The sequence below is a fragment of the Dermacentor variabilis genome, unplaced genomic scaffold, assembly GCF_050947875.1.
Source record: "Dermacentor variabilis isolate Ectoservices unplaced genomic scaffold, ASM5094787v1 scaffold_12, whole genome shotgun sequence".
Taxonomy (NCBI): domain Eukaryota; kingdom Metazoa; phylum Arthropoda; class Arachnida; order Ixodida; family Ixodidae; genus Dermacentor; species Dermacentor variabilis.
Genome location: NW_027460280.1, coordinates 28,851,151 through 28,975,770, shown reverse-complemented (window position 1 = coordinate 28,975,770; position 124,620 = coordinate 28,851,151). Strand labels below are relative to the sequence as shown.

Sequence of the window (124,620 nt, the reverse complement as noted above, 5' to 3'; positions counted from 1 at the left end):
AACGGTAGAATCTGATGTTGGGTTTCCGGCCTTGTTCATGGCAGCCGACGACACAGAAGTAACGACGGTGACGCTTTTTCGAGGCTGAGCTAGTTTCTCCGGATCGGCGTCGCCGATTCCTTCTGCTTCCAGCATTACGTCTCACGGAGAGTCCGTTTTCGTTAAACTATAGGCTGCGACGAGCTCGCAGCGTGTTCGGCGTGGTCTGTGAGAAGTGACGAGCCTTTTCACACTCGCAACACGGCAGAAAAAAGTGCGAATCGACGCAAAACTCGGGCTAGAAACGTGCTTCGCCACAGCCAGCTAGGGCTCAATACTACCCAAGCGGGTACTACCCAGATAACGTTTCGCGTGCCGCCACCAGGCGTCGCTAATATACCTCAAACTCCAGCGCAAGACGCCCATAGTATCGGTTTGTCGTTGACATGATTTGATAACGAGCTCTTGTTCTCGCTTCTACGATGCGGAATGTTTTACGGCCAGCGATCGCTCGGGCTTGTTGATTTTAGCGTTATAGTTGATGTGCGTAAAAAAGGAAGTACACCATGGTTTAACTTGATACTGAGCTGCCACTAAGCGGATTGTGTGTGTTGAGCAGCCAGTGTGGTAGATCTCATTTCGTGGCGCTCGATCCGGCCGCGATGAATGCTGCGCCGCATGTGTAGTGAAATTCTCGTGACACGCTTTACGTATATATCTCGAAATTGTGTTAGCATGAATTTTCAAACAGAGACGTATAGTTGAATAACTGCTAGCGTACTCGGATGAAAGGCCGTGTTTGTGGGGCATGCATCAGCAGTGTGTGCGCTGCCGTTTTCGTATAGTTTAAAAGTAGCAGTATCTTTAAGATTCCTGGCAACCAATCTAAATAATTTTGGTTAGTTACCGCAAGCAAAACACGAGACTTGAAGAAATATCTAGCATAAATATCTAGATTCACCCTATCTATTTATACGCAACCACAAACGCTTTTGGAGCATGAAACCTGCGATAAGCTCAGTCACTCGCAGCTTCGCAACTTAGGCGAAAAAATTAGAGAACAATAAATTAGTCGCTCCGGGAAGCACCTTTACACGTTTCAAACTGGATGCATTGCGTTTGACGGTAGTTAGGTTTTTTTTTTGTCTCTTTTATGAACATTTTAGCAGCAGAAGTTATCTTTCGGGCTATATGAAAAAGCGTTACACGTGTTTCGATGCTTCGGTGTTATGCAGTTTACGTGCTGTTAATCACTAGGCAGCTGCTGGCGCAGATTCACATTGTGCCAGTCATGCATGGTATGAAGCCCTTGTCGTGCGTAATAAGTGTTCCGGTTTTCATTACTGTAGCATGTAGTGCCGTCGTCTTGGACAGACTGTATAATATATGCGCTGTACAAAAGAAAAAAATAGCCAGATTATCCATTTGGTGGTGTTTTCTTATTAGATAATGCACATATTATTCAAATAATTTAGTGGACATTGCACTTGTTCTACCCTTATCAACACACCTAAGAAATCGTAACATGTTTTAGTTGGTAAGTAACCTTACCTATACGTCCCCATTCATGTGCATTCTACTGAAAGTGCAGCAAATATATTCATCTCGAAGTATGAGAAAAGAGACATTGCAGACTGTTCTAAGCGGAAATAAATTGCAATTCTTAACGTGATTGTTCATAACTGCAGTCACTATGCTGAGCACGTTCGCTCGGCACGGGCACATTGCATTAACACCTGAAAAATGTGCACAGTCCAGCCGGGTATCTTTGTTTCAACAATTATTATTATAGGAATCGTCTGGGATTCTTGCAGTTATTTTATTTTTATAAGTACAATATGTGTCACATGAACCTGTCTTGAAACGAAACGTACCGTTGCTGGCACCGGCGACCATTACGGTTGTCTAACTGCTTATCATACTGTAATATAACGAAACGTCATAATGGTACTGATTCATATTGCCAAGTAGTCTTTAGTCAGAGGTAAACAAAGTTAATTAGAGGCAAGAGTGATGAGAGCAAATTATATAGAAAACTACTATTCAACCGTAAAAATAACTCATTGAATAGTTTTCCCTCACCTTGTTGCATTTGCTTTACGTGTGTGTCTCTGTGTCCTTGTCTTCCGTGCTGTACTCGTGTGGCCATCAATTACGAACTTGCCCAAGCCCTTGTCAGCTTTATTAAACGAGGGATTCAAGTCAATTGGATCTAATACTGCATGTCAAGTGACTGACGTGTTATTTGTTTTATCTAAATATTATGGACTGGCAGTACTTGGCAAGCATTAAACCACAATATTTTTTTTATTGCACTTAAGCTGCTGGCTTCATAGATTGCCAGAAAATTTTCATGAAAACAGTCAGGGAAGGCTTGGAAAACGATCGGAAAATTTTTAAATGACCACATAGGTATGCTGTCTTGTTATATGTCATACAAAGTTTCCAGAGAATCTCTCTGGTAAATATATTTTTAAAACGTTTCACCTCATAAAAAGTTCAGGGGAAATTTGCCCATTTATTGAAAAAAATGAAAGTCAACCATACTGACATGGCATTCCTTACTGAATTTATCTTTTTTTTTGCGTTAACTAAAAGTCCTGAACCTCGAAACCCTAGAAAACATTTTCATCTTTGAAAGCACCTTAAATAATTTACTGTAATAGAATTCATTCTAACTATAGTATCAGTTCTGTTTCCTAGGAGGTGCATGTCTGTCGTGCCATGACACAAAGTGCTCGCGTGGTATTTCGGGTGCTCATGTGGTATACCTAACTTGGAAACTTGTTAGCATGCCCAAGAGGCCTCATTACCTGTAAGAAACTAAGTGACCGTATCAATACAATCAATCCATCTGCCTTCTGTTGAAGTTATAGCCAATGACCCATTCATTTAAGAGTAGAAGAAAGACATTTAAATGTGTATTAAGCAAAATAAATGACAATCTTTGGCATGATACTGTGAATACTCCAGTCACGTCTTCTCAGCATACCCCTCTGCACGGGCGTACTTAACTACCAGCCAAAAAATGTGCAGACAGTCCAACTGGGTAACGTTTCAGCAATAAATATAGAGATCATTTGGGATAAGTACATTAATGCATCATATATAAACTTGTCATAAAAGGGAACTTACTGTTGCTGGCACGATCAGCAGTTGTGACTGTTTAATTGTTCACCATACCATAAAATAAAACATTGTACAATGGTACTGATTTGTATTGACAAGCCGCCATTAGTCATAGTTAAACAGCATAAAGTATTGACTTATATGGTTTGAGCAAATATATTAAGCTGCTTAATGAACATACAAAGAATACACACTTATTATTTTTGTCTCATATTGCTGCATCTACTTATTTGCAGCATACACCTGCATCACCTTTGGGTCTAATGACACAAAGGTCAAGGCCAGCTTGGCGACCATGCTTGCCAAGGGTAAGTAGCGTAAATATTTAGTCTCTTTCTATAATAGCATAAGACATGTATTTTAAGAAATTCATCTATTATATCGTGCAATAAAAACAGTTAATTTATTGCCGGTGAATTTGTTTTCTTTCTTGCACTGCATGATTCAGCACTCAATTCTTTCTGTTCAAGCAACATATATGAAAGTAAAGCTGGTTCAGGAGCATTATTAATCTACTAACGTTAATGCATAAGTGCAGATGAAAAGCAACAGGTGCACATACATAAATTCAAAATTTTTTGCTACCACATGTAAACAAAAATGTAAGCTAACTTGTAGATAACAGATAGCTATGGACTTATGGCCTTATACACTCTTTGTAGACTTGTCTATGAAATGTCTGTGTCGATAGACTGCCTATAGATTAATGAAAATTCATGTTTGTTGACAAATGTCTGCAGAATGTCATAGAAAGAAGTGTATAGGATTATAAAGTTCTGTTTTTGCAGACTGAAGTCTGTAGAATGTCTATAGATATCTATAGACATTTGTCTATAGACATTCAATAGATTTCAGTCTGCAAAAGTTGAACTGTATATATAGTTCTACTTTTGTAGACTGAAGTGCTTAAAATGTCTATAGATAGTCTATAGACATTCTATAGACTTCAGTCTACAAAAATAGAACTGTATAACCCTATACACTTTTGTCTATAAACATTCTGCGGGCATTTGTCTACAAACGTGAATTTTCATTGATCTATAGACAGTCTGTAGACTCAGACTTTTTATAGACTAGTCTATAAAAAGTGTATGGCCTTAAGTCTATAGGCAGTCTATAGACTAGTCTATAGGAATAGTCTATAGATAGTCTGTATACATATGTCTATAGACATTTTATAGACTTCAGTCTACAAAAGTAGAACTATAAGCCTATACACTTGTCTATAGACATGCTGCAGACAATTGTCTACAAGCATGAATTTTCATTAATGTATAGACTGTCCATAGACTCAGACTTTTTATAGACGAGTCTATAAAAAGTGTATGGCCATAAGCCTATAGACTGTCTATAGACTAGTCTAAAGAAATGTTTATAGACAGTCTATAGACTTCATAGACAAATGTCTATAGACTGTCTATGGACTTCCTATAAAAATTTTTTGTAAGGGCGATCTCGTTCAGGTTGGCCATGGAGGCCAAATGTGATACGAGGTGAGCCAGAAACCAGCTGATTGTGTGAGGAGAAATATCCCTATGACCTAAAATGCGAGTTACTCCAGCTGATACCGATCCGGACGCAAAGGCCCTGACCGCTGCTCGTGAGTCTGTGTAGATTTGTCTTAATTAGAATCGTCAAGGAGAACGAGAGCGATAGCTACCTGCTCAGCTTTAGCGGGAGTGGCGTTCCTGATAGAAGCGGAGTGGAGAACAGAAGCTGTGTGGTCAATTGTAACGGTCGAGAAGTTGGCCGATCGACCGTACTGTGCCGCGTCTACGAAGCATGCAGACTCCGGGTTTGCACGAACGTCTTTGAGCAGGGCTTCAGCCCTGGCCCTCCGCCTCCCCGCATTGTGCTGTGGGCGCATGTTGAGGGGAGAAGGAGAGACCGTAATGTAAGCCATTTGCTCCTTATTGAGATTATGTTTGCGTTTCTCTTCTAGCATCGGAGAAAAAAGAATGTGAAATGAAGCTAATAGAATTTTTTTATTTCTTATTCTTTTCCGCTAAAAGTAAGAAATTCTGCGTATAAATGAACTTATACTTCGCGACTTATTTTTCTTGCGTCACCTAGCAACAACCTAACGGCACGCCACAAGCGCCAGATGCATGCGTCATGCGCCAGACACGCCACTGAAGCGAGCCAGACTGGCTGCGCTTGTGAATCCTAGATGTTTTTTCCTAGATGTTCCTTACTAATGCAAGCTAGTCCTCTACTTGAAAAGCTCCAATTTGCTATCCATGCCTAAAATTTACACACAAAAATAAAACTCTGACCTTCCACTCTCTGAAGAAGGATGACCAGCGAAGCTGTGTATGTGGGCCCCTTAATGGCGACCCTCCCCCGCAGGTCGGCCCGTCATATATTTGACTAACTTCGGGATCGGCCCGCGTACGGGGAGCGCTTAACGCCTGATTCACCTCTGCCGCGGGTCGGCCTGGCATTGCACTATCTTTGGGATCGGCCCGCGTACGGGAAGTGCTTAACGCCTGATTCACCTCTGCCGCGGGTCGGCCCGGCATTGCACTATCTTCGGGATCGGCCCAGGTATGGGGAGTGCTTAACGCCTGATTCACCCCTGCCGCGGGTCGGCCCGCATTGCACTATCTTCGGGATCCGCCCAGGTATGGGGAGTGCTTAACTCCCGATTCACCTCTGCCGCGGGTCTGCATGGCATTGCACTATCTTTGGAATCGCCTGTTACGGTTGGAATGTAACAACCCGGGCAAAAAGGATGCTCAAATGCCATACCTAATCAAAACGGAAGATGGATTCCTAATTTGCTATGGTTGTCTCAAGTGGTTGCCGGTCTGGCAGGCGCCCCGCAGTGATGACAGGCCCCTTTGTGTGTGAGAGACTCTGGGGAAGAACCCTTTTCACAAACTGTGCGACCAAAGGGAGAACTTTCCGCGAACTGTCCAACCCTGGAGAAAGGATCAGCCGCCCATCCCCAACCAGACTCCGCGGGTTGCCGCCAGAGGATGCAAGCACGTGCAACATCGCCCAGGAGAAAATGAGCAGCTGCAAAGCAACGACGGGGACTGAGTGCATGTCACGTGGCGTTGACGTGAGCAAGATCCCGCCTACAATTTTAGTGGGCCTATTTAAGGGGCCCCGCAATGGTACTTTTTCAATTCATTCATTCTCTTCTTATTCTTCACCAACCATTGAATAAACAGTGCAAGTTTCGCACTGGAAAGCGTCTCGTCCCTGCCTGGTCGCCATGGTCTACCGGACGCCTGCAGCCCGCCGACAACGCCACGCTACCCAACAGTACGCTGGTCGAGGTTCGAGAAACAGGCGTCGCAACACGGCGCACGTATGGGGAGTGCTTCACCTCCGCCGCAAGTCGGTCCGGCATTGCACAATCTTCGGGATCGGCCCACGTATGGGGAGTGCTTAACGCCTGATTCACCTCTGCCGCGGGTCGGCCCGGCATTGCACTATCTTTGGTATCGGCCCAGGTATGGGGAGTGCTTAGGGCCGATTTACGCTCGAGCCTCCCATCGCCGCAAGCCGCACCGCACGCTTGCGGTCGCGCGAAAAATTGCACGTATGCAGCATTTGTGCACAAATTACCATTTACACTGTGTGCACAGTGTATACCTTACACACTGTAAACCGAAATTTGAGCACAAGTGTTTGATACGTGCAATCTTACGCGCGACCGCACGCGTGCGGTCGCGCGTAAGAGCAGCAGTGTATATTGGCATAACGCGCAAAAGATGACGCCGAGGAGCTCAAAAACCAGGAACTTGTTCAGAAGCCAGAATTTTCTACTTACGACTGAAAACAGGCCTTGTACCCAGTATTTGTCTTGAGCATGGAGTAAGGAAAAATATAGAAGGGGGCATTACGTCACGTAGCCAGCCTTGGCAAGCGAACGCTCCGTCAAGCCGCAGTGGTGGCCCAACACGTGACTTCTTGCGTCGAGATCACGGAGCAAGAATCGAGATTTGCTGAGATGTTCGGCTCCCAGTAGCTATGCCAGTAGTTTTTAGTCGGCGCGCGTTTGTTCGGCTGCCCTGCCGTGGCTCTGCCTGCAGAGCGGGAACACTAAAACCATTGCAGGCAGTCGCGCACTTTGATGTGTGATGTAAGGATTGCGGTCGGGCATGAAATAAGTGGCAGCTGGCCCATGCCGTCGTCCGACTCATGCACGCTGAGGACGTTGTTGAAGGGAGGGACTTGTTCTCATAGAGAACGAGGAATATGAGAGTTATTTACAATATCTACATGAAGGGTGGAGAACGTTACATTTCATCAGTCTAGCATGACTGAAAGAGAAAGCACACCAAGCAGCCCGAAACGGCTGCTTAAAAACCCTCTGTCCTCCCTAGATCCCTAGGTGAGGGAAAACTGCCGTTCAACCTTCGTCCAATGGGAGCGTCCAAAGTAATCATAGTCGACCCGCCTTTGAAGGGGAGGGTTCACACACTCACTTCCCCATTTTGGTTTCACTGAACACACCGCGGGGAGTGGGTTGTCGTAGACAGGGGTTGATACGCTTGACTGGAGCAGGCGCCTCTTGATTCCAGAGCTGACCCCGCAGCTAGTCGCCGCGTCTGTCAATTGACTGTGACGATTTCTGGGGCCCGTGAGAAAGCACCGCAAAACCCCCTTTTCCCGGAGTTCCCTTGCTCCAAGTAGTCCGTGAAGGCGACAGCGAATCAACCAACAATACACGGTCCGCCGGACGTGGCTAGACTCGCTGGCGCCGGGAAAGGTTCGAAGGTCGCTTCTTCGAAGATCGCTACTCCCGCAGGTCGATCGAAATAATAGCAGCGGGCGGTGAAAGGTTTGCAGTTCAGTACCCCTGCAGGACTAGCGTAACAGTGACCACGTGTTGGGCAACCAGGTTCGGCTTCAATCGCGTTGCGGTATGCTCCGTCCTATCTTTTTTCTTCCTCCATGGTCTTGAGTGCGAGTAGGAGGCATTCTTAGCATTATTGCCTACTGTCACAGGCTGATCGGAAATTGAACGTTTTCTGAGATCCAATGGTCCGTAAGCTTTTGTCGTTGAATGTACATACGTAGTGTACCAAGTTGTTCTGGAAACACGCAGTCGCCCGTGTATTCCTGCTCTTAAAGTGCAGGAAGTAATGCCCGGTAATGGGGAAATGCTTGAAAATCTGATGTTTTTCATATTTTATATTGTTTGGGATGAGTCGGGTATTGCCTGCCCCATATGTATGTAAAACCGAATTGCTTTTGTTTGTAATGCCGCGCATTCATCACTTTCGCACGTTTCGCCTCTACACGCAGTGCTCCTATAAGGTCTAAATATCGAAGTGACACATGCTTGTAATTTACTTTTTTCAACTGATGCTGCCAGGTGAAGCTTCGTACAGGAACTACTGCTGCTTACCTTGTGCCTCAACGTTGGATGAACGCACAAAAAGCCCGGAACGAGCATTTATATAGAACAAAATAAACACTTCACAAGGCGTCTTGCGTCTACTTTAGAAATTGCACGGGGCGCATATTCGATGGAAGCTTGTAAAGATCGTTGGCAATCATTTCTGCAGAATAAACGATTCCGCACCAAGACCGCGCGCGGTTGAGCAGTGGAAGCAAAACTAATGCCGCGCCGATCAGCGCAGCCAGCGTGACGCGTTCCAGCTTGTGTTCAAAACACGCGCGTCAAGATCCGAAACCGGAAATGTGATTCAGGTATTAAAGGGAAGCTGAAACGGTTTTCAATTTCCATGAATTGCTGGGATTGGGAAGAACAGACCTAATAATTTACGGTTCTGATTTTTTTTCTTCGTTTTGTCAATATAAGGGGCGGAAATCGCTTTCTAAATCACCGCCGCGGACACGCCCCCATCGCTTCCCGGAGCGCCGGGTGAGGTGGTTGCCAGAGGAGAGAACCGGCGAGAGTGACGCGATTCGCGGGGACCGAGCTGCCGGACCGGCGTGCTGGCATGTGCTGGCATGCCTCTTCGCGTCCTGCGCTTTACTGAACGACGCTGCGAGAGATCTGCCGCCGCCGCCACTCACGTTTTTTTTTCTTTTGCGATTTTCGTAAAATCTTCTTTCGTGAAGCTGCCCGTCGCGGCAGGTTCAGGTGCATGCTCGTGCGAGCAAACGCCGCTGGCACGCTGCAAAGCACAGACGGAAACGCGCGCAGTAATAAATTTTGGTGACCGGACTTCGTGCGTAGCTTCCACAGCGTTGCACCTGAGGTATGAAATGGAGTATAGGCTTGCCTAGTGACATTCGACGTACGGTTGCAGTTATCGTGTTTACCACACGGCGGTGCTAAAACTGCCTAATATCTTTATGTCAACACTAGCATGGAGCACGCATACCGATTCTTGATGGAGCCACAATCGCAAAGTCGTCGAACCACAGTATGAATATTGCACATATAATACCTCTGGCCATCTCTGGATGTGTATGATAAGCAACTTCCGTGACTGTACCTCGCAGCACTGCATGTGCGCGGTTTGAAACGCGGCACTTATGTTCGCGATCGTGTATCAACACTCGAAAAACCACGGGACTTTAGACAAGCAGCGGCAAGGGGCTTGACATCGCGGAATTGCACCCGTGTTTACAATCTAATGAGAAGTTAGTGCTTCGGCATTCTTCCAGCAGCAAGTTCCCAGTGACACTTTAGCGCATTTTTTCTCCCGTCATTGGAACGTGCAGCTACATGAAAAAAAAAAAAAACATACGTACCATCTAAGATTTCCAACGCGCGAGAAAGTGCACAAATAGCTCTCGCTGTTGGCACACTCAACATCACGGAGGAAGGAAACTAAGGAGAGGCCCTACCCCCTCCGCGCGCTAGGAGAAAAGTGTGGCGGAAATGACGTAGTAGGTTCTCATTTTTTTGCTGTTTTTATTTTTTTGCTGTATGGCCACGCCTTTTGGGTCACAATGGCGGCGTTTTTATGATTTTGAGCGCTCACACGTGTTGCTCTGGTAGGTTTCGTGCCGTGGCAAAGGCGCTGTGTGGGCGGGTTTGCGTTAGTCACCGTGTCTTGTTGCGCTGTGTTACCTGCACCGTGCTCTGCCGGATGTTGCGCGAGCGCGCGTTGTTTCGCGAAAGATGTAAACAAGAGAGGAGGGTGGCCCAAAAGGCGGAGCATCGCCATGAGCCACGCCAACGTCCGGCTTCACTTTTGCTTCACAAAGAGTGACGTCAGGGCCTCTCCTTAGTTTCCTTCCTCCGTGCTCAAAATCGTCGTTGCCGCCGTTACCGCCATTGCCGCCATCGTTTTCCGTATCGGCTGTCGGTTCGAACATGTACGGCGAAAATACAAGCTGTCCGAGACAGCGAGAACGTTCCATAATGCTTACAACTCAGCTATGAAGCCAGAACGGAACAGCGTGCTACGCTCTGAAACGGCGGCATGCGGCGGCGACGACCGGCGACTGCCGCGATTGACGTCACAGCGGCCCCGACCAATCACGGGCAACAGCGGCGTTCGCGCGATGCCCTGAGGCGCTGGTGCGCGTTTTCTTGAAAAAACAGCCGCTTGCGTTAGTTTCCGCCCTTCTTGAACCAGATATTCGTGTTCAGGGGACTCAAAACTGTAGAATGCTGCAGAGAACTCATTTTTTTCGAAAAGTGTTTCAGCTTCCCTTTAAGGCGCCAATACACTTCGACGTGACCCGGCGCGCGCGCGCGCGGTGGTTGCGCTACCGTCGATTCGGCCGCTTATGTGAGTGTCCGCGGTGTCCACTCTTGTTACGAGCGACAAGCGAACACGACAGCCATCTCCGTCGCGTCGCTGTCGCGTGCAAAATTGCTTGCATGGGGCGCGGCCGCTAAGACACCTCAAACAGCAGCTGGAAAAGGGGTCTGTGTTAACGGAATCATGTTTTCTCGTATATCCAAATTACAGCCCGACGCTATCATGTTTGTAGGTTGTGTACTTTACGAAATTTCTTAGATATCTTACTTTGAGAAATTCAGTGTTCGTTCAGTAACGCGCCTATGCGCCACGCGGATGGCTTGTGTGGTTCGGGACGCGTGATTCGGGATGGTGTTATTGCGATAGCAATTATACGCCCACTCCAGGCGCACTGCTGCCGTCGCCGTGATGTTCCGTATAAAATCCAAGGGCGATAAGACCGTCGCCGCGGGCCCTACGCTTTATGTGCGAGTGGAAGTGTGCGAGGAGAGCAAACGATCGGCGGCTCAATCTCGCCCGCTCGAAACACAGGAAAGCTGGGAGAAAGCGCCCCGCTTTCGTCGCGCCCGAGGCACCCGTACGTTGCGAGGCGCCAGGGAGAAGGGGTGGCGTCCTACGCCGGCTGCAACTGCGTATGTGGCGGCTGCGCGCGGTTGTAGCGATCTGCGTTGGGGCAGAGTCTAGGTGCGTCGACGGCTCGTAGCTCTGTGCGTGCTGTGTTCTCAGCGCTGTTTGCGTTGAAGCGATAGACAGCACGGAGGCCACTTCGCTCGCTGCCGCTGCGCTTTTTCACGCCAGCGTTTTGACAGCGAGTTTCCGCGGTCATCGAGCGAGTCCATGTTTGCTGTGCGCGCCGACACCATGCTTAATTTAATTAGCAAGCGAATGTTTACAAGTTGATACGGGCGATAATAGTACTATCGTTACTTCCTGTGGCTGCCTGCTAATTCGCTATTGCATCGACGCTTCGCCTTTCGGGCAAAACCGATACTTTTTCTTTCCCTTTTCCCTCCCGAGAAGTCAGGTGGAATAATTACGTCCGATTGGAAACACAGCCGATCGCACACCGTACCGAACGAATCACTAAGCAGTTTAGTAGCGTAATAGCAGGGTTAAGTGAAACAGCGTCACCGTTCCGCAAGCGAACTTTGCAGGAAGCAAGTCTTAGTATAGGTCAATAGCGCAATTTTTTTGGGGGGGCGCTATTTAACTGCTTTACATTTCCCATACAGAGTGCACATAAGGGATTTTATCTGTTCGCCAAGCCTTGCGTGTGCGTCCGAAAAGTGCGAGCGGCAGCAAAATGACAGCCCGGAGCACATTATATTTGTACTTCCATGTCTGCCAGTCCGCAGCGAAATCACTAAGCGTGTCACCTGCGGCCTCCGAGATCTCCAAATCTCAGAGGCAATACGCCACCGCGCCTATTTCTAGACTTCGCCGATAGGTGGTGCAGCCATTGACGAGAATCGTCGTGGCAATGGAACGCAGTCCTCCGACGTGACAGGAGAGGGAGTGCCAGCAAAGTACGTGGAATGCGTGCAACGTGGTGAGAGGTTAGCTGGACAGAGCGGCACCTACCTTGAGGCCGCCACGCCGAAAAAGCAGGAGCGTATGGGTCAATGCCCCTTGTCAAGTCCGAATCACGCTGAAAAGATCAAAGGGAAGCAGCGAGAGGTAGGAGAGAGTGAAATGGTGATTATTGCTGGCGACTCAAACCTGGCTAGGTGCTCACAAGAAATTGTGGAGAGGGTCAAAGATGATAAAAGAGTAGCGGTAGGGACATTTCCGGGGCCTATGCTGGGCTCTGTCATGGTGCGAGCAAAAGCAAAGCTCGCGGAAAATGCCTACGTGCGCAACCTTGTCATAGTAGCAGGTGGGCTAAATGATGTCCTAAACAGGAAAGGGACAGGACTAGCCCAGCGCTTGGTGAAGGGGGTGGATGACTTGCGCGAGCTGTCCCCTCAGGTGCAGATGGTGGTGTGCACGGTGCCTGAGGTGCTTGTACGTGACAGTCACATACAAAGAGCCGTAGTGGCTGCTAATTAAGGGATATGGAAAATGAGCCAAGAGAAAGGCTTCGAGTTTGTCGAAGTAAACAGGGAAATGAGGTGTGGTGGTTTTCAATGAGACGCGATCCACTTTAATTACAGGCTTGCACGAGAAGGGGCTGGTGACTTGCTGGTCGCGCTGTTGCTTTTTTAGGGGGCCCACAGGCGCTCAAGAGGCTAGAGTAGGAAGTAGTGAAGAGGGTCCCCTAAGGGAGCCTCAGTATAGCATTGCCGTAAATAACAGAAAAAATAAGAAAGCAAGAGAGCTCACCATGCAATAGGCCACATAAACATGCAGGGTGGCAGAAGAAAGGAAAAGTGGGCAGAGATTGAGGAGCAGTTAAACAGACAACAAATAGGGGTGTATGTGGTTACAGAAGCGCACCTTAAGAGACTCGGAAGTGCTGCCAGTGATTGAGAATTATGTTTGGGAAGGGTGCAACAGAACTAAATCCAAAAGAAAGGGAGGGGGAGTTGGAATGCTCATCTGTCAGGGAGCCAAATGGAAGAGTAAATTCAAAATGTCAAGAGCACCTTTGGTTATCCGGTGCAATGAGCGGGAAAAAAACTTGGCTGGGTATTACGTATTTGTGGACGGGAAATAATTGCACAGAGAATAAAGAGTTAGTGGAATGTATAAGCACTGATATTAAGGGTTTCGGGAATGGTGCTGAAATTATCCTATTAGGTGACATGAATGTCCACATACAGGATTTAGATGGCTATACCGACAACAACGGGAAGTCAGTGCTGCACTTTTGTGAGCAACATAACCTCGTTATCGTGAATACGGGGCCTAAGTGTGAAGGGCAGATCACTTGGGAAGTGGGAAGCCGGCAATCGACCATTGATTACTGTCTGATGACATAAGGAATCCATGATAAGTTGAGAGAAATGGTCATTGATGAGAAAGGGTGTAGCAGCATAGGGAGTGACAATAAACGCATCATTTTCAAAATGAGGTTTGTAGTTCGGAAAGAGAGCAAGCAGTGCAAAATGGCCAGTCTAAATTTGAACGCTGAACACATAACAAATATAGTCACTAGAGTCGAGGAATAACTTGGCAAATGGCCAAATAGTGGGAATATAATGAGCTTCTAAGTGTAATAACGACAGAAATACAAAAAGAGAAACATGTTCGTTGGAAAGGAAAAAGAAACCAAAAAGCTGGTGGAACAGGGAGATATGAGAAGCGATCGCCAAACGACAGAAAGCATCCCGAGAGCACAGGCAGACAAAGAAGGCGCAGTTGCCGCAGGATGAAGTAGCCAGAAAATGGAAAATATACTGGGAGAAAAAGTCTATGGTTCAAATACTGGTGCAAGCAAAGATAAAAGGTGAAAGTGAACGTTGGTTGTCAGAAATACGTGAGAAAAAGAAGGCCGCACCTAGAACATTTTGGATCACAAAATTATAAGGCAGGAAGTCAATAACAATACAACAACATATCGTAGACGAAGATGGAAACAAACTGGAAGGGGAAAGCGGCTTTAAATTACATCAGAAAAATAACAGTGGAATCTTTCCAAGGCAATGACGAAGTTGTATTCGAAGAAAAAAAGAGCACGAGAGAGAACCAGATGGAAAAGGAGCTGGTGCTGACAAATTTCAACTGGAAGAAAGCTGAAGAGAAAATTCCTAAGTGCACAGCCACAGGGCTAGACGAGGTTCCTGTTAGGCTGATTAATGAACTAGGAGCAAAAAGTAAGGAAGCTCTGGTGAAAACAGTGGAAAAAATGTTAAAAGGTAGATGAATACTAGACAGTTGGCGACAAAGTATAATGAATTTCATTTATAAAGGTAAGGGGGAGGAAGATAGAATTCACTCGCATAGACCGTTGACCATTACATCGGTAATCTACAGGTTAGCAATGCAGGCAATCAAATTAAAGCTGCAAGCATGGGCAGAGAATAATGGCATTTTGGGAGAACTTCAGAATGGCTTCAGAATAGGTAGGCGTATGGATGATAACTTATTTGTTCTTACTCAGTGTATTGAAATATCAAGAATAGAAAGCAGACCGTTATATGTGGCCTTTTTAGACATTACAGGAGTGTATGACAACGTAGACCGCAACATTTTGTGGGATATATTGGATGGGGAAGGCCTAAGTGATGATTGTCTGCAGCTTTTGAGAGATTTACCTAGAAGGTACCGTTTGCGTTGAATGGGAAAGGATGAGGAGCGAGGAGAAAGTTCATATCAACAAGGGACTGAGGCAGGGGTGCCCTTTATCCCCACTGCTGTTCATGACATGTACATGGTGAGGATGGAGAGGGCGCTAGAAGGAAGTAATATCGAGTTTAATCTCTCATACAGACAGGCGGGGTACAGTAGTTGAGCAGCAGCTTCCAGGTTTATTTTATGCGGACGGCACTGTGTTGCTAGCTAAGCAAAGTGATTTGCAACATCTGGCTAATATCTGTGGACAGAAGGCAAGAATTCAGGTTTGAAATTTAGTGTTAGAAAAATCATGTGTTATGGTATTCAATGAAAACAGTTAACAGGCAGCGGCAATACAGGGCCAGAAAATATCTCGGGTAAGAGAATATAAATAACTTCGCATATGGATGAACGAAGGCAATAGATATATGGAAACACAAGAAAAAACAATAACTGTAAAGGGGAAGAGAAATGTAGCCATAACGAAGCACAGAGCCTTATGGGGATACAATAGGCACGAGGTACTCCGGGGTATGTGGAAAGGTGTAATGGTTCCAGGACTTACTTTCGGAAATGTGGTTGTTTGCTTGAAATCAGAGGCACAATCAGGACTCAATGGCAACCAAAGGTCAGTGGGACGCCTCGCATTGGGCGCTCACGGGAAGGCTACAAATGAAGCTGTGCAGGGTGATATGGGCTGGACTAGTTTTGAAGCGAGAGAAGCTCACAGTAAAATTGATTATGAAGAATGACTGAGGTTATGAGGTTATTATGAGGCTGGGAGAGTGTTGAGGTGTTTGTGCAGGAAAAACATTGATTCACAGTGGAGGAAAAGAACTAGGAAGCTTACCAGCAAGTATGCGGCTTGTAGGGTGGGCAACACAGCAACAAGGAACATCAAGCGGAAAGTCAGAGATGCTGAAATAATCTCATGGGTGGTGGCAATGCAAAAGAAACCGGCCATGAGTAACTACTCAAGAGGAAAAAACGAAATCAGGAAAGAAACAATTTATGATAACTCAAAGGGAAGCTCATTACTTTTTGGAGAGAGATCGGGACGTCTTAGAACACACACCTATAAAGCGAGATATAAGAAGAAAGAAGAAGCATGTGCTTGCTGCGGTAAAGCTAGGGAAACGATGGAGCATGTTTTATTAGAATGTGAAGACATCTGCCCAGTGGTCGATTTAGGCACCACTGGCCTCCTTTAAGCCCTTGGGTTCAGCGAGAGCAGGGGAAAAGTAAACATGTCCGCAATAGAGATTAGTAACAGGCAATTGGAAGATTGCTGGAAGTAGGGAAACAACAGAAAACGGAGACGCACAAAAGCAGAGTTCGCAATAGGTGGTGCGAAAATTTGGTTGTGGGAGTTCATATTGTTTTTCTTTATTTCTTCTTTAACCTAGGTAGGACATTAGGCAGTATAATAACAAGAGCTTGGTGGTGTAACCCACCTCCCTGTTCCAAAGGGGACGCTCATAGCATCCATCCATCCATCCTAGAATGAAAAGCATGTATAGCGTACCAGTGCCTCCTCTATACTTGTTTCCTCTATAAGCATAAAGGAGGCACTGAGCGTACCTATACATGCTTTATTCATACACACTGCAACTCAAGCAGGCTAGGCGACTATTTGTCCCCACCCCGTTTCAAAAAGGATGCCAACAAATCATCATCACCACTAATCTCCTCAAGAAGTGGCTTGAGGCTAAGCGAAAGCCGTTTACAGTCATTTCCTATGAATGAAGCAAATTCTAGAAAAGCAATGCCAAATTCAGTTCGAAACGGGCGGCCGGGACTGCCGCCATGTACCACGCAAAGATGGCAACGTTAAATATGAGAATTAGCACGCGTACACTAAACGCAACGGGTCATTTAGTGTTCTGCACATGCACATTTCGATTCCCTTAAGCCCGCTATTATGCTCCATCTGGTCCATTGGTTGCTGCCGTTCCGTACACGACACCCCCCCCCACTTCACCTCTCTCTCTATATGTATGTATGTATGTATGTATGTATGTATGTGTGTGTGTGTATATATATATATATATATATATATATATATATATATATATATATATATATATATATATATATATATATATATATATATATATATATATGTGGAGGCTGTAAACCAAGCAATGACAAACGAACTACTAGCTATAGAAAGGCAGCTTGAGTTTGTTGGTTTTCCAACCTGGTGTTAACAGCGCAATTAGATGGGGACAAGAGACAAGCTGACGACACCACGAGTGATGTGGTGTCGTCTTCTTGTCTCTTGTCCCGGTCTAATTGCACTGTTCACACCAGGATGAAACTCCTAGCACTCCCAGGACAATAATGCTTTAACGAGGATGCACATGTCTGCATTACCAAAACAACACTTTAACTTTTAACAAAAGTTTTTTATTGCTAAGGCATGCAGCCACTTCGCATGAAATGATTCTATAAGAGAAAACTAAAATTTTATTGATGCATTTATATGATGTATGTCGATGACTTAGCTGGTACATGACTTGGAAAAACAAACAGCGCTAAAATCAGGGCCAAACAAAAGCAAGACAGCACACTATCGTGTGTTTTCTTGTTTGCAGGCTAGGTAGCAGTGGAGATAACCATTGTTTTCCAGCCAGATCTTCTAGTGAGTAGTACGGCCATGGCTACATACAGAAGAGAGTGGGCGCTATTTTGCAAGTGCCCTATCACTCAATCATGCTTTTGGCATTGTGGCCATGCTTTATTATTCTAGATATAAAAATACAAGAACGAAGCTTTGTGCAAGAACTTCAATAGTGTCATATGATGCAAGTTTCACTCACTTTTAGTGACCTGCCGTCCGACTTGTTTGAAGAGATGTTTGGAAGTAACTTGTGATTATGGTATTGTAGTCATCACGCGACACATATTATTTGATCGCACTCGGGAAATGATGAGGCAGATAATCCAAAGCAGGGCTGCTTCCCATTTGGAAGCCTTTGTGATAATTACAGCATTCATAGTTCGAATTACAATAAGGGCCAGTAGCTCCGAGAGATTTGAAAGTGTCGCATCTCCTAACACCCATCTATTCTGAAAATTGCCAAGAATTTGAGTTAGGATTGGCTTTCCGCAACAAGCAGCACGTGTTACGATGGGGTAGGTGAGCCTCAGCTACAAGACTAGCCACGACCGTCTGGAGTTGAGCGATCGGGCAGTGACGCTCTTCCTATGTCCTTAACTATCCGCCAACTTCGTACTTGACGCATTTTATGCTCCCCTCCACCTCCCCTCCACCCATCTACCACCCCACTTCCCTTCCTAAAATTGTTTTCCGTTAGTCATTGTTGCACTCTTTAACATTCACCGGGTTGTTGAACGGCGTGGCGGACTCTAACGTTCCTATATTCTGTTTCTGCATGGACTTCGAGGCCATACACCTACCTGGCCTCCCACCTGTTTGTTGTGGTGGTTTTTTAGTGCTGTGTATGTTTATCGGCGCCCCTATAAGATGGCACCGGACCACCAGTGCGACTGCGCACCTGCTGAGCTCAAATATCTGGGGCTCAAATGTGTGCGTCGCTCGGGTGTCTGCGCGCCAAGTGAGAGACACATTCCAACCGTAGAAACCGGTGCACGGCTGATGGTGATTCTGTACCTATACGTGAATAAATAGTTGTATCCCAGTATAAAATATACAACTGGTGACGAGCGTATGGATCGTGGACGCAGAACCAGCCTGGTGAAGACATCAATCCCCGATGCAAGCAGGTGAGTGATTCTACTCCCACAAAACAATACCGGAACTATGCAGCCTTCCCACACAAACGTGGATATGGCAACATTCAGCAAGGTGGAGGAATACAGTAACAAAGAGTCCTGGCTCTCATACACAGCATGGCTTGATGCGTTCTGTAGTGCAAACGGCATCGAACGGGGGGGGGGGGGGGGGGAGAAAAAAAAAGAAAAAATAAAGGAGTGGATATTTTTGTCCAGTGTCAGATCCAGTGCATACTCCACCCTCCGCAGCTTGTTGGCACTGGCAAAGCCAAAAGAAAAGTACAAGGACCTAATGGCGACCTTGAACAGCCACTTCAGCCTGCCGCCGTCGGAAATAGCCGAGAGCTTTTGATTCAACTTGAAAATGAAAGTGTCATGGTTTTCGTTGCTGAACTTCGGCAGATGGCAGAAAACTGCAACTTCAGCACAGCTCTCAACTGCATGCCGAGGGATTGCCTTGTGTGTGGAATACGGGACAAGACCGTGCAGCAGAGGCAAAAGCAGGTGGAAAAGCAGCAGGTGGAAAAGAACCTTACTTTGGAAAAGGCAATGGACATTGTGAGAACAGCGGAAGCAACGGAGCGAAACGCAAGGGAACTTCAGGAAAGTCTTGCGAAATCACCCACTTCTCAAACACAAGAAGGCGCCACCAATTACATCAAGTACCACCATAAAAAGCGTTCTGTATCAAGTGGACAGAAAAATCTAGCAATAAAGCCAAAGGGGAAACACAAGTCTCGATCCCAAGGAAAATGAGACCCTGCATTTGCTGTGGAGGACATGACCACAAACCAGATTGCAAGCACATCAGCACCAAGTGCTACAAGTGTGGCAAGGTGAGACATCTGACAAGCTGCTGTCTTTCCAACACTGACAAGGCAAGAAACCAGTCAGGTCACCTAAACAGTCTCGAACCAGGTAACAATCTAACCAAGTACTTTCTGCATTCACTGGAAACAAATTCAACTGTAAACCCCATCACAGTAACCTTCAAGGTGAATGGAGCCTCACTGGAGATGGAGTTAGACTCTGGGTCACTGGTATCCATCATCTCGGAAGACACATACTAAGTGAACCAGCGTTTGCTACCCCGGCTAATTGCAATAGACGTCAAGCTAAAATGCATTCGTGGGGCCATCCCTGTGCTTGGTTCCCTACGTGTAGATGTATGCCTAGGCGAGACTACGAGCCAACACTCTTGCTAGTTGGTTGCAAGAGCCCACACTTGTGTGGCAGGGACTGGTTGTCAACATTCAACCTTTTACAAGGGCAGGTGTACACAACACAGCTGCTAAAAAATGCAACAGAGCTCGTGGTGCAAAACATGCTGCGAGAGTTTGAAGACATAAACGTTTAAGCCAAGTTGTGGAGTGCTCAAGGGACCTACAGTTCATGTAGAGCTTTGACCTGATGCTCAGCTGCAGTGCTACTGAGCCCGCTCTGCACCTCATGCACTGTGAGAGAAAGAGGAGCATGAACTTAAGTGACTGGAAGACGAAGGCATCATCACTGCGGTACTGCGATTGATCACTCAGTTTGGGCATCTCCCATAGCACCAGTGCTGAACGCAGATGGAAGAAGTGTCCGGATTTGCAGAGACTACAAGTTAGGGGTGAATCCTGCGGTGATTACAACCCAGTACCCACATCCAAAGGTTGCAGACATTTTCGCATCTTTGCAAGGTGGAGCCAAGTTCACTAAGCTAGACTTCAAGGAAGCCTACAATCAGGTGCCTGTGGATGAGGAGACAAGCAAACTCCTGGTCATTAATACACACAGAGTTCTCTTCACATGCAACCGCTTTGCCTTTGGTGCGTCATCAGCTCTGGCACTCTTCCAAAGAAGAACAGAACAAACTCTGCAAGGAATTCCAGGAATCTCCATCTACCTAGATGATGTCCTCGTGACTAGCAGGACGTCTGCGGAGTCTCCAAAAAGTCCTGCAAAGGATCAAAGAAATCAGGTCTGAAGCTGAGACAGGAGAAGTGCGAGTTCTTTAAGCCATCACTTGGGCGTAGTTGGGTTATGAGATCAGTGCAGCTGGACTTCAGCCTGCTAAAAAAAAAGCACAGAAGCCATCATCGGAGCACCCGAACCCAAAGATGAGGGGGAACTAAGATCCTATACTGGACTTTTTTCGTACTACGGAAAGTTCCTACCCAACATGTCGACGCTACTAGTACCTTTGTATGCACTGTTACAGAACAACACCCATTGGAGATGGACAGATGTAGAACAAGACGCGTTTACCGAGAACAAACAAGCCATTATGGAAGCAAAGATTCCAGCCCACTTTGATCCATCAAACGAGCTTGTGCTAGCTTGTGATGCCTCGCCCTACGGTGTAGGTGCAGTACTGTCGCATCGCCAAGATGGGGTGGAGTCACCACTAGCATTTAGATCTCGCACCCTCACGCGAGCAGAACAAAACTATTCACAGCTAGAAAGGAAAGCCCTTGCCGCAATCTTTGGCGTCACACACTTCAGAGACTATCTTACGTGCCATTGTATTTTGCTAATGACTGATCACAAACTATTGGTGGGGTTCTTTCAAGCAGACAAGGCAACTTCAGCCATGACTGCATCAAGAATTCAACGCTGGGCTCTTACCCTTGGAGCTTACAACTGTAGCATCGAGCACTGTCCGGGACACCTCAATGGGAATGCAGACACTATGAGCAGGCTGCCGCTGAAGACGTTGTACGGAGATCCAACAGAACCACCATAGCTGGTAAATTCAATCTACAACCTCGAAAAGCTGACAACATCAGTGAAGCAACTGCAAGATCTCACAAACAGTAACCAGAACCTAAGTCAGGTTCTACAGTGGGTAAAGGAAGGTTGGCCACACGGCATGCCAGACAAGTTGCTACAACCATTCTGGAACAGGCCTGATGAATTGATTGTGTATCGGAATCTTCTCTACTGGGAAAACCGCATGATTGTGCCACATCCTGCCCACCAGTGTATTCTTCAGCTGCTCCATGGAGCTCACCAGGGTATGGTCGTCATGAAAGGCATGGCAAGATCCCTTGTCTAGTGGCCTGGCATAGATGCTGAAATTGCTCTCGACGGTGCTCCGAGTGCCTTCAGATTTTCCAATGCCACCTAAAGCAGAACCAGTGTCCTGGACAGAACCGCAGGAATTCTGGGAATGTTTGCAATTGGACTATGCTGGACCTTTCGAGGGGAAGCAATAATTGATGCAGTCACAGTGGCTTAAAGTGCTCATTGTGTCAAATGCCACTTCTGAGAAAACGGTGGAACATCTCCATGTAATTTTTGCAAACCTTGGGTTACCAGGGCGTATTGTCACAGACAATGGAACACCATTTACTGGTCAGCCCTTCCAAGAATTTGTTGAAGGAAATAGAATCAAGCATCTCCGAACTGCTCCTTTCCATCCGGCATCAAATGGCTTGGCAGAATGAGTGGTACAATGAAGGACGGCCTCAAAAAGATGGAAGGAGACCTCAAGCTGCGGCTCGCTCAGTGGCTGCTCATATACTGCAGAGTGCCTCGTCCAAATGGAACATCTCCAGCAGACCAGATGCTCAGTTATCCTATCAAGGCAAGGCTTGACCTTGTTATTCCCAAGAAGGGTGATGAGGAGGCTATTTATTGCACAATCTGAGCAGTGGCCTAGTTCTAAGGAATGCAGATTACGCTACAAGAAGGGCGATAAGATAGTTGTTTCCAACTTTGGCAGAGGACCAAAATGGCGGCTTGGTGACATTGACGACACCAGTGGATCGACCATGGTAACAGTGTCAACTCCACAAGGACACGTACGCCGCCACTATGACCAAATCAAGCGACAGTCGACAAGGTTTCCAAAACAAGTGGGACAACACCCTGCAGTCGCAACAAATTGTGACCACGCACCAAGCGACATGCCTGCAGTGGAGACTGGAAGGACAGTGCAAATAGCAAGACGTCCCGCTTGAACTATCCGAAAGCCTCTGAAATATACATAGCTTGCTTTCATTAAGAAAGGAGGAGAGCTGTGTATGTTTATCAGCGCACCTATAAGATGGTGCCACATCACCAGTGCAACTGCGCTCCCGCTGAGCTTAAATGTCCGGGGCTCAAGTGTCTGCACTGCTCGGGTGTCTGCGTGCCCAGTGCTGATCACGATTCTGTACCTATACGGGGATAGTTATATCCCAGTATAAAATATACAACACTTAGCTTTACTGGCCTAGCACCCCCGTCTTCGATATATTTCGCCGTGCACAAATCAGCATTCTCAAGGTATTTCTTTCTTGTCCCGGTTTTTGTCCTGTTTTCATTCTGAACTGCAAGCTCTTCTCAAGTTTATTAAAATAATGAAAGTCAGAGACAAGAAAAAGAAAAAGAAGAAAAGAGAAAGGGGGGGGGGGAAGGTGCTTATTATGCATTTCCTAGACAAGCTAGTCGCAATATTTTTGGAATGCTTTTCTTCTGCGCAGCATGGTCGCCGATTCAGTTGAGTACCATAAATGAGAAGCTCTTCGATACACGAAGGCCCGGTCGGAGAGCAACAATGCCTCGAAGTTTTATGCACGCGCTCGCCCCATCTTAATCTGTGTGGAATTTTTAGCGCTGATCCTCCGTCAGAAGTCATGGTTAACACAACCTGGAATGAGGTAGAGGTGTGCCATGAGTGGGCCCGCAATGTTCTGTGCATGGGAAAGGGGATCACTGCCATGGCACTTTGTGCAGCAGCAGTGTCCTGTTGCTGCGGCCGCTATTTCAACATGGTTCCCACAAAGTGCAGCAATTCTATTTTACAAAGGCACAGCTTAGTCCAGGATTGGCTGGCAAATGCACGTCTGCATGGAGAATACATGCTCTAAGAGAATGGAAGTTGAGCCAATGTTCGTGATACTGGTGACATCATGCAAGCTATGTAGTCGTCCACTCCTACTGCTGCTATGAATTGGTTGCGCAAAGCATGCTACAGAACATGCAACAGCTAAAGCATACAATTCTCAAGACTCTGAGGAAGTGCTTCCTGGAAAGCGAATCTGGCGTTTCAATTGTTCCAGTTGGGAAGAAATCTTAAACACAAATCACTGCAAGTCCAAAAAAGTTAATTATGCTTTAAGGGCCATATACTAATCATACCAAATGGTGTATCCATGAAGGCAATAACCAGGGACTTTTGTGAAATGCAGAGCACCCAAATCTACCAACCGAAATGCATCGTGCAGTAAGAAGGGACAGAAGAAAGGTAGTGGGGTTTCTGACGTGACTCTTGGTTTCAATATGAGAGAAGGCAAAGGAGGAATTCCACTTTCGAAAACTGGTTGAGGCAACAGCCTTTGCTGCAAGGAGGGTAGCTCAGCTCCTCGCACCATTATCTCGCAACATTTCACTCACTTCATCTGCTGCCATTACTAAACACTTCAGTATAATTCTAGTAGTCGAACACTCCATAGATGGCGCTCCACAATGAAGAAAATTTACAATAAGAATTCAGGCCTGGTGAAAGGCGCCTAAAACATTTGTGCAGATGAAGTGTCAGCATATTTCATTTTGTGCCATCTTACATTCATACTGGTGACCACAGCATGATGCAGAAAAGCAAATTCAACACTCGCAAAATTTTTTTATTAAATATACAAGCTTATAATTAAAAGGACACAAAATTGGTTACCGTTTGGTCCAAAAGACATCACACCTTCCTGTGCCCACGAAATGGACAGCACCACACTAGCTCCTTTAACAACATATGTATAACCTCACTCAATACAGCTCAAATGCTCATTCACACACGTGCTAATAAGATGATAGGCTGAAACACAAGGTTCATACCAAGCAGCCACACACTTTGTGGCCTGCACAAAATGAAATTAAGTGAATTACCCAACAAAAAGTATGGACCACTACAAGCAACACAAGATCTGCACAGCAGACCTTGTCTGGGGAATGTTCACTCTTTCCCCTTCTTGAGTGACCACAGAGGGTCTAGCTGGCTGAGAGGGTCCTTAGGGTCAGGTTTACTTTGAGCCAGGGTGCCCTGAGGGTTCATGAAGCTCTCACGCGTGATCTTCTGTTTGGCTGGCGTGCCATGGCCAGGATCTAACGTAAAAGTTGCAGGGTCCAAGAGATCAACCACTGTGGTCAATCCACTGTCCTTGCTCTCAACAGCTGGAATGACCAGTGCTGAAGCTGCAGCTGTAGAACCCTGCTCATCGATGATCTCTGGCATAAATGAGTGGTCACTGCTGATTTCCCTTCCAGCTTCTGGAGCTCTAGGCGTTGAAAGTTCTGTTTCAGTTTCAGCTGTCACTGGCTGCACTGCAGCCTCTGGTTGAGTGGAGGTGGCTTGTTCGGAGGTGTCATCAGCTGAAGTGGAAGTAGTTGCTGTGGCAGCTGGCGTATCAGGCACAATGCTGGTTCTCTGGCTGGTTGCACCAGAGCGCAGCATGAAGTCTTCTGATGGGTGGCGAACATGTGAAGGTGTGCCTGTATGTGCCTTTCCCCCAAAGCTTGGTGTACTAGTTAAGATACCTCCTGCACAAATAAATAAATTTCTCTCTGAGCACCAGTACTAGGCATGCAGGGACACCAAAGCAAATAACAAAAGCAATACTACAAAACTGAAATCTACAGTAGAACCTCGCTAATTTAAACTCTAAAGGGGTTGATTATTTGTTCAAATAAAATGAGGTAGAACTGACAGGAGAACCTTAAATACAGACATACAATACTAACATAAGCCAGCTGCACTGTATCCACATTACCCTATGATAAGCCCAGCCACAACGCTTTTGGTTGTGCAATGTGCTACAACTTCAATGTGGCAAAACTACAGCATGATAATGACATATGTTGCGTCAAAAAATTCACTGAGAATTATGATACTCCCTAATGCAAAATTTGAGCACAGCTCTACACGTTCTCATTTCACGATATATTGGTTGGCGTGGATAATCTGTCTCGTGCGGCACATTGCAAACAGAGTGAAGTGTGGCATGACTGCCTCATTAATCAGGAGATCGCAAGAGGCAGCGCGTGGGCACGATTCACAGCAGCCGCTTCAGACAGACCTACGCTAATGCAGTGCTTTGTTTCCATATACGGTATCGGTTGACGTGCCCACTGCATGCCATAGGTTAACAGACGACAGCGCTACTGTGACACCATCTTGTAGCAGTCACTGCTGCAGAGCCTGTCTTGCGCAGCACTACGCTTTTCTCCTCACGCTTTCACCATATCCTCATCCTCTGCTTTCTGCCTCATGGTTCGACTGAGCCCCCATCGTCCGCTTTTCTCCTCGCACTCTTTTCGCTATCGCAGTCTTACATCCTTCGCTGTGCTCGTTCCCTCGGTTACACCGATGGACGCCGCTGACACGAAATGCAGGAATGGGCACCGAAGAGCTGTGCTGTAAACAACTGCATGTGGCAAAGTACACAGTTCAGTTGAGCTCACTGAATATGAACGAAAGAAAAAGAAAATTCTGGGATATTATGTGTAAGGCACACCATAGTGATTGACTATGAAATAATTCTGACCAGGTCACCCGAGGTTTAAATTAAATTAAATTCTGGGGTTTCATTTAATTAGGCAGCATTCCGCTCCCTTCGGAATGCCACCGCCGCGACTGGGATCGAACCTGCGACCTCGAGCAACACCACAGCTGCTAAGCTAGCGTGGCATCTGCACTATGTGAAAGGGGAAGCATGTTCAAAGCCTGATTTGTTTTGATAGTATACAACACATTCACAATCACGCCGTGCGCAGTTAGTAATGCATTCAACAGCGATGATGACCAGAGAAGGGTGTTTCTTAGACTAGCAATCATCCAGTCAGAATGCTCCTCGTCAGCCACACCATTAAAGACAGCACACTCGCATTTGTAGAAAATGCTTGCTCATGGGCAGAAATACATTTATTCACAAGATAAGTTTCAAAGAAGTCACGATTTGAACAGTTAAAACAACTCTAATAGTGTACAAACTGGTGCGAAGCAATGGTGAAACTAAGTGTGAAAGATCCAGTCTGCTGCTGTACAAGCAGTGCTGGGTAAGGTTACCAGGTCCTCACACAAGAAAGGAGCCATAATATTTCCAAAAGTATCCAAAATAAAATAAAAGTTCGTTTAGGAGCTAGGATTGTGGCCTCTCCATAACTGGACAAGAGAGAGGGAGAGAGAGAGGCATTTATTATGACAGAAAAGCTGAAAGGTTGGCCTGAATCAAAGTTCTGACCTACTCGGCATTGGGGACAGGACTTTCCAATATCAAAATGGCCAACGATTTTTATCCGTGTTATAAATAAAAGAAGCCATGCATTATAGAAGAGCAGGTTGTTGCCTCTGTATACAGAAAGTGATTGAAGGGTGGATGCTGGAAAATTAGCAGTTCAATGGTACTCAATGGACAGAAATTGCTCACAGTTGCCCATACATTTTTTAATGTGTTTCTGTGAAATAACAGTCACCTTCTGTCAATTCTGTCACTGAAGTTTCTATTGGTACGGTATACCTGCTTCTCCAATCCAAGCTCTGTACAAACAAATACACCATGCATATTTGCTTTCTGCAGGGTGAATTACATAAATCGGAGGGACAATGAAGGTTAGCTTTCTGGAAGATGCAAGATAATCAACTGTTGTCACAAGAACAAAGAAAGGGAGAGCTGGGAGGGGGGGAGGGGGAAGCCCAGTAGCCAACCCAAATTTCTCCTCGGCCCCGGGCTTCTAAATGTAGCCAATTTTGGAGCAAGTAATAGAATCGAGCAACCCTCTTGCCAGGCCATTTTGAGTTATTATGCTATGAAAAATTCCTGCAATGGTGCATGCCATAACATAGGCAGCCTTAGGAGAGTGAAGAAAACATGCTACTGCTTTGAAAAAACATTCCAATAGTGCCGTGTAGAATTTCGAACTTGTGTTTTGGTGCCAAATTATTATGACTAGCGGTATGCACAAGCAGGGTATTTTGCTCAAATTAAGCCTACAAGTCTTACTTCTTCCCCATTAAAATGCATGTGGTTGTGAAAAAAACCAACAAGTCTGCTTGATTTTTGACATCAGTTCGAATTCCCAGGATTCCACTGCACCATTTTGGAGTGTAGGTTACTCTTTTGAAACAGCAAACATGTAACTTTTACAAACACAGTTTTGGCATCCTACAGAACAACTAAGTCAAATAGCTCTTTTCCAGTGCAGCTTCTGATGAACAGCTCTTCACAAGAATTAGGACAGTGTCAGTTACCATCAACAGATTGAAACAAGACAGAAGTACACACGAAAATGTAGGCTTGAAGTGATGATCAGTGGTTGAACAAGGAATGTTGCTGGAGCTAATTTCAACAAGAGTGCTTGTCTTCGTCACGGCAGCAAGTGCTCTCCTTAGCAGCATTTTTATGAATGTACAGCTCAATCTACCCTACCCTCAATGAGGGAGGAGGAGGAGAATAAGCTGGTGCTGTTGCCCTGTCGAAGACAAGTCTCCTTGTCCAAACAGTGACTCCAGCGACATTCCTTGTTCTTCCACCACTGCTCATCGTTAGAGTGGTTATAATAAAAAGTGAGCTGCTGCTTTAATAAGTACACCTTAATTCCAAAATTAATTAATGAACATGTGCATAATTACAGGTATGAACAGGCTGTCTAAAAATGCTCTTTTCATGACAGGAGTGCTGTGTTAACAATAATTTTTGTTCTGGTGATGTTCATTTTAATAAAGTGACAGGCAGAGAGGAGTAGTTGGTGTTCAAAAGGGTCCAGAACTCCGGTAGTTTGCAGTGACAGTCATAACAATAAACAGGGAAGTCTCAGGCATATACCTATGTCCATAATTATGTTGTACAAGATAGCCTCAAAAAGTGGCGCGTCACTATGAAGAGGTATTATTAGGAGCATGTAAACCATGACAATAACATCTTGAGGCTAGTTTTACTGAAGCAAAATAATGTCAAGGTACTGACAATGCAACATTTTTAGTTAACGTCCAAACTTTTTACTCTATGTGACAGGGACAATCAGCAAACAATAAGTTACGTATAACCACAGCATTACTCAAAGGGCATACTTGCATGAATATATCATTTAAACTATGCCTAGTGCCCATAAATGTCTGATAATTTAAAAGAAAAAGTGAAAGATCTACTGACTGCTAGAAGCAAGTTTTTCATTTAGGCAGAATTGCCGATGAACAAAAAAATTTGTATACTTCCCAAATTGCCGGACATTTTCAATAAAGTTTTCACTACTACTACTCCTACTACTTCATGTGCTGGGACATATAGAGCGCAATCAATGAATATATATACATCCCTTTGAAATGTAGCACTAATTTGTGAGTAGGACTGCTGATGAGGAAAAATTAGAGCAACAAAAAGATAACAGACACAGGAAGGGAAGACAAAGATATGCGCTTTTCTTTGTCTTCCCTTTCTGTGTGCGTTGTCTTTTTGTTGCAATAATTTTTCCTCATAAGCAGTGCAAGACCAGCTAGCTGAGCAATTAATTATTCTTGTGAGTAGGACCTTAGCAAAACTAGCCTAAATAATATAATAATTTCACATAAGCTGTAATATATAGGATGCTCCATAAGCACCATACCCTGCTAAAATCCCTCAGTGGGATTGCAGTATATATATATATATATATATATATATATATATATATATATATATATATATATATATATATATATATATATATATATATATATATAATGTCTCTTTTGGTGCACAGTAAGTTTTAAACTTTGTGCTTTAATTAATTCAAAATTTACTGAGCCATGTTAACTTTTGCAAGAAATTTGAGGCTCTAACTAAAGATTCTTCTTGCTACAACAGTGTTCAACACAAAACCAAAATGAAAACCACAGCTGAACCATTATTTTCAGTTGAAGTGGAACCGAACTGATATTTTTTTTGCCTCCTTGGAGCTGAATCCAAACTGGAACTTTTTGAAGGAACAGTTCTGAACCAGTTTGACCACATGTTCAGCCCAGAGCCGCTGTCGCTGTAATTCTACATGAGCAGATGACACTTCTTGTGACAAGGTTGGGCAGAACGATGTGCTGCCTAGAGATCAGTCATGTGGCTCGTCACAGTGACCTCATTAGCCTACTCAACTGTGTGCATGACTGGCTCAACTGTACATTGTGTGCATATTCGGCGCACACTGTCTAGACAGTGCATCGCTGTGGAGGATGCTGCTAGGCTGTCAGACACAGGTGTTGCAGTTTGTAAGGTATCGTCAATGACTGCTGTTGCTTCTCCATGGCAAAGTTAGTTCTCCACGACAACTCAATAAAGAGGGAGAGCAGGTTTTGTTTGACGCTGCCTTTCTATAAACAATGCGATGATACTTTACCTATCTTTTTAGAACTAGGTGATGTCTTTCATTTATACGAAAAATTAACATGTAGAACAAAGGAAGTTAAGCATTAGATCAGGTATATTGCTTCATTTTCTACAGGATAATGTGAAAATGAGCCCGAGCAACTTTAATGGAGTACTGATACAAAAGTTTTCTGTATTGCTTATATGCTCCACTAGATATAGCTGCTGATCCTGCAACTACAGTTTGGTGCCAGAATTCCTCGAACGCACAAGAAAACACTAACGTGTCCTCTTTAAATGTGACCTGAATCCAGCACGGCTTCTTGGTGTTGGATTTGTTTAGAAGGGTTCCTGGTCCCGAAAATTGCAGGCAGTGGTCACATGGTATCAAAAACTGCTAACACACGAGTTAGTCAGTTTAGTGTAGTGGTTGAAAGACATGGCAGCGGTGCGGTTAAAAGCTGGACAAACGCTGAATAGGTCATACTTCTTTTTTTTTTTTCACTCTGTGCAAGCGCGATGTAATAAACTTGGTACTCTGCAATCTCTTCTTTAAGAATGCATAGCGCCCTTGTCACCTTCTTTCCCTTATTCTGTCATCTAGAGCTTATGGAAAGATGACCATAATGCGGCTACAACCATTGCCCACACCCCCCATGCATGACTGATACCCTGTAACCACCACACCCCCAATTTTCATGTCTATAAAGGAGCGCTTCGAAACAAACTCTACAACAAGAAGCTGCGCTATAGTATTTGTCACGCGTTTTGAATTCCTCACTTTAAATAGTGGTTGCTAGAATTTGCGACTGGCTGTGCATTCGAGGAATTAAGGTCTCATACCGTGATTACGGAGGAAAAAAAAAAAAAAAAGGCTGGGTGAAAATTTTGTGCTAGTACTCTATTAAATCAATGACGCAGAAAATATAGGAAAGATAGGGGGGTAGGGGAGAGGGGGATAATGCATTGTATTGCCTCACAGGGCACCATGAAGCCACCTGAATGCAGAAATTCTGACATGCCTACCATAACCTACTACAACATGACCTATGTGTATATGTAACATGCTCTTCTGTTGCCTGCATGCACATGCAGTTTCATGTTTGAGTTATTACCTATGTAAGCAACTTCTGCACATGCCCTTGCAATACTGCACAATTAGATGGCAGTATATGTAACTAAAATAAAAATCAATAACAGTGTCATTTAAACATATATTTTTTTTCTTTTGTAAGGTAATGCTTGTAAAAAGGAACAGGGTCTCTGTACTGCTACACAATACTTAAGTGAACTTTATTGCTTCTCTAAACGCACTGCATGTTTTCCCAGAAACTAGAGGCACGTGAATGTTCTTTTTCTTAGTTCGAGCTTGTTTGAACCCAAATTAAATGGTTCAAAAACTCTAAACCAGTTCAAATTGTTCTAATTTTCGCTCTGGAGCTGAACGTGAACCAAAGCATGTGAACCCGAACCAAACCTGAAAAAATTTCAGTTCGACACCTTGCTTGTTGCAGTCAGTAGAATTTAGCTTTGTCTCTTAAATTCCTACCATTTCAGTGGTTGTCTAATGCGAGCATTTCTGCATTTCACATGTACTTGAATGGGAAAATGGAGTTACCCCTGAGCTAAAGATTCCTCTTAAATATTTGGAGACGAGGAACAGCACACGGCCACCATGTAAAGCTGACATTGCACATGCATTAGGTTTAAGGGGACACTAATGAGAAACAATAAATCAGTTTAGAAATTTAGACCAATAAATTATTATTTCAAAACTGTATTCATTAATATTGCAGTAATAGGATGATTATTAGAAGATGAAGGTAAAAGTTCTATTTTTTGAATTTCATGCCAGTGCACCAACGCCACGTAAACCAAATTTCAAAGTATTTATTCGTATTTGGTTTGTTGTTACGTGGCAAAGGTTCTTGAAGCTAGCTTTTCAGCCTGACTAACTAGGCTGAAGCATATGCCATCAAAATCCATGATGTCACGACGAGTTGGTGCAGGTTTTTCAAGGAAGGGTTGCCACTCATATTTATTTTTTGCATGTTTTTGGATAACCATGCCTTTTTTCAACCACTCCTTTTTTTTTTATTTTGGATTGTAGAAATGTAATTTACTAATAAAACTCAAACTATTTTTCTGTTTAGAGCCCCTTTAAGGTGTTTAGTACAAAAACAATGACTTCCATTTGTTGCAATCGTTTTCTCTTATAACCATCACTTTTACAACCTTAAAGCGGCAACAAAGAAAAGCCCATTAAGTTCTTAAACACACGATTGACACAGACAAAAAAGTGAAATTTTTCCTTAAATTAATAATAATAATAAAAAAACAGCGAGGTAGAAAAATGAAGTTGGTACAGATAGAAAATTATAATAAAGACAAAATGTATTTAGTAAACAATAGATGCACGCACACATACATGCATGCACAAAAGGAATCCAACAATAGTTAATAGGCTTTTCTTTTTTTCGGGTTAAACTCACTTTTTATCAGCAAGTCTTGGGCATGATACAAGACGACGTCATGGCAGAACTTGAATTGCTCCTTCTCCTGAATGCAAAGCTTGCGGCTCTGGGCCAACTTGATGGCAGTGCTGAGAATGTCCAGGAGGCCATTGCCAGCAGCTATTTCCTTCATGGCTGCTGACACAAGGCAGAACACTCCGCTCCGCCCAACACCACCCCTGCGAAACCACATCATAAAACATTCAACCAGTGCTCAAAGTTGTGCTACAATGCAATTGATGTGTAGTAAAGATAGTTTACAAGCAGTTTCAATAGGTGGTGCCTATAACACATGCAACATTCATCACCCATTACCTCTAGTGCTCAATATCTTGTGTCAATACCTTGGTCAGCTTGGCCCGGGTGGGCTTGGTGGCATTGCCACGATGCGGTCCACTAACCCGCTGCTGTTCTTCATGCAGGTTTTGACGTCAGTTATCATGTGAATGCTGCTGCCTCTTCTTGCGAAATCAACGAGCGTCAGTTTGGGACGATCGCACCCGTGCTTTGATGACGTCATAACATGGGATATCAGAACCAACAGGGATTCAACCCGTCTGGCGACACTGCCATTGAAAGAATGGATCCTTGACGAAATGCCGCTGGCTCTGCTGCCATCGTCAACAACCATCCAGCTGCCTATAAAAGAGGAGCGAGGACCCCTGGCGCACTGTGGGCTCGGTGGCATTGCCACGATGCGGTCCACTAACCTGCTGCTGTTCTTCATGCAGGTCTGTGAACCAAGCTCTCTTTACGCTAACAAAACCAATAATTATTCTCTTGTGCAGCTACTGAGTCCGCAGTGCTGCTTGTGTGTTGTTTCTGAGTGCCTTTGTGTTATCAGATGCCTTCTGTTACTCTCTGGGGATATTAAATGTAATCCCAGTCCGGATTACACCGTATTACTTGCCGAAATGAAGAAGGTATCCTCGCTGGCCAAGATACGATTATCGCTGAGATGCAAGATCTCAAAAACAAATATATGGCTATGACTGCATCTCTAGAGACTCTAAGCGAGAGGCTGACGCACCTTGAGGGCAATTACCAAAGCGTTTTATCCATGCAAGACAATATGCAATCCATACCGGCAGACAGTGAACGAACGACGCAGCTGGTTCATAAACTGGATGCCCATGTAGATGATGCTGAGAACTGGTCAAGGCGAAATAATTTGATTTTTTATGGCCTCCCCGATCCATCAGCACCAGAGCCATCACATGAATCGTAAAAAATTAGCTTACGCCACTGATCGGATCATGTGAAAGTACAGCTTGACCCTAAGGAAATAAGAGCGAGCACATCGAATTGGTCGGTATTCACCTGATCGCAAGCGCGCAATTATAGTTAAATTTGTATTCTTTAAAACAAAGAAAGCTGTCCTTTCTAATGGCCGTAATCTTAAAAGCACTTACTTCAGTGTTGCCAAAGATTTTTCGCCGGCTGTTAGGAATGCCCGTAAACACCTTGTTGCCTTCGCAAAAGCTAAGTCTGTGCCGTTTTCCCTGCGTTTCAGAACGATATTCATAGGTTCCAAGTGCTGCGTATATGATGAAGCTTCGCAGATGATTAAAGAAGTATAGCAACCACTTCGTAACCAAAAAAATAAATCGACACCCCCGAATAGCAGTTGTATCACACACTTCTATCTCAGTAATTTTTACTAACATATGAAGCTTCATTGCAAAACGCGAACACGTGTCTAATCTTGTACTAATATCTGAAAGCAACGTGCTGGTACTCAGGGAAACCTGGCTTAGTGACCATATTCCAGACTCGGAAGGATCGCACAAAACGAGGAGGAGGCGTCCTTATAGCTGTCAGTCAACAATTATCGTGTTCTGTTGTTAGCGTCACATCTGACTTGGAAATCCTTTTCATTCACTGCCGCGCCGCTCCACAATCAGTTCTTTTGGCCATTTGCTATAGACCCCCTCACAGTAGCCCAGATTTTGCCTGTCAACTTAGCAATGTACTCTGCAAAGTAACTCTTCAGTACCCCAAAGCTGACCTCCTTTTCTTCGGAGACTAACTTTCCAGGTATCAATTGGCACAATATAGCTCCGCCTTTAGTAAATCAGACAGAAGCAAGAAATTTCCTTGATGTTTGCTTTAATTTTAACCTCGCTCAACTTGTATCTGAACCAACACGCGTCACACAAGACACAGCCAACGTATTAGACCTAATACTAACAAGTTGACCAAACAGTTTATCGTCAATTACCTATCTGAATGAAATTAGCGACCATAAGGTTGTTCACACTTCCTTTCACTTTGCGCCACTTCCACGCCAGAAACTTCAAAAGACAATACAGCTTTTTCACAAAGGCAACTACGGGGCTATATGCGATAATCTGTGCAACTTCTTTATTTGATTCTAGGCATCCTATAACAAACACAATATCCATACCAACTGGCAAAGGTTCAAAGAAAAAAATAAATGATCTAGCTGACAGGTTCATTCCAAAGATAACGTTTCAAACGCAACTTCAGAAGCCATGGTTCACCAATGCTTTGAAGAGACTTGAAAATAAAAAAACAACAACTTTTGTACCGTGCAGCAAACGGCAGGACAAACTCATGCACCTGGGATAAACACACCAAAGTGTATTTGTGAAGATCCGCCGCATCTCCAACATGTGAACCTAGCATTTCCAACCAGTTTCCAAGAGTTTCGCTTTCGTTTCTTTCATAAAATCCAGGCAAGGGGCACTGCCGGTGTCACTGCGCAGTTATAAAGAGTCCCTCCCATGACGTCGTCCCGCGCTGCTGCACTACGAGAAAAGCATTGTGCTCGAAACTATGCTGCACCCACAATTCAATTTAATGATGAGGACTCGAGTTATGATTCTGATGATTTTTTGAGTCAGCAAGGGGACATGCGCAAGCTTTTCACCGGCGAGTTACCTTTATGACCTTGAACGGTCTTTTTCCTTGTGCAGGCTTATCTGCCTATCTTTTTGCACAACCTGAGAGCCCTACCGATTATCTTCAGGGTGCATACTTTGCTTGGTCATGATGTGCTGCCATCGGCAGCAAAGAAATTTCCGTTCACGCCACGAAGGCCGCCCGTAGCACATCTTGGCCCAGCACTACAGATCGGCACAAGACAGTTTACAACGGCGTGGGATTTCTTTCTATTCTTCTCTGTAGAGGCGATAAAGACAATCTGCAAAAATGCAAAGCGATATGCTTGGATGCATAATCTTGTAGTTGCCCAGCTACGCTGAGATCAATCAGTCCTGGAAGAGGTGCTTGACTCTCGACGAACTGGTGAAGTATAGTCCTTGGGCTTCTCATCGGACCATCCTCAGAAGATGCCGAAAAGGTGGAAATGCAAAATGTGTTACGAGGACCGCCAAGTTGAACAAAAACCAGACGCTTTGCGGGAAAAGTGCGGTGTGCACCTATGCTTCACAAAATTCAGGAACTGCTTCAACGCATAGCTTGAGTGTTGAACCGGTCTTAGTTTCTTTTTTGTATCCAAGCAATGGCGGTGTACTGACCATTTATTTTTCCAGACACTATTCCTTGGTCTTTTTTATCTTTGAGATGTATATTCTGAATTTCCTTTGATATTAACGTTCTTGTAGATATCATGCTTTTTTATTGTTGTTTTTATGAACTGGCCGCAAAAATGGTACTTTCTAGAATTTTTTACTTTATTAATTTTTTTGTTTGGCAATGTATGTTTTTGGAAAGAGAATTTCATTATGCACAATATGCTATGCTGCAATGTATGCTGGAATATTATTTGTAGTGGTAAATAATTTTTTTTCCGTGACCTATAAAGAAAAGAACATTTTCTCGCAATAACGAAAGAGTTAACTAGTCTATATATATATTTAATGTTTCACCAATTACATATTACTAGGATAACAGCTTCAGTGCACTAGTTTTCATAGTACACTGCAATGACCAACCATGCTTCCAGACAATTTTTTGTCACTACAACCATTTCTGTGGTATGTGTTGCTAGTAAGGTAATGTTTAGAAAAGAGCAGATGAGAATCAAAACTATTTTAATCACTGAACTATTCAAGACAAAACATTTATATTGGTACATAATGTCTTCAGTCACATTTTCACTTCATAAGTTGAACTGAAAGTGTCTCTGGCTGCCTTATGTCGCTTCATGCATTGTCTAGAACATCACGCTCAGTTCTATTCTCGATGTCCTTGCTCTTAAGTCTTCAATTTTATCATCGTACCATGTGTTGATGTGTATCACACTTTGCAGTTTGTCTCGCCCGGCGCGTTGTCCAGAGCAACATGCTCAGTGCCTTCCTTGATGTCATGGCTCTTAATTTTCTAATTTTGCATAAACCATTCGATGTCTTTGCTAGTTGTGTACTCTTTTTTATATTCTAATGCACTGTATAGCACTGTGTAAAAAAACACTTCTGCTTAAGGCCTGGAACACAGACTAGGAGTATGAAACAGATAAATAAAACACATAAATGTGAGATTGATCATTGGAGCTTAATCAGAAAGTGAATAATTCACTAACTGTGTCTAGGAGAGACAAAAGAAAGAGAATAAATTTTTATTCTGAGCAAGCGCAGTCTGCACCCTAAATGGTCGGCCTCCTTATTCCAGGTCACTGTGAGACATGGCTATCTCCTGTGCCCGTTCGATCAGGCTGCGCTGTCTCTTTAGGTCTGGGTCTGGCAGCTTGCCAAAACACAGTCAAACCTTGATATATTGAACACGGATATATCGAACTATTGCGTATATTGAACACTTTCTATATCACCTGGAAAATCGCATGCATTTTAATTTTTTTTATTTCAAATGGGGTCGGACGTAAAATGGATATATCGAACTCCGCCACCCCAGACCACGCGCGCTCCGTTGACAGGCGGTGAGCTTTTGCGCAACACCCTCGAAAATAGCGGTGGTGCGACGGGCGTTCCCGACTACTGTGATCGCGCCAAGGGCGCGATTTGAACGTAGAGGCATACGCACACAGTGGCTTGGCTAGTTTGACAATGTCAACCATAGAGTTTCATACAATAATAGGAAACAATGTAGGAAACTCTATGATGTCAACAACGCATTGCATTTGTCGCACTGACTCCTCGTCGGTGCTGCATTCTGCGCCTACCGTGCCTCGTGAGGACTGGCGCTTTGCACTTGTATCCACAAAGATGCGCAACAGCGCGCACTCACTGGGCTCACTTATAGACGCCTTGGCAGACGCCACTCAATACTTTGTTATTGAGAGGGTTTCAAAATGAGTGTTTCAAAATGCTTCGATTGACGGACTTGGAGATCGCAGCAGAAGTAGTGGCCAAACGAAGACGCTGCTGAGGTTGATCCCGCAAGTGCTGATGTTGCCCCATTCCCGACTTCAACTGGTGCTGTAGCTGCTTTGGCCCTTCTACACCACTACTGTGGCACAAGGGCACCAGCCTATCGCTTGTAGATCGTTTAGACTATGTTGAGGACTCCGTGTTTAAGCATGCGGCTGCCAATAAGCAGCAGGCTACACTGCTGCAGCACTTTCAGCCAAATAAATAACTACTTTGTGTGAAGCTTCAAGTGCGTATTACCTGCACCACAACTGAGCGCGCATTCGGTTGCATCACGTGCATTTGGCCTAGGCCGCCCCTACTTCGCACAGCAGATAAAGTTCGGTGCTGCCTAGGCTAATTGCGTGTGGTACAATCGACCGCACGTACCCGGCTGACTAGGCCAAGTGCGCGCGGCGCAACCGAACACGCGCTCCGAACAATGATGCCCGATGGCGCCCTTAGTTCATCGATTGATTTACAGAAATTTTTTACGCATTTTTAATGTGATTTTATAGAGAATTCTGGCTATATCGAACTATTTCGCAATTACCGCACCGTTCAATATATCGAAGTTCGACTGTATTTAAAAAGGAACCTAGACATCTTGTAATGAGCAGATATTCTTATTTTTGGCACATCATCCCAACAGAGAAGCTGAAGTTTATAAAAACATACAAGGCATGATGGGTCAGCTTCCTTCCACAGTGTAACAGATTTGCAGGCATCACCATTACATTCTCTGACACTGTCACAAATCAAAATTTTTGTGCTTGATAACTTGCTGGGAAGGAAGGTGGGCTATTTGAATTAGTACATGTGAATGTTACAGAAAAAGAAAGTTTGCTTCATTTTGCTTATGTGGACTAGTTAAATGTATAAAAACATTAAAACAATAATAAAGGGTTAATTAATCATAAAGAACGATAAAAAAGGATTTCATTTTAAAGGCCTTTCATGTAGAGGTTCTTTGCAAGAATAAAACTAGAATTCCTTCAAATAAGGTAAATATCAAACTTACAAGCAATGCACTACAATGGGCCGTGAGCGATTCCGTTGTGTCTTATGAAAGCTGTGCACTTCAGAAATGAAGTTCAGCATCTGTGCTGGACTAGCTGGGCTCCCACTGAAAAACATAAGGCAACGAGTCAGGCAATGATAATGTACATAAACATATGTACTCATCCTTGTTTAAGCTACATTTTACGTTGCTCCACTAAAGCGAAAAACCTGTAAAACTTCTCGCAGTTGTCAGAGGACACTATCTAATCTATCTAATATTGTCATGCGCACAATGCTTTGCTTTCACGTTCCACTTGCAATATTGGGAAGGTGCTTTTAATGTCATGCATACATTGTATTGCTTTTTGCTGATGACTGTTTTTGACCAAATTATCACTGTTATTCTCTTATCACCGTGCATCCAAATTTTCTTGAATGTCTTCGCCAATTCTATAGCAAAAGAGTTTCACCTAATCCGATTGCGCGCAGTACTCGAACAATGTTGTACATCCTCAAATGTATGGTGACATGTATAAACAGAGGATGGCCTTGACCTACGAGTTTAGATTCGAAAACTGATGACTTCGTTCAAGTTGTTTACTCACACCTTTGGCAGTGTTTAATTCTTTAGTCACCACAATGTGACAATACCATAAGTGCACCAAGGCGACCACAACATTGCTTTTAACGATAAAAATATTTTCCATAAGCGAAAAAATGACAAACATAAAACAGTACTGGCACCACCACCGTGAAAATGTGCCAGTTCCCACGCTGTAACATGTCCCATTTATAATTGGTAAATTGCAATCCACCACTGGTGATACATTTTAAAATGAAATAAATGCAACTTGACCATGATTTTTTTTCCAACAGGGTAACCCATTGGTACTTCAAATAATGACCACAACGATACTGGCACAGCTGTATAATAAAGCCAGTGATTGTGGGCAATTTCAATCACGGAAGAAATGTGTTGCAGTCCTCTTAGTTGCAATTTTCTCTGGCAATAAGTAATCCCTTGGCATTAATCTAATGCTGTGAGGTTAAAAAAAACACAATCAATCTAGATTAACTCAACATTTGTTTTAAGCATCCCTTTAAAAATGCCACTGCTCATCCACACTGGCAGCACCAAAAGAGAAGCTGATGAGGTAGTATGTCAGGTTGTATATAGAAATAAGCATTTTAATTTAAAACAGAAAAACATGAATAACAAATATGAAAGGGAAAATTGTTATTCACCTGAGCATAGCATGGAACTACAAAGGAAACCTGTACGCAATTCCCTGAAGAAACTTTGTAGTTTTGTGTTACTATCGGGTGGATAGCAATTTTCCCCTTCTATGAATCTTTTTCCACCTTGCAGATTTCCGCATAACAAATACGTCACGGTAGATTCAGTTATGAAAGAAGGTCAGTATTCAATGGCACAAATTAGGAGTGCTCAGGAATCAAGCAACTTTCATGCGTACACATGGAATGAAAAATTATATATTCAATACATCCATGTCATAGCACTAATGAAGCAGACACTATTAAATGTATAGGTGGCAATAACAATCATAATTTGATAGCAATAAGCATACAATTTAGCAAATATGGGATGGTATAACGTAAAACTACTCCAATCTGTTTTTATTCCAAATTAGCCATTGCCCCTCCATGATAGGTCAAAATGACTCGGGCTCTGCCCATATGGGTGTGGTGCCTGCTCATACGGACTGGACCCAAACCATTCTGACCTATCAGGGAGGGTGGAGGGTGCTAATGGCCCATTTGGAATAAAAACAAATTGGAATAGTTTTATGTTATAGGGCCCATGGATGCCTTTTATGGTCAGCAACGAGTGAAATATGCAGTGCCTACATCAAAACCGTTTGTATATTTGATCTATTAATTTTTTTTGTTAGAAATTGTAAACTTGCACCTGGCATACATTTGCCATGGCGTTAAATACATAACACACTTAAAGAAAGGAAAAAAAATTAAACATTACCACAGTATCTCATAGAGCTTGCTGCAATGTTTTTTTGGGTCCTGTGTATTGTCAACAAGTTTGTAGTGAAGGTGCTACATGTATTGGAGTTTAAGTGCTCAGAAATGTAAACACAGAAGTGTATCTAAGTGCTGCACCATCCTGAAAATTGGACGCAATGTGGGGGGTGATAAGGGTGATGCGTGGTCAATGTTAAAAGTGCGGGGGTGAATTGAGTGTAATGTGGGAACTTGTGCCAGTTTTGGCGATTACTTGCCCAGGACCATTTTGAAGCTGTATAGACACTCTGCAAGGGGGCTCCTTGGTGTTATGATCAGGCTGCAGGGATACTGCTCTGCAAACCTATTTCAGCCCGCTGCAGTTGTTTCGATCGACCCGCGGGGGTGGCGTCCTTTAAAGAACCGGAGACGACGACAGTGCTAACCGGCCATGCACTTCCTTCAGAGAACTGGAGACTATGGCAGCGTTAATCCACCATGTGCCTCCTTCAGAGAGTTGGCAACGGCAGCAGGGCTGGCCCCGTTTGGCGGACCGTGTGTTGTTGGTTGATTTGCCATGGCCTTCATGCTCTATTTGCAGCAAGAAAGCTTCTCTAACAAAGGGTGTTTTGCGGTACGTTTCCGCGGGCCCCAGGATTCATCACAGTCTGCTGACACTCGTGGCGACTACCGGAGAAGTCAGCTCTGGAATTAAGAGGTGCCGGCTGGGGTCAAGTGTGACAAACTGGCTACGAGGACCCACTCAACTCGGTGGGTTCTGGGAATCCAAAGTGTGTATGTGAGTGTGTGAGCCCTGCCCCTCAAAGGCGGGTCGACTAAGCCCCAACGACTGTGGATGGTCCGTTTGGACGAAGGTTGGACAGCAATTTTCCCTCCTCTAGGAATCTAGGGAGGACAGAGGTTTTTTAAGCAGCAGTTTGTCGGCTGCTGGGAGGGTGCTTGGTGCTTTGTGCTCATGTGCTGTGTGCTTCGTGGTGGTAGCTTCGTGCTCCCTTTTGCAGCCATGCTAGGCTGTTGAAATGTATCTCCTGTTTCTCGATGAGAGCAAGTTCCTCCATACAACAACGTCCCAAGCGTGGGCGAGTTGGACGACGGCATGGGCCAGCTACCACATAGTTCATGCTACGTCTAATCCCTACAACCCCGACCACAAAACTTACAACTGGATGGCAGCGGTGAGATCGTCCTACTCTGACACCGGTCTATCAGGTAGAAACCATGTATGAATAGAGTGCAAAGTCTTTTGTTTTAGGGGTAAAACCCAATAATTCCCAATTTCGCACCATGAAACCATGAACAAGTTTTTTCTAAATTGGCTTAAACCGGATTTCTACCCAAAGTTTGCCTATTTGTAAGGGATAATATTAAATACAGGTGTTACAAAACTAATGCTGCCCATATTGTGTGAACAAGTGGTCAAGATATATCATAGTAGTAATATTATTTATATATAAGTATGGCATATGATTATTTTTCGCTGAACACTTCAAAGAAAATTGGCATGTATAAGATACCCAGCGCCTGCTGGCTTTGAGTGAATGAAACATTGTGCTTTTTCAGTAGCTATGTTTACATGAATTACGACAATGGTCCATCGCATCGCATTTCCTGCACATCGCATATATACATATACTATATATACTCATGTAAGGGCCACACCCCCACTTTGGAGGGCAAAATTTTATAAAAAATTCAGGATGTCCAGGTGGAAAGCATAGTTAGTTCTGTGGCCGCAAGATGATGCTAGCTGCTTTTTCATCGACGCCGCTCAGGCGGGACACTGTGCTATTATTTCTTCGTGTGGCGAGTTATCTTAGCTGTGTTGGCAGTGTTTGCAGTCAAATCGGTGGCACTTTGCCTCTAGAGAAGGGAGCTCTGTTTGGGTCAGTGCTGGTCAGGGACGATAGGTCGGCATCTGAGGTCGTTTACTGCAGCATTATCTCAGTTGCGCCTCTCTTACCCTTTTACATGAGTATATAACAGCCCTTACATGAGTATATACAGTACTATAGACGGATACAACTTAAGTCTGCAGTGAAGCCCCGCCCATGGCCTCATAACTGCCAGCCACTATTCCTCTGCAAAGCTGTAAATAGTTCGTACTTCAAACTTTCTCTGTTGCCTAAATAAGGTGTTAACTACAAAAATAATATTATAAGCACGTAATTTTATATGTTTTCACTCGTGGAACGGTGAAAGCCTAACTCTTGAGTGAACTGAAATAAAACGCTTGCTTCGCTGCAACTATTTACTGTCAAGTTTCACTTCAGTTGGCACTGAAGTTTCATGAGTAAAACGGACTCAGCAGTGAAATGAACTGTACCATGGACTTTTGAAGAGTGAAATGTTCAGACTCCCTACACTTTGTTCATTTCTTTTGCACACCTCATCGCTTCCACCAATGAAAAGACTCTTCAAGAACAGCAGACGCTTTGGAGGTATCAAGTACGACGCCATATTGAAAATGTTGCATAACAGCGACTTCGTTTGCTTCTGTGATTGGCTAGCAGAGTAACACAACCCCGCGCGGTCTGTGTGTTTTGGTTGCCGATTGCCGTTCTTTAAGTTGTATCCTACTATAAATGGTGGCAATGCACTAGGAAGTGAAGGAAACAGTGCCTTTGCTCTGCATTGCCACTGGTAGCTGTGATATTCAAATGATGTTTACTCAACTATTTTATGCACAAAGAAAGGTGGTAGATTGAGCTAGTTGGTATCCCAATAATCTTGTTGCAAGAGCGTATGGTGTGAAGCAGTAAAACAGGACAACAGACAAGGATGAGAAGCCTGGCATCTAGTATGCACACAGATATGCTCAAAATGCATATAATAATGTATGTCAACAAGGACTTACCCCTGTATTCTAACATGATCACCAACTCGAAGCTATTCCACCAAGTCGAGCACAGTGCTGCCCCTTGACAGAAAAAGCCCCTATGCTTCTCAAGAATTGCTGTGAATGATAACGAAGTGCAGTGACAATTTCTGTCAATGGACGGCATGGCACTACTACCGTATTTACTCGCATAATGATCACACTTCTTTGTAAAAAAAAGAAAAAAATTGACGCAAATTCAGGGGTGCGATCATTACGCGGATTAAATTTCCCGCAAAAAGAAAAAAAATTTTTTTTTTTCATCCCGCGTTTGTTGCGGGATGACAACAGGTCAACAAATAGGTGGCTGCTGCTATATGTAGTGAGGGACACCAAAACAAAAATGGCGGCCGGCGGAGCAAGCCGAACACGCCGAACGCGATTTTTCTTCTTCTCGTGAGTACATTACGTACACTGAAACAGTTTCTTCCGTATCAGTAATGAATAATATCGTTAACATCGGCAAGTTTGCAGCAATAATGTAGCCATGTCCACTTTGAGGGGACAGAAACAGATGGGCACGTTTAGCTGCCAGTGACATAGGAACAAAGTGCAGGTGTGCTGCGGAAACTGCGGCATTTGTCTTCACTACTATCCTAATACGGCAGGTTTCCGCTAAGGGTGGGTGAATATCTTAGTTGTGTTACAAGCATCGGCGTATGAACGGGGTACATTTCTAACGTATCGGTGTAAATGTGGTTGCTATCGTTGCCGCTCACGATTTGTTGCGTGCCCACGAGTGCAGACGAGAAGAATTGAAACGCGCCTTTTTTGTTGTTGTTGACCACAACCATTATAAAGCCTACACATAATAAAGGCAAGTTTGGTTGTAGCTTCTTTTTTTTTGTCATGGAAATGCAGAAAGTGATGAAAGGGATGAAATGGGGCATCTGCTTAAGAATATTTGGTACGTGCAGACCGCTTGCTTTGTCTTGAAGAGTCGTTTGCGTAGCATTCGACAGACGGTAAGTGCGATCATTATTAGATAGACTTGGCACACGACACATCGCTTAGGCAAGTTTGGGGTGCGATCATTACATGGAAAGAAAAAAAAAATCTAATAGCGACCGCAAAATTCAGGGGTGTGATCATTACGCGAGTGTGATAATTATGCAAGAAAATACGGTATCTACTTTCTTGAGTCGAGGTGGAGTGCAGTGTTGCGGAGCTACCACTCTGAAATTGGAATGACTCCGGAATCATTCTACATTTTTGCGACCCCGAAATGGAATTGTGACAGCACTTGTAGGAATGGAATGGCAATGGAATTAAGCGCCTTTTGCCCAGAATGGAATGGGAATTACGCCTTTTTCAGAAAATAGAGCACATTTTCGCCTATGAGCTGCTTTTTTGTCAAAATATTCCGAAGAACCAACCAGCCCACGTTCACACATCAGTAAGTTAGAGCCTCGAATTTAACAATAAAGCAGTATTTTTAAAATGGCTTGGCCGATTACAAGCACGCTACATTTATAAGGAACATGCCTACTACAATTCTGTCCTTATAGACAGAGTTGTTTCGAAGTTTATCTCGATTCTTCGTGCAACCGTGGCTCTATGCCGTTGGTATCTGTCGTGCGGAACTACGGCGGCAGCATACTCCCCCCCACCCCCCTCTAGGATGATTTTCTTTTTTTACTTCGGCGGTGCCCTCACCCCGGCCACCTGCTGTCTCCCCACCCATCACTTTGTTTTTGCTTGTGTCGCAGTCTGCAACTAGGACGCATATTTGAAAAAGTGCTTCTCTAAGTTGCGGTGCGTCGTATTGAAGTTGGTGCAATTCTTGTGTTCACTGCAAGCTTTCGCACATGGACTAGCGCGCCGTCTCACATCGTATTGAACATTTGTTACCTCTTTCGTACAATGAGCATCCTGTAACTGCGCCTTGATCATCTGAACATGGCAGGCTTGCAGATGTGCCACACCTTTTATGGAAGTCCGGCCTTTGAGCGTTTTTTTAAAGCTTATAGTGAATTGCTTTCTTTTCTCCTGAAAGCACTTTGAAGCGGCCTTCATAGGTGGTAAGAGCTGCCACTCAATTTCTCTTCGCTTAGTGCAGTTACTGACGTCTCTGCTATAAGCTGAAGTTTTTGTCCTTTAAATTATTCAACATGTATTTTTGTGATTGTAACATACGAACAATATTTTTATGGCTAAATAATATGCAGCTTTGTATTAAACTACTTTACAAATTTCGCCATATTTTAAAGGAAAGTGATCACTTGCTGGCATCCGTTATAATTAGCCATTTATGTCTACATGGGTAACGAGTCAAGGGTGCCGGGAGGAGGTCTACCAGTTCTTAGCGGACAAAATAAAACTGCAATTCTATGGCTTGGTAACGATGCTCACTTCGGATGTTTATGCCATACAGGAAATCACCTATGGACGATTTTTCAGTTTTTCACTGGCCCTATCGGAAGCACATTCCCCTTGCTCTTGCGGCAATGAAGTACTGCACTTCATAGAGGACCCAGAGCCAAGCATCACGGCATTTATTAACCACAATTATATGAGCAAGGTGTTCGCACATTACAACACAACCTTTCTCTCCAGTGCACACATTCAGCAAGTTTTCAGTGCTGCTGCAGATGTCTTCAAAAGAAAACAAAGGAAGACAACCGAAGAAAATTTTGAAAAAGAACTGTTAGTGAAGATAATGTGTGAAGGAAGAGCCAGGCCAACTTGTTCTGTTTGCTGTATTTGTGCCATGTTAATAAAAGTAGGGAGGAAAGTAATGTTAAAGCAATTGATTGCATTTTAGTAATCATTCAAGTACTTTCGTGGGGCAGGAATTGGTAACTGTAATCAATTACATTTTAGAAAGAAGCAGTTGTAATTGTAAGTGGTTATTCTTTGCTGTAATATGTACAAGTCTGGCCCATACCTAGTGGCCCATGTCAGAAGCCAACTTCGGACACTGAGTTGGTGCAAGAGGACGGACGGACGGATGGATAGATAGATATATAGATAGATAGATAGATAGATAGATAGATAGATAGATAGATAAATAGGCTCAAAACACCTGAAAAGTAGGCAAAGAATGCTATTCGCATTAAAACACTGGCTAACACCGCAATAAGGCCTTGCATGATCATGCCGCATGCTTGGACCATGCGCTATATACAACAAACAGGTCTTTAAAGGGACACTAAAGTGAAACAATAAATCAGTTTAGACTGATGAAGCATTGTTTGAGAACCCTGCAGGCAGTCATTAAAAAAAAAAAAATAGTTTATTAGATGAGAAAATGAAGGTCCAAGTATCAGTATTTGAATTTCGCGCCGAAACCCCAGCGCCGGTACGTCAGCGTGATGTCAGGGATTCCAAAGTATGTTTTCGCATTTGGGCCGTGTTGGCTGAATAAAAGTTCCCGAAACTTGCCATGTTTAATATTTGGTTCCTTTAGAACACAATGTAGTCAATCCGTACCGCTATATATAATTAGTAGGCCCTAGAAGATGCCATCAAAATCCAAGACGTCACAGCCCGCAGGAACGGGAACTTAAGTAGGCGTCGCCACCTGTGTTTCATTCTTGCGCTTTTTCTGGCTTACTAAACGTCTTGTCATTGTAAGAGTGGTGTTTTTGGTGTTGTAGAATGCTAATTTACTGATGCAGAAGAAATCATTTTTCCATTTAGTGTCCCTTTAACACAGCATCTACCACTGTCTCAGAAACACACGCTGTCTGCAGCCAGACGCTCGACCACTTGACAAGCGTGATTCAGACAGTACGGTATGCTGTTGTTACTATTTAAAACTATTCTATTTGTGGGCAGAAACCTTGTCCAGCAAACAAAGTAGTCACGCAATGTACTTACAGATAACAATTTGAATGTTTGTTAAAGTAAATAGCACAACTTATTCTGCAGCAGAACGATACCAATGCTGTTAGGATCATCATATGTTTCGTAACTACGCATTGCTGCTAAACCAGTGAGGTCACATTCACATGCAGTAGGGTCACATTCCTCAAACAAATTTTCAGAAACACACAATTGATCTCCGAGGCTGACTGTAGGCTCAAACACAAGTGCACACACCATGCTAGGTATTCCGTCTGCTTCAACGGCAGCAGAAACTCTGGCCATGCCAACTTAAATCACTTCAGTACGTCTCACAGAACAGTTTCCCACGTAAAAGACACCATGTTATGCTATTTGACAGTGTGAACGTAAAAAAATACCACCAGAAACTGCTGCTGACCATATACATACAGAGCGCTCGCCCAAGCCAGCCTGCCAACTGCCCATAGATGGTGCGCCTATGCTAGTATGGCAGTGTCCATGGAAATACAGTCTACACTATATGGCGATTATGAAACGTCGCACAAGTCTGCAGAATTTTTTGACAAAGCTAAACAGAAATAAAGACCAACACTTTTTACTATGCTGTACTGAAACACTGCATATTACTGAAAAAAGCTAGTATGGGTTCATGAGAACAGAAAAAAAAGAGAAAGGAAAGAAAATGCTAATACAATGCAATGTTGGGATTTGAATGACGTGAAGCTTGTTTGATTTGGTGAGGTAACAGAAGTAGCGAATGACATGAGCACAGCCTCATCGCCTGTAGCTGTCTGGATCACAAGGACGAATGTTGACGAGAGGTATATATGCACAGAGAAGCATGGCATATACTTAAATCCACTTAAGGCTTCATAATCCTTAGGTTTCAGTGGCACATCCATTCTGTAAGATTGGCCAAGAATGGATGCACACCCAACAGCAAATACCCAGTAGCCGAAGTTCTCCCCCCCCCCCCCCCACACACACATACACTTGAACCCACTTATATAACAATACTGGCTTTAACAATATATTGGACATAACAATGAGTAGCCGATGCACATGTCAAGTTTTTTATGTGTTCTATGGTAAAATAAACTGTTTACGACACTGCTCCCATGCCACCTTCTCCATTATAACAATAAAATCTGGCTATTGGGTGTGTTCACCTAATGAAAAAAAAAAAGCTAAATCCTCAAAAAATTCAAGCCCTTTTGTTACATCCAGTTTTGTGCCATAAGCGCACCACGCATAGCATACCGTCGTCATATTGTATCACACCACAAACAAATTATGGATCTCCTTAGACATATATACCTAGTGCTGAAACCTACAACTGCGATCAAAACTTCTGTTCTTTGCATATTGCTCAGCAAATTGCTTACCTGAGGGGCCAGTCTAGCAGCTGTAAGTGGATAACTACTCGAGACACCTTTGGGTTCTGCAAGACAAATTGCATTTAATAAGCGAAAAAGTACAATTTCAGCGAGCATTACTGATGGTTTTAAACTCACATCACTGTTGGTGATGTTCATCATACGCTCAATGTAAAACTGTTTCTCCTTGACGGACTGTAGGCAAAGAGTAAGTGTTCCATGCTTGATCTGTTGACCTTTCTCCACAGGCCAGTAGATGTGGCTCTTCAGCTGCGTAAAATATCAAATGAATTGGCAACGCCAGAACTTCAAAAAAAAAAAAAAAAAATACCCACTCACCTCAAGGTTATTTTGAAGACACACCACTGTTTCTGCTTGTTGCTCCCATACCATTGCCCAAAAGTCAGAGAATGTTGCTGGCAGAGGGGCTTGAGTCAAAATGTAGCTTGGACAAAATGGTGTCAGGTCCTGAGAGTGAATTAAGAAGATTGAAACAATGCTGATCAGCATACAAATTTTCAGTATCATTATTTTATTCTATTACACATTATATAGCATTGCATGGCTGGTGTGAGGAATTAGGGCACATGAGGAGGCTTTCATTAAGCTTCCACCTAACTACCAAGCAAACCAATTATAATTAATGCCAAGGAAAGTGTAACCAAAGCCGGCATTAATTCTTCCGCATGCAGTTCATAACTGCAATAAAGACAGTTGAAAGAAATGACCATAATACTAAACTAGTAAGCTTCAAAGCAACGACCTTTCTATGACATGCATAATGCAATGGTGTGTGTGGCTTTAGCATAGAGTTAGTATAACATGATAGGTAATCTGCTATTACATTGAATGCTCATGCAAACCTCAAGTAATGGATTCTCCACTATGCGAAAATGTTCAATTAGGGGTGCAGTGTGCTGCACAAAGGGGCCAGATTTTTGTGCACTGGGCAATTTGGCTTATCACACACTCTTGCAGCGGAGTGGATAAGCCGCCCTAACATAGATGAGCTTTCTTGGTGTGGTTGGACCATTTTGTGCCATTGGCCCTATGCCTCTTAGCTGCACTGGCTCTCCCTACTTGCAGACCTGCACCTTCCATCAATGAGAGGTTGGCTTTCCTATGCAGCTTGGTCGCTTGATGGAAGGTGTGACCACACTAGTGGAAAAAAGTGCAGAGAGCCACTCATGTTAAAACCTGCAAATAATGGCATGACCACACCGGCCAGCGCCTTTACTGCTGTGGCAGTCATGTGATAGCTTTGCTCTTCGCTGCAATCCCTGGAGCTGTGATCAGCAATGGGTCCCAATGGCACTGAGATAGGGCATGGCATTACTTGTGCCACTTACTCATGCAAGTGACACAGCTGCTTCTCACTGGTCTCTTTGGTCTGCACTAGCATGCCACAAAGAATAGTCCTGGGGCTGATTAACTACTGACTAATCTTGAGTTATGGGAGCAAGTGAAACTATCAAAGCAAAAAGAACTTAGGCAATTATTTGTAGCCTCAATCCTCTTAAAGAAGTGATTAAAATATCATCACTGCCACAAACTTTTTATTGTGATGGCCTTCTAAAAGTAATTGTGGCTGTATTTCACACCATTATGATTATGAATGAACCCTGTAATAACAGTTTCACACCAATGAAAATTGGAACAAATTGTTGACATTTACTTATGGCATTAGTCAAATTTTCTTTCAGTTAACTTAATTACTGTATAATTACTTAATTAGTGATTGATTTGTTAAACTATCCACCAGTGAAACTTTACCCCAGCATATCGATAATGCAATTATGAGCTTTGCATTAAATTTCCTGCGCTCAATCAGCATTTTGAGGCATCCAACTCGGCGTAGCATATATGATACAGTGAGCATTACAGAAACATAAGCTGCTTACAACATAACACACCAAGTTTTTGGCAGTTCATGAGAAAAACCTCTGAGTCATTGCCACATACTTCAGTATTACGTTTTTTAATCCCCCCCCCCCCCCCGACTCTTGTCATTCATATGCAGCTAATATAAAATTTTCACTACATTTAAAAAATTCAAACCAGAAAGAGTTAATAACAGAATATTTACTGCAATTCATATGGCCTAAACTAGGAACCTTCATGTAATGACCCGATACTACTTTGCTGTCCCTACCAATTCTTCGTCTTTCGGGCGAAACTGACTTTTTGCTTATATAAATATTTTAAGCACACCAGCCATCAGGCAGCACTGAATGCTACAGCAGCGCAACATATCCAATGGTTAACTGGTGCTGTTCCATTGGTAAGACACAATACCATTCTAAGCTTCACAATAGGAAAGGTTTGCAATCTCACTTTTACAAAAGAAGCATTGATGTAGTCATCCCTCTGTGATATCATGGCAACTCTGTTGTGGTCATCTGTGATAAGAGTAAAAAAAGAGCAAACAAGTGAAGCAGCTACTTTTCTTTAATGTACACAAAACAAACTGCTGCTCCCTTACTCTTGTGACAACAATCATTTCCTCAAACAATGAATAACAACAAAGTTCTTGGCTAACTGACTGCTTAACTTTAAAGATATGAACTTACATGGCATTACATCTGGAATGCGGTTCTTCATTGGGTAGCATCGTGCAACTGAAATTGACAGTTTCCGAGACTCCCTATCTTGAGCATCTAAGTATTCCTGAAAATTGTAAATTATGCTTTGTGAATATAGCAAAGAAGTTGCAGTCAATGTCTGTAATACACATAATTGTTCATATGCAACAAGCACCCATATTAAACACAGCTTACCTTCCACTTCTGTTCCAGGAGAGTGGGACCATTAAGGGACTTTTTTGTGAGGCCTTCAACGTACTTCTCAAAACGTTCTACCTCTGTAATAAACTTTTCCAAAGCAGCAGGGTCCGACAAAGGATCTTTACCAAACATGCGTGCATCCACAGATTTCTCCTCGACTTTGCTGCTCCGGTCTTTCCAGTTTTCACTTGAAAGCACCTGAAATGCAAAGCACAACTACGATATTCTGCAAACCATCTGCATTTTGTTCCACATCACTTTTTCATCATCACCATCATCATCATCATCATCATCATCATCATCATCATCATCAGCCTGGTTACGCCCACTGCAGGGCAAAGGCTTCTCCCATACTTCTCCAACTACCCCGGTCATGTACTAATTGTGGCCATGTTCTATCCCTGCAAACTTCTTAATCTCATCCGCCCACCTAACTTTCTGCCGCCCTCTGCTACGCTTCCCTTCCCTTGGAATCCATTCTGTAACTCAATGACCATCGGTTATCTTCCCTCCTCATTACATGTCCTGCCCATGCCCCCCATTTCTTTTTCTTGATTTCAACTAAGATATCATTAACTCATGTTTGTTCCCTCACCCAATCTGCTCTTTTCTTATCCCTTAACGTTACACCTATCATTCTTCTTTCCATAGCTCGTTGCGTCGTCCTCAATTTAAGTAGAACCCTTTTCGTAAGCCTCCAGGTTTCTGCCCCGTAGGTGAGTACTGGTAAGACACAGCTGTTGTATACTTTTCTCTTGAGGAATGGTGGCAACCTGCTGTTTATGATCCGAGAATGCCTACCAAACGCACCCCAGCCCATTCTTATTCTTCTGATTATTTCCGTCTCATGATCCGGATCCGCCGTCACTACCTGCCCTAAGTAGATGTATTCCCTTACGACTTCCAGTGCCTCGCTGCCTATTGTAAATTGCTGTTCTCTTCCGAGACTGTTAAACATTACTTTAGTTTTCTGCAGATTAATTTTTAGACCCACCCTTCGGCTTTGCCTCTCCAAGTCAGTGAGCATGCATTGCAGTTGGTCCCCTGAGTTACTAAGCAAGGCAATATCATCAGCGAATCGCAAGTGACTAAGGTATTCTCCATTAACTCTTATCCCCAATTCTCCCCAATCCAGGTATCTGAATAACTCCTGTAAACACGCTGTGAATAGCATTGGAGAGATCGTATCTCCCTGCCTGACGCCTTTCTTTATCGGGATTTTGTTGCTTTCTTTATGGAGGACTACGGTGGATCACTTTTTAGTGCATCAAAAACAGAGTATATGGATTACAAAACACACACTTGCACAGCAGTGTTCACAAATGCACCACTCTTTGTAAATGCTTTTGGAATAGCACTGTTATTTGCTGAATAGCTGAACACTTCTGAAGTGGAGTTGGACTACATACATTCAGATAAAATAATCTTCAAATATGTACTGGGCTTTAAAACCGAAATGACTCAAGTGCGTTTTTTCTATAGCGATTATGTGTTTAAGTGCAGCCCGAAATGTGGTTACATTGTTAGCTTTCTGGTAAATCAGGTCAAACCTAATGTATGCTCATTAAAGAGGGCTGAAGATTTGGATATACAGTGAAAGCTCGTTAATTCAAACTGTACACGGCCACGCTGCACAGAAGTCTATGTATAAAAAAGCCCATTAATTCGAATGCGAGATGGTTCCGCCATGGATAATTCTAACTAGGCGCCACCGTGCCGGTGGCTCGGCGCCTGGCACACGGCCAGAGAAACGCGCCTACTGCCTACACACAAGGCTGCGTCGCCTCAGGAATGGAGAGAACCGCGAGAGAAGGCCAAATCGGGAAAAATCTAACCGGCGCGGGCTCGGCCAGAAGGTAGCGGCGGCTGCCTCCTCTCCGTTCTATGCGACCTCCGAGACTTCTTGCCTGTCACGAATCTCGGAGGCTTTGCAAATCTTGTGTAGCTGCTAATGTGCGGCAGATGGCGCGGCAAGCACCAAAACACAGCGAATCAAGTGCGTCGCAGCTGCGCTTGCAATCAAGAACTGACGAATCGGGGCATTCGCCACCTTCACATGTTCAGCCTCTTTGTCTTGGCAGTCTTCATTGGTTGTGCCTGTCTGCTTTCAGCTTAGGAGGTACCGGTCGTCGCGATTCTTTGTGATGGTGTTAAGCCTCGGCTAACGTTCGTTTCGGTGGACATCGGTGGTGTGACACAGTCGGGCCCAGAGCTGCGACTTGAAGATGACGTGTGCTCGCGGCACACGCCATCACTTTCTGACGTGCCAAATTTCTGACATGCCCTACTGCTTCCAAATCGCAGTGTCCTGTTGTTCTCCATCACTTTCGTTAGTTTGAACTTTTGTTAATTCGAACTGAAGTGGCTTCCCCTTGCGGTTCAAATTAACGAGCTTTTACTGTACCAGAGAATATGCAAAGGGAACGAAAATTAGATTAAATGATGAAACAAAAAAAACGAAGAGATGTTTCAGCTTTCAGCTACAGTAGTATTAACAGCACCAATAAACAATGCCATACAACTCTGAATAGAAACAAACAGCTTATGAATTTGCATAAACTTCTAGCACAAAAAAAATGCAGATCCAATTCATGTTTCGAATTTATGGGAAGCGAAGCTTAAGTAAAGCAGTTAATTAAATGCTTCACAACTCACGACAATGTGTACAATTTGTTTACTTGCATCTTATGCAACGTGTAAGGTCATGGAATGTATATGTTTATCTATCACAAGGTTCACAACTTTATTGTCATGTAATTTTTATGTTAATGCATTGCATTGTTCCCAATCTATGCCAATATGCAAACTCCCAATCAAGTTGATGCACATTGTGAGATGTATACACAGCGATGTCACGAGGACGAAGGCAATGATGAGGGAAGAATGGTGATGACAGGCTTATGCACATATCAAGCAACATTACGGGATTTCGTACCCCTTACGTCACAGTGGGACATACCCATTCTGAAGGAATGACCAAGACCGAACACATACCAATGGCTAAATCAAAGAAAGCAAAGTAAATAAAAAATCTGTGAAATATAATTCACCATTCCATGAACAGATCAGTGTGCTTTATAGACATTTGTGAGCCAACATTATATATTCAGGTTTTATGTAGGAATGGCAGTGGGACATGCCCATTCTGAAGGATTTACCAAGAACGCATACACACTCAGGGGCACACACCGAATGCTTAAATAAAATAATTCGTTAAACTTATTTCGCCAATCCATTAACCCCTTAGTCATTTTGTTATATCAAGAAATTTCTTACCCATAATGCTTATTTTGCTATTGCTGATTGTGAATATTCTTGTATAAAAAGCAGATCTTTGAGGTAGAAAGAAGTAACTAACTTATAGAATAAACAAAAGTAACGTACTGAAGTTTATTGTGCACCATACTATAAAAGCACCAGCTACATGCTAGTACTCAACAAAAATTGTGGAACAAATATATACAGTGTTTTAATCTTTCTCACATTAGCTGCACATGCTAACAGTGTGTTATTTTACTAAGAGAGCTTTGGCTGTGTGTGGTACAGCCCAAAACAAGGCATTACACAGAGTGACATTCCGATTAGTTTCATTGACTATCATCAAAACCAGCTCATCATCTAACATTCAATATATTCGAACAATTCAGCAGGTGAGCTTATGGTAAGCTTCCTACAGGGTACAGCCAAGAAAGGAAACAGTGGATACTCCAACAGGATGCTGTTCACATAAATTTTAGTCCAATAGCACACAGATGCGATATTGTGCTCAGAGCTTTCCTGCTTGTCTTCTTCACCACTAACTTAGTAGTGTGATCAAATTAGCGTGATCAAGGAACCCATACGGTCTCCGAAAAGTCTGTTCTTCACCTTGACTTGGTTAGTGACCACCACTTCATCCTCAGCATCTTGCAGAGCACGTGACACGTAGGCGCAAAGGTATTTTTGCTAAATTTCCCTTACCACTTTTCTATAATAGCTCTGTGGAACTGACACAGAACTTGCGACATTATGGGCACCTGTTATAGCGTCTTGAATGGCTCAGGCACCTGTAGAGTGACTTGGGTGGTAGATAATCAGTAGAACACGATGCTCATGCCCGAAAAAAAGCTTACAGCCATAACCTTTCCTGAGAAACTATTCAATTTTATGGGCAAAGGAGAATTCGCATTTCCTCTTGTTTACTTTGGAATCCTTATGATAGAGCCAGGTTTCATCCCCTGCCACTAGCATTCCATACTTATTCTTACTCTGCCAATTCAAAAGTTGATTAGACTGTATACATGAAATGATGTGTTAGTGTTAGACAACTAGGCTTAGAATTGCAGATGAGAGCACCGGTAATCATAGCTTCGGTTACATATGGTTCTAATGAATGGTGACTTCAAACTATTATTACCTGCTATCCATATGCTGAGCACTGGTAATGTAAATAAAAACAGGAATTGTTCACTTTTTTCTGTACACTTTATGAGCTACTTTAGCCCTTTGACTGCCAAGTTTTTTTTTTCAGACTGCTACACAGCCTTGGTATGTCATTGCAGCATCATGAATTTTAATGTACTTTCTGCTATTTGGACTATTATGGGCAGGAAAGGTTCTTGAAACTTGCCAGGTCTTGTCTTTGGTTGCTTTAAAATTCAATGTAATACTTCTTTCGTGATAAACAAGTAACTGGATTCTAGCACACATTGTTAATAACAGTCATAATAGACACTGTCAATAATAGTCCAACTAAGTGGATTTTCAACCTATCCATTCTTGGATAATTTGAAAATCCACCTAATTGGACTATTACTGACAGTGTGGCATAATTTTTTATGGGAAAGAAGCACAGAACATCGGTGCACTTTACCTGCTACACAGTTACATCAAGCATCAATTGCTGCAAATGTGAGGGTGCTGTCTTCTGTAGTTATCAGCATAGTTTTCTTGAGATGCTGACTAACCCAGTTAATTAGTTGGTTTTACTGTACGAAAACAAAGAAAGATAACAGAAGAGGAAAGGCCGTGGGCATCACAACTGTCTCACCTGTTGGTGGACATCTGAACTGTCCTGTGGCCAAGGAAAGGAGAAAAAGAAGGAAGGAAGGACAACACTAAAGGGTGAGGAAAACAAACATACACTTTGAATAATAGTAGATACAAAAGTTCATGAAAAAAAAAAAACAAGAATAACTTTAAAGAAAGGAACAAACAAACAAACAAACAGATAAATAAAACCCTGTACAGCATTAAGAAATCCCTATAGTTGTACACAAGTAAGGCCAGTATTGCACAAGAGAGCATATTTAGGCAGTAATATTGACATGTTTTGGCTGTTGTTTTGATGTAGGCATTGCACTGTGTATGAGTACGCATATTAACAGTGTCACATCACTTGCCCATGGTGTACTTCCAGTCACGAAACATGACAGCACCTCTTAAAGGGCCCCTCACCAGGTCCGGCCATTTTGAGCTGACAAGCGCAGAGCATACATTGCGTGATAACTATCGTGCCTGCAAAGTATTACATTGCTACGCACCATGGAAAGATCTGAAATTTCAAACCAAATGCCGTTTTTTTTTCTCCTCGCAGTCGCCGCGCTCCAAGCCGGAGGACGACATACTCGCGTCCCTGCGCCTACGGAATGGTGCATCTGTGTCAACCTTTGTGTGGACGATGACTGCATGCAAATGCAAATGTAGCCGAGCTAGCGAGACATTCCTCACAACTTGCACTACAGCAACGATTTATTGTGGTACAACGCTTAAATTGTGCAGTCAAACTTGAAGGTGGAGCTGCCAGCAGCAGTTGACACATATCATTGTTGTTTTCTGCTGTTTTACCACTGGGACGATTTCTCAGAATATCAGGTGTGAATATAGGAGGGTGTGTATAGGTGTGAATATAGGAAGAAATTGCTGCACCCATAGTTTTAGGGGCAATGCAAGCCCAAGACAGGGCTGCCCTTTCACATACTACTCTGGATCTACTGGCCTCTCCTGTATACACTACAAATGTGGAAAGGGTATTCTTGATGGTTCGTTGAATAAGTAGGAACAGCACTGCAATGACTGATTCCTACATTGGTAAGTATGCATTCATGTATATACGTATTACAGTAAATTGTAGTGGTGATCAAACCTTTGACAATTGTATACAGTGACTGTAATTAAAGAAAAAATTTCCTGCTGCTACAATGTTCTTTTTCTTCATGCAGTCAAGGATGTTTTTGAAGCATGGGCGAAACTAAAAAATGAATAACAAAAAAGGCCAAGAACCTTGAATTTCATTGCACCATCAAAAAAGAAAAGCTTCAATAAATTTTTATATTTTAGAAAAAAATATACTCAGAAAAACAACCTCTGTTCTTGTCCTAAAATAAACTCTGAAAATGCAGAAACATAGGCAACTGCTAACACTTACCAGTGCCCTCCATGCTGTCAACTATGTTTCAGCAACACATCAAATCTGCCAACATACTCATACAACAGCTCATACACATACCTGTGGTTGAAGGACAGCTGCTTGAGCTTTTACATCCTGCGTGGAGTCAAGTGTCGCAGAAAGCAGGTCTTTCTTGGCTGCCTCAGGCACAAGAGGCACAGTGGAATCCATCACATAGGTCCCAGGCTGCAGAGGCTGTGGTGCATGGACCTCACCTGCAGTGCCTGGTGCGGCTGCCACTGGCTGCAAAGGTACCACACCTGCTGCCTCGACTGCGGCCATTCCAGAAGCTGATCCCACTGCAGAAGGGTACTGCATCATCTGAGTAGACTGGTAGCCCCACGAGCTGTTGGCATAGGCCTGTGCCGCAGGCAAGTTTGACGACTGTGGCACTGCAGCTTGAAAGGCCAGCTGCTGCTGTGCGTCAGGCTGATCAGTACTGCAAGCATAATAGCTGCCAGGGTAGGCCCCACACATAGATGCCATTGGTGCACGATGATTGTCTCCAGATGCTGGCTGTTGGCCGGGTGTCAATGCACGCGTGCCCTGCTGCTGAGGGTTGTAGCTTTGAGCATATGAAACGGGGGCCTGAATGCTTAGCGTTGATGGGTGCTGGCCATAACCAAGTCCATGGTACATTGACTGGGCAGGAAGAGATGTGGAAGATGCTGATGCATTGGGATAAGACTGGTAGGACATACCCTGTTGAGCACCTTGCTGGGGACTCATCACACTCTGGCCATAGGCATACGTGTTGTTAGTGGAGGCCAGGAAAGTGGAGCTCTCAGGTGGTCGGTAGGTTTCAGGGCCTTGTGATGGATGGTTGTTATTGCGAAAAGTGTAGGTCAGAGTAGATGCAGGGCTGGTTGGCAGGTTGTACATGCCTGAAGGTGTGTATTCTGTGAAGCCATGGTATTCCGACATGGGTCCCATTGCTGTTCTCTCACGTGGTACACCAGCACAGGTCCTGCCAGGTATGGCAGCATTCATACCAGATGCTACACTTGATGCTGCCTCAGTATAACCTGCATGGTAGGCCATTGATGGGTTGTTTGAAATGCCAGGTTGCAAGGAGCTGTTCGCAGGCATCTGTGACAACACTGGCTTGCTGTATTTATCAGAACTTGAGTAGTTTTCAGAGAAGGGCGCTGTTGAGTAGGAACCAGTCATGTAGCCATCACTTTGGACAGAAAGCTGAGGAGAAGGCTGCTCAGATCCAAGTGGTGTGGGACGCACGCCCATACCCACAACATCTGCTGCTTTATCCGAGGTCTCAGAGGTGCCTTTGTCACTGCTCACTTGAGGTACGACATGCGGTGTTTGATAACCTGCGTAACTGGTTGTTGAGTAGTAGGCAGATGTACCAGTTGTTTCTGCTGGAAGTGGCATGCCTTGGCCTGTCATGTATGGCAAGAAGTCCTTCAGCTTCATGCTTCCTGAGGATGAACTGGGAAGGCCTCCTAGTTTCCCAGCTAAAAAATACAAAAGTGTGTAAAATATCAACAATTTAATGTCACATTCCAATTACTGTAATGCCAAGTGCTGAAATATGAAGCATGCACCGCTACGTGAAAGATGAGCACACAGCATTTCAGAGGCTCATACCTTTACGCGCTTGTGCTTCCAGCTGGAGTGCACGCTCTTCATCCTGCACTTTGATAACACTGCGAAGTCTGGCCAGGAGCTTGCCCACATTTGTCTGCATCTTTTTATAGAACTCAACACCCTTTTGGGTTTTAGCCACTAAATCTTCATAAGCTTCAAATGATGCAATCAATGATGCCACCATGGCTTCCCGCCTGCAATGAGACCAAACACAGTGAGTAGAAATTGTGCCTAAACACTTGATACAGCCAAACCTATTAATAGTGAAAAATGGGTGAGTTGGTATGGAAGCATGGCTAAATTCAGAGTGCGAACTACTGGGACACAGGCTAAGGCACAAGAAACAATTCTCTCGAGCGCGGTGTCCCGTCCTTTCTTGTGCCTTAGCATGTGTCCCAATAGTTCGCGCTCTGAGTTTAGCCAAATCTATTATTTATGTACAATATAAAAGCTTGAGGATATTTTTAACCTGTGCATAAACAATTCCTGCTAACTGTTCATTACAGAAGAAGCCCTTCACAGCAAATGACAAAATATTGTGAGAACTTAGTGTGAACACAAAAATTAGGGTGAATACCACCATGTCCCAGACCAACTGAGTATGCCACATTATTAAAGGCATAAACACCATTGCCTTCAATGCCCTTGCTGTGCAAAACCCTGCTACCATCAAGGATGTGATCACTACTTGCCAGCGACTTGAGGAACTCCATTCCCTTCAGCTATGCACCGACACCTTGGTCATTCGTTTCCCTTCAATCATGGACTTGAGCACGTTGATCTGCGACATTGTTCGTGAAGGGCTTCACAGGTGGTGCTCTTCTTGCACTCCGAAAAATACCATCTCTTCTTCACCGACTGGCTTGCGTGACATCATAAGGAAAGAGATCAGATCTGCTTCATGTCTACTGTGCTCTGACGGCCCCTGCACTTGTCAAGTACCAACGTATGTCAATGTTGCGGTGCTCTCTACAGCCATTACCGCCGCTCTGCCTATAGCAGAAGACCATGCTCCAGTGATTTCGTTGTCACCGCCAGTGCAGGTACAGCGTTACTAGTCCGCTTCATGTCATGCCAGACCAATTTGCTATTACTGTGGCTATCGAGAACACATCTCGCGATTTTGCCAAAGGTGTCAACAGGATGAGCAACGTGGCTATGCTCCTGAGGAACGTACAGGTGTGTGTGCAGCAATGGGCTATCAGTGCACGTCCTACCACTTTTCCTATCACTGGTCACCTTCTCCTCCATACCTTACTGATATGCCTGTCAATTCTTGTGAATCTCGTCGCAGGTCACCTTCTCCACTTCATTGTTCAGTGTTGCATCTCTGGACCGCTTCTCATGTCACGAATGCCCATTTGGAAAACTCCTCAATGCAGCTTTAGGAGGAGATACTGCATCCACTGGACAATCTACAATTTCTCCAGAGTGACCACCGAACTTGTCAGTGCTTATAGAAGGTGTATGCGTCGAAGCTCTCGTTGACACAGGCGCTGCCATTTCAATTATTTGTGCAGACTTTTGTTCCCGCCTCAGAAAAGTGACCACCCCTTACTCCGGCCCTTCTCTTCATGGAGCGTCCAACACTATTATTTGTCCAATCGTGCAGTGTACTGTTTGTGTCTCCACAGACGGAATTTGTCACCACAGTGCTTTTGCGGTATTTCGTGAGTGTACCCACAAACTCATCTCAGGGTGCAACTTCTTATCTTCTGCGTCCGCTTCTATTTCTTGTCGTCAGCGCCTCATACAAATGGATGCCACCGGCTATTCTCTCCATAGCCATGAAGAACGCGTTCCGTCTTGTCACCTCTTCCGATTACATTCTTTGGCCATCTAGAGAAGAGATTATAAGTGTCAACTCTAACAACATTGCGGATGCCGACGTACTCATTCTACCTTACGGTCATACCCTATCTCGAGGGGTTCTGATTACCCCTGGCCTTATTCGCTCCTCTGAGGAATCTGCGTTGCTTACCACCTTAAATCAAACTCCCGAACCTCAACTACTGCTTCATCTTCATCAGATTTACTCATCGCAACACTCGATTGACTAAGGCCTGACAGCCCATATGTCCTTGTGTCCCACCAATGTGTCCACCCATACTGCTGAACTACTCTCGAATGCGCGAAAGGTTTTCTTCACCTCTGAACAGCCGACTTCGTCAACATCTTAATTCAAGCTGCACAGTGGGGCTTTACATAGCTACATTTACCATGTCAATGGCAACAAATGGATCCCGATCATATCACATTGAATGAATGTGTGGTGCTTAGTGGCGCAAGGGCCAGGTATGGCCAAAGAGCACCATGCCAGTGGTAATGAGTTCACAGTGGAGTGATGTGTTCTATGAAGTTGATGTGATGTGGCTGCAAAGGGGCCTAAAAATGGCCGCTGTAAATTGGGCAAAATCTACGTGTAATAAGATTATGGCAATGAATAATGACATGGTACTATGAGCATTAACGTGCACTGCGAAAGAATGATGCGATATACAAGATACGTCAGGTGCTAACATTGGCTAGAGCACTACTGCCTCACCAGAGCCCTTGAAACACAGGGGCCAGGAGGCATGTGTTATACAAAACAACTATCACAGCGGCATCCCCTGGAAAGAGGACGTGCTATGAACTTAATGGGCTTATAACATGTAGGACAACTTCATTCAAAAAAAGTGAGGACTGCTTTCGTCTCAAAAAGCGGTCCTTTACCAAGGAACATAGCCAGATGAAGAGGGACACAATAGCGGTATGCAAGAGGAAAATGTTTTTTTCCTCTCTTTCGGCTTCCCGACACTCCAGGAAGATGTGGAGGACGGTCGGCCTGTCACCACATGTACCACAGGTTGGACGCTCGTTACCAGTCAACAGAAAGTTACGAGTGCCAAATGCGTGTCCTATTCTGAGTTGAGTGAATAGGACATCTGTTCATCGTGTTTTCGTAGTTGGGGGCCAGGAGCCTAACTTCGGCTTGATTACGTGGAGCTTATTGCTCGCTTCAGCATCCCACAAGCGTTGCCAGTGGCTTCCAAGTTAGTTCAGTAAGAAAGGCTTCATGTTTGTGGCAGGGGCAGCAGCAGAATGAATACCTTGCAATGCTATTGATTTGGCGATTTCGTCGGCAAGCACAATACCCTCGATTTCTCTATGGCTAGGAACCCAGCATATTACTACGTGTCTGTGAGATAAATAAATGTTGCACAAGAGTGAGTAAAGTTCAATAAAAACAGGATTTGCATGCTTCTGTAAAGAGATTAATACTTTTACAAGACTTAACGAGTCTGTGAATATTATTGCTTTCTCAAACTTTAATTTTTTTATATGTTTTACCACAGACAGTACTGCATAGGCTTCTGCAGTGAACATACTTGTTAGGGGGTTCAATACGTCAGATTTAGAAAAAGAGGGATCAACAGCAGCGTGAGATAGGCCAGCACGTGACTTTGCACATGCTCCCAGCACTCCCATGGCGGTAATAGCTTAGCTGGAGGCAGCAATATTCGAGAACTGGGACATGCATTTCTTTGCTAAGTTTTCTCGCACACAGTGAGAAAGGTAGTGCCATAGAGGGTCTATTACGAAAAAGTGTCGCACGCGTCAAGTCGCTTACAGGTGGAACACGGAAATTCCTGATTAGAGTACAGTTTGAGAAAATAGGTGAAGCTGATGTATGTTCTCTGAAGATGGAGTGACCACTCATCTGACTCTATGTATAGGCTTTCGACAGGGCTTGTTCTAAATGCGCTAGTGGACAGGCGGATACCCAGATAGTGGACGGGATCTAGCATCTTTAGCACGCTCGGGGTGGCAGAGTGATATACCATGGCATCATAGTCCAATCCTGATCGAATTAGGATCCTATAGATATTCAATAAACACTTCCTGTCGCTACTCCATGTTGTGGGGGATAGGTTTTTCAGTAAGTTCATTGTTTATAGATGTTTCACTCTAAGATATGTTATGTGTGGAATGAATGTGAGCCTGGAGTCGAGTATAACACCTAGAAATCTGCGCTCTTTGTTGACGGGTATTTGTTGTCCATGCAGTTCTACAAAAGGATCTGGAACCAGGCCTCTCTTTCTTGTAAAGGGAACACAAGAACTTTTGTGGGGGTTGATATTAAATCCATTTTTGTCTGCCCCACCTTGTCTAAGCACTGCTGTATCTGTCTCTCACACACTGTAAGGTTGCAGGATTTGAAACCTATTTGTATGTCGTCTACATAGATGGAATAAAAAATAGCTGGTGGAAATGATGTACGAAGCATGTTAATGTTAACAACAAAGAGTGTGCAACTGAGTATGCCTCCCTGGGGTACCCTTGTTTCCTTTATGAATGTACACGACAGTGCATTGCCTGTTTTTACACTGAATGTATGGTTGTGTAGGTAGCTTTCTATAATGTTTAACACATTGCCGTGGATGCCCAGCACCGACAGGCTGCACAGGATTCCATAACGCCAAGTTGTATCGTACGCCTTTTCCATATTGAGAAACACGGATAAGAAGGTTTGTTTATGTACAAAGGCATCGCGTATGTTTGCTTCGATGCGCACGAGATGGTCAGTTGTAGATCATCCTTCTCTAAAACCACACTGATATGGATCAAGAATTTTGTTTGACTCAAGGAAGTGTAAAAGGCGACAGTTTATAATTTTTTCAAAAAGTTTGCAAATACAACTTGTGAGGGCGATTGGGCGGTAACTTGTTATTAATTTGGGGTCTTTGCCTTGTTTCAGAATCAGGACGACAAGGGCTTCTTTCCATGCAGTAGGAAGGTACCCGGCAGTCCATACAGCATTGAAAAGTGCGAGTAGAGTTATTTGAGTATCTTTGGGGAGGTGTTTAATCATGTCGTACATAATCCTGTCAGGTCCAGGTGCAGAGTTCTGACATGCAGTCAAGGAGGCTGTCAACTCGGTCATGTTAAAAGGCAGGCTATGGGATTATTTTTGTCTGCATTTTCAGTCAATGACCTCGCATTCTGCTATTTGCTTGTCATACCTGCCAACCTGGCAAAATCAAAAATCGGGAGGCTTTTTATTCGTGCCAACGGGGGACTGTTTCAACTTCCTGTAGGACCAGGGGGGGGGGGGGGGGGGGGTTCGTTCAAATTTATGGGCAGTGGTGGATGAATCCTTTTGCAGGGACCTTGCAGGAGCAGAATTTGCTCACTTCAAAAATTTATCGGAGTAGCTTTGCTCAAAACATGGTCCAGACTGACAGCCCTTCACTAGCAGCAGGAGTTGAAGGGTTGTGTTGCACATTGATGAGCAGAATTCAGTCCTAGTTTTTCGTGCCGTGCTAAAAATCCTCTCACATTCTGCCTTGCTATGCAATATCACGATTAAATCGAGCATCACCTTAGCAACTCGGTGAAACATGTTTTCCATCAGTGTTTTTCATTTTTCCAACCATAGACCACTGCATGTCCCACCTTTCTTCATTCAGAATGTCCTCTTGAAGACTGTAGGCTTGTAGTGTGGCAAACTCAGCTTCAAGAGCTTCTAAACCATCTTCAGCAGATTCCTTGGAATCTCAGGGCAGCAGCTGAGGTAAACTCTGAAGAAACAAACAAAGACTTGAGAGCGATGCCTGTGAAATAAATTTCAGGTTGGCCACCTCCGCATTCCTCAGAGTTGCATCCACATCCATAACACTTTGCCTCGTTGCATTTTGGAAACATTTTCCGTAGAAGAGGCCCAACATGGTCGCTGACATGAAGGGGTAGGTTGTGTTCGTCGAGGAATCCCGTAAACAGGCAGGCACTCCCCACGCATGACACTGTTGTCGCAGTTGTTCCGGAGAAAGTTCACTATGTTGTCTTGCCGCTCAGCAGTGCAAACAGCTTTGATGCTTCGCCGTGGAAACGTGCAGTTTCAAGTCATCTTTGCCACCGTGAGACATGCTGACGTCGCATCCACACGTTGTACAAAATGCAGAATGTTCTCCTTTTCTTCATATCAAAAATCACGGAAATTCAGAAGTATAAGATCGCGAAAACTTCTGCAAATACCTTTTCTTGGGCTTTGATAGCGCCATGGCATCAAGCACACGAGGCTTGTAACTTTACATGGTGCACCGCACACACACACACACGGCCTAGCCAACACTAATCATACACACAAGCAGCAGCAACAAGAAGCACCATGGAGGAAGGCATGCATGAAATGCAAGAGCAACATTGGCTCTGGATTGGTTGGCTTACTAGGCACCGTAGTCGGTGATGCTGACGATTACGATGTGGCTGTAGATTCCGCGGTGCCGGTTTTGCAAAAACCATTATTATGCGAACAGAGACCACTTTTCGGGAGATATAAGATAGTGATCGTACAATTGGAAAGTTCAGTAAAAAATCAAGAGTCTCCTGGGCGAATCGGGAGGGTTGGCAGGTATGGCTTGTGCTTTAGGAATGCCTCAGTATAATGATTAGAACTGAAAACCCGCTCAAAGTGTTCCCCAAGAGCATCAGCTTGGTCTTCCAAGCTGAACCTTCATCGTTCACTAGGGGCAACGGATGAATTTCTTGTCCCTTTAGCCTTCTCAGCCCATCCCATACTTTAGCTTCTTGAGTATATGAGTTTATACCCGAGAGAAACCTCTGTCAGCTTGCCCTCTTTGCCTGCTGGCGCATCCTTCTTTCTTGGGAATTAAACCTGTTTAAATTCTATTAGATTTTCGGCTGTAGGACATTCACGTAGTTTGCCCCAAGCTTTATTTTGTCTCCTCCGCGCCTCTTTACAATTGTCATTCTACCAGGGGACCCGTCTTTTGAATGGGGTGCCACTTGTTTTAGGAATGAACTTTTCAGTGGCGTCAATGATAAAAGCGGTAAAGTATGAAACAGCATGATCTATACTAAAATTAACAATAACATCTTGTGATAAATAAGTGGACTCCTTAAAACATTCCCAGTCAGCTGAGGCCAGTTTCCAGCGAAGGATGTGCGAGAAGGGGGGGGGGGTCATGTTGGTTTACGAAGTTCAGTTACAGGGAAGTGATCACTTCCGAATGGATTTTTAATTACACCCCATTCTAAATCAGGAAAGATAGAAGCGAAGCTGATTGACAGGTCTATTGACGAGTATGAGTTATGATGTGGATTATAATATGTTGGTTTCTTATTGAAGAAGCATGCACCATACGTTAAAAGGAAATTTTCAATGAGTTGACCTCTCGCCTCACATCGCGAGTCTCCCATATCGTGTTATGAGCGTTAAAATCTCCCACGAGTACGTAAGGCATGGGAAGCTGATGAACGAAGTTATAGAAGTTCGTTTCTTCAAGATGATGGTTCAGGTGTATGTAAATAGAACATACAGTGACCAATTTATTAAAAAGAATGACCTGAACTGACACTGCCTCAAGTGACGTCCGAAGGGCGAACTGTCGGCAAGCTACAGACTTGTCGGCTACTATGGCCACACCGCCGGAGGCGTTAGACTCGCTGCGGTCTTTTCGGAAGATGCTGTAATTACAATGAAAATTGGTGTTTGTAGGTTTCAGATGTGTCTCTTGAACACACAGCAACTTTGAATTGTGTTTGTGTAGCAGTTCTATAATGTCGTTGAGGTTATGAAGAAGTCCTCTGAAATTCCATTGTAGTATTTGTGTTTCCATTATGATAAATGTGTTTTGTGCTGTGTGTTTAAGAAACAAGGATTAACTCACGGGCCCTTTCCAGGCACCGTGATGTGAGGCTTGTCTTTTTATGAGTGATCGTGAGAGTCTCACCGCTCCTTAGGCACTGGCGCCGCCATCTGGCTGGTTGTTGTGTCTGTTGCCTCTTGCGAGGCACTGGACACGCGTTCTTCCGAGCGCTGTGTTTGACGTGAAGGCCTCGACACATCAGATGAGACCTTTGAGGCCACTGGCCCGGAGGTCGAGGGTCCCTTTTGCTGGGGTGGCGGAAAAGCGCTAGCTGTAGTTGCCGCAGGCTCACTGCGTGTGGGCCGGACAGCCGCTGGAAGCCATTGTGTCGCCACCCCGACGCGCCACATGCGTAAAGCTGATCTTGGGCAGGTACAAAATCCACCTGCGTGCCTCCTTGAATGATATTTCTCTTTTACTTTGATTGCTACTATTTCTTTTTCTTTTTCCATGATGGGCAGGACTGTGAGTACGCGGCGCGCTCCCCATCACAGTTCACACAGTGGTGAGAGTTTTGACATGATTCAGAGAGGTGTTCGTTAGCACTGCATTTTGCACAAGTCCGACTGCCTCAGCAGTTCTGTGAACTGTGGCCGAATCGCTAGCACTTAAAGCATCACAGAGGATTTGGGATGTATGGTCTGACTTGGATCTTATACCTTGCCTCGATAGTGTCAGGCAGGCTGCTTGAGCCAAATGTAAGTACAGTGGAATCTCGATGATGCGATCACGGCTAATATGAATTTCCGGATGATACGAATTTTTCTGTGGTTCCGGCCGAGCCCCATTACTTTGCAACGTGCTAGAGAACGGTTGTTACGAATCAATTTTCGACCAGCGTCGGTTGATACAAAAATTAACCAAGACACTGGAAATTCTGAAGTGTGCTTGGTGAAAACCAGAAGCTGCTGCTGTCTGCGCTCCACTTCCCTGGCTTTGCTGTTCGGTGACATAGCCAGTTGCTGCTGCCGTCTGCACTCCAATTTATTCGCTTTGGTATTCAGCGATATCGCCTGTCGCTGCTGCTGCTTTCGTTCTGCTTCCCTGCCTTTGGTACCCGGCAATGTAATCAATCGCTGTTGGCGTTTCCGTTCTGCCTCCCTTGCTTTCGCATCTGGTGCCATGTTCAGTCGTCGCATTCGCTCCTTGTTCTTCTGGCGTTCCGTGTTGGGGGAATCCGGCGTCCGCTGCCGCTTCCCCGAACCGCTTTGCGCGGAATCACTGGGCCGCTTCGGAGCCATGCGTCTCACTCACTCGACTGCAATGAGACGTGTCGAAGGAGCGGCGGTGCAGCTGCCATCACCGACGCATGGCCAATGCGCGCGCTCATTCTACCCATGATTCTACCGCTGTGTGACGTCACGGTTGCTACGCGCACGCACCCCACCGCACGCCGGTTGCTAAGGAGGGGAGGAGGTTGCGCCGCTGCGCGGAGGAGAGGCCACAGTTGGCACGATTCCAGCGCACGGACGGACGCGACCGCGAGCATGAGCCGAAGCTTCCGCCCCACCGACTGCGTGCCGCGAAAGGGAACAGCGCGCAGTCACGCGATTTCTCCCCTTCTCTTTCGGTGTGGAGACGCGGCACGGAGGCTGCGTGCGACTGGGCGCGAAGAGTTTGAAGCGGTGGCGCTTTTGTTGCTTTTGTGCTTTTCCACGTGCCATCGGACGGAGTAGCTGCTGTGCTTCGGACCTCGTTCTTTGTGTTAGACATGGACGACGGCGAAGGTCCACCATCGGCGGCTGAAACGCTGCACGCGCTCGTAGTTCTGAGGCGTGCTATGGCTGCGGATGACATCAGCGATGACACGTGCACGCATTTTTATGGATTTGAACTAAGTCTACTAAGTGACCTGACAAAGGAAAAGATACAGAATGACACTAAAGACTTTTTCTTCAAGAAATAAATGCTTTACATACATGTGCTTGAGTGAGTTCACCTCTGACTCTTTAATTTAGCTAGTTTTAATTGTTTCGATGATACAAATTTCGGCTAATACGAATATTTTTCGTGACCCAGTGAGATTCGTATCATCGAGATCCCACTGTATTAGGTGCTTGGTATCGATTTCTTTTCCATCACGTCTCACTTTAATTCTTTTGACATTGATCACGTTCTGATCATTCCAACCCTCTAGAAGTTCGGCTTCAGATAATTCTATCAGATCAGCATTGGAGACAATGCCGCGGCTAGTATTCATGGTACAGTGTAGGGTCACTGTTACTGGAAGACCCTAAAACGATACAATATTGAGCAGTTTTTCATGTTCTTTCTGATCGCGGAGCTCTAGAAGTAGATTACCGCTTGCCATTTTCGATGCTTTGTAACCGGGACTGGAAACTTCAGTCAGAGGTTTCGAGACGACGAAGGGCGAGAGCATTCTCACCATCTTTTCAAGTTAATCAGAGTGGATTACGTGAAAGTGGGGAAAGTGCTGTGTTTGACTGCCAAAAAACTTGAAGACATCTTCTGTGCACCCTCGTTTCTAAGGGCAATCAGGAAGTAGGGGTAAAAAAGTTGCCATGAATACACATAAAAAATTCGGCAACAGCGCCGACCACCCACCACGGATTCCAATGAGGGGACACGCCAGAGTTTGCACGACACCAGTTCTACGCCGCTACTATAACCAAGTATAGTGCACCCAATGTGGGATAGCCACACAGGGTTAACCCTTGCCGCCAGGAAGAAAGGAAGTAAAATGAAGTGAAGAGAAGACAGGAGAGATGGCAAGCGAGAGAGAAAGACGAAGGTTGGAGGGAGAGAGAGACAGGAAAAGGCAACTACCGATTTACCCCGAGTGGGTCAGTCTTGGGGTGCTGTCTACGTGAAGCTAAGGCCAAAGGGGCACGTTGCCTCTGCCAAGGGTCCTCAAAGGTCCAAGCACTCAGCGTCGGCTCAACCCCCAGGATCCCCTTTTCCCCGGACACGGCTAAGCTGTGCACGGTTCGATGCGGGAAGTTCCGAACCTCGTGTGCTCGGGCACGTGGAGTCGCAACACGGCAAATGTCTGCTGACGCAGATGCCCCTGCAGGGATCATACCACATTCACTGCAATGTGAGGTGCTTGAAGCCTTTTACGATCATCTGATGGCTGGTCATCTAGGCTACCACAAGGCTTACGACAGAATACGAAGTTGCTGCTCCTGGCTTGGCCTCTCTTCAGCCGTTGCGCAGTACATTGCATCCTGCGTTCATTGTCAAAGCCACAAATGACTAACAATAGCTCCTTCTGGCTTTCTGCAACCTCTTTCTTGTACCGCTTTGCCTTTCGAAGTCACTGGAATAGCCTTGTACGGCCCTCTTCCCATGACCTCAAATGGGAATCGTTGGATTGTGATGGCCGTTGACCATTTAAGATGCTATTGTGAGGATTGGGGGGTCAATCCCATCGCTCGTAACCAGTTGTCAAGATTGGAGTCGGGCATGAATTAGATGGTAGCTGGCCCATGCCGTCATCCAACTTATCCATGCTGAGGACATTGTTGAAGGAAAGGACTGCTTCTCATCGAGAACGAGGAATGTGGGTTTGTTTACAGTATCTACATAAGGATGTTGCAGTTCATCAGTCTAGCATGACTGCGAGAGAAAGTACCCTGAGCAGCGGCACAACAGCGGTTTATAAACACTCGGTCCTCCCTCGATCTCACGGTGAGGGAAACGGCCGACCAGGCACCGTAGACGAGCCGCCTCTTTGCGCGAGGGATTACACACACACATTTCCGCACAGGTTCACGGTCCTCAACCGAGGTCAGATGGTCTTCGCAGAACCAGGGCTGACGTCGGGAACGGTGCGTGGGAAGGGGCCTCGAACTACGTTCCCTCGAGGACTCCCTTGTTCACAGCAGACCAGGTCGGCGGTGGCGGGTTCCGCCACAAAGCCTGGTTCGTCGAGCTCATCTCGGCAATCCCGCGACGCAGAGTGGCAGACGTGGCGCATTGTCCAAAAAAAGTTGACGCCGCTGTCGCAAATGGCTGGCAAAACTTGCACCTCAGCAGGCCATTTTTAACACTATGCGTAGACAGCCTCTCTAGAATTGGGGACTGCCATTGAAGTCGCCGATTTCTTTCTATGCAAAATTTTTTTTATGCCATGGAGCTCCGCGCATTCTCTTCAGTGACCATAGAAAAGTCCTCTCATCTATCCTTACCGAAGGTCTGTGTGCCTCAAACACCCCTCACAAGACAACTTTTAGTTACCATCCACAGAGCAACGGCTTGACAGAGCGTTTTCACTGTACCCTCTTAGACCTGATTGCAATGTACATCCGCCCAGACCACACGAACTGAGATGCAATCCTGCCGTTCATGACATTCGCTTACGACACGGCTACGCAACATATCATCGGCTTTTCTACCCTTTTCCTCGTCTATGGCCGCTCACCAAGTTTTGTTCTGGATGTATCATTCCCTTCGACACCTGTACCAGTACCAGCTCCTTTCTCAGAACAATTTTTGTTTCGCCTTGCAGACTCCTATAACCTTGTTTGCATTAATACTGGCATCTCCCAGGACGCTTGGATGTCCTGCTATGACTCAACTCGCCGTGCTGCGACTTTTTCTCTTGATCAAGTTCTTCTTTGGACTCCTGTATGTGCTCCTGGCTTATGCGAAAAATTTCTCACTCAATTTATTGGACCCTACACAGTCACTGAGCAGACATCTCCTGTTAATTAGGGCATCTCGCTCCTTGGAACGCCGTCCAACCACTGTTGCACTATCTCAGTTGCCATGCGGCTGAGATACAGTCCAACCCAACTATATCGAACCCGTTTACATCGAATTATTCTATATATAGAACAATTTCTGGTCACGGTATAGTTACAATGAGTATATATAGCAAAAATTACGCTTACATCGAACAAAAATAGCAGCGACTCCCAATATATCGAACGTCACGTGGCGGAAAGTGCCCCCGGAAGTTGGCTTTCCCTCGCGGTGGCAGGAAAACCCGACGGTGTGGCTTCATCCAACCATTCTCCCTATGGTGACCGCGCTCCCTCGGACGAGCCATTGACACTCCCTACAAGAAATGGTCCTGGCCCACCCGCAGCGCCTGCTCAGACAGCCAATCAGAGGCCCTTGTGCCCTTGTCGTGCAAGATGGCGAAAGCGCGAGTTGTCTCGCTGCTTTTCTGGTTCATCGTGTGTGCGTGTTGTGGGCCTTCTCCCGCAGTGTTGCCCTGATGAAGCGGCAGAATTCGCCTTTCGTCATGAAGCTCGAAATCATAAATAGGGTCAAACGCGATGAGAAGTCGGATGCCCCCACAGCGTACAAGATTCCGAGGAGCACTCTCAGCACGATCTTGAAGAATACGGGGGAGATTAGGGCTAAAGTGGCCAAACTCGCGACCCGGTGCCCGTGGCGCCCGACCCGTACGCTCGGCCGTGTACGAGTGGTTCATCTGAAATCACTTCAGCCGTGCAGACTTCCGCGTGCTCGATGATCACTGTAAATTCCAATGAATGCGACAAAGCCATTGCCGGTGTTGCCGAAGTTTGGAGCGAGCTGTCAGAATTTCCGGAAGCGTTGAAGAATCAACGGTGGACGAGTTTGTGAGTGCAAATGATGGTGTTGTGACCACGGGAGAGCCCAAAAACGAAGACTACACTGCCGACATCGTACCGAGCACAAGTGAACGTGGGTACAATGAGAAAAGCAATGACAGTCCTTGGCCCACATCCTCCTAAGTGATTGGTGCGCTCGCACTAGTCCGGTGCTTCTGCGCAAATGCGGAAGGTTGCGGCCTCAGCTGCTCCGACTCCTTAGACAATGTGGAGAATTGTGTGCATCGCAGGCAGCGAAACTGCCCAAGCAGGATAGAATGCAGGACTATTTCGTGCGAAACTAAGCTAGTTTCATCAATAAAGTGATTTTATAAATGGTATGTGCTTTTATGACATCCAAATCTTTAGCAGGCTTATATCGAATTATGCTCTGCATCGAACATTATAATAGGAGTCTTTTTGCGAGTTTGATATAGCCGGGTTTGACTGTAGTTTAAAACCATATACTTGACACTTTTGATAATACAGTCGAATCTCGTTATAACGAAGTCCAATTTGCAGCCAAAAATTTAGTTAAATCGCGATTTTCGTTAAGTCGAGGTTCGCATGTATCCGCAGCCCAAATAAAGATGCAGGTTCTTGAAACACTCCTGGCGTATGGCACCTTGTAGATAGCAAAATTACAAAGATAACCAATAAAACCTGGATCTAATAACACAACCAAGAGTGTGATGCCCGATAGCCAGCGGGTACGAACGCATTTTTCTCCATTACGCGTACGGCGAAGAGCAGGTCTGCAGCAAGCGCTGCGCCTAGTGCTCACAGCTGCCACTAGATGTGGCCATCAGTGCCATCATCATCATGATTTGTCATCACTAAAAAAAAAAAAAAAAAAAAAAAAAAAACGTTCACGAAGACATGGCAACCTGTGGCGTAAAGAAAAAAAAAATTATGCACATACCAGAGCTATCAACTTGAATATTCTTTCGAAGAAAATTGGAAGTAGTATTAACTTGGTGGATCCATGAGGCCACCACTTCGGATCATACCACGCTCAGTAAAGTAATGACGACATTTATTCATGAACGCTGGAATATTTTATTTAACTTCCTGCAGAGCAATTCTATGCAACTCAGCTGGAAGCGAAGAACTCCGTCAGCTTCATCTGCCGCTTTTTAATAAGCATTGGGGTTGTAAGGCGCTTGTAGGTTGACAGGGCTGCTAAGGCTTGCTCTTGCGAGTGCGCGCCCGCATACGTGCGTAGGAGATCCAGCGCATCCATGACTTGCTTCGGTGTAGCTATGCTGCTTGCCGCCTGGAGTTCTTCGTCCGAGTCGTCGTCCTGCGTTTCTGTATCTATGACACTCTGGATTATTGTGTCATCGTCCAGTTTTTCAGTTTTCACAGCGCAAGTATCACTGAAGACAAAGTCCTCGAGTGTCACGTCGCTTGGAGCACCTCCCTGATCGCAGAGCAGCTGCCACGAGTCAATGACATCTGTTGTGTATGCCATACTTTCGTCACCGTCATTGTACTCACGGCGGAGCAGGGCCTTAAAATTAAGGCGAAGGTCCGGGCTTGTTTCATGACCATGTCGCACTTCACTGGCAGGGGCCGATCACGCATTTCAGCGACATACGCCGCAAGCTCAGCCTACAGCTCCGGAAAGCGTCCAGACTTCGGCACATGGGAAATTTCTCACTTGCCGTCACAGGTGAAAATTTCGCTTCGCTGCAGTTGCCACTCTCGCAACACCTGTTTGTGATTTGTTTCTTCGGCGTAAAGGATGGCAGCCCTCTTGAACGCTGCTGTGAACGAGTGCCGAACGATTAATGGGCCTGGAGCACTCATGACGACTGGGGAAGCATAGAAGTAGCACGTAGCCGGCAGTCAAGTGGAACGCGTCAAACCAATGCCAATGCCTTTCAACAGAGAAAGAAACCCGTGAGCGGTGTCTGCTCTTCCACGAACTACCGATACTCCCCGCTAGTGCCGCCGTTCTGAAGGTGCCGCCGCAAATGGGAACAGCGGCGCTTCCATCAATTATCGACACCCCCCCATGAGTGTTGCATGCACTGTAAAACTCTCAAAAATGTTGAAAAACCATTCCGAAAAGCGAACAAACACGCGGGACAGCGAAAAGATACGGGTAGGGCCACAGAGCAAACATAAAATTGTAACTATGTTGTAGCTCCCGTTGGTCTCGCTTTTTTGGCGGGGCCATGTTTTGGTTTCGATTGTAAGTCGACCCCCCAACTTCAGACTTTCAAATTTTAGAAAAGTGGTCGACTTACAACCATGTAAATACGGTAACCAACTGAGAAAACGTGCCCAACGACCGCTGTTTGTAAACTTACTTCCGGTTGGCGCTTTTCCGTTCCAACAGGCCGGTGACGTCATAGCGTGACGCGTTCCGCTACGGGTTTCATACGTACACGATAGATGGCGCAGCGGCACGTTCTGCTCCACGTATTGAAGCGCGCCAGGAAAATTTGAGCATTAAAGGGCGCATGCAAATCGCTGTATGCCCGGCTAAAGTTTTCGTCTGCCTGTCAAGGAGGCTCCTGGTATGTGTGTGCGATGGGCGAGGACTTCGTTAAATCGGAAGTACAGTATAAAGTGACCTTGTTAAATTGTGAAAAAGAATACATGGTTTTCAATGGGGCAGAGATTGGGAGAAATAAAAAGTGCGTTACTTCGAGAATTTCGCTAAATTGAGGTTCGTTATATTGAGGTTCAACTGTACTTCCGTGCGGCTAGGCGGCTGCTTCCACAGCGAGAGCGAATTAGTGTGAGTGCAACACATGCCTGACTTTCATCTTCGTCATCTCTAGGTATCATCATCTATTGTACATCTTCCTCAGCTGCATATATCATCATCAGCTGCACAGCTTGATCTTGAGTGCGAGCTCAGCTGGAATAAAGCGGTTCCTTATAACATCGACAAATAAGATGTGTGTAGTGTTCACAACAAGCTCTTACAAGTCTAATCTCTAAATGAAAGATGGAAATACAATTAGATATACAGATAATACTTCGTAGATTACACCGGATTAATAAGAGACACAGTAAGAAATGCTTTTGTATAGAGCTTGGCATTTGGCAATAATCCCGCCTACCAATTACTTTAAAATGTATATTACTTTTGGCTTTTCCTAAGTGTTCAGTGATTATGGTCCACTTGATAAAGTTATTTTGTGAGTGGACAATTTAGAGACTTCCACTTGAAAGGATGATTATGCCAAATATGACAGTATTTTTTGCTAAAGTGTCAGATACTCTTATCACTGCTTTCTTTCTGTCGACGTAGATTTTAGCGAGGGGGCCAGATGCTAGAATGAATGAGGCCTGCGTGTTTTGGTAGCGGCACTGTGCACTCCACGTTAAATGTATGTCCAGTTCAGCATAGTAAACAGTGTATGGGGGTGCTGAGAAGGTGGTGGTCCACTATGTAGGAAATGACAATTTCTGTTTAGTTAACATAATTACTCTAAAGTTAAGCATAGTTGGCACACTGTTCTTGAAGTCGTTAAAAAGAAGTGCAAGCTGGCTAGTTGAATACTCCTCGGCTACAGCTTCAGAATAATAAAAAATTTGTTACCTCTAATGTTTATTTTCCCTGGTTTATAAGAAGAAAATTGTCATATGGAGCAAAATGTGGCAAGTTCAGATGATTATCAATGCAGTTATGCTCTTAGTTTTTTTATATGGCCATCGCATTGCTAGTCTTGTGAGCAGGTGTATTGTCCCTGAAAGGCAAAAGCGCTTTATTCACTAGCATTCCGAGTTTGCTAGTATTACTATTTCTACAGGTTCCCAATCAGAAATCCTCTGCTATGCCAAATAATTGTGACCATAGGAGGGAGAGCGAGGAAATTAGAAATGCAGAGAGGATGGCCTGAGGTATAACTGCCCTAGCCTGATACTCTGGTCAGAGGGGAGAAAGAGGGCGGTGCGACAGTGAGGATGTGCAGTAGGATGACTTCCCTGGCTGATCTTTGCTGACTGCGTGACGACGGACCATTTTTGATGCACGCGGCAGGTCGCACCTTTTTTTCTGAGACAGCTTTATTCAGTCAAAGAGAGCCAGACTGCAGCCACTGCAGTAATTATAACTTTATTTCCTGATCATAGTGATGTAACCACCTTTCACAAGCACTTGCATTGAGGTCACTTGAAGTTCTTCGAATTCAACGGTAAAGTGTCTGCTTGATATTGCATTTGACATGCATTCAACCACTTTGGCACCCATTTTAATGGCGTTTTCTGTAATGCAACTGCTCATGAATTTAAAATGCAATGCAGTCTACCCACATATCTGGTGCTCGAACAGGTGAGTTAGAAAACACTCAACTGTCTGCCAAGATTGAAGCATGGTGGTGACTAACAGTTTTAGAGATTGCTGTTGTTGAAGGACATGCTGATTTTACCAACATCAGTCAGAAATTCTCCCTGTTGAAAATTTGCATCATGTGACATAAATACTACCGGTACTGAACATGCCATAAAACAAACAGAACAAAACAAGCTGTCCCATCTTGCCTACTGGAATTATTTTTTATGCAAAGAGAGAGAGAGAGAGAGAGAGAGAGAGAGAGAGAGAGAGAGAGAGAGAGAGAGAGAGAGCAAAAAAAAAAAAAAAGAGCTCAATACAAGCAAACTAGTTCTTGCTGGAATGATGAGCTGTATTTTACAAATAAAATAAAATTGCTTTACAAAATTATAAATTACTGCAATGGCATATACAGTAAACTACATTACAGGACTGCAGACTTCCACTTTACTGTAGCCACTGAAAACATTTTCAGAGGAAGGGCTACCAACAGGTGAGGTCAAAAGCTAAGCATTTTCAGCAGGAAGGCATCCACATAATCTCCCTCATATCCTCCTCTTCCTGCTGCATTGCTTTTTAAGTATTCTTTCAGCTTTGCCTCCAGCTCATTGAGAGAAAGAGGGAGAAAAAAAAATGTTGACTGGAAAAACAAAGTGACAACCTCTTTTTTTTTTGTTCTTGTGGGAGGTGACATTTCCCTGCATTGGAATTTACTCAGTGCTGGAGCTACTAAATGGTTTGACGATATCCCAAGGCTTACAAGTAAAGTTTACGTGGCGTCTATGAGTTTTGACAACTCACTGTGAAAAATTTTAGGGCTCACACTTTTCAAAATACGCAAGCTCAAGTTAACAAGAGAATTGGTGTAAAGGGAGGCTCTATACAGAGCACAAAATACCATCAGATATTTTTTTCTTTTTTTTAGCAACCCACCATGGTGGTTTAGTGGCTATGGTGTAGCATTGATAAGCACGAGGTCGTGGGATCAAATCCTGGCTACGGTGGCACCACTTGGATGGGGGCAATATTTAAGAACACCTGTGTACCGTGCATCAGGTAGTCAAAATTAATCTGGAGTCCCCTACTATGGCGTGCCTCATAATCAGATAGTGGTTTTGGCATGTAAGACCTCACAATTTAACTTAATTTAAATTTTTTTTAGCAACATTGTAGTTTACACTGATAAAGCTTAAGAAGTTCTTCAAATGAGTATAATTCTTAGACTGACCGAAAGTTGAGCAAGTTGGTGCACTGCAGTTAACGGCTTTTGTTTTCAATCCTACTTCTGTCCATGTTTGCATGCCTACCTTCCAGTAACACAAGTACATTTCATTGCCCCATTTGAGTCCAGTCTAATAAACTTTCACTCAACAACTTACCTCTTTAGGATATCAGAGGCAGCTTTCCGTGTCTCTGCAAATCGGGCATTGGCCTGTGTCAATGCTTTCAGGATGTTGTCTTGTGCTGTCAAGTTCTGCTCCAAAAGTGACACCTCCTGATCATGTTTTTTCAGTTCAGTTGCGAAAAATGCCTGCAAACAAAAAATAAAATTTGCCAGTGCCATATTAATCATACATTGTGTGGAAACAACCCTGCTATGCATACACACCTGAAGATCTTCGCCTTTGTTTCTGGTCACAATTTGCCTAGTGATATCATCCTTTTGAAGCGCATCTCTCAGGTGTGAATGTAGCATCTGCCTCTGCTTCTTCATCTCTTCGACTTTGTCTAGCAGATGAGAGAGCTCCTTCACAACAGCTTCGTTGTTGGGCACTGAAGTAAAGTTTAAAATAAGACTTAAGGCCATAGCACAGGCTTACTGCACTTCATCACTCAGTCACATGAGAAACCAACTTGGGAGGCTTGTAGAAAATGTGGCATGTCTACTGAATAGCCACAATTGCTTAGCCTTCAAAACTTGCATGAACCATGAATTGCGCAATGCTCAACATGGTGAGCAGTGCAAATGATGGAACAAGAGAGAGGAGACACAGAACATATATACTATGTGTCCTGCTTGTATTCTCTCTTCTGCACTATTCAGTATGTTGAACAAAAGCCAACTAGTCCATTTATGAATTGATACACACAGAATTTCACCTATAAGGGCTGTAGACATTATGTGCTGTAGATATTTAATAGTATCAACAAACAAGTTTCTCTCAACTGAACAGTTTCTTTAGATTTGTGCCAAAATCTGCCTTGAGCAATATAAAAAGAAGAAAAAGGCCAATATGTGTCGGTGGTTTTGCATAACCATAGTCAATTATGCTGCAACTGCACACTTGTGATGAAAAGCACTGGTACATTCCCTGTATCATTTTCCCACAAAGCCTTGTTCCATGTCTTGCTTGAATAAATCCTGTGTACCTCTAAATAATGATGTACTTTGTCACTGATTTATAGAACAAAACTGAAGCTAGTCTCAAGATTTCTACTAAGTGGACATGCATTGAGCTCTGACCAGCTTCAATACGACAACTGCAATACGTGCATTAAACTTATTGATTATAATTTGCGAAATCAACCTTTGCGATTTCAGGCACCTATCTTCTTTTAAAAGGAAGAGTCAAAAAAAGAAAAGGCTTATAATAGGGCTGTGCGAATATACAGTTAACCTTTCAATTAGCTGGTTATTGCTTCAGTTGCAATTAATTTAGTCAGTTAGTCACCTCAAGGGCTTAAAGAGGCCCGAACCACTTTTTATCAAAGTTGATGAATGCATTTGAAGTTAAATTAGACTATTTCAGAAATACTTTGACACAAAAGAAAGGGGGTTAGCTGAGGGGCCCGATTTTTATTAAGCGTATCATAAGAAGCCAACAAACATTGACACCAAGGACAACATAAGGGAAAATTACTTGTACTTACTAAATGAATTAAAGAAATGATAAATTAATGGAAATGAGAGTGGATGAAGAAAATAAATTAAAGTAAGGAAAGGACACCACCATTCCTGTGGTGTCCTGTCCTCTTCATTGTCCGTGTTCCTTTGCGCTGCAATGACTTCAATACATATGAACCAACTCGGCCAAGAAGAAATTTTATTGAATAGAGAAATTGGAGTTGGCCCTGGGCTAAAGCTTCCTCTTAAGGGGCCCTGAAAAACTTTTTGAACATAGTAAAAAATGTTGTCAATCTGTTAACGAGGCTCCTGTGAACATGTGAGCCGAATATTATTGCACTACATGCAGCAGAAGATTTACAATCTCGTGACAAAAGCAATAAACAGCCACTTGCTCTCACATCCGCAATGTCATCGAAAGCAGTTGGCCCACCAATCGCTACTGGCTGGTTTCGTGATCGCGGGAACATTCTCAGTAATACATAATTGCTCATTTTGAGTTAAATAAATGAAAAATATATGTCTGCGACTCAAGAAGACAAAAAATTATTTCATCTTTGCACTGCGCAGAGCTGCCTCTGCTATTCATGACCTCCGAGATGGCAGCAGCATGTTGCATACAGTCGTCTACCACAGCTGTTACGAGGTGCCGCAACGAGCTCTTTGGCCGTCGTGACACTAAACTTTTGACCACGGCATTGCTCTCTTAGCTGCTCCGCTGTGTAGCTTCCAGCGCATTAGCGGAGATGAAAAGGGAGAGAAAGCTGGGTATTAGTGCGATAACTGCACTCATAGGTGAAGGATTCAAAAAAACGTTTGTGGAATGAGATTCCAGGGAACGACATACTTTAGTGGGGCCATTCTACGATTAGTTAGAAAAGTGTTTGAGGGCCCCTTTAAAGGCACAGAGTGTACTGTTGTTCCTGTCATTCCTTTACTGTTCCCACTGATAACTATGCCGATGCAGACTCTGTTGCTAAGTTTCCATGGACGCTATCACCAGTTTTGCTCTATTTCAGCACACATTTGCAGCACTCCCCGTGCGGTACCCTCCGAGGGCTGCCTGAATTAACCAGTGCGTGCCCAGATGCGTCCCAAGTAACGAGCTGATGCCATTAAATAATGCACATGTTTGCAGGGACCAGAGGGTGAACCTGAATTTTCTGATTTGCTGAATTAACGAGGGTCAAATTAATTAATGAGGTTTTACTGTACAAGAACAGACTGCTGAGCTAGTTGGTTCAAGCAATTCGAGCGGAATAGTTGTAGTTGGTATGACTTTATAGCCGGGTGTAGCACATAATGGCAAAACAAGACAAGACAAAGAAGGGACGGATGCACGTGCGATTGGTTGGTTTATGATCACAAAACTGCAGTGCTTGAAAACAGAAAAAAAAGAGGCACTTACGAACTCACACAGTGCTGTGTGTGTGTTTATGTAACTCCCTCTATCCTGTTTCAGACCACTGTAGCTTTGTGTTTGCCAACACAAACAAGGTTGGTGGGAAGGATACGCACAACACAGTGCTTCTACCACTCTTTGTTTAGTCTGCATTACTTTTGCTTCAGCTCGCTTTTCCCCCTAAATGATCAAATGAGCAGCTTACTCACTGCCTAGCTTGTCTGCAGACCATTTCAGTCATCTATACTATAGTCAGTATTTCATTTTAGGCAGCTTGGGAGGAGAGAGAGAGAATAAACAATTTTATTAAGTAAATGCAGCTTTGGAGAGGCATGCTCATTCCAGAATGCCTTGAGCTCGGGCCGCGTCCTGGGCCCTCGCAATCAGCCATTGCTGATCCTCGAGGTTGGAGCTGGCCAAGGCTCTCTCCCAAAGTTCGTTGGTGTGGTAAGGGTTCAGAGGATCTAATGGTGCCTCTCTGCAACCCCCTACTATGAGCCCGAGGGACCTGGGCTCTGCGCAGAAGCAGCATTGTGGAGAGAATTGTGTAGGAGCTATGAGGTGATTTCTGGTTGGGTGGGGGAATGTATTAACTTGTAGAGCTCGGAGGAATCGCTCCTGCTCTCTAGGTAGTGACTTGTGTGGGGGTGCATATGTTCTGCGGGTTAGCTTGTAGTGTTGTGTGATGTCTTGGTACGAGACTAGAGGGTGCATGCGCTCTGGTTCAGATTCCTCGGCGTCAGCTCGGTGGGTCAAATCTCGAGCCACGTGGTTGGCGACCTCATTGCCAGGAATGCCGTGATGAGCTGGCGCCCAGATGATCATGACTGATCTCATTGGCGGCTTTTGATTGATGATCTTGAGCGTAGTGGTATGAATTCTGCCGCTAGCAAAGTTGTGGCATGCCTGTTGGGAGTCGGTCACTATGACTTCGATCTCTGTTTGGCAGAGCGCGAGGGCTATGGCCGCTTCCTCGGCTTGGAGGGGATTGTTTCTGGTGAGCGAAATGCTGCTTCGATGTTCTTTGTTGACGACTACGGTGGCTGTTGCGGTTGTGCGTCTGGGGTAAGACCCCGCATCCGTGTAGGCTGTAGAGGGCAAGGTCCCGCATTGCTTGTGTATGACCAGAGCCCGGACCTCCATTTGCTGTGCGTGGTGCACTGGGTGCATGTTGCGAGGTAGAGGACGTACGGTGATGTTGCTCCGGATGGCATGGGGTAAGTTCCCAGTCTGAGGCGGCAGATGGCTGAGAGGGGCAGAGAGCCCCAAGCGTAAGAGGATGGACCTCCCCGCTTCCGTAATCGCCAGCCTTCTTCGCTGACTGGATAGAGGTGCCTCGATCAGCTCCTCAGCCGTGTTGTGCACTCCTAGTCATAGTAGGCTTTCTGTGGATGTACTGATCGGCAGGCCCATCGCCTGCTTATTACCTTTCTGATCATTGTGTTGATTTTCTTGAATTCCGTCGCATTGAGTAGTGTGCATGGAATAGCTTAAGTTACCGTATTTACTCTCATAATGATTGCACGTTTCTGTCAAAAAAAAAAAATATTGACGCAAATTCAGGGGTGCGATCATTATGCGGGTTAAATTTCCCATGAAAAGAAACACTTTCTTTTTTCATCCTGCATCTGCTGCGGGATGAAAAGCAGGCAGCTTTCGCTGTCAGTGCGGGACACCAAAACAAAAATGGCAGCCGGCGGAGCAAGCCAAACGCGCCGAACACAACTATTTTTCTTCTCGCGAGTACATTACGCGCCTTGAAACAGTTTCTTCCGTATCAGCAATGAATAATATCGTTAATATAATAACGTAGCCATGTTTACTTTGAGGGGACAGAAACAGAGATGGGCATGCTTAGCTGCCAGTGACATAGAAACACATGGCGGGCACGCTGCAGAAACTGCAGCATTTGTCTTCACTGCTATCCTAATACGGCACGTTTCCGCTAAGGGTGGGCGAATATCTTAGTTGCGTTACAAGCGTCGGCGTATGAATAGGGTACACTTCTAACATACCAGTGTAAACGTGGCCACTAACGTGTAAACGTGGCCACTCGCGATTTGTTGCGTGCCCACAAGTGCAGACGAGAAGAATCGAAAGGTGCCCTTTATGTTGTTGTTGTTGACCAAAACCATTATGAAGACTACAAATAATAAAGCCGAGACAAGTTTGGTTGTAGCTTTTTTTTTTTTCATGGAAGTGCAGAACGTTATGAAAGGAATGAAATGGGGCATCTGCTTAAGAATGTTGGGTGTGTGCAGAACGCTTGGTATGTCTTCAAGAGTCGTTCGCGTAGCATTCGACAGATGGTAAGCACGATCATCATTAGCTAGACTTGGCACACGACATATTGCTGCGGCAAGCTCAGGGTGCGATCATTACACGGGAAAGAAAAAAAAAAAATCTAATTTTGATAACAAAATTCAGGGGTGCGATCATTACGCGAGTGTGATCATTATGCGAGTAAATACGGTATTCGATACATGATGAAGGCTTGGACAAGCCGAAGCGTGTCCGCCTCCCCCATGCCTCTTGCCTTGGTTGTTATTCGCTGGATCATGTGGGTAGCTTGGGCTGTTGTATATTTAAGCTTGTGAATTAATAGTGTTAGTGCGATCCGACTGGAAAACCATTCCCAATATCTTTACGCTCTGAGATGGAACGATGGTGTGTCCCTCCAGTTGTATCTTGATAGTGGGCAAGTCAGATGCATGCTTCTTTCGCGGTGAGACCAGGAGTAGCTCCGACTTTTGGGGGGCGCAGCTGAGGCCGCATGACTTAGCATAGTCACTCACCATGTCTGCCGCTTTCTGCAAGCGGCTCTCCATTGCCCCGATGGACCCTATGGATGACCAGATGGTAATGTCGTCGGCATATAGGCCATGCCGGATCCCCGGGATGTTATCGAGGAGCGGTGGAAGGCCTGGCCTATTAGGGCGATATTGAAAAGGAGAGGGGATAACACTGTGCCCGCCCAGTAGGAAGGGGTTTGTGGCTCGGTCACTGACCTTTAGGATGGCTTTTCTACCTGAAAGAAAATCTCTGATATAGAAATATGGACTGGCCCCACAGCCCAGCATGTTTAGCCTCTGTAAGATTGCCGTATGCTTGACGTTATCGAATGCCCCTTTATAACAGTGGGGGAGTTGCTTGCCGCTGGTACAATCACCTCCTCTTTCAGCTGAAGTAGGATGTCTTGAGTTGAGAGATGTGGACAGAATCCTATCATTGTTGTTGGAAGTTTCCCTGAGTCCTCCAGGAATGGTTGAAGCCGGTTGAGAACGATGTGCTCTAGGAGCTTTCCTACATACGAAGCAAGGGAGATCGGTCGTAGGTTCTCAATGGCTAGTGGCTTGCCTGGCTTCGGTATCAGACGAATCTCGGCCATTTTCCAGTCCTTGGGAAGGTTTCCTTCCCTCCATACTTCATTAGGATGAGTGGTAAGCTCTAGCAGCGAGGGGTTGTCAAGGTTGGCAAGTGCCTTATTGGTGATTTGGTCCATTCCCGGGGCTGTGTGGCGTCTCAAGCCCATTATCGCCGCTGTTACTTCATGAAGACGAATGTCTTCATCTAGGAGTTCGTTTGGGTTGCCGGTACATCAGCTTGGGAGGAGGGGTTAAGTACGATACAGTTGATGCTCATTACAATGGACTGTGATACCAGGAAAAAAGGTCCGTTATATCCGAAGTCAGTTCTATCCAGTATTTGGGGTCGCAGTATGTTGTGAAATGGTGTAACTTTGAATATACAGTCAAACCCACTTATAACGATACCAGTTTTAACAATATATCGGTTATAACAATAAAAAGCTGTTGCATTGCCAACTTTTGCATGTTTTCTACGGGGAAATAACCCGCTTACTACAATGTCTCTGTACTGCATTATTGGTTATAACAATGAAGTCTGGCTGCTGGGTGTCCGTGCTGAAAAGTAATGGAATGCGACATCCTTCAAAAGAAAAAAGAAAAAGTGAAATGCAAGCCACTGCACAATCGCTTGCAATCCAAACTACCACCACGCACTTTTTTTTATGAGGGATGCACGCCAGCCTTGCGCACATCTCTCCCGTTGACCTTCCACCCCTCCAAAAACGAATTGGCTGTGCCCATAGCTCTGCATTGCGCCACCCTCCGAAACACGAATGGACCGCGCCAACTGCTCTGCCGGCGCTGCTCCCAGATTGTTCGCTGGGCCCTCACAGTTGGTTCTTTATTCTATGGCCCTCATTCTGTGCAATTCTGCTTACGCTTGTGCTTGATTTTGCTCGTTGTGTCAAAGTCGGTCTTGGCCAAATTGTTTCTCAGCCTCGTTTGACTCGCCGCCGAAACGGAAGATGGCTGACCTGCCCACTGATCATTGGCAATACATGATATTGCCAGTGAAAAGAAAGTGCACTGCTATAGATTTGGAAACGAAGTGCTTCTAATCGATGAGGTGATCGTTGCGAACCTGCTTGCATCGGATAGCGACCGTGACAGCCATGATGGCAGTGCTGATGTGGAAGGGCAGGCTGCCTCAACATTGTCCTTGTGGGAAGTCATGTAGATGATTCCGTCCCTCGTGGGATTGTTCTTGCGAGGGACCTTCCGCTTCACTACATGGAGTAGCTGGATGCCTTGGAGATGGATGGCGGCAAGCTTCGCGTAATGCAAGCAAGACTGACGGACGTGCGGTTTTCTCGTGCAAGCCAGTGGGTAGTATGTGGCGAGATGCTTGCGGTGATCACGTCCCAGCACTTCTTCTGGATTTCCCAAGCTGAGATGCTACCGCAGCAACCTTCCCGCATTTTTTAAAAGCTAACTTTTGGGGCCACCAAAGCGATGCCTCGGCAGAGCTCGCATGTCACTTGCTGCCCATCTTTGCAGTTGTTATAGCAGTTCCATTTCATTCTTGAACACCGACAGTTGAGGCTTGTTAACAACACGTGACTGGAGCGCGCAGAAAGCAGAGTTAAACAGTTAAACGAGTCAACACAATCAGAAGCCAGATGGAGGAAGGTGGTGAGGAGGAGAACTGGCCTCCCCGTCGTTATAATTTTCTCGGAACAGCTACGCCATTCCCCATTTCGATTTTTTTTTCATGCAACCTGGCTGTAACAATCGAATTTTTGTGGCACTTGAATACTGTTACAAGTGGGTTCTCGACTGTACTGCTATTTAGCCCATAGGTGATCACAAAAATAGGTAAAAAGAACACAGACACCGAAAATAAGTAACTATAGATAAACTTATTTTGCGTTAATTGTACAGCCCCGTGGCACTGCATCTTCCTTTCTGCCGTTTTCTGGACACTGGTTGCTGACAAATGGCAGTTTTTCTGCACTAGAGTATATAGACGCCCACATAACGGCAACATTAAAAGCCACTTAGCATCGCCATGCTGGCCACCCAGCCTGAGTGCATTGCTGCCGCCCATGACGCAAACATTGCCTACAGTTTATTTTTTACACAAAACAGTAGCCGATAAAATAAACTGATGCCTTAATTTTATCTTTAACAGCAAGCAATGACCACTGTAAAATCTGTAGTGCAAACGAAAGCCGTGGCACAAGGCCAGTTTAGAGGCCGCAGCTGGCTGCCACCTGCATTGCATGAGAGACAGCTCGACTGCATCATGTGCCTCCACTGTGGATGCCGTGAACAGCAGCCTATCTTACTTTTTGTGCAAATTTAAGCAGCAAGAAATAAATCATTTCAAAACAATGCATTTTGCGATCATTGGCGGTTGTTTTTGAAGCACTGTATGCTACAGCTTTGCTTTGAAGCTGGTTAGGCCTAATGGCGCCCTCAGCACTTGTTTGGCACCGAGTCGACAGCGGTGAGTGGCGATGGGCGACCTACCCAGTCAACACAAAAGCTACTCTCTGGTGGGGCATTGCGCGACATGCTGCTGCAGGAAGCTTGCCATTAGTGTATTCGTTCCTGAAAAAAATGTACATTTTCCCAAATTCTGCAAGTGGCCGGAAATAGTGTACACTGCCCTGCTGCACACATGTATTGCCGCAGCAAAGCATGTTGTATTTATACCATCTAGACAAAATTTGGCTAAAAGTTTGTTTGCTGTAGCCGATAGTCGACTATAGCTGGATCTGTTAAAGTGGATATTGTCGCAATGATAATATAAGCAGACCAAACTAAGCGAGGAGAATGCTCTGTTATATTCTAAAGCATGTTGTATGCAGATCTGTTGTAACAGGCGTAGACTGTACATTCATTTCTGTGAGAAGGTAAAGAAGTCAGAAAATGCTGTGGCTAAAACCGTAAAAAATTTGAAGATCTCGTGAAGGTTCCACACAAAACAGCCAAGAGAGTCGAAAAAGCCTGACCGTCAAGCAGTGACACTGAGGGCAGTGCTTTGTCCACTTCTTCCAGAGGGCTAGCCAGCAGTTTGAGGTTTGCTGAGTGGGCAGCCAAACTTTTCTGCAGGGCACTGTTAGAATCCGCAGTGCGCTGGTGCACCTCCAGGTACTTGGTAAACTCGGCCGTTAGTTCGGTCACCAGGTTCGAGGGTGCCCGCTTGCCAAACGCTGTGCTATGGGCTGCTTCCTTTTCCCGCTCCTCCTTCAACAGTTGCTCAACTTGTGCAAGGTCCTTGTCTACATTGTGATAGAGCTCCTTCAGGCCTGCAGTAAAGCAGTTGCATAAGAAAGTGGAGAAATGCTCAACTTTGATATACATATAATAAACTTTAGCTAAACCACAACATAACGTTTTTGTTTTCCAATGTAAGTTACATTGAACACCATGAATTTTGTTCCCCCCAAGGTAATTTTGTCCTGCAGTTTTGATTGAATAGTACATGCACATTAAATGCGTGTAATGCTGTGAGGTACAGCACACAGACCAGGGATTCGATGATAAAGCAGATTTTCTTCTCCGCTTATGTGTAACTTCAAATTGGAGACTGGATTCCTAACTTGGCATTGCAAACTATCCAGTGCACTCGTAGCGTTTATTGGTTTCAGTGTCTGAATGATGAATAAATTAAGTTTTTTCGGTGAGCCCGCGGAACACATATTTTTACTCACGGTTGCACCTACAGCCTGTGCGACAGGTGAAAGAAAAATTAATTCATTTGCATGGATCCATAAAATTAGCTCCATCCTTGCTGCCCGTGTTGACAAGGGCCTCAAATGAGGTGACAAAAATACTAGACAGTGGTGATGGCGATGAAAGATATGGCAATCGTTTGGCTACTGGAAAGTGACTGACCTCAGTTTAAGGTTACCAGGAAATGAAGACTTGGTGCAAGCACTGACTGCACTTTAACCTGTCTGTACAACGACGGCACGATGATGGCCGAAATGCTGACCGTCTTTGTCACATAAAAGCATATATGTGTACGCAGTGACAAGCTTTCGTGGTCACTTGAGGAATAAGGACATCTTTTCTATTAGATATGTTTCCTTTTTCCCTATAGTCCCTACTCGAATTTATAAGCAATCCCCACCAAGTTTGCATTACGCTTCCAATGGCTGTATTGTGCCCTTCCCAATGTGAATAAGAACTTAACATTTTACTCCAAATTAGAAGAATAGTGATAGTCTATGAACACGTAACAAAGGCTGCCACTGACTTTACGAAGCTCTGACTGATGCACTTAATAATTTGATTTTGTAAAAATTTTTGAATGCTTTTATCATGTCTTGCACAGGGATTCAACTACACCTGTTCAAAGTTTCAGTTCTAATTCTGTATTTTCATGCTTAATGCCATAGACATAAATTAATTTTGTGCCTTTGCGAGATGTTTTAGTGGGCGCCGTTACTTTGACAACAAATTTCTTGTGCTTCCTCTAACTGACCCATGCACTTAAATTTTTTCACATGTTAATGCTGAGCAATAAGCTGATATTCCTACAAGGTTTTATTCCAATCCAAATTTTAGTGTTCATTAGGCTATCGTTTTGCACCTCAATGATCTCTGCAGTGTGCTCCAATTATTATGACTAATTTCTTGTAATTCCTCCAGTATGCTGCAAATTACCCACTTTATTCCTCAAATATTTCATTCTGATATGACTTTTACTTCTCTTACAACAATCGTTTCATCAAACATCCATCCCAGTGAGTGTTAGGTGCAATTAGAAAGACTAATACTTTTTCGGAGTCCCAAGATTACCCTAGGTTTTCACGACTTCCAATGTAGATGATGTACTTTGTCTCCTATATTCATAGTTTCATCCCAATTCGCAATAGACCACTTAAATTATTTCTTTGCATGCTTTTTCCCATTGCAAAACATGATCCTAGTAGCATAAGTAGCATGCATCGCTGTAGCCATGAAATGCCTGCAATAGTCGCCAGGGTCCAGGAAACCATTACAGGTCAAGCTGCAATTGTGGCTTTTAGTCAACCTGACCATCCAACCTATATATGGTCAACAGACTCGTTAAATGACTTCAATTTACATCTTTGCAACGTGCAGCCAGCATCTATTACAGCAAAGCTCAAGCAGCCTACAAGTTACATAAACTCTTTCTATGATGGCAGTGTCTGGCTCAGCAAGCAATAAGAGAAATGCTCACCTTGAATAGTAAGCACCAAGTCACTGACGGCTGTAGGGCACACACTCAGCCTGGCACAACACTGGACAACTTCCTGTGGCACTGCTTGAGGATCCATTACCAACATGCTTTTGTCCAGGTTCAGAGATGACAGGAAGGCCCTGTTGGCAAACCACCACGAGTAGCCACTTCAGTGTTTAACCACTGCTACCAATGCTGCGCAGTAGAACAGTAGAACTTTGACAATTTCCTGAACTAGCATCACACAATCCAAAACCAAATTCAGGGAGAACCAGATACAAATGCAATCTACACTTTATCTTTAGCTGCAGTCAAGTAATTTTAGTCAGTCCTTTCCGGTGTTGTAATGTTTAACAAATAAGAATATGTGAGTACAATAGACTCCACTTAAAGGCGCACTGAACCACCCCTCGAGCTTAGTAAAAAAACAGTCTGCGGATAGCATATGCTGCTGTGAACATTTCAGCCAAATTTTGCAGTCGTGCGCGGCGAGTGAAACTCGCAAGCGGAGCATCAAGCTATCTTACAATTTGTTTTCGACAGAAGCTTTCTCCTCTCTCTTTCTGGGGCTGCCATATTTCTACATAAAGCAGATTCCCATATGTGGCAGCTATTGGCCAATAGCTGACACTCAAGAAGGGTGTTTGAATCAGTGCACTTCTTCCTACTGTCACTATGTATGCAGTATTTATAGACACAGTTTAATAAATAGGCTGAAGTAAGCGAAAATTTGCATTTAGAATTTCAAAAAGAATTACATACTTTCACAAGTACAGCTATCGTACTCGGCCGCTCGGCCGCGCTAACCCCTGTAGGATTGAAACTTTTGGCCACGCTGCTTATCAATTTCTTAGCCATCGGATCTCACTAATTTCAATTAGCGAGATTTCACCATACGTGACATGAGTATAAATGAACACGTAGTATAAAGATAATAATTCGTGTTCTGAAAAGAATGCGCGTGATTTTATGAGAGCGCTTATGCCAAAAGCTGTTTTCTGCTTAACAAACACAATATGATTAGTAAATTTCAAGTGAGAATCTAATTTTATGCCAAGGAACAACACACAGTCCGCTGCAGGAATAAGGTGACTGTCTAGAGTTACTTGGGGTATACACGGCACGATCCTCTGCTTTGTTTTAAATAACATGAACCGAGTTTTGAGAGGGTTTAAAATTAAATGATTTAACTCACACCATTCAACAACTTTCACTAGTTCATTGTTCAGTTTAAAGAGTAAGGTTGATAAAGAGTTATCAGACATGGAAATAGTGGTATTATCAGCACATAAAATAGCATTAGAAAGGTCAAGAACATAGGGTAAGTCGTTAATGTAAATGCAAAACAACAAGGGTCCCAGTATTGAGCCCTGTGGTACCCCTTGATTAATAACTTTCGACTCGGAATAAGCGCCCCCTACACAGACTGTCTGCTCACGGTCATGTAAGCAATCTTTAAGAAAAGTAAAAGCTGGACCTGTTATACTTAAAGATTCTAGTTTGGCAAATAAAATGGTATGATTAACAGTGTCAAAAGCTTTAGTAAAATCTAAAAATACTGAGCCAACAAATTTACCACTGCCAATAGAACACCTTATGTAATTCGTTAATGCAATAAAAGCTAAGCTGGTCGAACTGCCAGGACGGAAACCGAATTGGCAAGATTTCAACAACTTAAACTTTGTTAGGTAGCTGTTTATACGTTTCAGAAATTATTTCTCAATAAGTTTACTAATGGAGGACAAAATAGAGATTGGGCGATAATTAGACACCAGAGATTTATCACCTTTTTTAAAGACAGGAATTACTTTTGCTTCCTTAAGCAAACTAGGAAAGGTACCGCATTTAAAAATTAGATTTATTATGCTGCTTAGTGTTTCCGCAATGCAAGGGGCAGCAAATTTTAAGTGATAGGCAGAGATATTGCCTAGAACTGGGCAAGTGTTTTTTAGATTTAATATAGCAGAACAGACCTCATCGGCTGTAAAGGAAAAAAGAAAGAATGTGTGATTGCAACGGTTACATGGATAGGAAGAGGCTATCGGGCTATTACTGTACACTTCATAGAAGTACTCACTAAATGAGTTGGCTATACAAGACGATTTAGTGTAAGTCTCACGTTTATAAGTTATTTTATCAAAGGTTCTACTAGCCCGGGGTGCATTCAAAAAGTCGTTGAAAAGTTGCCATTGTTTCTTAGGATTATTTTTAGCCTTGCAGAATTCTTTCTCATAATAAAGCAGTTTTGATTTTTTGAGTAGGTTGTTAAACATGGTAGTGTATTTTTTATAGCGATGTGCTAGATTTACACTGAACGGCTGTTTTTTAGACTTCCTGCAAAGATAATCTTTTTTTACCACCGTTGGTTAACATACTTTTTGTTATCCAGGGATTACGTGGAAATTTAAACTTTTTTTTTGCCTTTGGCAGTTGTAGTGCTAGCGAATGCAGCTTTGAAAAATAACGAGCACAATTTTTTTTAGTGCCTTTTCAGGATCACATAGAATGATAATTGATGACCAGTTGGTACCATTTATTGTATTAACAAAGTTATCCCGGTCGAACCTGGAAGTGAAATAACTAGTGTCATAGTAAGGCTTTTCTGTAACAAAGGTAACAAAAATGGGAAGACGATCTGCGATAGGCATGTCAATGACACCCGCACTTGGAGATGGTGTGCTAATGTTTAAGGCGTGATCAAAGTTCCAGAAGCGGAAAATCTAGTAGGAGAAGTAATTAAAGACTCAAGCCCAAATCCACTTCATAGGAGAAAAGAAAGAAGAAAGCATTTTTTAAATCTTTATTTTCATTTAGCAAAACAACAGGGAAATGTTAAAATTCTTTTTTATTTCAAGAAGCCAAGAAGCACTGACACCAAGGACAACATAGGGGAAATTAGATGTGCTTAATAAGTGAAATGAAGAAACGATAAATTAATGGAAAACAAAGTGGATGAAAAAATAACTTGCCACAGGTGGGAACCGAACCCACAACCTTGTTGTTTGTTTTTTCATCCACTTTGTTTTCCATTAATTTATTGTTTCTTCATTTCACTTATTAAGCACATTTAATTTCCCCTATGTTGTCCTTGGTGTCAGTGCTTGTTGGCTTCTTATGATATGACTAATAAAAAATCGGGCCCCCTCAGTCAACCCCCTCTCTTCTCGTTCTTTATTTCAAGTGGCAAGTGTGAAAATTACTGGGGTGAAAAAGAAAAGTAATTGTGCTTGGTTTTCATTTTCAGAGCTTATCTTGCACAATATTTATAGTATGTTTTTGCTGTAATTTCTTATAATTTAAGAAGTTATAAATTTTACTGGAACAAATTTTATTGAATAAAACAGACATCTACAATATTTTGCATCATTCTAAAATTCTGTACAGATCACAGCATTGTTCATAAGCTTACGTGAAGATTCAGGTACTGCATTTACTGATTTGCACAGGAACTCTAGTGGAATGCTGGCGAGGACATCCAGGATGCATGGTGCAAGTTCTTTCAGAGCACGGTGTTTGGTAGTGCCAAACGGTTTTTAGAACATCCCCCCCCAAAAAAAAAAAAAAACATAATGTTTTACTAAGTTACATGACAACTAGTTATAGGGACCATTATGTTGACAACATGAGTTGCTGTTGTGCCACATAAAACTGTGACATAATCAATGTTAGACCAATTCTAAAGTGTCTCCCGAATTGTCTTTTACTCAGACCTAGCAGTTGTGAAAGTTCAGAAACTTGCCCACGCCACTCACATTAAGTACATCTACACTGCTACAGAAAAGGTTAATTAACTTTGGCGATTAGCTGCACCACACAAACTTGATCTCTACATACTCCAGAGAGCAACTGCAGTCCAGTGCTAACAGGGTCTTGGTGACAATGTGGCTTTTAAGCAAAAAAGCCCAGTTGTTTGAGAAAAGGATGAATTGTGTGTCACGTTAGGGTATTCTCATGGGTAGTCTCGCATACGGAATTGTTGGGAAATGTTCGATATTGATTCAATAGTTACGTTTTTCAGAATATTCATAATCAATTTAAGAATATTTTTAGCTGAACACCCCTACAACGAATACATTGCTAACATCTTTTGTTAGCAGTAGCAATGATGCCACTGCCACAGTTATTGCAGCTTTGCATGCAATTTTAACACGTTTTTAACACAACTGAAGAACAAAAAGTTAATTTTTCAATTGGGCAAATAAAGTATGTAGCTGGTCACTACGGCAGGTAGAAAAATCACTTCACTACTAAAGATTTTCTGCAGTAGGTTGCCTTTTTGTGTTAGCATGCCTACTTTTCTTGTAATGTCCTTTTACGGTTAGTTTCCTGTGTTATCCTGCTTTCATTTCTGCACAAGACTCAGTTGCAGTTGGATTGATGGGCCTACTGTTGTGCAATGTGCATAGCAAATTCTCCAAGTGTGACGAAGACCGCCACATGAATTTGAATGCAATATAACACTCTTTCAATGGGAACTGTATTGTAAGACATGTCATTAAATCAAAACCATAGTCAATTGAGTACAGTCCAATGCCTCTATTGCTCAAAGACTTAAACTGCCAATATCTTTCATGATAAGTTGCTTTATAATTACGATTGTGCTCCTAAAGCCTCAAATTAGGCGCAATAATCTCTATTCTAGAGTGCTCATCCATTCCATTCTACTCTAAATGGCAGTACTGCTCTTTAGCTAAACTGTCCCCTGTACATCAGTGACACTCCATGATGATTCCAACGTGAAAATTTTGCACCATTGCAGTCTCAGCATCCGCTTTAACAAGCAACTACTCATTGTAGGAATAATAAAAGAGCAGTGACGTCTTCAATCAAGGTGTGGTGTTCTACTCCCCTCACAGTGGTGGTCCGGCCAGTTTAAGATTTGGAGCAATATTTGGAGCAGGAAAAAAGCACTTCTGGAGCGTTTAGGAGCAGCCACACCAGCCTTTTGGAGCCAAAAATTTGGCCTTTTTAGCCTTTTGTAGCAGTACAGCAGTCATAAGTAACCATTTGGTGCAAATTGTTATTACTGGGCAATCAGTAAATGCTGCTTAACAGTAAGGAAGATATCAGGCCAACAGACATCAGTGTTCAATTAAGTAGTCTTTCCATGAATGGTATACCATGCACGGTATGTTGTAAACAGAATTTTACTTGGTTAGGCAGTAAACCTGTGTAGACAATTACATAAAATTTTGTTGGCTGGCGAGAACAAGGCTATCCAGCCAGGCGTAAGCCGGACAAAAAATTACAACTGCGCTAGAAGAATTTGCGCTGTCAGGCAAAGGACAAATAGTGACGGCAATTGTCTTATATGGATTTGAAATGACATGTGTTCTGATATGCTTTACCACAATACACAAAATGTGTATTGCATTCAATAACAATGCTCGAAGCTATACCACAAGATAATAATGTGCGTCTATGGACAGCGTCCAGAACAAGATGCCATCGTACGCGAGTCACTAAGATGGCAATAATAGCAGTGAACAATGCTGGTACCATTCCGTACGCTCGCTTTTATAACAAAGCAGTTTGTCAGCTTTCTGAGTGTTGTGCGGCCTTCGCAAATAGATATGAGTAAATTCGGCACCAAACTGTAACTTTAAGGATTTTTCAGCGATGGAGCGATTTTTCAGCAATGGCGATGAGCGACAGGTTTTGCCGTCTCAGAGGACGATCCGTCACTGTCGCTTGTCACGTTGCTGGTTTTTGGTCAGTCAGAAAATGTCACTTGTTGCCCGGAAGTCCATGCGGTGACTTTCACCGAGGACAGCGCGATAGCACAACAGCATGGCAGCAACCAGTCTGCTCTGGTCTGCCCGCTTCAATCTGAATTTACTCTTGCAACTCGCTCTCTGACGAGACTGCAAAAAACTCAACAGTAAAATCAGCCATCACTTCGTCTCCTCTCAAGCTGAGGCCAATGTATCATCATTGTCTTGTCGTAATTATTGAGATCAATTGTTTATTCTGATGCTGTTAGGCCCGAGATGCAACCGAGAGCGGTGGAAGTGTTTTGAGTTTTGCTCACCAGATGGTGCCACGTGATTTCACGCTAGCTGCATTGAATGGATTTTCACTGGTGATGACAGCACATTAAAGCTAGATCTAATGCACCTTGGTTAAAACATTGGCCTTGCGGTATGTTTGTGATTTTTTTTATGGCCACACAGTTGTATTTATTCGGACAACAATGTAAATTTGTCGCTACTTTTTATTGAAGTGTTGCACCAAATGGTAGCTCCATGCTGCGACGCAACAGGGTCTGCCTGTTGTATTGCTTAAATATTCTGTTCATGTGGTTGCCGCTTTAGTCGCTGACACCCAACCTACCTGAAGAAGCAGTGTTGATTAGGCCTGATGGCCTAGGCAGTGGGCCCGCAATAAAAACTGGCCGTTGTGATACGAGCCGGAAGCAATCGCAGAAAGCTTGCTGCTAATATGCCCGTATGAGTCGCTTACTGGTGATCAGTTCGCAGATCATGCGCACACATTTTTGACGGCCGTTGAACCGTTGTTTGGGTCCACGGCCGTTTAGCCAGCAACTATGACAATCGTGCAGAAGTTCATTTGTGTTTAAGATCGTGTGTTGACAAAGTTCTAAACCACGTGTGCAAACATGTATCTCATTCTATCTGCGTGCCTTATTCTCATGGCTAATCAGTCCTATCTTCGCACATGCTATCACGCTTTCCATAGCGCATTGATTTTGTCAATGTTCTCTCTGTTGGCGTCGTGGACGGGTATTGTTTCAACTGGCCGAACCTTGTATCAATACAGACCGAGTGCCGTGGAAAGGCTGCGTGCAAGGCAGGTGTTTCACTGAATATTCAAAAAACTGAATATGTAGTATAGACAATTGATTCATGAATTGAACGAGTTGAATGTTCACTATTTAAAATTAAAATTAAATTATGGGGTTTTATGTGCCAAAACCACTTTCCGATTATGAGGCATGCTGGGGGACTCCGGAAATTTCGACCACCTGGGGTTCTTTAACGTGCACTTAAATCGAAGTACACAGGCGTTTTCACATTTCGCCCCCATCGAAATGTGGCCGCTGTGGCCGGGTTTGATCCCGCGACCTCGTGCTCAGCAGCCCAACACCATAGTGACTAAGCAACCACGGCGAGTGAACGTTCACTATTTGACTTGCATTTATACACCCCTACTAAAAACATTGCAGTACTGTGTAAGCAGGTGAAAACAGTGCACTTTGGCACAGTTGGCACAGTACATGGCACTTGAGTGGGTGCAACCAGGTGCAGGCAAGTAACTTGTAGTGTGAATGGCACAGTTGGACCACCACTGCAATTGATGGAGTTGAAAAGGTTTATAAAATACCATATTTACTCGCATAATGATCGCACTTTTTTGGCAGGAAAATTGACACAAAATCAGGGGTGCGATCATTACGTGAATTAAATTTCCCGCGAAAAGAAAAAAAATGTTTTCGTCCCGCGTTTGCTGCGGGGCACCAAAACAAAAATGGCGGCCAGCGGAGCAAGCTGAACGCGCCTACTGCATTTTTTTTTTCTCATGAGTACATTACGTGCATTGAAACAGTTTCTTCCGTATCAGTACTGAATAATATAGTTAATATCGGCAAGTTTGTGGCAATAATGTAGCCATGTCCACTTTGAGGGGACAGAAACAGATAGGCGCACTCAGCTGCCAGTGACATAGAAACCCATGGCCGGCATGCTGCGGAAACTGCGGCATCTGTCTTCACTACTATCCTAATACGGCACGTTTCCGCTAAAGGTGGGTGAATATCTTAGCGGTGTTACAAGCGTCGGCGTATGAATAGGGTACACTTTCAACGTATCAGTGCAAACGTAGCTGCTATCGTTGCCACTCGCGATTTGTTGTGTGCCCACGAGTGCAGATGAGAAGAATCGAAAGGCACCTTTGTTGTTGTTGACCACAACCATTATAAAGCCTACACATAATAAAGGCAAGTTTGGTTGCAGCTTCTTTTTATGTTGAATTCCAATGGCGGAGTCGGAGCAAGTTTTTCTGCTTGTTTCGGAGCAAGTTTGTTCCAATGGCAGAGTGAGGGCGGGAGTAAGGTGTTCCAATGAGAGAGTCGGAGGGGATTCAGAGCGGGAGTCAGTCCGTGGAGCAGAAAAAGATGCTCCGCCAAAATCGGCGGAGTGGACCGGAACTCTGCGTGACGTATTTCCTTTACCACGTTTGTCTGCTAGGAGGCGCCACTGGTCACGACTCGCGAGGAAGCAAAAGCTGCTGCACGCTTGGCGAGATATCCATTCCGCGCTTTTAAATAAACAACAGGTGAACGGCGCTGAAGAGACAAGTGACCGGTGCAGCAGTGCTGGGAGCAAACAGCGGAATGAAATGACAACACGCAAGGTATCCTGGGTAACTCGGTGATAGAACTTCCGCTTCCGCTTTGCTCCGGTGGCGCAGGTTGTGTTCCACTCGCGGATCTGGAGGCATTGCTCTGTGCCAGAGTAGAGTGCTCGCTCGCGGAGTCCGTCGGCTGCTCCGACTCTGCCATTGGAATTCAACATTAGTCATGGAAGCGCGGAAAGTGATGCAAGTAATGAAATGAGGCATCTACTTAATGTTTGGTGCGTGCAGACCGCTTGGCTTGTCCTGAAGAGTCGTTCGCGTAGCATTCGACAGATGGTAAGCACGATCAATATTAGCTAGACTTGGCACACGACATATCTTTGTCCCTTGAACACTTGAGGCACTTTGTCTTTTGAGCTCAAGCTCCTTCAAAACAGCGGCAGCACGCTTCCTTCCCCTTTCATTCCTCAATGCATAAGTCCTTTTTGTTCATGTCCTCCTTCTGCCACTCGTTCCCCCACGGACCATTTGAACCATCTTCTTGGCCAGTTGCACAGTCCACATACGATTTTCGAACTCCCTAGGGGCCGCGAAAACGTCCGAAAAATCGGCCAGTTGGAAAAAATAAATGCATGTCATTTACTGCCCTTAAGGGCTCAAACCGCCACAGGCACATTCGAAAACGCTCTGAAGGCCTGCTGGTACACGTATTAGACATATCAGTGCTCGTACTGTGACAGGAGATACCGGGTGCACGCGTGTATAATTAAGGAATACATACTGTGTCCCGTGGCAATAGCCCCTTCCCACGCTTGTTATACTTCACTGCAATACTTTTGCATATGCTTCTCCAAATAACACTTTTGTACAGAGGCAAAGCTGACTCTCGGGAAACGGCATTATGCAACGCACCATGCTTTCCAAGCTTCTAAGCCAATCACGAGGACCACAAAGGCGGAGTCGGTGGCATTGCTGATAGCAGCGAATCCTTTCAATGGAAAACACGGCACCCAACAGCAAGAAGCTTAATAGCAAATGTCGAAGCAGCTAGGTCTAGCGTTGCTACGGGTGCCAGTGGATCTGCGTGCGAGAGCGCTGGTTCAAGGCGGCGAGGTAATAAAAACGGCCGCGGTGGTGGTGTTGATTAATGCCCTTTTGGACCTGCGGTCACGGCAGAAATCGCCGGGAAATCGGACGGCGAATGGTTCTTGCGTCCGAAATTTCAGACGTTCTGATACATTGACTCTATGGGGTGCATAGTGGTGCCGCGAAGCTGTGCAAATTATCAGGCATGCAGAAAGTCGGTCGTTGACTGTACACTGGCAACTCCTCCAGCCGACAACAGGGCGTCAAAAACGATTAATTACGATTCCTGTCTGTTACTCGAGCCAGCATTACCGAGGCTTCCGACCCTTTCAATAAAATTACAGGTAATTTTCCCTGATAGAGGCACAAATTCCCCGAGTTTTCCCTGAGTTTTTCCAGACTACGCAAAATCCCTGAGAATTCCCGATTGGTAGACACCCTGAGACCTATTCAATGCATAAGGTACTTATTTTGAATGGCCATAATGGCCCACATTTCCTTTCACCAATACAACTGTCAAATTCTTTTCTTGCCCTTCCCTTCATTTGGCACTGTATCCTAAAGGCACAGGATGCACTAGCTGTGCTCTCAGTGGAAGCTCGCAAACAAATATGACATTACTGAGACTATAGCTCAGATCACAATACTGCTAGTACAAGTCATTCTGCACCAAGGGTAGTGCAGAGTATTTGTACCATTGTGCAATGCAACCAATTGAATGACAGGCACTTTGGCTGAGACTTGGAATTAAAACAAAGAGTGATGTGTATTAGAAAATTTTATATGAACCAATTTTCTATCGTAGACATCTGACCACACCACAGCTTTGTTCACGTGGTATGTAGAAGAGAAATATGCACACATGGGTTGATGGAAGCACAGTGTCATGCTGGTGCCAAAATGGAGACAAATTGCTACATATTTGTTTGTTAAAGGGGGGAGATGCTCCTCGAAAAAACATTTCTTCAATATTTGTGCTAGAGATATGAAAATCCAGCCACTTATAGACAATTTCAAGCAGATTTTAAATATGTCATTAATTTCTGCGTAGCTGCTACAGTTCTTGAGTCCTATCGAATGGCAAAATAGAGTGATTTTGCGGGCACTTTATTGTGTACTAAATTTTTTCAAAACGCTTTGTGCTGTAGCTTATTTAGCTCTTTGTAGACCGCAAACTGCCGATATCTATTCGAACAGCGTGCACGATTACTGGAAGTATAAAAAAAAGATTAGGACACTTCAACAAACTTTTTTTCAATGGCATGAAGATAGCCTTGTACACTTACAATTGCCTTAAGGTAACGAAATTTGGCATACATACTCTTGAAGATATGCACAGTGCTAATATCTACTTGAAATTGCAATAAATCCAAGCAGTAAGTTGCAAAAGTACATGGTTACATTTCAAAGAATTGAGCAAAAAAATTTGTTCAAATGTTCAAATTTTTTTTGTCTAGTTTCATAATCGTACACACTGTTTGGCTAGATATCGGCACTTTGCAATCTACAAAGAGCTAAACAAGCTACAACACGATGCTTTTTGTTAAAATTTATTGCATAAAAAAGTGCCCATAAAGATGACTATATTTTCGCATTCTGCATCACGTAACTCTAAACTATAACAGCTACACAAAAAGTATTGCCATATTTGAAATCTGCATAAACTCCATACTTGACTGAATTTTGAAACAATACAAGTAATAAAAAAAAAAAGTTGCTTCGAGGAGCGTCTCCCCTTAATTAACAATCAGCCCAAGATAAAATGCTACATTTCATATTCATGTGTACAACACCTTAAAAAGCATGTGCTCGTTTTATCACTGGCATATGTGAACAGCGATCAGTGAACAATCACTACAGTGCGTGCTATTAACTGGCGAATATAATACAGTAAAACCTCGTTCAACTGTGCTTAGTTAAACAGTAGTTTCGTTTTAAAACGTAGTAGAGTCAAATCCCGGACTCAGTGGCAATTAACCATAATGCGTTTTGTATCCGCATAAAGTGTACCAGCTTATTGCGTACGTATCGGTTAACACGTAGTGTTTCCACTTTTCATCACACAATCACGGCGGCACGTTGTCCCCATTGGGTGGCCCGTCAGAACAACAAGCCTCAGAGATCGGAACAATGGTTTCCAAGCGCCCTGTGCGTTTGCGCATGAAGCCACATCAACATCCTTTTGGCGTCGTGCGAGCAAGGACTGGCACCATGCCGAATGTTGGATAAAAAACATTGGGTGCTCAGCATAAAAGAAGAATTGGACATTGTTCGTGCTATCGAACGTGGCATAAAGAAGTTGGTGCTGGCACATGACAGGGATCTACTGTTGACTACGGTGTGTGGCATTTGGTAAGCGAAGAAGTTGCTCGGCAGTGCTGCTGCGACACCGAAAAGATGTCGGCTACAAGGTTCGACTTTTCGCCATTGTTGCCTCTGTTGCTGAAGGATTGCCTAACGACAGTGATGAGGACAACACAGAAAGCGACAGCACAGGCGATTAAGTCCTGACAGTGGCAGAAGCTGCACGTTATGTCAGCCTCATGAATGCAATCGTCACGACGAGAACAGCACCCCACAATGAAAAAGGCGCCCCGTGACTTCTGCAGCGCTACCGCGCCCATGCACGGAGAATATGCAACGCCAACAAGGAATTTGCCATGAGAGTGTTTGCCGAGAAGAGGGGGCTGGCTGAAAAGCTGGCTCGCAGCTTCAGTAAGTTTGAAGCCCCTGTCGTCGCTGCTAGGCTGCCATGGCATCAAACGAAAATAATGATACTTTTGTCGCGTGAAGTGAATAAATACTGCATGTTTTTGCCTTTTCATCGTACTCTCTCCGAGTTCCATTTTTGATAGGTAAGTGGGCGATCTCTTGCTTTTTCGGTTAAGCACTACTACCGTTTAGTATGTACTTTTTCCAAGCTCCGGCCAACTACGGTTTAATGAGGTTTCACTGTATGTGAAATACACCTGTAGGTAGGACATGACATTATATCATGCTAAGGATGACAGACCCTAGAAAGCCAGCTGCCAATGTAATAATAAATATAAATTTTCAACCCTAGAGGTGATGTGTTTTTCAGGTACTCACTGAAGCTCTTCATTCTTCCTCTCTACATGACTGGTTACTGAGCGCAGAAGCCGTGCTTTCTCTTCACTGTGGAAAAAAAAAAGTACATGCAATCATAATTAACAACATCATATCAACAACCTTCTCACTGCTTGTGCGACGGCATAGTAGGTAGAAAGTCAGTTGGTTCAAGTTAAGACATGCATGGTGTCCTACATCTAAAACATCAAACATAAATTTTGCAGGCATCAACAGACTACTATAACCTTTACACAAAGATCTTCTTGGATATGAATTTGACACCGAATGTCTCGGATGACACAAATGATGTTATAGGTGGCTTGTTACCCTTTGTGTGCTTGTAGTCAGCTGCTGGAAAACAAATTCTACACAAAGGCCTGATGTGTTCAAGGAATATGAAAGTGCTAGAGAAAAAGCCAAGCAGCATGTCTGCCATCATGCGCCGCTCCGTGCCTGACAATTTCAAAACTGCGTAAAATATATTACCATTAACTGCACATCACCATATAACTTTATGCCCTATTCCTTTAGTTAGTCAAGGTCTGCCAAAGGCAACCTTTTATACAGCGTCACTTTTAAACGGTATCTTCGACTGGTCGCCTCCATCCCTCGAAGCAGAGTCGGGCAGATCCAGCGTTCCTCAAACTCAAAGGTGGAGGACAAGTGCGCAAGCCGAACGTGTGACTCGCTCTCAGAGGAGAAAATGGCAGATGCGAAACCACGTGACTGCTGCCATCGTCCAATGTTTCGCTGATCCAAACCTCCTGACGCTGCCCAGAAAACCAGTGGACGCGCATTGGTACGAGCATTCGTCGAGACGCCAGCATGCAGAGGCCTAGGTTATGGTATACTGTCGCCAACAGCAGCGACGCTGTGCTGTGATGACATTGCGGCAAATTCTTTAATCTCAACGACTGCTCCGATGACAGGGCTCGGAGCAGCGCTCGAAGATGGAGGAGAGCGATCCAGAAGAACCAGCCGAAGACAACACCACTCGCGAGAGCTCTCAGAAACGACCAGCTGAAGATGCCAAAAGTGTAAGAGAGCCAGAAAATCCCTTCAAATAACACTATCAATCAGACAGTGAACTTTTGTCGGGCAAGTGTAAGAAAATTAAACCATGTACACACAGCAAGCCAAGTGCACAATTTATGCTCTCTTGAAATATGTGCTATGAGAGCTTATATCATTTGAAAAGAGTCATGTTATGTTATATAAAAAGGACAGAATTACACATACTACAGAGCCTCACAGCAGTGCAATAGGAGGTGTGACACAAAAGAATTGAGACTAGGTATGTAGCTTGAACAAAGAGTGGAGTTGGCTACAACTGTTTTGCTGACGTCATCCCACACACCTCCTCTTTTCATGCGCCCAGTTTCGACCGAACCGGTCACGCCAGTTCGAAGTGCTGTGTCATAGAGTGAACACATGCAACTACATTCTACCGGAAAAATGTCTGATGTAAAAACCGAACAGCGAATCAACATCAAGTTTCTTGTGAAACTTAAGAAATCAGCCACGGAAGCATTTTAAATGTTAACCAAGGCTTATGGAGATGAAACTTTGTCTCGTGCACGTGTGTTTGAATGGCATACCGTATTTCCTCGCATAATGATTGCACTTTCTTGTCAGAATTTGAAAAACTGATGCAAATTCAGGGGGTGATCATTACGTGGGTTAAATTTCCCGCGAAAAGAAACAAAAATTTTTTTTTTGTCCCGCGTTTGCTGTGGGATACGGGTGCGGGACACCGAAACAGAAGTGTCGGCCGGCGGAGCAAGCCAAATGCGATTTCTTTTTCTTCTTGTGAGTACATTACGTGCATTGAAACAGTTTCTTCCGCATCAGTAATGAATAATATCGTTAATATCGGCAAGTTTGCGGCAATAACATAGCCATGTCCACTTTGAGGGGGCAGAAACAGATGGGCGCACTTAGCTGCCAGTGACATAGAAACACATGGCGGGCATGCTGTGGAAACTGTGGCATCTGTCTTCACTACTATCCTAATACCGCATGTTTGCGCTAAGGGTGGGTGAATATCTTAGCTGTGTTACAAGTGGTTGGAGTATGAATAAGGTACACTTTTAACATAGTGTAAATGTGGCTACTACCGTTGCCGCTCGCGATTTGTTGCGTGCCCACGAGTGCAAATGAGAAGAATCGAAAGGCGCCTTTTTTTGTTGTTGTTGACCACAACCATTATAAAGCCTGCACATAATAAAGGCAAGTTTGGTTGTAGCTCTTTTTGTCATGGAAGTGTAGAAAGTGATGAAAGTAATGAAATGAGGCATCTACTTAAGAATGTTTGGTGTGTGCAGACCGCTTGGTTTGTCTTGAAGTGTCGTTCGCGTAGCATTTGACAGATGGTAAGCGTGATCATTATTAGCTAGACTGGGCACATGACATACCGCTGCGGCAAGTTCGGGGTGCGATGATTACACGGGAAATTAGAAAAATCTAATTTTGACGACAAAATTCAGGGGTGCGATCATTACACGAGTGCGATCATTATGTGAGTAAATATGGTAAGCGGTTTTCAGGGGGAAGGGACAGTGTGGAAGATGATGAACGTGCTGGGCGCCCAAGCTCAGCGATTACAGACCAAAAAATTGCCAAAGTTCGTGATGTGATCCGTGGTGACTGAAGATTAAGTGTTCGTGCAGTGGCGGAGTTGGTTAACTTGGATAGGGAAGCTGTTTGACGCATTTTAATGGATGTATTACACATGAGGAAGATTTGTGCGAAGGTTGTTCCAAAAGTTGTCTGATGACCAAAAACAGTGCCGTAAAGACGTGTCTGTGGACATGTTTTAACGCATTGCAAACGAGCCAAGTTTGTTGGAATCTGTTGTAACATGTGATGAGACATGGATTTTTACCTATGACCCAGAAAGTAAGCGCCAGTCAATGCAGTGGAAGTCTCCAGGGTCCCCAAGACCCAAGAAAGCATGCATGTCAAAATCAATATTCAAGGCAATGTTAATTGTCTTCTTCGACATTAATGGAATTGTAATGATTGAGTGGGTTCCCAGTGGTCAGACTGTTAATCAACACTACTACATTGGAGTACTAAAAAGACTTCGTGAAAAAATGTGAAAAAAAAAGAAAAGTCACAGTTGTGGAGTGTTGAATGGCTGTTGCACCAGGACAATGCACCCACTCACATGGCCCTGTCTGTCAAGCAGTTTCTGACCAGCAAAAACATTACTGTGATGGGGCATCCTCCTTAGTCACCTGATTTGGCTCCATGCGACTTTTTTTTATTTCCTAAAGTTAAATCTTGCTTAAAGGGAACCCATTTTACCTCAGTTGAGAGGTTCAGGCAAAAACGGAGAATCTCCTGAAGGTCCTTCCAAAAACCTCATTCCAGAACTGTTACCAGCAATGGCAGCACCGAATGCGGAAGTGTGTGAATGCTGAAGGGGACTAGTTTGAAAGTGATAATGTCACAGAGAACCGATTCTGTAAGTACAATAATTTACCAGTCTCATTCTTTTTTGTCACACCTCGTAGTACCACCTCTTTTTCAAACCCTGTGCGACTTTCACACCCAAGATGGGAAGCAATGACAAACAGCACATATAGCAGTAGTAAACTTCATCAGAGAAATCATAATTTGATGCTGTAATCAGTTGAATAGACAGCCATATTGTTCATAGCAAAGGGGGTGGGGAAAGGAAGTTGACTGTGTTTGGCTCACTGGAAGAGATACATCGGAAGAAAACAGTGCTGAAGATAGATCACATTTACTAAGAGAGAGAAGGTCCTCATTGCTACACTTCTGAATGCAATACAGGAATTTAAAGATGCAGTGAAAGACGCATTAGTGCATGCAATGGTTCCAGCCCATGCAGAAGAATCAAAACAAGTTAGCAAGTGAGGATTAGCAACATGTAGTAATCATGACACAGCTGTATGCAATCAACAGAAACACTGGTAATACAGGCTTACTTAAAGGGACACTAAAGGTAAATACTAAGTCGGCGTGGACTGTTTAAATACCATTCCAGAAACCTCGCAACGCTTGTATCGTGCCAAGAAAAGTCGGTTTATGAGAAAATTGCATCTCAAAGGCCCAATTCCCTTTTTCGAAATTCAAATCTCCCGCCACCCAACCGGGGGAGTGGCGACATTGCATACGCCATCCTCGCCCTTTGCTGAGGTCGGTGAGTAAAACGGTGCCTGACGGACGGGGGTACAGCTTTTTGCCTAAACACAAATGCGCAGCCATGGAGAAACTCAGCCAAGACAGAGCGGTAGATTTACAGCTGCAGCTGCAAATCTATGTATGGACCATTCGGGCATCCCGCAACATCACATGGAAGTTGAATTCTCTGGTACTTGAGATTTGTGTGAGTTTTGCAAGTCAGCAAAACCAGCGTAGCACTACGTGATAAAGAAACTACTGAAATGCTAAAGCACGGGTGGTGCAGAGCAAAAATGAAACTTTTCTACTGCCTGTGTTGTTGTCAAGGGTAATCTCAATGCGTTCTTTTTTCTGAAAATGAAATAGAACTGGACAAGTAGCATTTTATTTCGTCTTATAATGCAATACAAGGATGTTTTTGTGAGGAGTGGTTGAGTACTAGTGACAGAATTTAACAGAAGTGCTTTTGTCATCAGGCAAGTACTTGAATGTCCCGGGGGGGTCTCTCTAATCATGTTCTGCATTTACCTGAATTTCTCGATTATTAAGGTTCCGTTTGCGATAATATTGACGCCTTAGAGATTCTCGTGCACTGACCTATCACTTTAGCTTGACTTAATATTTGCCTTTAGTGTCCCTTTAAGCATAGTCACCTGTATATAGAAGATGCTTCATGGGCTTCCATTGGAACCAGCCTTGCGAAAATGTCAGGACCACTGATTTCTGGATCCGTAGGGCTGAATGAAATGCCTTTGACAAGGTTAGCTCCTTTAACTTCTGGCAAGGACTCCATGGGTGGTACTCTTTCATGGTAGACAAACTCATTCTCCTTCTTCGCAGCTTTGAACCTGGAACACCAAAAGCTTGTAGAAGACTGCTACATTTACTGCATCAGATGCACATGTAGAACTTCTTCCACTTGAAGTCCAGTAAAGAGGCACTGAACTTTTTTACCATCTTTCTAAATGTAGATTACAACTTCATACATAAAAATGTTTATGACGGAGCAGTTAGTAAGTACTGGGCTTAAGCAAAATTATTTTCAATTATTTAACCAAAGCCAAAAAAACTTGATTGAAACCTAAGGCTTCGTAGTCAATCACTACAGCTGTTAACAACCTCTTCTTGATGAACACAAAGATAGTGGACTTTGCTGACCTAAAACTTGATGAACATTGAGTAAATATGAACTGATGAAGGGCTTGAAGAGCTACCTATTTTACTTAATTCAAAAAGTGCTGCAAAGCCTGAAATGACTGATGAAATGGCACCAAGCATGAAGAGAGCGACAGATGCAGTAGGATATACAGCACCTGCAATGCCATACATGGTGCCATTTCCCCTAGACCACCTAGATGAAATTTCTAGAGCCATTTTTTTTTTTTACATATGACTACACATTGTTCAAATGTCTAGAGTCCCATGTATAGCCTTTGTTTACCAGCTGCTCATGAACAAACTGCAGCTGGTTGCCGTAGTAACCAGCAATAAATGTGGCGACTTGTGGAAGAATATCAAAACACTTGTTGTATCCTAACTTATTATATGACTAGTGCTAGCCTGCTGCCAGCATAGTTTTCTGGCATTGCTTCTTTGTCAATATGATGATGCTTGTGAATGATAACCAGCCTATGTCATGCCCACTGCAGGACAAAGGCCTCTCCAAGTGACCTTCAATTACCCCAGTCTTATGTCAGCTGACCCCATCCTATGCCTGCTGATTTCCTAAATTCATCCCACCACTGCTGTCCCATGCTGTGTTCCCCTTCCCTTGGTACCCACCATTAGTGCAATAATTATTTGTTCTATGGACTACATGGCCTGCACAACTACATTTATTCCTCTTACTCTTGCTAAACCACTACATTTCTTCATCTTACTCTCGATAAACCGTGCCAGGCATGGTTTATCTTAGATTACAGAATGCCATTATCCGTTTCTGGTATGTTAGGCAAACTCGGACTGGATCTGCTCCACATGCGTCATAAAATCGCCAGGCTCGTCCAACTTTTTCACTTGATGTTCCATAACCAAATAGGTTTGGCTAATGCTACATATATTTCTCATGCTGTACACATATCATCCCATACTTTTCATTCCAAAGTAGGTCAATCATACTTTGCCCTTACAAAGCTTTTGCAGAAATCATACTTTCCACTTACGAGTGAAGAGTTTAATCATATACTTGAAAGTGTTGTTGAATGCACATGCACATTTTTTTTTTTAAACTGTTGCAGACAGATCTCATGTAACCCTCTCCTGTTTGGGCAGCACTGCTGCCTGCAGTACTGTGTAAATAAATAAATAAATAAATAAACAAACTAAAATACTTGCTACCCTTGTTTGCTAATTCACACTGCTGTCCTTCTACTTCTGATATAATGCCTATCATTTTTTGTTGCATCACTTTTTGTGCAGTCTTTAGCTTCTTCTCCCTTTGTTAGCCTCCAAGTTTTCTGCCCCATAAGTTACCACAAGTATAATGCAATGATTGTACACTTCTCATTTCATGAATAGTGGTAAGCTGCCGGTAATGACTTGGTAATGCCAGCCTTAAATGCCTTGACCGATCTTTAGTCTTCTGTAAGCCTCTTTCTTGTGATACGGTTCCCTTGTGAGCAACTGGCCTAGATAAATATACTCTTGCACAGATTTTAGAAGCTGAGTGCCAATCACAAATTCCTGTTCTCTCACCAGGCTACTGAACGCTGCCTTGGTCTTCAGCAAATTAATTTTCAAACCGACTCTAAGACTTTCACATCTAAAGTCCTCAATCCTTTGTTGCTAGTCGCCTCCATCATTGTTCAACAGGACAATGTCATGCTTGCGATTAGTTGTAAATTTGAACAAAAAAGTATTTTGAGCTATACTGAAGGTGGCACAACCAGCTGCAGCTTTACCAACATCTGCTGGTAAACAAACACAAAGGATTCAAATCACGCAAACACATGAGAAATTAAGAGTGCAACAGACCAAAGTACGCCCTGTGGCGAGTCCTCATACAAGAGTGACAAAGTGGAGGCCTCGCAGGTCAGCAGTACACAATGAACTTGATAGACAGCTTGCACACCTAGTGACATTTATACACCTAGCTAATTAAGTACACAACACTCTTACCCTACTGCTCCCCTGCTCACGACGTCTAATAAAATAGTGGCTGAACATACTTCAGTCCATTCACGTATGGTCTTGAAAGCATGAGAGTTCTGCACATGATGCATGCATAAAGACAGCAAACTGTTCATTCAAAGGGTTCATCCAGCTTTATGCACCTTTACTCTCTCTCTGTGTGCACATATATTGATGTAGTAATTTTACCGTGTTAAAGGGCCCCTCACCAGTTTTCAACATTGCAAACAAGCATGGCACATAGATCACATGGTGACGATTATGTCTACAAAGGATGTTTGTTGCCAAAAAAAAAAGCAGAAAAAAAAAGCCTTAGTGCACTCTTCTTCCTTGAGGAACCGTTTACCCTGCTATCAGCAGTGGCATAAAAGGCAGTTTTCTCTGCATCACACACGCTACTTACGGCACACAAATAGCCAGCAGTAACAAGAACTCTGAAATTTTCATTAAACACAGAGCTCTTAGAACTGACACCAGATATGTGAATATATTATCACAAAGAGAAAAATAGTGAGGGTAAAAAAAAAGGACAATTTTGTAAAAGGAATAGACTTTTGCTAATCAGACTATGGATAATTCAATCCCTATCGAAGGCTCCAACCAGTGCCCATACATTTCTATTGGCGAAAACTTTATTTCAACCGTGAAATTGGCTCTAACCAGATAATTCCAACTTAATTGGTCAATATGAATGCGTTTGACCCCAATAGTGACCTCTAAATGCTGCAGCTGCAGTGTCTGTACTGGTGGTACTAGCAGACAGTGAATGCATAGAATACACACGTCATCTCCCTCAAAAGAAAAGAAAGGACCTATTTTTGGCCTGCCCTAGGAACATATTCAAGTGAAAGCGGTAGCTCACAATGAATAATTACAGCATGTGTTGATTATAATGCCCACCTTTTTTTAAAGAGAACTGCTTCTGGGCCTAGTTGGTATTTGCTGAAAGACATATCTGCCGCTATGAGGACACACACAAAAAGGGAGACATATTGACGATGACACGGGTGGCACTTCCAAGTGATTTATTTAGGGTGCAGGCTCATGAATAAATAGACAAAAACGTGATGTGCAGGTTAATCGCAATACTTGAAGACAACCAGCGGTCAAACAATCTCATCTCCAACATTTTTGTGTGCATGCTATTTGCAGCAAATATGTCTTTCAACATCTTGCTTTTCTTAAGAAAATTAATCCAAAAACAGCTTGGGTGGTGCAATTGGTTATGAAACTAAAACTTTGTGCACGGTATTTCCAATAGCCTACCATCAGGGCCAGCCTAGCCAGTGTCAACACTACTGTCACCACAAGATGGAAACACAAGTTCCTGCGCAGCATGGCAATGATGTGCCATTTCCAGCATCTGATTATAAAAGTACACAGCAATCCACTAATCAAAAGTGCTGGGGATCTCAAAAAGTTGAAGGAAAGAGAAATGCTTCACAAGTAATCATAACAGTCAACTGACTTTCAGTATTGCCAACAAAATTGAGCAAGAAAATGTTTATCATGTTCACTCTTGATTGTTCTATTCTTTTTATCACTTCAGACAGAAAAATCCTACCGAAGCAGGCAATTCAAAATTCCTTACTTTCCACCGATTACATCCATTGCAAATGAAAGTGTTTCTCCGAGATTTTCCTCTTCCAGGCCCTAGTCAGAAAATGAGCAACTGTGTAAGTCAAAAGTAACAAGGAACAACAAGTAGTATTGGTCAAATGGCTTGCCTTCGCAATCGAAGTTGCCTCGTTGAGATGCTGTACAGCAAGCTGGTACCAGGCCTGGCGCTCACCCATTTTCTGAGCCTCTTCAGCTTGGTTGCCCATGTGCAGGCATGAGACACTTGAGTAGTATGCCATCTTGAAGTCCAAGATCTTCTTCCAAAGCTAGAAAATTGAAATGACAGATATTAAACAATAGCCTTTTCAAGGTGCCTTGCATGCTAATCCTTCGACATGCTGGAGCAATGCAAAGTAGTGCCATTACACCAGCCTGATTAAAGTTATCGGGACTAATTCTATCACGTATGCAGCACAACAAACTGAATGCAAACTTTATAGCCAGGAAGATTGTGAGTTAAGTGCAATTATTTTAGTAAAAAAACTTGCATTATCGAGGTATGTTGTAATAAACATTTCCTGTGTTTCCAATGTTGTTGCATAGCATTATTAATATTCCTCTTCTGTATAGCCTCAACACACACATACTCAAGCAAAGGTGCCTGGATATCCCATTATTTATGTACTGTCTACAGCTACAGAACATTTCACAAGCACTGTCAGTGTATAACACTGCTAATGCAGCAGTAGTCTTTTCCCTATCAACGTACCTTCATCAATTTTGTGCCAACAATCTCTTGTATGGAGCCGGAGTCAGAACTTGCGGAGCCAGCAAGAAGAAGTGACACAGCCGCACGGAAGTACTCAACTACTTGAGCGGCGACTTTGGCAGTGATGGAAGACTTGCGACGGTCCAACATTGACTTCTCTAGAATGCATTCCTGAGCCTGGCCCTAATGGACAAGCACAACTGTGCATCACAATGACGTCAAATGGATCATCATCATCATCAGCCTGGTTACGCCCACTGCAGGGCAAAGGCCTCTCCCATACTTCTCCAACTACCCCGGTCATGTACTAATTGTGGCCATGTCGTCCCTGCAAACTTCTTAATCTCATCCACCCACCTAACTTTCTGCCTCCCCCTGCTACGCTTTCCTTCCCTTGGAATCCAGTCTGTAACCCTTAATGACCATCGGTTATCTTCCCTCCTCATTACATGTCCTGCCCATGCCCCCCCCCCCCTTTCTTTTTCTTGATTTCAACTAAGATATCATTAACTTGCGTTTGCTCCCTCACCCAATCTGATCTTTTCTTATCCCTTAACGTTACACCTATCATTTTTCTTTTCATAGCTCATTGTGTCGTCCTCAATTTAAGTAGAACCCTTTTCATAAGCCTCCAGGTTTCTGCCCCGTACGCGAGTACTGGTAAGACACAGCTGTTATATGCTTTTCTCTTGAGAGATAATGGCAACCTGCTGTTCATGATCTGAGAATGCCTGCCAAACGCACCCCAGCCCATTCTAATTCTTCCGATTATTTCAGTTTCATGATCTGGATCCGCAGTCACTACCTGTCCTAAGTAGATGTATTCGATCCACTTCCAGTGCCTCGCTACCTATCGTAAACTGCTGTTCTCTTCCGAGACTGTTAAACATTACTTTAGTTTTCTGCAGATTAATTTTTAGACCCACCTTTCAGCTTTGCCTCTCCAGGTCAGTGAGCATGCATTGCAGTTGGTCCCCTGAGTTACTAAGCAAGGCAATATCATCAGCGAATCTCAAGTTACTAAGGTATTCTCCATTAACTCTTATCCCCAATTCTTCCCAATCCAGGTCTCTGAATACCTCCTGTAAACACGCTGCGAGTAGCATTGGAGAGATCGTATCTCCCTGCCTGACACCTTTCTTTATTGGGATTTTGTTGCTTTCTTTATGGAGGACTACGGTGGCTGTGGAGCCGCTATAGATATCTTTCAGTATTTTTACATACGGCTTGTCTACACCCTGATTCCGCAACGCGTCCATGACTGCTGAGGTTTCGACTGAATCAAACGCGTTTTTGTAATCAATGAAAGCTATATATAAGGGTTGGTTATATTCCGTACATTTCTCTATCACCTGATTGATAGTGTGAATATGGTCTATTGTTGAGTAGCCTTTATGGAACCCTGCCTGGTCCTCTGGTTGGGAACAAGATGGACCCAATTTCATAAAAGAGATGCTAGTTTGCATTAATGTGATGAAGTTTCAGCTGTGAAAATTTCAACTTCGCACCACTACTCCCATTTAACTATGTTAAAGAATAACCAAGCAGAGCAATTGGCAAACTGCGTTGTGCTTAGCCAAGCAATAAGTCATGCAGCCTGTTCTCTGTTGCACAAATGCGTGTGCATGTCTTATTGTGGATGCTGTGCAAGAAATATGGGCACCCAGTGCCATTTCATGTACTTGATAAGAAAAAAAAAAAAAAAAATATATATATATATATATATATATAGTCAGCAGAGTGGCTTGGCTACAAGCACAAACCTCTCAGAAGAAGGATGACAAGTGGGAAGAGCAAAATAGTGGTGTGTTTGTGAGGTCGCTTGCCGGGGTTGTCCTGAATAAACAGGTTGAAAGTCCTGCCCTCATGGAGTCGACTCCTTGTTGCCTCTTGAATGTGTCTTACTGATGCATTTTTTTAAAAGTAATGTCTAGAACACATTCTTGAAAACATTTTTTAGGGTGATTAAGATTCTTCTTGTTCTAATAAAGCTACTTCCGATACATACTACACCTCTGATAAGGAAGTGTACCAATCACATCAGCTTTACACAAATACAGAACAGACAAGATCAAAATTTCTCTGAAGCTTCATTCAGATGAAGTGATAATTTTTGGACTGCACTTTTTAACACAATAAGGAGGTTACCCACCAAGAAAATGTTAACGAAGAACAGCAAAAGGTCATGGGACATGTCGCTGCCCTTGGGCTGGGGGAAAAGGTCTTTCACTTGGCTCAAAGCCCAAGCAGCACACTGAAAGTGAGTGCAGGCTATCTTCATTCCCTGAAAACAATAAACCGAAAAATAAGAAAGATGCCAAGAGCAATACTGAACTCGGTAAGCTCCTGCACAGAGCCACCATACCTCTGAGCTGCTCCGATTCTCGAGGGCCCCCAGCTTGGAATGTAAAGCCCCAATGTTATAAAGGATGCTGGCTTGTTCATATTTGATGTCCATGATATTGAACACCATTCCCGAATAGATGTCAGTCCTGTATGGAAACTCTTGTTACATACTGCTACTTACAAGCCCCATTTACCAAAAAACAATAGCAGCCAACTGAATGCCATACTCAAATGTGCATGGTTTTACAATACTGGCTTGCGGAGCAATTGGTGAAACATTTTGAAAGCTTTAGTGGGGTTCTGAGCCCCCCTCGGGCTTGGTGAAAAAGACACAGTCCACGGATAGCATATGCTGCAGTGAAAATCTCAGCTAAATTTTGCAGTCATGCGCAGTGAGTGGAGCTCGCAAGCTGAGTGCAAAGTCACCTTTTCCTCAAATGTTGTCTTTTCAGCAGAAGCCAGCTCCTCACTCTTTTCTGGACGCTTTATTTCATAATATGGCAGATTCCCATATGGGGCTGCTAGCTGACCTCAATCAAGAAGGGTGTTGGGATCAGTGGACTTCTTCCTATTGTCACTGTGCATATTTATTAACACAGTTTAATAAAGAGGCTGAAGTAAGTGAAAATATGCTTTTGAATTTTTATAATTTCGTACTTCCGGATGAAGCTGACTCTTGTCTGCTCACGCTAGGCCGCAACTGCTGGCGTAGGAATTCAACTTTGGTAATTCTGCTTACTGGTGTCATAGCCATTAAGCCTCGTTAATTTCAACTAGGCTCGAATCAAGCGGCACTTAAGGTCAGACCACACGCACGTTTGCCATAACGTGCTCACTCCTGGTTAGATGCATTGGCAAACTTCGCTTTGTATTGAGCTATTGATAGCGCTTCAAAGTGTGCAAGTTGGCTGTAGCTACTATCCTTTGGTCAAGCTGGTGCAGGACAAAGTCAGCCCGCACCATGTAACACGGCCAGATTGGACCACATGAGCATGAGTGCACACTAGAGCACTGTCGTGCACAAAGCAAACGCTGTTCATATGCTCTACAGTTGCATGTAGCTGCAGTATGCTATGTAGCATAGGTACCGTGGCCACCGCGGGGTGCCAGGACGAGTCTTCTGACTGAGCACACTGTGGCTTGCTGAGGACAACCACTTTTGGCATGCTGTAGGCACCAAAATTGGAAGTGAGTGGCATCTACGTGAACAACCAAAATCAAATTCGAACTACCCGCCATGGTGACATTCAGTAGGCGGAGCATTGTGGATACGCCCTGCTCCACCGTAGCCTTCGCGGTGCAAGTCATTGAAGAAGGAGCGGAAGCACCATATAGGGGACATTTCATTGCCAATAACTCTGCTTCTGCTGAACGCACTGAAGTACTTTTTTGTGGCAAAGTATTTCTGAAATAGTAGATTTTAACTTGAAATGCATTTCTCGACTTCGATAAAAAAGTGGTTCAGGGCCCCTTTAAGCAATGCAAAAAATACACAAAGGGGGACATATTGCTGAACTTGCCTCCTTCCTTAGTGTGTACCTGTACTACTACAAACTTTACAGTTGCACACTGTGAATGGGTTAACAATTATAATTATTATGACACAGACGTTAGGTCATACAAGAAGCATGGAGTAAGAGCAAAATTACAAGCCTAATTTACAGGCTTTGCACAACAGGTATACACAACAATTCCTGAACCAAGAAAACAATTGCATGAAGCTCACAGTTGTATATAAACAGAATTTAGAAAAAGAAAATGACCGTGTAAATGTCTACACAGTCCATAACTAAATAGCTGCTTTTCTTAGAACCTTCAATGAAAGAAACACACCACATGAATGGAACGCAGGCAGCTCCTTCATCAGTCATGGGAAATCGACTTTGGAGACACAGCAGCTGTGAGTAGTACCGTTTAAGTACACTGCAGCCTGTGAAATCTCTGGAAACCTTGATGGCAGCCTGAAATCATACAAACAGTCATTTTCAGGACATGCTGTGGCTCATAGCACTTAAGCAAGGCAACCTCACCATGCGCAAGGCTTCCAGTTCTCTAACCTCATTGCTGTAAGAGTCGGGGTCTTCAAGGTAATGCTCTGCAATGTACTGAAAAAGCAAGAAAATCATGTAAACACTACTTGGTCAAACCTGTCAGGTGTAGACTTGGTCCGTCGTAGTCATGCTCCATTACATCAAAAAAGTGCAAATGTCATAATGACTACAAAACCTGCATGTAGCACATTAGAGGTATTACATATAACTTATTAGGTACTTGTAATCACTTACATTAAAGATAACTTTGTAACTCTTTTTCACAGCAGTGATGCATTACTAGCTACTTTACTTAGCCAATACTTTGTCATAAATGACAACACACTTCCAAGCCTGTGAACTTTGTGCCAAACACTAATACTGATGGTGGGAACATCTCCTTCGTGGCAAAGCAATGGAAATGAAGTTACAGAGAAACCTTCAGTATGAGCACATACTTTTATCAAAAAAGTTTTGTAAAGGCTACACAGGAAACAAAGCCAAGCTCACTGAACAAGAACAATCAGACTTGGTGTTGCATAAAAAATGTGAATCATTAAATGTGGGGCTACCATGTAGAGTCATAAGAAAAAGTTTGGAGACCAATGGTTTAAGGTTTTTTTTTTTTTTTTTTTTTTTTTGTTATCAGCCTGGGCATGCTGGCTGATAGCAAGTGCTACAGCCTACGTGCACATCTTAAACCAATGCAATGTTCTGAAGCAGTGCCACATCGCAAAATTGGTTTAGAAAAAAATTTTCAATATTTTACTGATGCTGTGTCTCCAAAAATTTTGATTATGAGTGAACACTGAGTATTCCGAGCCACAGTCATTGCAAAGAAATGTCAGAAAACCACAGCCTAAAGCTTTCAAACCCGCAATTCATTAAATTGCTTGTCAATTATGATAAACACCAAATCAAGAAATCTCATCTAGTTAAATAAGGTGTCCATATATTTGTATAACTAAACAAATGATTTGAGAAATTAACACAAATTGAGAAGGTTACTCCTTCTAAAGTTTGCAAACCTTTTGAGGCTGTAACTGCAGGCTAAAAATCAGTTACATTCCATTGCAGGTAAAAACTACAACTTTTTTTTTTATAATGCATACATGATTGATGAACACTGGCAAATGAAGCAGACAAAGAGGAACTGCAATGTCTTAATACCTGCCTTAACAGCTTGTTCTTGGGCAACACTGTGAAGGCTACACAATAAGGGCACATTATCCTTTTACTACAGAGCTGAACCCTGATGACATTAGTAGGTCAAAGTTTTAGCACTAAATATTAGCGACAAGAACTAATGTCACTACTATAAACAGCTTGCACAAAATTATCACTAGGAGGCAGTGCCTCACTTTCAATAAAAAATTAATTGCAACATCAGAAGTGTGAAACCACACCATGATAAAACAGGCCAGGACATTTAATGTGTTCAGCCTTCATTTGCACATAAAGTGAAAACAAACTAATTCTGACACCATGGCAAGTTAACTGCACTACTCTGCAGGGAGAGACATACACAATATCTCTCATCTTTGGTTTGTCTTCACTGACAAGAAAAGATGACCCCAAGTATATGCTTAAAGTGGAGTTTAGTCTTAAACATAGTTATCAAGATTCCCTCAATCAGAGAAGTGATCTGTTGAAAGGCAATGTGCTGTTGCAGAACCACAGGGTTTGGAAGAACGGAATGTAGCCTTTACATGGTCAATTTTCACACTCTTAAAGGGATGCCCTTCTTTTTATTTCACAAGCAGAACAACCAGTTCAAATACTACTATATTATATAGCAGCAACATGCAAATTACTCTTAATATAACTAATCACAGCAACCATTTCTGGAAAAGTGTTACTACCGTGCAAGGAAGTATCGGCCAGGAGTAAGAGTTGTACTTCAAAGCACAAACTTATACTCATTCATCATGAAATACCACTGCTTTAGAATGAAAAAAAAAAAAAAAAATTCACGGAGTACCGTACACAAGTGTTCACTTGTCAAGAGAGTCTTTCCACTTCAGGCATATGAAAACACGATCCCGATCAACTTGCTTGCTCAAAAAGAAACCACCAGGGAACGTATAATGAAAATTTGGATGAATGACTGAGACAGCATAGCACAGTGGCGTAAAGTAACAGGGAATCGTCCGTTTATAGTTCGGTGTAATTGATCTGAGCGACAACTGAAAACGTGATCAAATGAAATGTACGCGCAAAATGTTCGGCTATTTAGTTCGAAAGTCGGCAAGAATTATGGTAACGTTAACGCTGCCCCAGGGGACAGAAAAATTACAGTAAATAACCTGAAATGGTCAGAAAGAACACGAGAAGAACGATCAACACATTTACGATGTTTGGTGCTCCCAACGGCGGCCAGCAAGCCTCTGAAGTAATTAGGGAACTGTATCGATAATTTTATTCCCCATGCGTATTACTGTGTATCAACAAACCGTCAGGTATCAGCAACGATCACAAAACGCCGAGACAGCGTCACGTGAATCTCAATTGGTAACCACCGAAGGAACGACTTAAGAAGCGTTCTCTTTGCAAAGGTTGGCTCTCGAAATGGACAAATATCGAAACACGATGGATAATCGCAGGTGTTAACATCAGTGAAATGCCGCTTCCTGTAAAGAACAGACATTAACTAGAGTAAAATTTTTGGACACCAACAATAACAAGTGCGCGGAACAGGCGTTCGCGTTCTTTTTTATGCAGATCACGGGCTCCGAACGATTTACGCTAGTAAAACGCCCACCAAACACGAGATCGTAAAGCATGCACTAACGCAGAAATATATTAACAACACGCATCATACGCCCGGGCAGCGCCTCGTGAAGCTGAGATCATCTATTCGTAAGGACGCGTAACCAAGCGCAATGTTTACTCGAGTTGTCCTCACAGTAAACAAGGCGCGAGAAGTAAGCGTCACAAGTTCAGCTGCAGTTATCAAAACGACGATGCATACCTTCTTTAGAGCTGGACCGAATTCAGCGTTCGATGGACTACTTTTCAATTCACAGGAAAGCATCGGCAAACGAGGCGCCGACTCCATAGCTGTTTCGACGCACTGTTCGCCTCGACAGCGGCGAAGGTGGCAATGGCCAATAAATAGATGGCATGGAGTTGGCTAATGACTTCGTCTATGGATGCATAGAACATTCGCTTTGCTTTGGATTGGCTTGGGGAACTGTTCATGCACACTTTACCACATTGTTTTCACAAAGTTCATTTAAGGCTACGTGAAATTAAATTGCTCTTTTTCAACGTTGCTTAGCGCTAAAACCTGCCGAAACGCTCAACTGCTGGCTTGAACCTTGCGCACGCACTCGTCAGCACATAGAGGCAATGATAGAGGTTCCTACAACATGGGTCAGCAACAATGCACGAGAACAAGCGGAACCACGAGCGGAACTACTGTACCGTACCGTACGTGCCACGTATGGCGGCATATACATTCAGAAATTATAACTTTGCCTTGCGTGGACAATCTCCAAAGTTACAACGCCCAAATGAGTATATAGCCTCCAGTTACGACTTGCGTGATGGGGTAGGTGGTGCTGCGAGCTCCACTTGCGTAAAGCGCTTGCGTGACGTCAGCTCACGGTTTTGCCCTTTTGTCGTCTGCTACACTCCAAGAAGCCCGGCACAGTTTGAAATTTCAGGACGGTGCGCCGCAAGTACATGGCTTTAGCATTCAGATAGAATGAAGGAGATGAAGAATTTGCAGAAGGTTTGTTATTCAGCCGAAAGGACTGTTGTAAGCTTGGCAGTCCTTGTATGTTCCTCAGTGTACAGGTGCATTTGGCAGACATTCTCAGATCATGAACAGCAGGTTGCCATTATCCCTCAAGAGAAAAGTGTATAACCAGCTGTGTCTTACCAGTACTCACGTACGGGGCAGAAACCTGGAGGCTTACGAAAAGGGTTCTACTTAAATTGCGGACGACGCAACGAGCTATGGAAAGAAGAATGATGGGTGTAACGTTAAGGGATAAGAAAAGAGCAGATTGGGTGAGAGAACAAACGCGAGTTAATGACATCTTAGTTGAAATCAAGAAAAAGAAATGGGGGCATGGGCAGGACATGTATAATGAGGAGGGAAGATAACCGGTGGTCATTAAGGGTTACGGACTGGATTCAAAGGGAACGGAAGCGTTGCAGGGGGTGGCAGAAAGTTATAAGGTGGGCGGATGAGATTAAGAAGTTTGCAGGGACAACATGGCCCCAATTAATACATGACCGGGGTAGTTGGAGAAGTATGGGAGAGGCCTTTGTCCTGCAGTGGGCGTAACCAGGCTGATGATGACGTAAAACTGTTTACATGCTTAAGGGTGTATTCATGTCGCACTGCACTCTTTAAAAAATGCTGCATGCGCAATACGCCCCGCACTCGGATAGACCTTTCTGTGGCTCTAGTGACGTACTGGACGTCTAAAGTATTTGTATCTCAGAAGACAGATAACCATCCGGTCAGTGTGGCAAAATTTTGTTGAACTTTGCCAGCGTTGGGCCACTCGGCGGCAACTCTGATCGCCACTGCCGGCGTAGCTTAGCCTAACTGACACCATGAACACCGATTCTCAAAACTCAATAACCACCTTGACTGTCAGAATTGAAGTGGACGCTCTGCTGGAGAGCCACTTGCCCACATCAACAAGAACAACAAAAGCACCGACTGAGAAGAACGTGACCACCGATCAGCCCGCGGCCTTTGTTCGAGAAGAGTTGCGTGAGAGGAAGCGTCCGATAACGGAGGAGGACTCCGACGAAGAGACACCCACTTCGCGACTCACTCAGCCGGTGATTTCGAACTACCATGCATGTGGAATGGCCGGCACGGGACCAGTCACAAGATTCACCAGATGAAGCAGACAAGAACGTTCTGTGGTTTGACGTGCCACGCAAGGGACGCCGTTGTCGAGCACCTAAAGCCGCAGCTCATCAGGAGAGGCAGACTTCGGCAAGGGCGGTACTCACAATTCGTCCCGCTGAGCGACGGTCCGTGGCGTCGCTCCCGGCACACGTGGTGGAAAGTACGCTCGCGGCCTTATCGTCCGCGGGACGGCTGACGCCGCACCTCACCTGAAAACCTGAACGTTTCATAAACACGACCAAGATTCATATCTACAACGAAAAGCATGCCTCATCCATTATGAATGGACTGAAGATGATCGACTGGCCGGGACGACCATCAATGCCCATAACCGTTCACCGCGCCGCTACCGCGAGTATGTGCCACCTCGTCATCCACGGCACAGCGCCCGAGGAGACTGAAGAGAGCCTACTACGCTCGATCTGTTCGGGACAAGCGAACATGGTGGCGGTGTCGCATGGGCAATTAATAACGGCACAGTGTTAGCCACCATGGACATTCCGTTGCCGCCTCACCGCGTAGTGTACCACGGACAGTTGTTGCCGACCCACCCATACGTACTGCGCGTCTTGGTGTGCAAAAACTGTCGTCAGCTTGGCCACAAACAGGACATCTGTTCCCATCTAGATGTATGTGCGTTGTGCGGCACAGCTCATTCGGATGACAGTGAACACTACCCAGCCTCCGGTCCTCATTGCCGCTTGTGCAACGAGTACGGCCGCATGTCCACCGACGCAACATGTCCCACGAAGATCGCCAGAGAGGACAAACTGAAGAAAGCGGCGAAAACACATCGCTCACACAGCAGGTCGAGACGCCGGACAAACAGTAGGGCCGGGCGCAAGTAATCCCACTACCGTAGCCGCTCTGCTGTGAAAACTGTGGCAGTTGAAACAGTCCCTGTGAATAGCGAATCTTCTGAAACACCGCTTAAGAAAGTGTCATATGCACTGGTAGCACTGGCAGGGAATCAAAAGCAGCCTACCCAGATGCATGCAGAAACTGCTGTAGACGCGCAATCATCACAGCTAGCAAGACTACAAGCAGAAATCAGCCGTATCGAAGCGGCCATGAAAGAACTAACATCGCAGCTAGCTAGAGCGAGAAATGCGTACGAGGGGGAAACCAAGCGAATTCAGGCCGACAAAAGAAGACAAACAACCAACCCAGACGATGGCGAATGTGAAGAGAAGCAAGCGCAACAGCATGGCACACCAGACCAACACCTGCAGCGAGAGTCCAACGACTCGGTCTCGAACCCGGACGGATGGAGCAAAAGTGCAAGAAGCCGCGTTCACATAAATTAGGAGAGCAGCAGACGGAACAGGACGTATACAGAATATTGACATGGAATCCCTGGTTAACCGCGGTAATCGCTGCTCTGACCGCCCAGCAACAACGCACAACGACAGCTATATTAGGGGATGGCGATCGACTGTAAACCTCTTATCGACATCATTTGCTTACCCCCATTTTCCGGTAGGGGAAGGGTTGGTCATTTTTTAACCAAAAATCGCTCATCATGGCTTGCGCGAGTTTCGAACCAGGGCTCTAAATTTTCGCCGGGAACGTAATCTCCATCAGCGTCAAATCAGCGCGAACATCAAGCCAACATCATGCGCGTTATCGGCATGATAGCATTTCCTGTCGGCAATGTTATCATGCTGATAACGCGCGTGCCGTTCGTTACTGGAAAGTACCGAGCTCGCAGCGTTAAAGAAAGGAAACGCATCAAGGCAGATGACGATTGTCGTTGTGTGGCAGAAGGGGCACTGTTCTTAGAGTTGTTACGTTTCGCCTACGACGCGCGGTTTAGTTCGCTGATGCAACGGACGCCGGGGCTTCGTTCAAAGCGGCAGACATTTTGGCCCGTTCGGCGCCGCCGCTACGCCTCTCCGCCAAGCGCGTCCAGGCATGTTCCGATGCCACGTGTCTTCATGTGCGTGTGTGAGTGTATGTGCATATTGGTGCCCACGCTTGTCGAAGCGCGGCAGCCGGGGAGAGGAGCTCCCAACAACTGTGAAGCGAGGGGGTCTGACAGGCGCCGACACGACGTGTGAGCCACCTTCTCCTCCCCATTGTGCCCGACAGGCGCCGACACGACGTGTGAGCCACCTTCTCCTCCCCATTGTGCCCGACAGGCGCCGACACGACGTGTGAGCCACCTTCTCCTCCCCATTGTGCCCGAACGGCGCCGGCACGACGGCTGCGCCACCTTATCCCATTGTGCCCGAGCGGCACCGTCACGTGCTCGTCTATAGAGGGGTTCCTTCTTGCCCTCAACTGCGAGAGTATAAAAGCAGCTGCCCCCGGACGCCAAAGGAGGGCTCTGATTTCTTCTGTTGAGTAAAGTGCACTCCCGTCTCTCTACTTCGGTCAACCTGACCGCCAACTCTTTGCGATGTTAGAATAAACAAGTTGTTTTGTTGTTACCAGTCGACTCATGCTTTGCCGGGACCTTCGGATGCTTCCAGTTGTACCCCAGGCCGCCAGGCCAACGCTACCCTTGGGGCTTGCGACCCAGGTGCAACAACGGGCGTCAGCGCCGAGTTCCCAACAACTCGTGCCATCGGTGCGATTCAAACAACTCGTACCAGCGGTGCGATTACACAACTGTCTGCCAGCGGTGAGATCGCGACAACGGAGGCCAGCAGCGAAGATATGCGGTTGACTGTATGCTGAGCAGCACAACGATCCGGGAGCAGTGCAACGAGCCCTGTGTGATGACTGGTTGCCTGCAGCGGAACGACTGCGCTGAATTCTTGGCTGCGAGGTTTGGTGAGTGCGGGACTTTCTTCTTCTGAGCTTTGCCAGGCTTTTGTTAGTGTCAGAAACAGAGCTGGTAATTGTGGTTGTCGTTGCTGCCGGGTTAGTTTGCGGCAAGACAATAGTAGGCAGTAGAGAAAGCAGCATTCAGAGCAGCCATGGATTTGAAGTCGTTGCGCAAACCGAAATTGCTGGAGCTTGCAAGAGAGTTAGGTCTGGATGTCTCGGACAAACTCAGAAAACCAGAACTGCTAAGGGCTATTCTTGAGTTAGAAGCTGAGGATGACGAGCTGTCGGAATGCCTTGAGACCATTGAGGAGAGGGAGACTGCAAAAAGACAGGAGCGCGAACTTAAAGAACAGAAAGAGAAAGAAGAGCGTGAACGTAAAGAACAGAAAGAGCGAGAGCAACAAGAGCGCGACCGTCAACACGCTTTGGAAATGAAGCGTCTCGAGGTAGAGATGGAACGCGCTCGTAATGGAAGTCAGGCACACGGTGCAGGAGAACGAGTATTGTTCAAAATGACTGACCTGATGCGGCCGTTTAAGCTT

The 124,620-nt window shown here is 44.2% G+C and overlaps 1 protein-coding gene across 2 annotated transcripts; it reads right to left on the bottom strand.

Moving 5' to 3' along the window:
• Positions 1–24,304: 24,304 nt before the first annotated feature.
• On the bottom strand, positions 24,305–119,552 carry mop (tyrosine-protein phosphatase non-receptor type protein myopic). 2 transcript variants are annotated; one of them, XM_075676401.1, is made up of 26 exons: positions 119,396–119,552; positions 116,425–116,499; positions 116,228–116,355; positions 114,414–114,540; positions 114,201–114,332; positions 112,049–112,231; positions 111,447–111,605; positions 111,311–111,372; positions 107,244–107,438; positions 102,439–102,504; positions 89,947–90,086; positions 87,746–88,042; positions 78,783–78,946; positions 78,553–78,704; positions 59,682–59,875; positions 58,137–59,548; positions 56,679–56,702; positions 51,644–51,847; positions 51,437–51,533; positions 51,201–51,265; positions 49,206–49,334; positions 49,005–49,136; positions 48,876–48,931; positions 38,848–38,952; positions 32,515–32,714; positions 24,305–25,232 (listed from the first exon to the last, which is right to left on the bottom strand). In XM_075676401.1, the coding sequence occupies exons 1-26, from the start codon at positions 119,480–119,482 to the stop codon at positions 24,649–24,651; spliced, it is 5,169 nt and encodes a 1,722-aa protein (XP_075532516.1). In that variant the 5' UTR covers positions 119,483–119,552; the 3' UTR covers positions 24,305–24,648. The 2 variants fall into 2 exon arrangements, with proteins under 2 accessions (XP_075532516.1, XP_075532517.1); XM_075676402.1 differs by lacking the exon at positions 56,679–56,702.
• Between the last annotated feature and the right edge of the window lie 5,068 nt (positions 119,553–124,620).

Coding starts and splice junctions, on each gene's coding strand:
- mop (XM_075676401.1), bottom strand. CDS start 119,482: ATGGAGTCGGCGCCTCGTTTGCCGATGCTTTCCTGTGAATTGAAAAGT. Junction 111,606..112,048: donor TTGGCACAAAATTGATGAAG/GTACGTTGATAG, acceptor TCAATTTTCTAG/CTTTGGAAGAAGATCTTGGA. Junction 88,043..89,946: donor CTTGGTGCTTACTATTCAAG/GTGAGCATTTCT, acceptor GCTTTACTGCAG/GCCTGAAGGAGCTCTATCAC.